This window comes from Mobula birostris, chromosome 5, assembly GCF_030028105.1.
Source record: "Mobula birostris isolate sMobBir1 chromosome 5, sMobBir1.hap1, whole genome shotgun sequence".
NCBI classification, from domain to species: Eukaryota; Metazoa; Chordata; class Chondrichthyes; order Myliobatiformes; family Myliobatidae; genus Mobula; species Mobula birostris.
The window spans coordinates 57,535,034-57,668,690 of record NC_092374.1 but is presented as its reverse complement, the minus strand read 5'-3'; the positions used below and the strand labels follow the sequence as shown (position 1 = coordinate 57,668,690).

General features: G+C 42.7%; 1 protein-coding gene, 1 long non-coding RNA gene and 1 pseudogene across 4 annotated transcripts; 2 read left to right on the top strand and 1 right to left on the bottom strand.

Moving 5' to 3' along the window:
* The first annotated feature begins 8,267 nt into the window (after window positions 1–8,267).
* On the top strand, window positions 8,268–9,031 carry LOC140198352 (replication factor C subunit 3 pseudogene; annotated as a pseudogene).
* A 1,401-nt stretch (window positions 9,032–10,432) lies between these two features.
* On the bottom strand, window positions 10,433–11,539 carry foxe1 (forkhead box E1). Its single transcript, XM_072257174.1, has one exon. The coding sequence runs from the start codon at window positions 11,537–11,539 to the stop codon at window positions 10,433–10,435; it is 1,107 nt and encodes a 368-aa protein (XP_072113275.1).
* Window positions 11,540–72,425: 60,886 nt separating this feature from the next.
* On the top strand, window positions 72,426–132,329 carry LOC140197252 (uncharacterized). 3 transcript variants are annotated; one of them, XR_011885896.1, is made up of 3 exons: window positions 72,426–72,600; window positions 73,499–73,603; window positions 131,728–132,329. It is a non-coding gene; the product is annotated as an uncharacterized lncRNA (long non-coding RNA). The 3 variants fall into 3 exon arrangements; XR_011885897.1 differs by lacking the exon at window positions 131,728–132,329 and adding an exon at window positions 74,414–79,199 and having other exon boundaries at window positions 72,426–72,556; XR_011885895.1 differs by lacking the exon at window positions 131,728–132,329 and adding an exon at window positions 74,414–79,199.
* Window positions 132,330–133,657: the final 1,328 nt, after the last annotated feature.

The following is a 133,657-nucleotide window of genomic DNA, read 5'->3' as shown; positions in this document are numbered from 1 at the left end:
CTAATCCCCGTAGCCACGAGGGCCATATCTAACTCCCTCTTAAATATAGCCAATGAACTGGCCTCAACTGTTTCCTGTGGCAGAGAATTCCACAGATTCACCACTCTCTGTGTGAAGAAGTTTTTCCTAATCTCGGTCCTAAAAGGCTTCCCCTTTATCCTCAAACTGTGACCCCTTGTTCTGGACTTCCCCAACATCGGGAACAATCTTCCTGCATCTAGCCTGTCCAATCCCTTTAGGATTTTATACGTTTCAATCAGATCCCCCCTCAATCTTCTAAACTCCAACGAGTACAAGCCCAGTTCATCCATTCTTTCTTCATATGAAAGTCCTGCCGTCCCAGGAATCAATCTGGTGAACCTTCTTTGTACTCCCTCTATGGCAAGGATGTTTTTCCAAAACTGCACACAATACTCCAGGTGTGGTCTCACCAAGGCCTTGTACAACTGCAGTAGTACCTCCCTGCTCCTGTACTCGAATCCTCTCGCTATAAATGCCAGCATACCATTCGCCTTTTTCACCGCCTGCTGTACCTGCATGCCTACTTTCAATGACTGGTGTATAATGACACCCAGGTCTCGTTGCACCTCCCCTTTTCCTAATCGGCCACCATTCAGATAATAATCTGTTTTCCTATTTTTGCCACCAAAGTGGATAACTTCACATTTATCCACATTAAATTGCATCTGCCATGAATTTGCCCACCCATCCAACCTATCCAAGTCACTCTGCATCCTCTTAGCATCCTTCTCACAGCTAACACTGCCACCCAGCTTCGTGTCATCCGCAAATTTGGAGATGCTGCATTTAATTCCCTCATCCAAGTCATTAATATATATTGTAAACAACTGGGGTCCAGTACTGAGCCTTGCGGTACCCCACTAGTAACCGCCTGCCATTCTGAAAAGGTCCCGTTTATTCCCACTCTTTGCTTCCTGTCTGCTAACCAATTCTCCATCCACATCAATACCTTACCCCCAATACCGTGTGCTTTAAGTTTGCACACTAATCTCCTGTGTGGGACCTTGTCAAAAGCCTTTTGAAAATCCAAACATACCACATCCACTGGTTCTCCCCTATCCACTCTACTAGTTACATCCTCAAAAAATTCTGTGAGATTCGTCAGACATGATTTTCCTTTCACAAATCCATGCTGACTTTGTCCGATCATTTCACCGCTTTCCAAATGTGCTGTTATCACATCTTTGATGACTGACTCCAGCAGTTTCCCCACCACCGACGTTAGGCTAACCGGTCTATAATTCCCCGGTTTCTCTCTCCCTCCTTTTTTAAAAAGTGGGGTTACATTAGCCACCCTCCAATCCTCAGGAACTAGTCCAGAATCTAACGAGTTTTGAAAAATTATCACTAATGCATCCACTATTTCTTGGGCTACTTCCTTAAGCACTCTAGGATGCAGACCATCTGGCCCTGGGGATTTATCTGCCTTCAATCCCTTCAATTTACCTAACAGCACTTCCCTACTAACATGTATTTCGCTCAGTTCCTCCATCTCACTGGACCCTCTGTCCCCTACTATTTCTGGAAGATTATTTATGTCCTCCTTAGTGAAGACAGAACCAAAGTAATTATTCAATTGGTCTGCCATGTCCTTGCTCCCCATAATCAATTCACCTGCTTCTGTCTGTAGGGGACCTACATTTGTCTTTACCAGTCTTTTCCTTTTTACATATCTATAAAAGCTTTTACAGTCAGTAACATACACTGACAATTGCTCCCCTGTTACAAAATGTCACTGAAATGAATTATCATTTGCCCATGCACAAAAGCAGCTGCTCTTCTATGTTACTGACAATATTACACGAAAAAGCTATGTTTGCACTTAATTGTAACTTCAATTTATATTGTACTTTCAATAAGGCAAGACAACCTGAAGTGGTCCTCTGTGGTATTATCAGCCAAACATTGATGGTTTTGATCTAAAGTTCACATTTCAGAGAAATTGATCAAAAGCTTGACCAGAGGGTAGATCTAAGGTGTATCTTAAAGCTGGATGAAGATGGTAAGAATTCCTGTGTTTTGGCCTTGGCCCCTGAAGACACCATGAACAATTGTGGGACAATTAAATATAGGAAAGGTCAAAAGACCGAATTTAGAGAAGATGGGGGAGGTTTATGAACTAGAAGGAGATAATAGAGATTTGGAAGGTTGAGATTTAAAAAAAGGGAATTGAAAATGAAGACAATAATTTTTAAAATTCTAGCATTGCTTAATTGGGAACCAAATGAAGGATGACCACAGGACATGATAGGTGAACAAGATTTGATGCAACATTGAATGTGAGCAACAATTTGGATGATATCAAATTTATGGAGGAAAAAATGAGGGAGATTGCTTAAGACCATGGTGGAATAGTAAGGTATAAAAACAAGAAAGTTGTTATTATATGAGACAGGGAGATGTTAAATATGAAAATAGGTGATCTTTGAAGATTGTTCTATGGGTCAAAGATGACAATAGAATTGTAAACACAGTTTCAGAGAGGGATTGATCCATTGCCTGGGAACAAAAATGATGGCTTTGGTCTTTCAAGACTTAATCAGGGGAATTATCTGCTCATCCATCCCGATTGTTGGGCAAACAGTTTGACAATTTTAGTACACTGCAACTGTGAAGAAGTAGTGGTGAGATAAAATTGTGTGTACATGTCATTCCACTGAGATGCAACACTGAGTGTCATAGGAAGTCATTCCTGTCTGTGGCCATCAAACTTTACAACTCCTCCCTTGGACTTATTTCCTGGCATAATTTACATATTAATATTTAATTATTTATGGTTTTATTACTATTTAATTATTTATGGTGCAACTGTGACGAAAACCAATTTCCATCAGGATCAACAAAGTATGACTATGACTATGTAAGTCATCCTGCCCTGTTAATAGGAAAACTGAAATGTTACATAGAACATAAAGCACAATACAGGCCCTTCAGCCTACGATGCTGTGCTGGCCTTATAACCCACTCTAAGCTCAATCTAACCCTTCTCTCCAGCATAGATCTTAATTTTTCTATCATCCATGTGCCTATCTAAGAGTTTTTTATATGTCCCTAATATACCTGCCTCTACCACTACCCATGTCACTGTGTTCCACACACCCACCACTCTGTCATCCACTCTATATTTTCCTCCAGTTACCTGAAAATTATGCCCCCTCATTTTAGCCATTTCTGCACTAGGAAAAATTCTCTGGCTATCCACTCAATCTATACCTACTATCATCTTGAACACCTCTATCAAGTCACTTCTCATTTTCCTTTGTTCAAAGAGAATAGTTCTAGCTTGCTCAGCCTATTCTCATAAGCCATATGCTCCATAATCCAGGAGCATCCTGGCAAATCTCCTCTGCCCTCTTTCTAAAGTAGAATGAGGCGACCAGAACTGAACATTTTAAGTGTGGTCTGACCAGTGTTTTATAGAACTGCAAAATTACCTCCTGGCTCTTGAACTTAGTCCCCAATGAAGGCCAGCATACCAGATGTCTTCTTACCCACCCTAACAAAATGCACGTCAACTTTGAGGGATCTATGGACATGGACCTCAAGAACCATCTGTTCCTCGCATAATCCTCTCATTAACTCTGTATTCTGCCTTCAAGTTCGACCTTCCAGAGTGAATCATCACACTTTCCCAGGTTGAATTCTCCTGCCACTTCTCAGCACAGCTCTGCATCTCGTCAATAACCTGTTGTAACCTATGACAACCTTTACCCTGTCCACGACTCTACCAACTTCCATGTCATCTGCAAACTTACTAACCTACCCTTCTGCTTCTTCAGGCAAGTCTTATTAAAACTCATAAAGAGCAAGGGTGCTAGAACAGATTCCTGTGGAACCTCACTGATCACAGACCTCCAAAGGGAATACACCTCATCCACTACCACCCTCTGTCTTTTATGGGCCAGCTGATCTTGAATCCATCCAGCCAATTTTCTCTGGATCCCATGCCTCCTGACTTTTTGAATGAGCCTATCATGGGGAACCTTATTAAATGCCTTACTAAAATCCACGTACACCACATCCACTGTTCTACCTTCATTGTTTTGTCAATTCCTCAAATAATTCAATCAGATTCGTGAGGCATGACCTACCCCTCATAAAGCCATGCTGACTATCCCTAATCAGACAATGCTTCTTCAAATCCTCATAAATCTTGTCTCTAAAAAGGTTTTCCAATAATTTGTCCACCAATGAAGTAAGACTCATTGGTCCATAACTCACAGGGTTTTCCTTACACCTTTTCTTGAGCAAAGGAACAATATTTGCCATCCTCCCTTACCATCTGGTATTACTCCCTGGCCAGAAGCACACAAATATCATTGCCAAAGGCACAGCAACCACGTCCTTTGCTTCCCATAATAACATGCAGCATATCCTGTCTGGCCAAAGGGGACTTACATTTCCTAACGTTTTTCAAAAGTTCCACCACATCCTCTTTCTTAATGTTGACATTTAGCATACAGCCTGCTTTATACTGTCCTCACAAGTATCAAGGTCCCACTCACTGTTGAATACTGATGCAAAGTATGCATTATGGACCTTCCCTTCCTTTTCCATCTCCAGGCACTGATTCCTCTTCTGCCCCTTCAGTTATCCTCCAGTTCTTCACATATGTGTAGAGTGTCTTGGGGGTTTTCCTTAATCCTACTCACCAAGTCCTTCTCATGCCCTCTTTTAGCTCTCCCAAGTCCATTTTGTCAGCTCCTTTCTGGCTACACTGTAACCCTCTAGAGGCCAGTCTGATTATTGCTTCATAAACTTTAAGTAAGCTTCTTTCTTACTCTTGATTAGATGTTTCACATCTCCTGTCAGCCATGGTTTCTTCACTCTACCATCTTTTCATTGCCTTAGTAGGACAAACCTATCCAGAACCCCATGCAAGATCCCCCTAAACAATCTCCACATTGGTTGCGCATTTCCCTGAGTACATCCCTTCCCAATTTATGTTCCTAAGTTTAGTTCACTTTTATTTAGAGATACAGTATGGAATAGGCCCTTCTGGCCCTTTGAGCCACACTGCCCAGCAACCCATGATTTAACCATAACCTAATTATGGGATGAGTTAAAATGACCAATTAATCTACAAACTGGTACGTCCTTTTGACTGCGAGATGAAACCAGAGGACCCGGAGAAAACAACTCACACATTCCACAGGGAGGATGTACAGACTCCTTACAGATGACGTCTAAAATGAACTCTGAATTCCAATGCCCCAAGCTGTAATAGTGTCATCTTAACCACTACAATACCGTTGAGCTCAGTTTCTGCACTATGCATCATAATTTCCCCTCCCTCCATTAAATACTGGCCCTTACCATCTGCTCCAAGGGTTTGCTGAAGGTCTGGAAATTGTGATCACTCTCTCCAAGTTGCTCACCCACCGAGAGATCTGTCACCTGATCTGGTTTACTGCCTAGTACCAGATCCAGTATGGGTGCTCCTCCAGTTGGCTTGTCTACATAGTGAGTCAGGAATCCTCCCTGGACACACCTAACAAGATCTGCACCAACAACCTTGTTTTATTTTGCACCTTTCCAAAATCTGCCTCCCAATTTATTCCTCAGTGTCTCTGTTTCCATGAAGGGGGTTGTGTATAGAATACTCCCAATTGAGAGATTGCTCCCTTCCTGTTTCTGACTTCCATCCACAATGACTCAGTAGACAATCCCTCCACAATGTTTTCTGTGGCTATGATACTCTCCCTGATTAGCAGTGCCTACTTTCCCCCTCTTTTCCCTCCCTTCCTGTTCATTTTGAAACATCTAAAATCTGGAACATCTAGCAGCCATTGCTATCTTTGTGGCAGCCAAGTCTGACCCATGCTCTACGTTCATCACCATTGTTCTTAATACTTGAGTTCAAATGGACACACTTCAACCCATCCCAATTACTGAAATTTTTCCCTATCAACTGCTTATCTTTCCTCATAGTCTCTCTACATATGGCATCTACCTGTACACGAACTGTCCCATTCTCAGACCTATCACTCTGGTTCCCATTTTCCTGCTAAACTAGCTAAACTAGATTAAACCCTCCCCAACAACTCTAGCAAATTGGCTGTCAGGGACATTGGTCCCATCAAGTTCAGATATAACCATCCTTTTTGTACAGGTCATTCATTGCCCAGAAATTAATTAAGGATGTGAAAGAAACATTAGAAATGGAAGTCTTTCTTTTTATTGGAACATGTAAATTTAACATGAAAGTGAGCACTTATGGTCAAAACATCAACTCAGAGTTGAAAATGCATATCTTTCATGTAAAAGAAAGATGCCTTATTAATGCCTGAAAGTGATTTATATCAGAAAAGGCCAAATTTCCACTTTTAAATAATTGGACATTTTTGAAACTTATCTAAATAAGTGATAGCTAAATAGATACTGGAATATTCCCTCAGGGTAATGAACAAGTTCCGTTTTTACAAACATCTATAGGTCTGTTTTGTCCATAAGCCAGAAAATAAACAAAAGTCACTCAATATTGTTAATACACCACTACAGAATCATAATGAATAGCATTAACTCGTTCATATGTAGGGTACAACCATAGGTCAGGCATTTGTAATTCGGAGGTAGTATGTCGATCTTGTTAAGTGGATACATTAAGATTTTTCAACAGCCATTTTATCCATCTTGCAACTTTATTTGTCTTGCCTTGGCATGCATCTTAGTAGGTACGTAGTTATAGAATCCTTATAAATTTTGCCTGAGTAATGGTAATTCAATTGATAATACAAACAATGGATTTAGGATATTCTTAGATTGCAAAGTATTGTGGAACAATTAATCCTTATTATGCTTAAGTGAAATTTCCTCAACATATATCAGATATATTCACTTTACAGGAACCAGCCATATTTCAATCGCTCGTAGTTGGACATAAGGTTCAAGAACAGCTACTTTCCTTCACCCATCATTCAGTCTTGAACCAACCAGCAAATACCGAACCACTACAGTTTGGCAACATTGTGATTACTTTGTTTACTTTACATTAAAATAGATATTGATCTGATTGGTCTTGTAAAAAATTGAGCAAACTTTACATTTATTTTATTTTTTTTTGTGAATGCTGCTAATATGTTATGTAATGTATCTGTGCTGACTCTGCAAGTAAATTTCCCAACACACACCTGTACATGACAATAAACTTGACTTGACATTTCAGTCAAGGTCATTAGCCATTTTCATGTTTAAATCATTAAGAGAGATTTTCACTTGATTACAAACAGGGATTACAAACACTTGAAAGTTTTTAACATTAATATTTCTGTATTCTGCTATTCAATCAGAATAAGACTTTGGTAGGTAGTTTTGAAGCTCTATAAATTTAATTAGCAACTTATAAAATATATAAATATTTAACTGTATTCAGGCCTTCTGTCACTTCCTAATTGCAATTCATTAAATTAATCTTGATACCAGCTCTGCAAAAGGTAATAAGAAGGATAACGTATTGGTAGCAATATGCAGTCAATAGTATTCAGTCTATGGCATGAAAACAGTTCACCCTTGCAGTCCAGTCAAACTCTACTAAGCATAAGTTGAAAATAGAAAATATTCTGTAGCTAAAAAGATTGTTGTACTTGAATACACTCCATGGATTTAATAGGATCCCAGTCTAAGGGAATTAACATGCTGAAACAATGAGTCTAATATCAAGTTTGTAGGATTCTAATTACTGTTGATGTTCAGTCAGACCTCTGAACCCTACAAGGTTTGTAATGTTACAACAATGAGGATGTGTTGTTTTAGATTCTCCTAGAGGGAAATTTCTCCCCATGACCAACAGAAGCTAGAAACATAAAAAACCTACAGCACAATACAGGCCCTTCGGCCCACAATGCTGTGTCGAACATGTACTTACTTTAGAAATTACCTAGTGTTACCCATAGCCCTCTATTTTTCTAAGCTCCATGTACCTACCCAGGAGTCTCTTAAAAGACCCTACTGTATCCGCCTCCACCACCGTCGCCAGCAGCCCATTCCACGCACTCGCCACTCTCTGCGTAAAAAACTTACCCCTGACATCTCCTCTGTACCTACTTCCAAGCACCTTAAAACTGTGCCCTCTCCTGTTAGCCATTTCAGCCCTGGGAAAAAGCCTCTGACTATCCACACGATCAATGCCTCTCGTTGTCTTATACACCTCTATCAGGTCACCTCCCATCCTCCGTCGCTCCAAGGAGAACGGAGAGCGCGGGGAAGGTTGGCGGTTTAGCTTTGGAAACGCGGGATAAGTTATGGACATGGGTCTCCGGGTGAACAAGTACCGGCCGACGTCCCTGAGCAAACCGGACTATCACAGGGAGCAAGCCAGTCAGCTCCTTAACCTAGTGCAGTGTGGCGATTTCCCTCACTTACGGTACAGTATATGGACCTTCAGGCTCAGGAAAGAAAACCAGGATAATGTGTTTGCTTCGTGGGCTTTATGGCGCAGGAATAGAGAAGCTAAGTATTGAACATCAAACAAATACAGCACCATCTAAAATGAAACTGGAAATAAGCACGATAGCAAGCAACTATCACCTTGAAGTGAATGCAAGTGATGCTGGCAACAGTGACCGAGTGGTTGTTCAAGAACTATTTAAAACAGTAGCACAGTCTCAACAACTTGAGACAAGTACACAGAGAGACTTCAAAGTCGTATTACTAATAGAGGTTGACAGCCTAACAAAGGATGCCCAGCATGCATCGAGGAGCACAATGGAAAAGTACATGTCCACATGCAGATTAATTCTTTGCTGTAGCTCAACATCAAAAGTTATTCCTCCTATTCGTAGCCGATGTCTTGCAGTCCGTGGTCTCTGCACCTAGCATTGAGGAAATTTGTCATGTCCTAAGTGGAGTTTGCAAGAAGGAAGATCTCGTACTTCCTCAGGAATTGACTCGGAATATTGCTGAAAAGTTTGATCGGAACCCGAGGAAAGCATTGTTTATGTGTGTGACCAATGATCCAACCTATATCCATTCCTTGATTAGTATCACTAAATTTGGTAATTTTCTTTTCTAGAAGCTTGCTAGGCATAGTTCGGCAGCAATGTTTCCTACAACAGGACAAATTCAAGTAATTAACTGGTCATACTTCAGCACTGTTTAAGTGTAAATCTTTATATATTCTGCACCTTCTGCACTGAGTAAAATAATGCACATTACTTCCATTGCATTAACCTGTATGAAAGCATCTCCAAACAATGAGTTTTCGGATAAACGCTGCACATATCATGTGTCTTGTGTTAAGTTGCCGGTCGTTGATACTGTTAATGATGTATTACAATCTCTAATTTTCAGCCCAAATAACTGAATCAAAAGAAAGTGGAATACTGAGGCTGGTAGTTGTATCTTAGTCAATCTCTTTCACATTAAGCTACTCCAGCCAGAACTGGGATGAGATCCAATAGATTTGACAGCAAAATACTAAAAATTCTTTCAAACCTCAAAATTAATCCTGGAGAAATGAACTCGTCTCAAAACCTGCATTTTCTCTGTGGTTCTTGCACATTCTGTTTTATTAACCAGAGTTAAACACGCTAAGTCCAGGTAGTAAATAAATTAGTCACTTTGATCATTGTCCTTAAATCATGGTAATAATGGGGTTAATCAGTTTCTTTACCCACGTGCAGCTGTGTGAAAATGAACACATGGGTGTATGGGAAACTTGACACTTTATGCAATTCCTATCAACGCAGCAGCCAATATCCCCAGCACAGACACTGACACCAAAAACGGCGCTGAGCTTGGGTAAAATCTGTTAGATTTATAATTAACCCACAGCATTCAAAGTAATTACAGTACATTAAAATATCCTGATTTATTTTCTAACCTTTGTCCAACAGTCTTCGAAACGTTAATTGTCCGTACAGCACCAATTTTTTCCGACTGGCATTTTGATTTGTTGAAGTTTTGATTTGTTAAACGCAGGGATGTGGAGATAGCTTTAATCTAAGGAATTGGAGCACAAACCGTACTTTGATTATATCAGCATGTTTATCTCGATTTCTTTTGATTATTGTTTTTTTTTCCTTACGAGTGTGGGGTCTAATTTGTGCAAGCAGGACAGGCACTACATTTAGAAATTATTAAACGCCTATAGATAAAAACAACATGACGCACTTCGAAGTTTCGGGAATTATCACCTCCTTTCCCTGAAAGGATTGTGTCCCAGTAACTTGAAATCACCATCAATTCCATAGAAGAAACAATGTCGTTATTTTTTAGGAATAAACTGAGAGTAAGAATTGTATAGGTAAGTTCATAAAAATACAAATATTTAAACTGTACAGCAATGAAATTGTTGTAACCAATAAAAAAAGTCAAATATTCGTGAACTAGACAACTGAATTGTGTTATATCGATTTCACTCGAACGCCCGGACAGGTTAAGCCTACTTCCACGGCAGTTGTCGGGGAATGGTCTAAAGTTTGTTATAGCTTTCAGCGGAAGGTCGGAGCCCTTCGACTTTTGTATAGTAAGAGGGATGATTAAAGAAAGTGCTGGGACAATTGATCTGCCCGCTGCTGTTATATTGTCGGAGTGATGCGAACTGTCCAGAAGAAATTATTCCAAAGGGGCCCATTGGCTCATTACTTACGGAGGAGGTAGGGATAGGGAAACGGCCAGAGGTGTCATACGCTTGGTTATTGGCGAGACAACAAGCAGACTGATCCATTTGGAGATGTGAGTTGGACCTGGTGTAGGGGTAGGAATCGCCGCTAGAATTTCTGGGAAGCATGGGTCCGCTGCAGGTCTGAGGATGGTAGGAACTCATTCCAATATTGGTATAACTAGGACTCAACTCCGAAAGAAACGGGCTGGTGGCGTGGTGGGCCAGCTCTGCCCCCGGACTGTGGTGCTCCGTCATGTTGCTGAAATTGTACATCCTTGACTGGCTATTGCTGAAGGCGGAGGGTGAGGATGGATAATGGGCAGTAGGGTATGTCGGGAGGGCCGGGGGATAGTTGGAGTTGATACCCATGTTGGCATATAGCGGTCTTGAGTAAGGTCTGCCTGCTTGTACCGGACTGAAGGCGTTCGCTTCTTGCATGTAGGCAGAGTAAGTAGAGATATCCGACCTCTTGAATCTCTTACGCCTTCGTAAGAAGCTGCCACTCTCGAACATATCATCGGCAGCTGGGTCGAGTGTCCAATAGTTTCCCTTCCCAGGTCGTCCTGGCTCACGGGGAACCTTGACAAAGCAGTCATTGAGGGTAAGATTGTGCCTGATGGAGTTCTGCCATTTCTTGGAATTTTCCCGGTAGAAGGGGAAGCGTTCTGTGATGAACCTGTAGATTCCACCCAAGGTGAGTTTTCTGTCCAGGGAACTGGCGATCGCCATGGCGATAAGGGCGATGTAGCTGTAAGGAGGTTTGTCCCGCTGGAGAGGCCGCTTGCGCCTCCTTCCGCGACGAAGCTCTGCGGGGCTTTGCGCCACCGGCTCCTTCTCCACCTTCACTTCCACCGGGTTCCTGTTCCACACACAGCACGGCTCTTCCGACGGTGGCCGCTGGCTCTCGGCAGTCATTCCTGCACCATCAAGGCAGTCGCATTGGCAGAGGACAGGTTGGAGTCGGAAAGGAGAGGAATGTGCCTCGGAAACCTTCCCTCCTGACTGGAGCAGCAAGTCTCTGGTGACGTGCGCGCTTCTCGCAGGCACCAGGCAGTCACTCCCACTGCAGGACAGCGCTCCCTATTTAAATAGGCACATTTCCACACTTGTCGGATGAAGGAAGATGCTATGAGGTTTACAGATTCAGACATTTAAGCATTAATGATATATTAAAAATAATATTTCTGCAAGATATCCTCTACAGCTGCCCCCCTACAGTCTTATGGAGACACCAGAGAATGCAGAAGCTGGAATCAGACGCTACAATCTGCGGGAGGGTCTCAGCGGTTCGGGCAGTATCTGTGGGGGGAATAAACTGTCAGTATTTCGGGTCAAAGCCTCGACAATTCCTAACCACCACCCCTCACTCTCTCCTATGTTGTTCGACCGGCTGAGTTCCTCCAGCAGTTTTTTTGTTGCGCCTGCATCCAGTCAACTAGTTGGCTTCACGTTATTGGCGATTTTCACTCGTTTAACGTATATGTTTTAAACTTACGATTTCGAAACGCACCTATCTACAAACGTGTATATGGGGTCAATGAATTATTTTCTGAAGTGTAGTTGATCTTGTAGGAAAGCAAACGTGTAGTCAGCAAAATGACAGTGCAACGATAGTTTGCCTATTAGTTTGCTTGAAGATAAACATTATACTCGTGCACCAGGCTTCAATGTAATGCCAATGAGTCTTAACATTGATCATTATCTTTTTGTCTGTAGCAATATATATATGTCTGCGTAAATCTTCGATCAGGCGGAATGTCAGTCTACATTTATACATAGAGACAGACTGACAACGGTAAAAACCACATGGTACTAAATGAACTGTTCTCTCTTCGAGTCGCCACTAACCAGACGGACATTCTGTCTCATTAATTCTGTCTCTGTCTCAATGATTCAAACGTATCTTCGAAAGGAAAACTCCAAAATTGTCGCTGTTGTTAGTACTTTTATGTTCAATTGCACATATATTTTAGAATCGTTAAAATAAATATCTTTAAATACATGGACAGATAGGGACAATTCTATTTGATTACAGGACAATCTAAATAATTAAAATCAAAGTTCAGTTCATTGTCATATGCATTAAGTACATACAAGAGAAAATCTGCAGATGCTAGAAATCCGAGCAACACACACAAAATGCTGGAGGAACTCTGCAGGCCAGGCAGCATCAATGGAAAAAAGTACAGTCAACATTTCGGGCCGAGTCCTGGGGTTCGGCCAGCCCGATGATAACTGTGTATTGAGTCACTTTACCTAAAAACAATGTGGTTTCATTTTGAAATATTGTCCAGTGATTTAAAAAAAACATTCAGGGCGATAGCTTACTTTGCCACATTTGCGGTTGTGAAACCTCAGGACAGTTAACCGCTTTCGTTAACGATAAGACTTTACTGTCTTTTGCAACTCCCAATGTAAGACCTTTGTCCTCCTGTACTTCAGTGATGTCAATGACGACTGAGAGCTTCACCTGGGAGTAAACAGAATATTGCGCATAGCATATAATATGCAAAGTCCCTCCACTAATCTGTCTCCAAATTTCTTTATTCAGTAATAAATTTTATTCATAAAAATATATACAGGGATTAGAATGCAGTTAGTTGCTTTCAAAGCAACATATTAACTGTGTCATCAACCCAATAGATACTGTTTGTGCTGCAACGATTCCGCTCATGTTTCCTCTTTAAACGATGCATCCATAAAGATTGATCTACCTCCACTGTACTACACTATCTTCTGTATCACATAGATTCAAGATGGGGCTCTGGAAATTGTGAAACTCTTTCCACTATCAAAAACCATCTCTCCATGAAGGCAGAGATTGATAATGAAGTTTGCTTCTGAAGATGAAAACCTCACATTTCGGATCAAACTCATGGTCTACCAGCACCAGTTATCTTTATCTAGATTACCTGCAGCAGACTCTCAAGGCAATGGGAATATATCACAAATGCTGCCCGCCCCCCCCCCGAATTCACTGGGAGGGGCAAACAATCCACTGTCAATGTCCTCTCCCACACCAACATGGAGGCTCTCAATACACTCAGCTAAGTGTTGGCAGATTCAAACCCACGCCCGTAGATAGTTTACCCGAATATCTCTTAAGAGGAAGATGCTATCAGGCGGAGAGAGGACCGTATCAGGTGCACTATAAGGACCGTTCCATTGTTTTTGTAAACGTCGCTGTATTCATCATTACCATTGTAGACAGTTGACTTTGCCAGCCACACACACAAAATGCTGGAGGAACTCAGTAGGTCAGGCAGCTTCTATGGGAAAATGTAAACAGTCGACATTTCAGGCCAATTTCCGGGCCTCGGCCAGAAACGTCGACTGTCTACTCTTTTCCATAGATGGTGCCTGACCCGCTGAATTCCTCCAGCGCTTTGCGTGTGTTGCGTGAATTCTTAGTATCTGCAGATTTTCTCGTCTTTGTGACTCCGGGGAGCAAGGAAATTCATTGCACCCTGCTTTAATAACAGCAAAATAAAGGAATCTGGATCTGAACACTTGGGAAATCCTAGCCCAAGACCGCTCACAATGAGGAATGTGAAATTGAAAACTGAGGGCTAAAGGAGATCACCGCTTGACTTTTGCTTGGTCTATCTGTTGTTCCCACATCGGCCCCGGTAGCCACGTTGGAGCCCAAACACTCGAGCAAAAGCAAATCATCCTGAATCTGTAGAGAGAGCCTGACCTGAAGACGATGGATACCGAATTCACGTTTTGATATATTTGATTTTGGAAACAATTGGCTTTAAGATTTTTTTAAAGATAAAATAAGATTAGTTTTGTTACATGTACATCGAAACATACAGTGCAGTGCATCGTTTACACGCGAAGTGAACAGGAGTCTGCGCTCGGATTGTCGGCGTATTTTCCCCAAATTCCCTCTTCCATTTTAATTCCAAAATGGTCCCAAATGCTCTGTTTCATTTTAATTCGAACTACAATAGTTTGAATGTTAACCTTCACTGAAAGATACGATAAACACGAATAATCTCTCTCTCTCTCTCTCTCTCTCTCTCACACACACACACACACACACACACACACACACACACACACACACACACACACACACACACACACACACACACACGTAACAGGTAAGGAATCTACTGAACTCACGTCTTTGAGATATGGGTTTACAGAACGAGGCAATGTCCGAACTTTTGGACAACTAAGGGGAATAATACTGTTTAAAACTCGTATACACTTGAAAATAATTCGTTTAAAGTTAAGGGCATGCTTTGTGGATTTGTCTGTGTTTAAAGGTCAACCACAGGACGAGCTCTTTGTCGAATATTCCTACAATGGAAAATCAACAAGAAATTGGAAATAAAGGAAAACAATTCCAGACCAATCATCTATACACCGGAATGAAAATAGAAAGGACCGGCAGGCGATACTGAGGAAAAGGAATTTACGCGCCCAATGAACAATTCTGGAGAATAAAATGGGGATTAAATGGTGCCGGGCCATGATAATAAAAGACGCTCACATTTGTTCTGTCAATGTAATTCCAAAGTTTTCCCGGAAGAAGCCGTTGTTTGTTCAACTGAAGACCCTTCCTTACTTCTTTCGACCAACACCTTTGCACTCCGTCTCTTCACCTGCAGACACTAATCTATGTAAATACACCTAATCCGCTCGATCTGCGTTTTCAGCAAAACTCAGTCAAAGAGACTTTTTTTTTGTCAAAGGAGATTAGAAAGCATCCTGCTCTCATTTTAAACTTCACGTTGTTTTCTCTCTCAGGCTGTAACTTTCATTATCAAATTTTGCTAGCAGGTCGTCGCTGTTGCAGGCTACTGAGTGGACTCGAAATAATTGCACATAATGCTATTTTAACATATATAAACACGATATCTTAATCACAAAAAGGAAACACTCATCAGAAAACGCATCAATTTGGCATGGTATTCTTACTTAAACCCAATAATATAATTCAATAAACATGTTAAAACTTTACCAGGAATGTGGTGAGGCGGCTCAGGTGAAGGTAGATACGGACATCTCCAAGTGGTGATGAGAGCGGCCAGAAAAAGCAATCCCACCGTTTCGGAAACATTCGCGGTTTTTACTAACTGGGGAGAGGGAAATCACAAGAGATATCAGATGTAAAATTAGTCTTTGCAAACGGCACAAAATAGAGCACAGAATACAATGCTGTTCAACTTGTTAGAAGGAGATGTGCGAGGGGCTAAGAGTTCGCCAGAAAGTGTCCCCTTTCCAAAGAGCCTTTTCTTTTGGAAGATCAGTGCTTAGTGGGAGGTGGAGATGTAGGTAGTAAAGACCCGGGGCCCCAGAGTCCACGGGGTCAATGTGGGTCCGCCAGAGTCGGGTCTGTTGGGCACAAACAGTTTTTTTTAAACTTTCTCCGCTAAACATGCCCTACTCCAGAAATCGCAAGAACTCGAATTGACATTTTAAGCTCTTCGTTTTAAAATTGTACCACAATTTCTTTTCCGACGTAACAAAAGGTCTATATTAAGTTACCATTTTAACCATTTAAAATTCAGACTGCATTTTATTGAACATCAATTACTCTCTTTGCTGCATTATTATGCCAAGTCGTTCGATGTACGGATTTTATATTATCAACGATTAGCAATGAATAAGGATTGCATTAAATACTTTTTTTGTGAAATTGAATTCTGAATCCGCTTCACCACGTTTGCAGATGCGCACGTTAAAAGCAACACAATCGAATTTACTCGACTTTATTGGTAGTACTGTTTACTGTATCTAAAATCATGTGTCCTCCAAATATTTTAATTCCGACCTAATCATTTCCCATTTTCAACATTGTTTTCTAAGATTGCCCCATCGTTAACTTCTTTTTTTAAAGTAGCCAATACGCAATACCCAAGGAACGGAAAAAATGTCTTTATTGGGAAGAAAATTGAGAAGGAAAAGAAAGCCCGCTTCAGCGAACAAACTGCGCTAAACGTTAGTTCAAATCTATATTGCTTTATAAAATTGAAACAAGTTATTTTCAACTATGTTGGTTTCAAATTGGTTAGGAAAGTTATATTAATCCAAATACTATCCGGTATTATTCGGGTTTACTCTACACTGTCGTATTGTAACTCCGCAAGAAATTTTATCTCTTTGGACAGATTGTAAACCAGAAGCGATCCGATAATCTTCTGAATACACATCATAAAAACAATTGTCTCTACGGAGGAGACTTGGAAACGTGCAAGCTCCGAGTACTTAGTGCGATAGTAGATCATTGGTTCACGATTGGCCACAGGACAAATCTTATTCCAAACAGTAAATCGATCCAAATCCTTTGGATGATTTTGGTATTGCGGTCAAGTGTTTCTTCTTTAGCTCGTTCTGATTACTGCTTCTGTGCGAAGCGCCAGGTTTTATTTGACTTCAGGAAGTTACAGAAGAAACACTAATACCAACTCAATTTGTATCATTCCTTTCAAATCACACTCAGGTTTATCATCACTGACATAACGTCATCAAATGTGTTGTGCAGTTGCAGACATAAAAAGAACGTAATTTACAAAACCAGATAGTGGAAATGACGAGTAAGGAGGTAGTTTTCATGGTTCACGGGTCATCAGCAATCTGATGGCAGAGGGGAAGAAGCTGCTCCTAAAAGGCTAAATGCGGATTTTCAGACTCCCGTACCTTCTTGCCGATGATAGTTACGGAAGAAGGCACGTCCCGGAAGGTGAGGGTCCTTAATGACGGATGCCGCCTCCTTGAGGCCTCAGCCCTTGAAGATGTCCTCCATGGCGGGCAGGGTTGTGCCCGTGATGGAGTCGGCTAATTCTGCAATAAAAATGGTAGTCTTGTTTCTCTGTTCTGCCGCATTTGTTCTCAAGATGAGGATTTCCATTCCAGAATATGTGAGATGCCGCCCTTCTCCAAAGAACTGGGGTTCCCCTCCTCTACCATAGATGCGGCCTCCACCCGCATCTGCTCCATTTCCTGGACATCCGCCCTCGCCCTATTTTCCCTCTAACAACGGAGATAGAGTTCCCCTTGCCCTTGCATATCACCTCACGACTCTCCGCATCCAGCACATTATTTCCCGTTGCTTCAGCTGTATCCAACAAGATCCTGCCGCAAAGCACATCTTTCCCTACCCAACCCCCTCACTCTCCGCTTTCTGGAGGGATATCCCTCTACGCGACTCCCTTGTCCACTCGTCCCTTCCCATGGATTTCCCTGCTGGCACTTGCCTCTGCAGCCATGACGAGTGCTATCCCTGCCCTTACCCCTCCTCCCTCACCACCATTCAGGGCTCCAAACAGTCCTTTCAGGTCAGGGTCATCTATGTTCCCGGTGTCCCCGGTGCTGCCTCCTCAACATTGGTGAGATCCGACATAGACTGGGAGATCGCTTGGTCGAGCACTTTCACTCCGTCCACAACAACAGGCGCGATTTCCGGTGGGAACACATTTTAATTCTATTTCCCATTCCTATCCCGACATCTTGGTCTGTGGTCTCCTCTGCGGTCGCAATGAGGGCACTGTCAGGTTGGAGGAGTAATACCTCACATTCCGTCTGAGTAGCTTCCAATCTGATGGAAAGACTATCACTTTCTCAAACTTCCAGTAATTTCTTCCCCCTCCCTCTTTTTCTATTCCCCATTCTGGCTCCCCTTCTCTTCTCCTTGCCATCCCTCTGGCTGTTCTCCTCCTTCCCCTTCTCTTGTGGTCCACTCTCCTCTCTTATCAGATTCCTTCTTCTTCAGCCCTTTGCCTTTTCCACCAATCACCTTCCAGTTTCTCACTTCATTAACCCTTTTCCCTCACCTTGTCTCACCTATCACCTGCCAGCTTCACTCCCTCCCCTACCTTATTGTTCTGGCTTGTGCCCTTCCTTTCCAGACCTGATAAAGGGTCCCTCCATAGGTGCCACTCTACCGGCTGAGTTCCTCCAGCATTTTGTGTGTGCAGTTTTGAATTTCCACCATCTGCAGAATCTCAGGATTCCGAATAGACAACCCTTTGCAGTCTCTTGCAATCCATACCTGGTGGAGATCATGCAACCAGTCAGAATGCTTGTCACCTTACATCTGTAGAAATTTGTAAGAGTTGTTGGTGACATACCAAATTTCTTCAAACTCCAAATGAGTAGAGCCATTAGCATGCCTTCTTCAAGATTGTATCAATGTATAGGGCCAAGGATAGACCCTCTAAGATGCTGATGCCCAGGAAAATGAAACCGCTCACTTTTTACACCACTGAGCCCTCAGTGAGGACTGATTTGCATTCTCACAACTTCTCCTTCCTGAAGTCAACAATCAGTTCCTTGATGCTGCTAGTGTTGAGTGTGAGACTGTTTTAGTGACATTATTCAAACAGCTGAACTACCTAACTCCTGTATGCCTCCTCATCACCATATACAATACCTGCAGCAGCTCTTGACGTTAAGAAGTCTTTCCTAAATGGGATTTTCTTATTAACATGTAGTTTAATATTTAGAGCAATAAACAAGTTACTGGAGGACCTCAGTGGGCCAGGCAGCAGCTGTGGAGGGAGACATTTAGAACATGTTCTCAAAGTGAAATAATAATGTTTCTCTTCCTAGTAAATTCATATTTTTGGTTTTGAGTTCAAGTACAAATATTGCAAATGATGTATTTTACAAATATACTTAAACATTACACAATAGTATTTCATTCACAGGGGAGTATTGTGGTTGATGGATGTCAAAAGTAACATTTACAAAAAGCCTTGAGTATTTTGTAGGTCCGGCTGCACGAGGGGTAGGTACTTCAGCTTGGTGATCACATATCTGATGAACTAGCATTTTGTTTATCAGAAATTAGTGGAAGCCCCAAAATCGGATTTGAAACTGAAGAGCAATTGAAGATTGTAGGGTGAAGAGAAGAAGATTCGACAGTGTTGAGGTCTGGGAAGAACAATTCAATTTGAAGACTAATCTCACCCCTATAGGGAGGATATAAAATATCTTAAATGTAGCCCAGTAGAAACCAGAAAGGGGCTATCAAAAATCCATTGAGCTAGTGTCACAAAATAGAAAGTAAATGACTGCAGACGGGACTAGCTGGAACTGGGAAGAGGGGATTGCAGAGAAAAGGAGAAGGTGATTAATTATCAAACAGCACAGTGACACAGCAAATTCAGCTGCTGCCTCACAGTGTCAGAGATTTTGGTTCAATCCTGACTTTGGCTGTTCTCTCCGTGAACTTCTTCCTGTGGTTCTGCCTGGATACTCTGGTTTCCTCCCAAATTCCAAAGCCTTGCACGTTGGTAGGTTGTTTGGCCATTGTAAATTGCCCCTAATGCAAGTGAGTTGATTAGAACGTGGGGTGAAGAAAATTGGCATCAATATAGGATTAGTGTAAATGATTGGCTTACTATTGGCACAGATGCTATGGGCAAAGGGCCATTGTCATATCACTTTATGACACCATGTTACAATGACAGCAATTTATTTTTGTATGCTGTAGGATTGCCTTGCATTTTATAAACGTATCGGTGAATATCTTTTTCAAGATAACGAGATCATATTACAATCCCAGGCAGATTTCCCACATGAAACTTTAACAATTTATTTTTACAGCCATATCAAACTGTAGGGAATTAATTACAAGTCCTCTAATCCTAGAACTCTCTTAAAAATGATCAAAATTTGTTGTTAATTTTTGTGGTGTACACTACAAATGGATCTCAACCACATGGTTAGGATAAGAGCTTTTAATAACAGGTGTAAAATAAACATCCTTCCAGCAGTTCATAATAAATTGTGAAAAAGTGAGATGTAATAAACTCATTCTGCATTTAGTTAATGACAAAGATAGTTGCTAATAACTATCTCCCATACTGCAATATTATCTCATGTTCACAGGGTATACTTATGCTTTCACTGACAATTATACTTGTCTGATTTTTTAAAAATGAGGTCACTTTTTTTTACATTGAATCAACTCCTCCTATTGTGTTTTAGCTATCAGCCACATGGAGACTCAATTAATCAGGAATGCAGTTTTATAAAATAAAACTAACACAATATTTTCAACAAAGCAAGACATGATGGATGCTGAAAATAGAAAATCTAAACCATTTCTCCTTTCCCCAAATCCACAGTGTAGAGAAACCCAGAGCAGTGTGATTTCTGTCTTTTAAACATCTCTTGCTTTAATAATAAAAGCAAGACATATAGGTTGTGACATCCTGAGCTGTGCTGGTTCATCAATGAACTTCGCTCCATCATAATTATAAAAAGTGGGAATAAAAGCTAATGATTATTCAGTTTCAATTCTGTTCACAACTCCTCAGTAAATAATGTGCCAGGCAATAACCATTTTCAGCAAGAGTCTAGCTACCCAAACTTGAAATTCAATGGCAATATAAATCAGCCAGCATCAATATCCTCAAGATCACCATCAACCAGAAACTCAACTAAACCAGCCATATAAATAGGTGAGAAGCTGGGTAATCTGCAGCAAGTGACTCACTTCCTGACACGGACACTCTAATCTTCAGAGTCTAAAGCCTTTTTACCATCTGCAACATGTGTGCAAGGAATGTGAAGGAGTATTTCCCACCTACTTGCGTGACTGCAAATCTAACAGCACTTAAGGAGAAAATCCACTGTAATGAAAGCAGAAAATGTTCATAACATGCAGCAAGTCAGACAATATCTGTTGAAAGAGAATTGAAGCTCACATGACTGATACCCCATTCACCATCCTGAACATTTGTTCCCTCCACTAATGCTATTGTAGCTGCTTGGGGGATCTTCTACAAAATGCACTGCCTTTACTCATCCAGGTTGAGAAAACTGGTCCATGACTGCAGAGGCGATTTACATTACCAGCAGGAGGTGAAACAATGAAGGTAGAGAGGTCAGCCCCAGGTATTTAAGATTGAGGGAGTACAGTTTCCTATAGATTTCTGGGTGTGCTCAAACAATGAAGGTACTATCCTGGGAATAGACACACTGAGTAAGGCAAGTGTGAGCATAGACTCAGGAAATGGAGAAATAACATGGACAAGATAGGAATAGTGAAGATGCATGACCTGCGAAGGAGCTAACATGGCCCACAGACAGCCAGCAGCTCCAGTCAGCGAGGGGAGACGGTTGTACGCAGGAATCATGTCAGGATGTCCCAAGGGAAGGGGCTGAGCACAGTCAGGAGCTGTTAGAAGTAGTGCAGCTGACTGAGGTGATCACAGTAAAGGCTCACCAGAAAGGGGATAGTAAGGAGCAGAAAGGGAACGAATGGGCAGACACTAGCTCAAGGAGGGGAGCAGAAGAACAAGAAGCAACAGAAAGTACAAGTGCACAGAAACTGTCAGTTCGGTAAGGTTACATGGAGATGTGAAGGACCGAGCAAAACAACGGCAGCACTTTGCTGATCAGAGAGAGCTGGAGTGAAAGGAGATAGCGCTCCCACTGCAGGGTGACCAAGTCATGGAGAGGGTGCTGCCTGAAACGGCAGATGGACAGGACCACAGCTAGCACTTTTCACATAGACTCAGGTTGAACTGTACAACTCATCTTCTTGTTGCCCCCACAGATAGAGTTAGAGATCAATATATCCAGTAACCATGCAATTATAGAGAGCCGAAGAGATAAACAACAGCCAGCCACACCAGACCTGACCCTGGGTGATGGAAACAGACCCACAGCAAACGTAAAGGCAGAGGACACCGAGAGTGTGACTGAAACCTGTGAACAGCATGTTGGAGTGTAATGGTAATGTTATTCTGTAATGAAGGCTGGTTGAATAGCAACAGGTCAACGGCAGATGCCATCTCTCTGGCCCTACATTCCTCCTTAGAACACCTGGAGAATAAAGGCGCATATGCAAGGCTTCTTTTCATTGACTACAGCTCTGCCTTTAATACCATCATTCCGAATAAATTGATTCCTAAGCTCTGGAACCTGGGCCTTAGCACTTAGATCTGCAGCTGGATCTTCAACTTCCTCACAGACAGGACCCAGGCTGTAAAAATAGGGAACAAGCTCTCCTCTACAATCACTCTGAGCACCGGTGCCCCACAAGGCTGTGTACTCAGCCCCTGCTGTACTCACTGTACACCCATGATTGTGTAGCCAAGTTCCCTTCAAACTCAATATATAAGTTTGCTGATGGCACCACAATTGTAGGCCGTATCTCGGGTAATGATGAGTTTGAGTACAGAGAGGAAATTAAGAACCTGGTGGCATGGTGTGAAGACAATAACCTAACCCTCAACGTCAGCGAGATGAAGGAATTGGTTGTTGACTTCAGGAGTAGCGGACCGCATGACCCCATTTACATCAGTGGTGCACAAGTGGAACAGGTCAAAAACTTTAAGTTCCTCGGGGTCAATTTTGCAAATGACCTGACTTGGTCCAACCAAGCAGATTCCACTGCCAAGAAGGCCCACCAGCGCTTTACTTCCTGAGGAAGCTGAAGAAACTTGGCCTTTCCCCTAAAACCCTCACTAATTTTTATATATGCACCGTAGAAAGCATTCTTCTAGGGTGCATCACAACCTGGTATGGAAGTTGTCCTGTCTAAGACCGGAAGAAGCTGCAGAAGATTGTGAACACAGCCCAGCACATCACACAAACCAATCTTCCATCCTTGGACTCACTTTGCACTGCACGCTGTCGGAGCAGTGCTGCCAGGATAATCAAGGACACGACCCACCCAGCCAACACACTTTTCGTCCCTCTTCCCTCCGGGAGAAGGCTCAGGAGCTTGAAGACTCGTACGGCCAAATTTGGGAACAACTTCTTTCCAACTGTGATAAGACTGCTGGACGGATCCTGACCCGGATCTGGGCCGTACCCTCCAAATATCCGGACCTGCCTCTCATTTTTTTTTGCACTACCTTACTTTCCCTTTTCTATTTTTTATTTATGGTTTATAATTTAAATTTTTAATATTTACTGCAGGGAGCATGAAGCACAGAATCAAATATCGCTGTGATGATTGTACACTCTAGTATCAATTGTTTGGTGACAATAAAGTATAAAGTATAGAATAGAAAAGATATTGGGGGAAAATAGACGTGGGGAGGGATTTAAGTTACAGCAGAGAGATCAGGTTCCACAATTTCGATGGCATTTCAGAATGAGAAAGATTGCACAAGGCATCTGAAGGCAGTCACCCCCCGCCTGAATGGGGAGTGAATACAAATGAGCTGGGCCATTTCAGCAATTGGGCCAGCAATCGACTGGACAGTCCGGAAAGGGGTGCCACCGGGGAGCGGTCCTTGCGGTCATTCAAACAGAGACCACCCCAACCCCTTCCTATACATCGATGAGAGGGCCTGTGGGCCTGATACATTTACCTTGCTGGTGGGGGCCCCTGGAAAAAGAGAGTTTTAGATATCAGAGAATGAAGGAGTGAAGACAAGGAATGTGATTAAGCTGCAAATGACCAGCAGGGGAGGAGCCAACTGGCATGCTGATGAAGCTGCATTTTTAAAGGCTGTTGTTCAAATTTCTGGAACAATTTTTCTTGTAGGTAGTCATTAGGGATGATAGGTCAGATGTAGGTGTACATAAGGTAGTTGGGGGGAGTTCTGAAGCAGGGTATTTTTGCTTCCCTATTTGACTAGACCTTTCTTAATGTTGGTCTTTCCTGGGACCCTTACTCTTAGTGCTTTTATAAATGACCTGGATGAAGAACTGGAAGTATGGGTTAGTAAGTTTGCTGATGACACAAAGGTTGGGGATGTTGTGGATAGTGTGGAGGGCTGTCAGAGGTTACAGCGGGACATTGATAGGATGCAAAACTGGGCTGAGAAGCGGTAGATGGCGTTCAACCCAGATCAGTGCAAGGTGGTTCATTTTGGTAGGTCAAATATGATGGCACAATATAGTATTAATGCTCAGACTCTTGGCAGTGTGGAGGATCAGAGGAATCGTGGGCTCTGAGTCCATAGGATGCTGAAAGCAGCTGCGCAGGTTGACGCTGTGGTTAAGAAGGCATACGGTGTATTGGCCTTCATTAATCGTGGAATTGAACTTAGGAGCCGAGAGGTAATGTTGCAGCTATATAGGACCCTAGTTAGACCCCACTTGGAGTACTGTGCTCAGTTCTGGTCGCCTCACTACAGGAAGGATGTGGAAGCCATAGAAAGGGTGCAGAGGAGATTTATAGACAATAGACAATAGGTGCAGGAGTAGGCCATTTGGCCCTTCAAGTCAGCACCGCCATTCACTGTGATCATGGCTGATCATCCACTATCAGTATCCAGTTCCTGCCCTATCCCCATAACCTTCAATTCCGCTATCCTTAAGAGCTCTATCCATCTCTTTTTTGAAAGCATCCAGAGACTTGGCCTCCACAGCCTTCTGGGGCAGAGCATTCCATATATCCACCACTCTCTGGGTGAAAAAGTTTTTCCTCAACTCCGTTCTAAATGGCCTACCCCTAATTCTTAAACTGTGGCCTCTGGTTCTGGACTCACCCATCAGCGGGAACATGCTTCCTGCCTGCAGCATGTCCAATCCCTTAATAATCTTATATGTTTCAATAAGATCCCCTCTCAGCCTTCTAAATTCCAGAGTATACAAGCCCAGTCACTCCAATCTTTCGACATATGACAGTCCCGTCATCCCGGGAATTAACCTTGTGAACCTACACTGCACTCCCTCAATTGCAAGAATGTTCTTCCTCAAATTTGGAGACCAAAACTGCACAGAGAACTCCAGGTGTGGTCTCTCCAGGGCCCTGTACAGCTGCAGAAGGACCTCTTTGCTCTTATACTCAATTCCCCTTGTTATGAAGGCCAGCATGCCATCAGCTTTCTTCACTGCCTGCTGTACTTGCATGCTTATTTTCAGTGACTGATGTACAAGAACACCTAGATCTCATTGTGCTTCCCCTTTTCCTAACTTGACTCCATTTAGATAATAATCAGTCTTCCTGTTCTTACCACCAAAGTGGATAACCTCACAGTTATCCACATTAACCTGCATCTGCCGTGCATCTGCCCACTCACCCAGCCTGTCCAAGTCGCCCTGCATTCTCATAACATCCTCCTCACATTTCACACTGCCACCCAGCTTTGTGCCATCGGCAATTTACAACATCATTTACAAGGATGTTGCCTGGATTGGGGAGCATGCCTTATGAAAACAGGTTGAGTGAACTCGGCCTTTCCTCCTTGGAGTGACAGGGGATGAGAGGTGACCTGATAGAGGTGTATAAGATGATGAGAGGCATTGATCGTATGGATAGTCAGGGCTGAAATGGTTGCCACAAGAGGACACAGGTTTAAGGTGCTGGGGAGTAGGTACAGAGGAGATGTCAGGGATAAGTTTTTTACTCAGAGAGTGATGAGTGTGTGGAATGGGCTGCCGGCAATGGTGAGGAGTCGACTTTGGATAGGTACATGGAGCTTAGAAAAGTAGAGGGCTATGGGGAAGCCTAGTAATGTCTAAAGCAGGGACATATTCCACACAACTTTGTGGGCTGAAGGGCCTGTATTGTGCTGTAGGTTTTCTATGTTTCTATGTTTCTAACTGTTCCTGGTGGCGCGAGTCCTAAAGTTCTTGTACCTTCTACCTGATGGCGCAGCGAGAAGGGAGCATGATCTTTGTGTCATGTGTCTCTGATGATGGATGCTGCTTTCCTACATTGATGTTTCATATAGATGTGCTCAATGGTTGGGAGGGCTTTACCCCTGATGAACTCTTCCGAATCCACTACTTTTTGTGGGATTTTCTGGTCAGAGACATTGGTGTTTCTATACCAAGCTGTGATCCAGCAATTACATATTCTCTCCACCAGACACCTATGGAAGTTTGACTGTAGAAGGTGACTCACCAATGACAATTAAGAATACACAATACATGCTTGTAAGTCTGAAAAATGAATAAATTACAAAAAACATAATGAGCAATAATATTAGTTTAATTCATTGATATATTACCATAGTTATGGGTGGCTTCTGGGGGAAAAAGGGGTCTTAATGGGCACATAGAAGAGGAAATTGCTAGTAAATATATTTACCAATCACACTTTGATTGACTTTATGTCACTGATTGTTCTCCTCAAATAATATAAATGAGAGTTTTCAATTTTGTGATTTACTGAACAGCATATACCATGCGTTTTATATAATGGCAGTGAATCACCCAAATAATATGTACACCATCAAAGTAATGAGGCAAATTGTAATGCAGTTGGTAAAACATCCATCATGTTAAATCCCACAGGGGCCTCAGGGCTCTCTTTGTTTGTTTAGTTTGTAATGTAGGGTGGGATTTCTGTTTTTCATGCCTCATAGGTTTTCTTCCTTCTCAATTATTGAGATTCAGGTCATTCCTCTGAGTAAAGTGTTTTCATTTTTCTCTTGTATTATCACTCAACTTTCTTATTTATATTACTTCACGTCCCTTTTTCTATTTGAACGAATTTCTTCTTCTGTGCAATTACTGCTGATGTGAGGATGGTTCATTCTTCAGTGTTCATTTCTAGTGCCCATTACCCATGCAAGATGACTGTTTTATGCTTTGGCAAGTCTTTTTCTTGTATATCATGATTAGGTCCCACTGTTATTACAGACATTGCAAAAACCCGCAGATCTGAAATTTGGGAACAAAATTAGAAAACTTGGAAGCACCCAGCAGGTCAGGTTGCGTTCACAGGCAGTGAAACAAAATCAATATTTCACATCAAGCAAGATGGCACAGTAGCCATAACTCTTTGCAGCGCCAGATGAGAGTTCAATCTCTACTGCTGTCTTGAAGGACGTTCTCCCCATGAGTTCGCTCCAGGTGCACATTCCGTAGACATACAGGTTAGGGTGAGTGAGTTGTGGCTATGATATTTAGGTGTGGCCACACCTGTGGGCTGCCCCCAGCACATTCTCAGACCGTGTTGGTTTTTGAAGTAACTGGCACACTTCACTGTATATTTTAATGCACAGCTAATCTTTAATCTTTAGAATTGGAAAAGTGAGAAAACATTAAATTGCTGGGGCTGGGTGGAGGACGTGGGCATAGAGAACATTGTGACAGCATGCAGATCCAGCATTTGTCAGGATAACAATTTCTTGAATAACTGGTAGTTAGAGACAGAAAAGGAAACCAAGAAGACACAGATTGAAATAGTAACGTCTGAGAAAAGCAACTGAGGAGTTGCAATAAATTGTTAAGTTTAATACCAGGTTCTGAGAACTGTTATGTGTCCATATGTGGAAGACAAGATGCTGGCAATGCTAATTCTCCTGCTAAACTTGTCCTTTTGTCCTGTTAGTCACTCCTCCTTGTTCTATCCCTGGTCTAGACCCAAAAGAAGATCAGCAGAGATGAGTTAGCTTTGATAATAGACTGCAAAGTAGCAAGCCATAAGGGGCCACAGAATGAGAGAGAACAGAAACTAAATGCAATAGACAACAGTGAGAAATTTAGGCAAGGAGAGTAAATGTTAGGAACAACTGGTTGAACCTGACTGGTTCAATGAGGGAACCAGGACTGTGGATGAGAGCTGGGGTTAGATAGGCTGCAGGTGATGAGCCAGGAACAAGCAGTGGTGAATCCTATTTGCTGGATGAAGACTGCAAGGCGACTGCGTCTGCTGGCTGGAAAGTGAAAGCAGGAGCAGGCCTCATACACCAAAGATAAAAGCAATGTTATTTAAATCTCAGAAAGATTATTTTTGAATCTTTTTGCCTGTCCTAGTCCAACCACACAGACACCATGGCCAAGAAGGCAAGAAGGCTAAGAAATTTGGCACATCCCATTTGCTCACTAATTTTTATTAAAGCATCCTATCCGGATGCACACACATCGGTAGAGCAACTTCTCTGCATGTTACCACAAGAAACTGTAGCAGGTTGTGAAATTAGTTCAGTACATCAAGGAAATTAGTTTCACTTTCACGGATGTTGTCTACCCTTCTCGCTGCCTTGGTAAAGTAGCCAGTATAATCAAAGCTCCCATTTAAAGTTCTCAGTAATTTTATTATCAAAGTACATGCTGTATATGTTATCATATACTATCCTGTGCTACACTTTCTTGTGGGTAAATAAAATACAAGAGGTCCAGGTATGAACTCTGGAAAGCTATCTCACATGTGAAGTGGCAATTTCAGACCAAATTTGAATGCTCAGCAGCTGTGGCAGTGGTTGAATGTTATCACCTCCTGCACAGTGAAACCAAGTGACCTATGTGACAATAAGATTTCACTCCCATGGAGGCACCTACACAAACTCCCACAGCCCCCGACGGCCCTGTGATTTCAGTCCCCAAGGCTGACATGTAAGTATCCTTCAGGGGCGTGAGCCCATGGAAAACATCTAGCCTAGTCAGGGAGCCTGGCTGCGTATGTAAGACTTGTGTTGATCAACTGGCTGGAGTGCTCACTAATATTTTTAACATCTTGCTTTGGCAGTCTGAGGTATCCACCTGCTTCAAGCAGGTTTCAATTATACCAGTGCCCAAGAAGAATGTGGTGACTTGCCTCAATGAATATTGTCCAGTAGCACTTAAATTCACTGTAATGAATTGCCTTGAGAGGTTGGTGATGAAGCATATCAACTCCTATCTGAGGAGAAATTTGGATCTGCTCCAATTTACCTATACTCACAACAGATCAACAGCAGATGCTACTTCACTGGCTCTCCACTCAGCTCTGGAACATCTGGACAGTGAAGATGCATATATCAAGATGTTATTCATTGACTACAACTCTGCATTCAATACTATCATTTCCTCAAGACTAATCAATAGGCTTCAAGACCTAGGAGCTTGCACCTTATTTAAACTTGCACCTTAATTCTACATGCACTGCAGTCTCTCTGTAACTATGACATTTTATTCTGCATTCTCTTATTGTTTTCCCTTGTACTACTTCAATGCACATTGCAATGCATTGTTCTGTAAGAACAGTATGCAAGACAAGCTTTTCACTCTACCTTGGTACCAGTGATAGTAATTAACTAATTTACTAATTTATTAATTTATCAATTTACAGGGTGACAGGTACTGTACACAGTACACTGTGCATTCTCACCAACAACTTATGCAATTACAACATTATCTCCCAGCTTCCAAGCTCAGTGCCCTGACAGATGAAGGCAAGTGTATTAAATGCCTTTTTCACTGTCCTATCTACCTGTGACACTCTTCCAAAAAACTATGCACTTGTATTCCTAGGTCCATTATCATTTTTAATATTACTGAGTACTGGGGCAGGATCTTGACCTCTGTTCCTATTTTTTTATAACATCCCTAAAAGGAAGGACTTCTTTCACTTAGAACAGGAGAGTCCTGTAACTAAGCAGGATTTATTTTAAGGAATGGAGAGAAGGACTATGGGCCATAATCAAACAAAATACGGAAAATGCTGGAAAAACTCCGCTTGTCAGGCTGCATCTATGGAAAGGGAAATGGTTAACTTTTGAGGATGTGATTCTTCATTAAATCTGGTGGGTGACTTTTAGCGGGGTGTGGGAGACACTGGGGGAGAAAAGTTAAGGAGATAGCTTTGACAGCTGGCATGCATCCAGAACTCACTGCCTGAAAGTGTGCAGGGAGGAGAAGCCTCTTATGTTTTTAAACTCTGGAGACTTACCAAAAGGGAAGCATGGGACCCTGGAATGCTTGTGTACTTAGTTCTCCTTTGGTGAGGAGCTAACATATGACATGGTGACATAATGACGTATGCTGTTCACATACTTTTACATTTAACCCATAATGAATTATGTAAACAAAAAAAGAATGTTTATTCAAGCAATATATTTATAATATTACCAAAATATTAAATACTCTATATGATCACTTAATGTGCTCTACACTGTAGAGCTAGGTATCAAGGTTTGGGTACTGGGAACGGACTACCGTAAATCAGTTTTTATGGGAACATTATACAGGCACTGTGTTGATTGACCTCTTTGCTGTAAAGTTCTGTGATCTCTATGACAACACTTTTGCTTTGCAACTGGATGGCATACTTTAGATTTTGAGCTCTGTCCCCTGCCTAAGTTACTTGTAAAAGATATAAAGGATTTCATTTCATCTCTGAAACATACACGTTTCTTTTTAGTTCAGTCATTTTGCCCATATCTTAACATTGTAAGAAACACTGTATCAACAGGAATATAAAAGCAACCTGCATGCATAAACCCATTTGAACCATTTGCATCTGTATTCAGCAATGAATCACTCCACCACCTGTATTAAAGTAAGATGCAAAGAGGTACACGCTGAGACATGTTTGTGTGTAGTGAACCGCAATGACTGAATGACTGACAGCTATAGTGTATGAAATGAATTGTAGGCTTCTTTACTTTTTGCATTAGTTACAGATGCAAGCAGCTACTTTACATCTCCATCTATCTGACCTTTTATACATATACTGTCGTAGAGAAACAGCACTTAAACAGGTCCTTGAGCCAACTGAGTCCATGCTGACCATCAACCACACATTTACACTAATCTTACAGGAATCCTACTTCTGTTCTCCCCACTTTCTCACCAACTCCCCCCAGATTCCATTGCTCACCAACGGCAAGCTGCAAGTGGCAATTAACCCATGAGGCCACACATCTTCGGGTTGTGGAGGAATCCAGAGCACTTGGAGTTAACCCGTGCAGTCACAGAAACAATGTGCAAGATCCACATAAACAGCACTTGAGGTCAGAGCTGAACCCAGTTGGCTAGAGCTACAAGGCAGTGTCTCTACTAGCTGTGCCATTCTGCCATGTTATTTCTCAAAACAATAAAGTATAATTTATATGTAAATTTAAAAATAATGTATTTCATATAACTTATTATATAAAATGTATAATTTATACTATATGTCCAACTGAAAGATCCATTTAAAAATACGCTGCATGGCCGACAGGATTTAAGAGGGATGGGTTCAAGGGCTGGGAAATGTGAATAGCTTGAATGTATATCTTGGTCAGCATGGACGAGTATGGACTGAAGGAACTTTCTCTGAGCTGTATCAGTCTACGACCCGATCGATGACTCTACGTCGGGAGGACTGACAGTGTGCTGTCAGCATAAGTGGTAAGGGCAACTCCTCCCGTTTTCACTGCAAATGTCGAAAAGAAAATTAGTTACTTTTCTTGGAGGTGACTACATACAAGGCCAGATCTATGAGTGGGCCCGTCTATGCAGAAATATCACAAAAGGAGAGTCCAACATAATAAAGTTTGGACATATTTTGCTGGACAAAGTTCAAAATATTATTTTCCCAAACTATCTCCTTTTGCACCTCCATTACGGACAATTTCTACATTCATCCCTATCCAACTTCTGTCTACGTCATAGAAACAGCAGAGAAATGAACCATCGTGGACACTTGTTCAAATTGTCAGGAAGGCTCTGGCTTCAACCTTTTTCCATTTATCTTTTCAATAAACAATCGTAAAATGAATAATATAATTAAGTCCTGGGACTATTACTATGACAGCTTGTGGAGAAAAACTCTCCACTGCTATCAATCCACAACAGTGATATCTTCATGACAAATATCAACCTTGTCACTTTCTTTCCAAGTCCTGTGTGAAATAAACTTACGAAACTTGAAATACTTGCTAATACAACTTCCTCCTTTAAAAAAAATGTCTGATCATTGATGACTGAAGTTCAATATTACCTATTCTGCTTGCTGAAACATGCCAAACTTTGATAATCCCCATGAATATAGAATAATATTAGACATTTATTAGTCAAATATATGACATTTACACAATGCAACATTTGTCTTTAATCTAATTGTCTAGCTATTAACCTCATGCCTGGAACTTTAGCTCTGTCTGTCAAAATGCATGAGAAATGTTGCAGCTGCCCATAACTGAATTATTTCAAAGAATTTACAGCTGGAGATTTCCTCCACTGCCTGTTGCAAGATACAACATTGAGATCATATCAAAAAATATTTATCTTCTTGAATTAAAGTCCCATCTTCCTCAGAAGGATTTAATAAGGAAATTGTCTTGTCTGAACTCATGTTGCAGTGAAATTTATTTTTTTAGTCTCACTATTTTTTCAAAGTAAAGATGTTTCAAATCTGAACAGATTGACAATGCGAGTAGCATTAAAGCATCAAAGAAAATGCAGTAGATTTGAAATTTGTTGTTGGATATATGAGAAAAACTCATTTATACAGTGATCATTCTAAAAGGTACAGTGCACAATGGAATACCTTTGATGTGATGTCGATTAGACAACATAGCAATCAATTTGTTCAAAGCGAGCTCTTACAAAGCGCAAGTTTAGGTATTTTGGATAATAACCAAATAACCTGATCTTTGGTAATGTTGTGTAAGATATAAATATTAACAGGGTACAAGGGAGAGGTTCTCTCTTTTCCCCTAAAAGAGCACCATTGAATCTTTTAGACCATAAGATCATAAGATAGAGGAGCAGAATTAGGCCATTTGGCCCAGTGCGTCTACTCTACCATTTCATCATGGCTGATCCGATTTTCCCCTCAGCCCCAGTCTCCTGTTTTCTCCTCATATCCCTTAATGCCCTGACCAATCAAGAATCTATCAAGCTCTTCCTTAAATATGCATAAAGACTTGGCCTCCACAGCTTTCTATGGGTAGGAATTCCACAGATTCACCAGTCTCTGGCTAAAGAAATTCCTCCTCATCTCTGTTGTAAAAGGACACTCCTCTATTCTGAGGCTGTGTCCTCTGGTCTTAAGCTCTCTCACCATGGGAAATATCCTCTCCACATCCACTCAATTAAGGTCTTCCATCATTCGATAGGTTTCAATGAGGACACCCCCCCCCCCCCATTCTTCAGAATTCTAGTGAACAGAGGCCCAGAGCCATCAACAACAAGCCATTCAATTCTGGAAACATTTTTGTGAGCCTCCTTTGAACCCTCTCCAATTTCATCACATCCTTTCTGATGAGGGGCCCAAACCTGCTCACAATACTACAAGAGAAGCCTCACCAGTGCTTTATAAAGCTTCATCATTACATCCTTGCTTTCACGTTCTCATCTTTGTGAAATGAATGCTAATATTGCACATGCCTTACTCACCACAGATTCAACCTGCAAATTAACTTTTAGGGAATCCTGCACAAGGACTCCCTAGTCCCATTGCACCTCGGTTTTTTGTACTTTCCCACCATTTAGAAAATAGTCAACCCTTTCATTTTTTCTACCAAAGCACATGACCATACACTTCCTGAAACTGTATTCCATCTACAATTTCTTTGCCTATTCTCCTAATCTAAGTCTTTCTGTAGCCTCTCTACTTTAAAACTACCCATCCCTCTACCTATCATAATGTCTGCAAACATTTCAACAAAGCCATTAATTCCATTGTTGAGATCATTGACATATAATGTAAAAATAATTGATCCCAACACAGACCCCTGAGGAACACCACTAGTCACCAGCAGCCAGCCAGAAAAAGCCGCCATTTTTCTCACCGCTTTATCCATGCTAGAATCTTTCCTATAATACCATGGTCTCGTAGCTTGTTAAGCAGCCTCATGTGAGGCAACTTTCAAAGGCCTTATGAAAATCCAAGTACACAACATCAACCAATTATCCTTTGTTCATCCTGCCTGTTATTTCTTTAAAGAATTCCAACAGATTTGTCAGGCAAGATTTTCCCTTGAGGAAACCATGCTGAATGTGACTTATTTTATCATGCGCCTCCAAGTACCTTGAAACCTTATCCTTGATAATCGACTGCAACATCCTCCCAACCACTGAGGTCAGGCAAACTGACCTATAGTTTCCTTTCTTCTGCCTCTCTCCCTCTTCTTGAAGAGTGGAGTGACATTTTGCAATTTTCCAGTTTTCTGGAACCATTCCAGAATCTAATGATTCTTGAAAGGTCATTACTAATGCCTCCACGCACCATGCTCAACCTTTTGATTTCTAACTTTGTTTGAGGTTTTGCCAACATCTGCCTCCACAAACTCTCCATTAGCTGTTTTGGCACTCTGGTTCCCATCCCCTGCAACTCTAGTTTAAACCCCACCAGGCAGCATTAACAAACCCTTCTGCTAGGATATTAGTCCCCTTCTAGTTCAGGTGCAAACAGTCCTTTCTGTACAGGTCACACCTTCCCTGGAAGAGAGTCCAATGATCCAAAAATCATATGGGCCCCCTTCTACACCAACTCCTTTAACCACATATTAAACTGTATGATCTTCTTAGTTCTAGCCACACTAGCACATGGCATGGGTAGCAATCCTGAGAGCACATCTCTGGTGGTCCTTCTATGCCCAGGTGAGCTAGCAGGAGCTTGGTTTCATATAATAATGCAGCAATCCCGCACTTTTGAATAGGAAAGTGAACTTATATGTTTTTTCTCAGGCCTCCTTCTGATACAGACTTGAACTCACGCCTTCCAATTCAGAGGTGAGGACACTCCATGCTGTAAAGCATCTGGCAGCTAAAGTGAAATACTCTTATTTGAAATCCTGTACCAGTACCAGATAACTAATGAATTATCACTGGGACAGTATGGAAGCAGCAGTATTAAATATCTTAGTAAATGTTTGCTACTAATTAGCAACTTCTTGCTTTTGGGAAAACACCACCATATCATCATACTGATCTCTGCATCATTAAAAATGCCATCCAATATCAAATGCAGGGGATTACTGGCAGAAGAGTTTGAAGAATTTCTGGAAGCTGATATCAAAAATAGCTAGACTTGACTAAAGAAGAACATTCCAAATGCACTCCCCATTCTCTTCTGAATTAATTAATGAGTATAATTTTTTTGTGTTATGGTCTTTGTGATTGCGATGATTACTGGCCAGCTCTGTGAGCAAGGAGAGGCAGAAATGTAGTCTAAATTAGCAATTTAAAAAGTAGCATTTGTGGGCTTTTGGTTTTGTTCTGATGGTGCGATCATATCATGATTCATTGGCAAGGGCAAATAAAAATAAGGCAGTGACAAGCGAAGCTGCCATTGTTGGAGTGGACCAGTGTTAGAGTGGAGAGGTTTTGGCTCAACAGGCTTTGGCAAGAAGGGGCTCGGGTGAGGTGAGTTTCTGGTAAGTTTCTTCTTCATTCTTTGCCTGTTAGTGCATGGTTAGTGCAGTGAGAATGGCTCCAGGGGCTGTGTTATGTTCTTTGTGGGAAATGTGGGAATTCTGGGAGACCTCCAGCCTCCTGGATAACCATATCTACACCAGGTCCACCGAACCACAGCTCCTCAGAGAATGTGTTAAGGAACTGGGGCTGCAGCTCAATGACCTTCGGCTTATAGGGGAAAATGAGGAGGTGAGAGAGGGGGGCTACAGCTGCATCCCTGAACTGCAGGAGCCAGGTACCTTGGTGACTGTCAGAAGAGGGAAAGGAAATGGGAAGATGATACAGAGTACTCCTGTGGCTGCTCCCTAAACATACTGATTTAGGTACTGCTCGGGGGGCGGGGGGCGGTATGTAGATGACAACTTGTTGGCAGCGACCAGGTCTGTGGCACTGAGTCTGGCTCTGTGGCTCAGAAGGGAAGGGGCAGAAGAGGAGTGCAGCCGTGATAGGGGATTCCATAGTTAGAGGAGTAGACATGAGATTCTGTGGACATCTTACCAGGTTAGGGACATCTTGGATCGGGTCTATGATGTCCATAAAGGGGGAGGGTGAACAGCCAGAAATCTTGGTACATAGTGGCATCAATGACATAGGTAGGAAAAGGGAGGAGGCCGTGAAGAAGGAATTTAGGAAGTTCGGTAGAAAGCTGAAAAGTGAGACCTCCAGGGGAGTAAATTCTGTATTTTTGCATGTGTTGCATGCCAGTGGGGGTAAGACTAGGATGATTCGGCAGATGAATGTGTGTCTGAGGAGCTGGTGTGGGGGGCAGGGCTTCAGATTTCTGGAGCACTTAGATTTCATCTTGGGAAGGTATGACCTGTGTGAAAAGGACAGGTTACACCTGAACTGGAGGGGGACCAAAACCACTGCAGACATGTTTGTTAGAGCCGTTGGGGAGGGTTTAAACTGATATGGCAGGGCAATGGGAACCCAAGCGATAGTGGTATACAAGCAGATACAATACGTAGTGAGATTGTGTGGAAGGACAGGCAGATGATAGGGCAATGTTGTAGTTAGTGGGATGGGTTTGCAGTGTAACTTAGAGACAAAATCAAAAATGGTGACAAATACAGTACTGAAGGTGTTATATCTGAATGCACACAGTATACTGAATAAGGTAGATGGTCTTGCTGCACAGATAGAGATTGGCGGGTATGATGAAGTGGACATCATTGAGTGTTGACTGAAAGAAGATCATAGTTGAGAGCTTAACATCCAGGGATATAGATTGTAGTAAAAGGAGAGGAAGGTAAGGAAAGGGGGTGGCATGGCTGTGTTGGTAAAACAATGGAAAATCAAACCCTTAGAAAGAGGTGATATAGGATCAGAAAATGTAATCCTTGTGAGTAGAAAACAATCCAATTTGTCCAATCTATCCTTATAGCAAATGCCTTCTAATCCAGGCGGCATGCTAGTAAACAACTTCTGCACCTTCTCCAAAGCCTTCACATCCTTCCTCTAATTAGGCATGAAGAATTAATATAACTGCTGGGATGATGGTGTGGGAGAAGATACTGATGTTCTTTTGCTTATCATTCCAGTCAGTTTGGAGGGTTCTGCAAGGAGAATGTTGATGGCATTTATCTATTTCTTTGAGAAGTGTGCTGTAGGTAGTCCAGTCTCTGAGGCATATAGGAATGCAATGATCACGGGCTATGTGCCAGGTTAGATGTTAGATCTTCAGATTGTCTTTCCTTGAATGGAGCAAAGGCTGTGCAAATACATTGAGGTGGCTCATTAAGGTTCAGACTTGTGTTACTATTGGACTGCTGCCTCACCATGCCAGAGATCTACAGTATATTCTCTCCTGACTGCTGTCTATGTGATGTCCACACATCCTCTCTGTGACTGCATGGATTTCTTCTGGGTGTTTTGTTTCCTCCTACATCCCAAAGGTGTGAAGCTTGTTAGGTTATCTGACCACTGTGACTTACCCCTGATGCTGAGAAGAGTGGTAGAAACTGAGGGCAGTTGAAGAGAACTTTGGAAGAATAAAAAGGTAACGGGATGAAATGCAGGTTTAGTGTAAATGTGATGATCAGTGGACAAGTGACTGAATCTGCGAGTTGGTGAAACCACTAAAGCAACAGCAACAGGCACCAAATATTCCTAAACATTATCATTAAATGAACTTCAGTTACATCAGTCAAACCCAGGTCAGAAGTCCTTGTGTCTTCTGTTAACAAGCTCCATACTTAATCCAGTCTGGGAGAAAATATTTCTCATGTGTTTGTATAGCAGTACACCCTTAGGCAGCTCCATCTCCTTCTAGAATATGATTGACAGCACTCGAAGAACTTTGCTGCTGAGAGCAATTAAAACTGAGTATAATTTCAAGACTGTTAGTACAGGTTTAACAATGGATGGAAGCTGCCTAGTCTCTGCCAGTCACTCAGTGCAGCCTTAAACCAAATCAAACTCAGGTTCAGAGTCACCATTTCTGTTGTACGATATTTATTTTCTGGATCTTGCCAGGGTGGATCCTCTTCCATGGTTGTTGATCTGCACTTTAGTTTGTGCTTGAGGTTGACAGACTACAAACGCTGAATTGTCAGAAATTCTTCAGAGTCTCGTTTCTTTTTCAGTAAAATGAGCTGCCAAGTTTTGAGAAATCTCAGTAAGCCAGCCAACCAGAATCAGAGGATCGAAACTTGTTGGTTTTAGATTGGTATTGGAAGGAAACCGGGAAAAGAGTAGGACCCATTATAGACCAAAGTGACAATCTGTGAGTGGAGCCAAAGGACATGAATGAGGCCTTAAATGAATACTTCTCATGCAATAAAACAATGATTCAATTGGAGATCTGGAGGAGAATACAGTGAAATTCAAAGTTCAAAGTGAATTTATAATCAAAGTACGTTATGTCACCACATACAACTCTGAAAATCATTTTCATGCATGTATACTTAATGCATCCATAGAATCAGTTAAAGACAGCCCCATCTTGAGCATTTAGCCAGTGTGCAAAAAAATGTGCAAATACAAAAAGAAAGAAATAATAATAATAAATAAGCAATAAATATCAAGAACATGAGATGAAGGGTCCTTGAAATGCAATCAGTTAAATGCAAAACCTGGTTATTATTATATATTGTCTCTTATTATTCACTTTACACTTATTAACTATTGGCTGATTCAAACTCAAACTTATTAGGAAGACTTTAAGTAACTTTATCTCGGATCCTCCAATAAGGTCCTGAGACTTGGAACAGTTAAACGAAGTGCCCATACTCATCTCCTTTATCTAACGGTGACAGCTCTCAGAGTGACATGATTCAGTTCCACAAACTAGAGTTGACTTTTGTTGTGCAGATGCAGCCTTGGTGACTCACACCACGTCCTTGGGAAGATAAGATCAAGTCATGGGGAAGGAGAAGAGCAAGAGAGTGCCAGGAAGTGGCTCAGCACCGTGGCTGAAAGACTTCACCTCTTTTCAGGTACATTTCTCAGTGTTACCCTTGGGCAGGTGAATTACTTTCCCAATATAGTCTTGAAATTCTGCTGTTGAGTTATGATTTGGGATTTTACATTCTTAACTTTAAATATTTAAATATTACTATTATTTACACATTATTAAGAATTTGATTGTCTTTTATACTTTTTACTGAATAGGTTAACATCATTGTAACTTCCTCAGAGGTCATGTAATGAACATTTCCTGTTCCAACTAGTTTTTCACTGCACATTAATCCTGCCAATTCCTTTGTGTACGTGCCTCTCCTCACTGACTAACAACTATCTCCATGCTTCATTTGTTGAGCCTGTTCTTACCTTCAGCTCTTCAAGATGTAAGGCTCCAAAACATTGGGGTCATTCACAATATCTATTTTTACTGGAATTTGATCTCTTGGGTTAAGGGTTATATCTCTTCAGAGCAAGGTTGTTAAGCCATTTGCTACAATAAAGGCTGATTTGAAATTTCATCTAACAGGAAACGATTGTCTTCTCCCATCAGGCTTTTGACTTGTAAATGTCATTCAAAAATGGGACCAGCAGTGAGAAAAGAATGGTTCTTCCTAAAATATTTTGCGTTTAACCAATCTCAGCATGGGAGCATAAATAAATAAAGATATCAAGATCAGCTTTATTTGTAACAGTGATATTTGTCATTTGCTTCAAGCTAAATCAGTGAGGATTGTGCTGGGCAGCACGTAGGTATATCATAAAGTAACATAGCACCACAACTTACTTATCCTAATGAAGTCTTTTGAATATGGAAGGAACTGGAGCTCCAGGAGGAGAGTCACGTGGTCACAGGGAGAACACACAAACTCCTGATAGACAGTGGCTGCAATTGAAACCCAATCCTGCGGCTGGCCGTGTAACAGAGTTACTCTAAGTGCTACACTACCATGCTGCCCATTATAATCAATGTGATATCACTTATATTACAAACTATTATATGGCTGTGAACTGAGAGCAACATTGTAAATCATTTAGATGAGTAAAAAATTACATTAGATTTTTATTTAAACCTGTAGCACAGAAGGATAAGCACTTTACTCTGAAGAGTGGTTTTAGAGGAATAAATAATTGCTGGGCTTTTATAAGGGATATTTTAAAAAATAAGGCCGGGTAGCTAGATTTCTTGTAGTTGTTGTGGTGCGCTTAGTACCTTAAAAACTCTCCTCCTTGTCCCTTCTCAGGCAGACATATTATTATAAGTAATAAACTGTTCAGCCGCTGACACTTAGAAGATCCAATTGTGACCACTGCTTTCCCATTTACCCTCTGCAACCATTCAGCCCATTCTTATCAAACATCTACCTACCCCTACCTAAAAAATATTGAAGGTCTTTGTTTTCACTGTCCTTCAAGGAAGAGAGTTCCAAAGATTCACGACCTAAGTTTTTGCCTTGACTCTCTCTTAAATGTCAACACTTAATTTTTTAAGCAAAGACAACTGATTCTACTTTCCCCCATGAGAAAGATAATCTCCATATACACCACTCCAAAACTCCTTGAGATCTTATACATTTCAATCATGTATGCCCTCATTCTTCTAAATTCCAGTAGGTACAAAGCAAGATTTCTCAATCTTTCCTCGTAAGACAACCATTCTTTCACAAACCAATATTGATTCTGCTTGACAAACCTGGGTCCTACCAAAGGGTCTTGGTTTGAAACGTCAACTGTACTTTTTTCCAGTGATGCTGCCTCGAGTTCCTACAACATTTTGTGTGTGTTGCTTGATTCTGCTTGAATACCTTGAATTTTATTTTCTGAGTTCCCTGCTATTACATTTTTACAACAGTGTCCAACTATTCTAGTTGACAGTTTTAAACTGTCTTAAGTGTAGTGTTCTGCTTTCTGTCTTCCTTTTTCCCTGAGGAAACTTTAGAAAACTAAAACCAAAACAGTGCATCAACTATCTCAGTGGTCATTTCTTTTAAGACCCCAGGTTGAAGTTTATCAAGACCCAGAGACTTGTCAGCCAGTTGCTCTAACTTGCTCAGCAACACATTTTTGGTGAAATAATTTTCCTAAATTTCTCTCTCTCTTCCAACTCCTGGTTTGCACTTATTCTGGGACACTTCTTATACCCTCTACAATGAAGACAGATGCAAAATATCTATTTAATTCATCAGATGTCTTCTGAATTTCTATTATTTATTTTTCATACTCACTTTCTACAGAACTGATTTAAAATATCTATAGAAACTTTTGTTACCCGTTGTTAAATTGCTGGGTAGCTGTATCTCAGTCAAGATTCAAGGTTTATTTTATTGTCAAAGCATGCATGTACATTACAACTCTGATATTTGTCTTTGCCAGATAGCCATAAGAAGTGAACGAAACAAAACTCGCAGACCCAGAATCTCCCATCCCCTCCCCACAAAAAAACAACGGCGACTATAACGATCTGCAAACCCCTCTCCCACAGAGGAAAAACAGCAACAATACAATCCCTGACCCCTCCCCTGCACCGGAAAATATCAGCAATAATAATAAAAGCAACAACACTAACAATGATCAGTTTATCCTTCCTTACTAAACCCTTCGTCATTATTTGGCAATTTTATGTTCTTTCTAATCTCCTGTCTTGAAAACGTCTTTGCATATTTAGAAACTTTTTTTTCGGTCTGGGTTTGCCTTTAACTTTGTTCTGTTAATCACAAATGGTGGGTCTTCCCTTTGGTGCTTTTCCTTTCTTATCAGACTGGATCTACTCTGCGCTTTCTTCCCCTGCCTCTCAGCCAACTGATCTCTGAACTTGCCAGTTCTCTTTGGCTATCTCAGTTTTCATACTTCCTATTGTCTGTGCCAGTGGTGTAGCGGTATCTGCACCTGGACTTCGGAACAAGAGGTCCTGTGTTTGAATCCAGTGGGTCCTTGCATGCTTTCCATCTGTGCTGGGTTGAGCATTGAGCTAGCAACTCGGTCTCATAAAACAGACAAAATGCTAAAGAAATGACATGTTTGCTGCCCAACGCAAAACCTTGCAGAGAGGAACTTACTTATTTACTTACATTTTTTGAGTGAGCTCTCCCTGAAAATGGTAGCAAATAGTCCAAATTCTTCCCTCCATGTTGAACTCCATCTTGATTTCAACACCTGTCAAATCTTTATGTGAGTATAATAATCCCAAATTTGCAGTCATCTTAATCATAGTGAGCACCAATAATTTTGGTGTTCACAGCCAAGCACTTGAAGAGTCAGTAATTTTCATAAGTTAGCAGAGACTCCATCTTATTGAATGGCAGAACAATCTCAAGAACCTAAGCCTGGCCTCTACCTATTCCTTTGATTGAAGGGATCGCAAATACTCATAGTACCAAAGAGTCAGTTAACCTCTTTGAATTTGATAGTGCAGGGCCCGTATGAGTAGGTTTTCCACTCACCTTGGGATCAGTTCAACTGTGCACTTCTCTGGAGAGTAGATGAATGGATAATCCAAACAACCACTTCAGGCTGTCCCTGGGTAATGAATCCGTTTTATTTTTACAGAGGCCCATAAGTTGATTTTGTCCGTAAGTCAGAATATACACAAAAATTATTTGATTGTTGTAAATACTGTATACTTTCAAAGTATTGCACCAAATGGCATCAAAAGCACATAAGTCTGATAAGAAAGAACAACTACTAAAAGTGGAGAGAGGTAGTACTTTAAATTTTAATAATATAATGGGAGTTTGTTTGTAGATAGGGGTGCCTATTAGTCAGACATTCATAATCTGGAAAAACTTGTATGGCAAATGTCACAGTTAAGGAAAATATATTCTGCACTGCAACAGTAGAGCAAGGGAAAAGCACCTATGTTCATGGACACCAAGCAATGTCAGTAACACACAAAGTGAGACCTGTTTGTATTATGTTTGCATAATACATCCTTGTACTTAAGTGTATTCATTTTAGCCACAGAAATTTGGGTATTAACATTGGATAGTCAGAGTCAGAATCAGATTTGTTATCACTAACACATGTATGAAATTTGTTGGTTTGTGGCAGCAGTACAGTACAATACATAAAGTATACAATTAATTACAATAAGAAACACTGTATATATAAAATAAGTAATGCATAAAGAGAGCAAAAACAGTGAGGTAGTGTTCATGGTTTCATGGACCATGCAGAAACCTGATGGCGGAGTGAAAGATGCTGCTTCTGAAACGTTGAGTGTTTGCCTTCCTCTGCCTCCTCCCTGATGCTGGAATTGGAACCAGAATCAGAATCATAGAAACATAGAAAACCTACAGCACAATACAGGCCCTTCGGCCCACAAAGCTGTGCAGAACATGTCCCTACCTTAGAACTACCTAGGCTTTACCCATAGCCCTCTATTTTTCTAAGCTCCATGTTGCCATCCAGGAGTCTCTTAAAAGACCCCATCGTTTCCGCCACCACCCCCAGAAGCCCATTCCACGCACTCACCATTCTCTGTGTAAAAAAAAACCTACCCCTGACATCTCTTCTGTACCTACTTCCAAGCACCTTAAAACTATGCCCTCTCCTGCTAGCCATTTCAACCCTGGGGAAAAGCCTCTGACTATCCACATGATAAATGCCTCTCATTATCTTGAACACCTCTGTCAGGTCACCTCTCATCCTCCATCGCTCCAAGGAGAAAAGGCCGAGTTCACTCAAGCTATTCTCATAAAATATGCTCCCCAATCCAGGCAACGTCCTTGTAAATCTCCTCTGAACCCTTTCTATGGTTTTCACGTCCTTCCTGTAGTGAGGCAACCAGAATTGAGCACAGTACCCCAAGTGGGGTCTGACCAGTGTCCTATATAGCTGCAACATTACCTTTTATCTCTTAAACTCAATCCCAAAATTGATGAAGGCCAATGCACTGTATGCCTTCTTAACCACAGAGTCAACCTGCACAGCAGCTTTGACTGTCTTACGGACTCAGACCCCAAGATCCCTCTGATCCTTCACACTGCCAAGAGTCTTACCATTAATACTATATTCTGTCATCATATTTGACCTACCAAAATGAACCACCTCACACTTATCTGGGTTAATCTCCATCTGCCACCTCTCAGTCCAGTTTTGCATTCTATCAATGTCCCGTTGTAACCTCTGACAGCCTTCCACACTGTCCACAACGCCCCCAACCTTTGTGTCATCAGCAAATTTTCTAAACCATCCCTCCACTTCCTCATCTAGATCATATATAAAAGTCACAAGAAGTAGGGGTCCCAAAACAGATCCCTGAGGCACATCACTGGTCACTGGCTTCCATGCAGAATATGACCCATCTTCAACCACTCTTTGCCTTCTGTGAGCAAGCCACTTCTGGATCAACAAAGCAATGTCCCCTTGCATCCCATGCCTCCTTACTTTCTCAATAAGCCTTGCATGGGGTACCTTATCAAATGCCTTGCTAAAATCAATATACACTACATCTATGGCTCTACCTTCATCAATGTGTTTAGTCATATCCTCAAAAAATTCGATCAGGTTCGTAAGGCTTGACCTGCCTTTGACAAAGCCATGCTGACTATTCCTAATCATATTATGCCTCTCCAAATGTTCATAAATCCTGCCTCTCAGGATCTTCTCCATCAATTTACCAACCACTGAAGTAAGACTCACTGGCCTATAATTTCCTGGGCTATCCCTACTCCCTTTCTTGAATAAGGGAACAACATCCACAACCCTCCAATTCTCCGGAACCACTCTCGTCCTCATTGATGATGCAAAGATCATTGCCAGAGGCTCAGCAATCTCCTTCCTCGCTTCCCATAGCAGCCTGGGGTACATCCCGTCCAGTCCCGGTGACTTATTCAACTTCATGCTTTCCAAAAGCTCCAGCACATCCTCTTTCTTAATACCGACATGCTCAAGCTTTTCAGTCCACTTCAAGTTATCCCTACAAACACCAAGATCCTTTTCTGTAGTGAATACTGAAGCCAAGTATTCATTAAGTACTTCCGCTATTTCCTCCGGTTCCATACACAAATTTCCACTGTCACACTTGATTGGTCCTATTCTGTTGCGTCTTATCCTCTTGCTCTTCACTTACTTGTAGAATGCCTTGGGGTTATCCTTAATCTTGTCTGCCAAGGCCTTCTCGTGGTCCCTTCTGGCTCTCCTAATTTCATTCTTAAGCTCCTTCCTGCTAGCGTTATAATCTTCTCAATTCCTATCATTACCTAGTTTTTTGAACCTTTTGTAAGCTTTTCGTTTATTCTTGATGAGATTTACAACAGCTTTTCTACACCACTGATCTTGTACCCTACCATCCTTTCCATGTCTCATTGGAATGTACCTACTCAGAACCCCATGCAAATATCCCCTGAACATTTGCCACATTTCTTCAGTACGTTTCCCGGGAACATCTGTTTCCAATTTATGCTTCCAAGTTCCTGCCTGATAGCCTCATATTTCCCCTTACTCCAACTAAACATTTCCTTAACTTGTCTGTTCCTATCTCTCTCCAATGCAATGGTAAAGGAGATAGAATTGTGATCACTATCTCCAAAATACTCTCCCACTGAGAGATCTGACACCTGACCAGATTCATTTTCCAATACAGGTTTCCCCCGCCATCTGAAGGTAGCCCGTTCCTATGAAATGGTTTGTAAGCCGAAATGTCGTAAAGTGAAGAAACAATTACCATTTATTTATATGGGAAAATTTTGTGAGCGTTTGCAGACCCAAAAATAACCTACCAAATCATACCAAATAACACATAAAACCTAACATAACAGTAACATATAGTAAAAGCAGGAATGATATGATAAATATACAGCCTATATAGAGTAGAAATACTTTTCCACAATCATTACTGAACTGTTCTCCGTAGCGAAAATCTCACGCAAGCACTGTTGGCAAAAACATGGTGCAAGTACTCTCCAGTAACCTTTAAGCTATGAAGGTGCCAAATCATACCAAATAACACGTAAAAATACACAGCCTATATAAAGTTGAAATAATGTATGTACAGTGTAGAATCACTTACCGGAATCAGGAAGACAAGCGCCGAGCACACTGATGGTGGTGTGGTAGGCTGAGTCGGAGTTTGGGTGGTGCAGTGGCCCCCACCCTCCAGGCCGCCGAGCGATATATTGCCGCGAAGCATGCAGGGGTTCAGCGGTAGCCAGGAGGCACACAGCACACCTTTAAGAAAAAAGCCAAAACAAACATGCTAATTAATTAGGTGCCGCCCGACACGTAATTGTCGGCCCAGATCAGTGCCGATTTCCGATTGCATCGTCTCTGATCTGGGCCGACAATTACGTGTCGGTGGCACCTCATTAATTAGCGTGTTTACTTCGGCTTTTTTCTTAAAGATGTGCTGTGTGCCTCCCGGCTACCGTTGCATTCTCCCCGAATCAGTATCTGTCCATGGTCTGGGTTTTGGGGTGGTGGGACACTGGGGTGTCATCTCGTCATCGTCTGTTTCCATTAGGACAGGCAGGTCATCTTCTATGTCTGTCCGCCTCGATATTGAAGGTCGAGGTACGTCGTCTGCTGTGGCTGATGTGGAGGGCTTGCTTGACTGCTGAGCCTCGCGCATTTTTCTGTCACACAGTTCTTTGTAAGGACTCAAACCATTCTGCAAATATCCCCTAAACCGACGTATCCTTTCAAAATTAAAGTCGTACTTTATCATTACTCATTCGGTTTTGATTGTTAACCTTTTTTCTTCCAATTGCATCAGCTCTTCATCTGCTAGTTCTTGGTCATGGGATGCCAAAACCTCTTCAACATCATGTTCGTCAGCTTTCACAAGCCAAACACACTTTGTCCTTACTTCGTTCACCACAATCGAAATGCTTAATTATGTCTAGTTTTGCGCTAAGTGTAACACCCTTACGAGCTCTTTTAGGCTTTTCCGATACCATAGAACTCATCTTGCAAATGGCTGCTCACAGGCACGTGTTAAAGCGATGCTGGCGAGAATGCAGTTCCGAATCTGGGGAAGAGCGGCTGCTCAGGGCGCGCGCTGCCTTTTTTCACGCGCTGATTTTTTATCGCGCGTTGCTTTTTTTTTTGTAACAGTGAAAACACCTTCTGAAAGTGAAAACAGGGTACTAATGTAGGTCTTTCGTAACAGTGAGGTTTCGTAAAACGAACATTTGAAAAGCGGGGGACATCTGTACCAGATTGAGTACAGCCTTTCCTCTTGTAGGCTTATCTACCTATTGTGTCAAGAAACCTTCCTGAACACACCTAACAAACTCCACCCCATCTAAACCCCTCGCCCTAGGGAGATGCCAATCAATATTTGGGAAATTAAAATCTCCCACCACAACAACACTGTTATTATTACTCCTTTCCAGAATCTGTCTCCCTATCTGCTCCTCGATGTCCCTGTTACTATTGGGTGGTCTATATAAAAAAAACACCCAGCAGAGTTATTGACCCCTTCCTGTTCCTAACTTCCACCCACAGAGTCTCCGTAGACAACCCCTCCATGACTTCCTCCTTTTCTGTAGCCGTGACCCTATCTCTGCCCCCACCTCTTTTTCCTCCCTCCCTTGTCCTTTCTGATACATCTAAAGCCTGGCACTTGAAGTAGCGATTCGTGCCTCTGCACCATCCAAGTCTCTGTAATGGCCACAACATCATACCTCCAAGTGCTGATCCACGCTCTAAGCTCATCCGCTTTATTCATAATACTTGTCGCATTAAAATAGACACATCTCAAACCATCAGTCTGAGCGCGTCCCTTCTCTATCACCTGCCTATCCTCCCTTTTTCTATTTGTGAGCCAACCTCCTTTTCCTCCATCACTTCATTTCGGTTCCATCCCCCAGCAATTCTAGTTTAAGCTCTCCCCAACAGCCTTAGCAAACTTTCCCACCAGGATATTGGTCCCCCTCATATCCAAGTGCAACCCGTCATTTTTGCACAGGTCACACCTGCCCCGGAAGAGGTCCCAATGATCCAGAAATCAGAATCCCTGCCCCCTGCTCCAATCCCTCAGCCTTGCATTTATCCTCCACCTCATTCTATTCCTATATTCACTGTCACGTGGCATAGGCAGTACAGTAATCCTGAGATTACTACCTTTGAGGTCCTGCTTCTCAACTTCTTTCCTAACTCCCTGTAGTCTGTTAAATCAGGTTTAATATCACTGGCATATGTTGTGAATTTTTTTTTGTGGCAGCAGTACATTACAATACATAATAATTTTTAAAACCTATAATTACTTTCTGAAATGCTGTGTATATAAATCATTAAATTACGTAAGCTGTGCAAAAAGAGAGCAAAAATACTGAGGTGCTGTCTATGGGATCCTTATCCATTCAGAAATTTGATGGTGGAGAGGAAGAAGCTGATCCTGATACATTGAGTATGTGCCTTCAGGCTCCTGTACAATGAGAAGAAGAGAAGTCCTGGGTGACGGAGGTCCTGAAGGATGGATGCTGCCTCCCTGAGACATCACCTTTTGCAGGTGTCCCTGATGCTGGGAAGGCTAGTGCCCATAATGGAGCTTGTTGAGTTTGCAACTTCCTGCAACCTTTTCCAATCCTGTGCAGTGGCCCCTCCAGACTAAACAGTGATGCAACGAGTTAGAATGCTTTCCATGGTACACCTGTAGAAGTTTGTGAGAGTTAACTTTCCTTTAAATGGTCTCCACTATATTTAACTTTGACTGGTTGTATTAATGCTGTTAAGATGTTCATTCTGCCAAAATTTATATATATATATTTCAGGCATTACCAATTTTTGTTCCAAAATCCTTTTTTGATAAAGTAGACTCTAAAATTTCTTCATTTATTTGGCAAAATAAAAACCTGAGGTTGGGGAGAATACATCTACAGAAAGCTAAGAGAGATGGAGGCTTGGCGTTACCTAACATTAGATTTTATTACTGGGCAATTAATATTTGACACATGAAATTTTGTTTACTTGACCAAGATACACTATCCATTCCTAAGTGGGTAGTATTGGAATTACATTCTGTCCAAGGCTATGCACTTGGCTCTGTATTAGGATCTTCTCTTCCTTCCAATGTGAAACAGTATAAGCAGGTTTGCAACCCGATAGTTAAACATACCCCACGTATCTGGTTTCAATTCTGAAAATTTTTTGATCTTAATCAATTTGTGCTAGCGATTCCTAATATTGGCAATATACTTTTTCTCCCCTCCTCTACGGACCCTGCCTTTCAAATTTGGAAGACTAATGGTACATCACGGTTTTTTGACTTATTTTCAGATGGCTCCCTTATGTCTTTTGAACAGTTATCTAGCAAATACAATTTACCAAGAACACATTTTTTTTAGATATTTGCAAGTTAGAAATTTCCTAAATACCATACTCTCTTCCTTTCTGGAGTTACCCCCCACAAACATTTTAGATGCTATCATCAACCTCAACCCGTGTCAGAAAGGTGTAACAGCTACTATTTATAATACTATGATGAAATTTAGGAAAGCTCCATCCGACAAGATTAGGGCTGACTGGGAAAAGGAATTGGGCCTTACTATCCCGGCTGAGGACTGGGCCTATATTTTACAACTTGTTAATACTTCCTCTATCTGTTCCAAACACTCTTTAATTCAAATTAAAGTTGTCCATAGAGCACACATGTCTAAAGATAAATTAGCTCGTTTTTACTCTCATATTAACTCTCTTTGCGACAGATGTCATGGGGAGATAGTTTCCTTGACCCACATGTTTTGGTCTTGTCCTACTCGGGAAACTTTTTGGAAAGACATTTTTAATATTATCTCAAAGGGTTTGAATAGTGATATTTCTCCCCATCCTATTACTGCTATCTTTGGATTACCTAAAACTTCTAGTAATTTACCCCCCCTCAGCGCATAGAATGATAGCATTTCTTACTCTAATGGCGAAAAGATGTATTCTACAACATTGGAAGGAGATTAATGCCCCAACTACGTTTTTTTTGGTTCTCTCAAACGATACTGTGTCTAAATTTGGAAAAAATCGGAAGTAATCTTTATGATACTTCAGTTAAATTTGAACAGAGCTGGAGATCATTTATTCAATATTTTCATTTAATGTAACTATTTTTTTTCTCTCTGACCATATTTTCATTCCCTTCGTGGATTTTATCTGTTATTAGCAGAGGTCGGGTTTGAGGACGTGATTGTTTAATTTGTTCAAGTCTAGTATATACCTAGTTAGCCCATTGCTTTGCTTTGTTAGGTTAGTTGCACGGCAGGTTTTTTTTCTCTGTTTTTTTTCTCATTCTATTGGTATATATGGAAAATTAGTATACAATTATATTACCTTGTTGTTCTATAATAAACATACGTTGTTTGTAGTGTTTTTTTTTGTATTAATATTACTTGTATATTTATATCCTAACAATGTATTGGTTGCTATATATTTTACTCTTTGTGTACTAATTCAATAAAAAGATTTAATAAGAAGTTTGTGAGAGTCTTTGGTGACATATCAAGTCTCCTCAAACTCCTGATGACATATAGTTGCTACCATGCCTTCAAGTCATGGCAAGCTTGTTGTCATTTAACTACGTAAAGTGGTGCTAGGAAGAACCCTGTAGAATTTTCTCTATTTCTGCATAAAGATGACCTAAAATGTGATTAGATCGTCACATAGGTCCTAAAACTAGATAAAGAGAACCCAATTAAATAAATAGCACAAAAACATTATACTTTTTCATTTATTTATTGAGAAAAATGATCCAATATTACATGTATTTGTTGGACCACTTATTTTTACATTATATATCAATGATTAGGATGACGGAGTTGGTCGCTTTGTTGCAAAGTTTGCAGATGATATAAAGATAGGTGGAGGGGCAGGTAGTTTTGAGGAAGTAGAGAGACGACAGAAAGACTTGCATGGATTAAGAGAGCAGGCAAAGAAATTGCAGATGGAATATAATTTTCCATCTGCAATTTCCATTTCCAATTTTCGGGGATTGTATGATCATTAACTTTGGTAGGAGAAATAAATAGGTTGACTATTTTCTAAATGGAGAGAAAATACAAAAAAAAACTGAGGTGTAAAGGGACTTGGGAAAGATTCCCTGTAGGGTAATTTGCAGGTTGAGTCTGTGATAAGGAAGGCAATTGAGATGTTAGCATTCATTTCAAGAGGACTGGAAATTAAAAGCAAGTTTGTAATGTTGACACTTTATAAAGCATTGGTGAGGCCACACTTGAAATATTGTGAGCAATTTTGACCCCTTACCTTAGAAAGGATGTGTTGAAACTCGAGAGGGCTCAAAGGAGGTTCATAAAAATGATTCCAGGATTGAATAGCTTGTCACATGAAGAGCGTTTGATAGCTCTGGGTGTATAGTTGCTGGAATTCAGAAGAATGAGGGGTGACCTCATTGAAACTTATCGAATTTTGAAAGGCTTGATAGAGTGGATGTGGAGAGGATGTTTCCTATGGTGGAAGAGACTAAGACCAGAGGACACAGCATCACAATAGAGGGGCATCCTTTTAGAAGGGAGATGAGGAGGAATTTCTTTTGCCAGAGAGTGGTGAATCTGTGGAATTATTTGCCACAGACAGCTGTGGAGGCCAAGTCTTTATGTATATTTAAGGCAGAGGTTGACAGATTCTTGATTAGTCAGGGCATGAACGGATACAGGAAGAAGAAATGAGACTGGGGCTGAGAGGAAAATTGGATCAGCCATGATGAAATGGCAGAGGAGACTTGATGGGCCAAATGGCTTAATTCTGCTCTACTATCTGTAGTTAACCTGTAGTTGAGGAAGTAATGACCCCCTTCCTGTTAGACTGTTTCAGGCAACTTATTCTTTATCCTTTATTACTTCTCTTCTTATATTTGTACAGTATATCTACTTGTAATGCTACTGTAACACTGTAATTTCCTTTAGGATCAATAAAGTATCTATCTATCTATCTATCTATAAGTTAGCTCCAGGGCATTTTTTGCATCGCCACCTTTGCTTTAAACTAAGAAAGATTCAGTAGGAATTGCAGAGAGAACAGACTCATAGGAACAAATTTAACTTCCAGGTAACTAATTAAACATAGGTTACAAGTTGACAATATTGTAGCTATTGAAATTCAGATTATTTTGCTTATAGCAATAAAAGCAATTGTCAGAAGCATAAGGAAAGTACAAATGTGACAGCTTGTTGCTGTGTTGATGGGAAAGCACTTACAGGCTGTCAGTCACTCATTTTCAGCACTTTACTCATACTTTACATAATGAGCCTCGCAATTATACAAATACCTGAAAGATTAATCATTTCAAGATAAATATTTTCATACAAACTAAAATCAGATCCATCCATCATTCTTTAATTGATACCTGCATCACCACCCATTTTACAATAGAGACAATTGCACAAAACGATTTGGGGATTAATTTGCAAAAGTATGAATAAAGACAATAGACAAAACTTCATCAACGATATACAAAGTTTGGCACCCAAATGAAGCATTTGAGGAAGTCATTGTAGAGGTGGCTAGTTTTTACTTAAACCACGAAGGTGAAACATTACAGATGAATCTGCAAATTTCAGCCTATTCAGATCTTGATTGCAATGTAACACTTTCCAGCTTGCAGGAATAAATGCCAGGAGACCAATGGCTAGGGATGAACAGACAAGGGAGTCACAGAGAGTGATCCTTATGAAAAGTGGAGCGGGAGAATGGGGTGAGTGCAGATGTACAAGAATGGTGAGAGAAGGGAAACCTCATTCCTTGAAGAAAAAAGGCATTACAGATTTTCAAGAATGGATAGCCTCATTCTGAGAACAGATGCAGGGGAAAGGACGGAACTGAGAGGAGGGAATAGCGATGACAAGGTGGAAAGTGGAGACAGAAAGACCGCCAAAGATGGACCGAGTAAATTTGAGGGCAGCGTGGAAGTTGGAGGCAAAGTTTATAAAATTGAGGAGCTCAGCCTGAGTGCAGGAAGCAGCACCAATACAGTCTTCAATGTAGTGCAGGAAGAGTTGGAGAGCCATTACCAGTGTAGATTTGGAACATGAACTGTTCCAAGTAGCTGATGAAAAGGCAGGCATAGCCTTGGGCCCATGCAGGTGGGAATTGGAGACAGTCCAGAGAAGATTCGCAAAAAATTATTCCAGGAATGAAAGGATTAAAATTTGAGGAGCGTTTGATGGCTCTGGCCAGTACTCAGTGGAGTTTAGAAGACTAAGTGGTTATCTTATTGAAACCAATTGAATATTGAAAGCTATAGATGGCATGGATATATAGGGGGGAGCCTAGGACCTGAGGGACATCCATTTAGAACAGAGATTAGGTGGAATTTATTTACCTAGAATTCATTGCCACAGTTGACTGTGGAGGCTAAGTCATTGAGTATACTGAAAGCAGAGGTTGATAGGTTCTTGATTGTGTCCGGTGTCAAAATTACAGGGAAAAGGCAGGAGAGGGATAACAGATCAGCCATAAAGGAATGACAGAGAGGACTCAGTGGGCATAATGGCCTAATCCTGTTGCTATGCCTTATGCACATGAATAAACCTTTGGAGAAGGGCGGGGGGGGCGGGTGAAGAGAAATTGTTGATTGTAAGAACTAGTTCCACCAGACGGAGGAGAGTAATGGTGGTTAGGAACTGGTTAGGTCTTATCGAGAAAGAAATGAAGAGCTTTAACACCTTCTTAACTTTATAACACATAACAGCGGAATGCAAGACTGCTTGTTTAAAATTATGCATAATCGAAGTTGAGGCATTTATATTTATCAAAGAAGTTAATATATTCTTAACCATCGTTCAGTAACTAATTAATCAGAGACAACGGCTGACATTTAGTTTGTCAACAGTTTAAGGAGATGAGAATTTTCAGGGAGGTAACAGTAGCAATTCCATTTACATGAATCTGATGCAGTGAAAGGTCCTGAGGCTCTTAAAAGTAAAATGATTCATCATGACTGACACTTTACAAAATAACAATGAATACGAAAAATGATGGTACATTCTTTGATTACTGAGGTTAGTTGACTCCCTGAGCATCAGAAATTATAGAACCTCCCCCGTCCCCATCGATGGTGCAAAGATCTTTGCTAGAGGCTCAGCAATCTCCTCCCTTGCCTCCCAGAGTAGCCTGGGGTACATCTCATCCAGTTCCAGAGACTTATCCAACTTGATTCTTTCCAAAAGCTCCAGCACATCCTCTTTCTTAATCTCTTTATGCTCAAGATGTTCAATCTGCTGTAAGTCATCCCTACAATTACCGAGATCCTTTTCTGTAGTGAATACTGAAGCAAAGTATTCATTAGGTACCTCAGCTATCTCCTCCAGTTCCATACACACTTTTCCACTGTCACACTTTATTGGACCTATTCTCTCACATCTTATACTCTTGCTCTTCACATACCTGTAGAATGCCTTGGGGTTTTATTTAATCCTGCTTGCCAAGGCCTTCTCATGGTCCCTTCTGGCTCTCCTAACTTCATTCTTAAGCTTCTTCCTGCTATCCTTATAATCTTCTAGATCTCTATCATTACCTAGTTTTTTGAACCTTTCGTAAGCTTTTCTTTTCTTCTTGACTAGATTTTCAACTGCCTTTGTACACCACGTTTCCTGTACCCTACCATCCTTTCCCTGTCTCATTGGAATGTACCTATACAGAACGCCACACAAATATCCCCTGAACTTTTGCCACATTTCTGCCATACGTTTCCCTGAGAACATCTATTTCCAATTTATGCTTCCAAGTTCTTGCCTGATAGCTTCATATTTCCCCTCACTCCAATTAAACGCTTTCCTAACTTGTCTGTTTCTATCCCTCTCCAATGCTATGGTAAAGGAGATAGAATTGTGATCACTATCTCCAAAATGCTTTCCTACTGAGAGATCTGACACTTGACCAGGTTCATTTCCCAATACCAGATCAAGTACAGCCTCTCCTTTTGTAGGCTTATCTACATATTGTGTCAGGAAACCTCCTGAACACACCTAACAAACTCCACCCCATCTAAACCTCTCGCTCTCAGGAGATGCCAATCAATAGTTGGGAAATTAAAATCTCCCACCACGACAACCTTGTTATTACTGCACCTTCCCAGAACTTGTTTCCCTATCTGCTCCTCGATGTCTCTGTTACTATTGGGTGGGCTACAAAAAAAAACCCAGTAGAGTTATTGACCCCCTCCTGTTTCTAACTTCCACCCACAGGGACTCAGTAGACAATCCCTCCATGACTTCTTCCTTTTCTGCAGCTGTGACACTATCTCTGATCAGCGGTCCCATGCCCCCATCTCTTTTGCGTCCCTCCCTGTCCTTTCCAAAGCATCTAAAGCCTGGCACTCTAAGTAACCATTCCTGCCCCTGAGCCATCCAAGTCTTTGTAATCGCCACAACATCATAGCTCCATGTACTGATCCACGCTCTAAGCTCATCCGCTTTGTTCATGATGCTTCTTGCATTAAAATAGACACAATTCAAGCCATCAGCCCTTCTCTATCACCTGCCTATCCTCCCTCTTGCACTGTCTCCAAGCTTTCTTTATATGTGAATGATCCGCCCCTTCCTCCGTCTCTTCAGTTTGTGTGGTAAACCATATATATATGTTGTAACTGGGTTACCTGTCTGGACACGCCCCTCTGCTGACTGCCCCTGTGGCTCCTCCCACAGACCCCTGAATAAAGGCGATTGGGCCATGGCTCCTCCTCTCAGTCCAGGAGCAGACACTCAGCATGCTGGAGGTCACATTTTACCGCTAATAAAAGCCTTTCAGTATTTACTCTACTTCCAGTCTTTTGGAGTTATTGATGGTGCATCAACTTTATTAGCAGTAATTTTAAAGCATGGAATGTTCTGTGAGACCCGACAAGTTATACCTCGACCTGCAAACACCTGAAGCTGGAAATGCTTTCAATCTCTGGCTGGCTTGCTTTGAATCATACCTAGAGGTGATTGAAGTGACCGGCTCCACAGCGAAGCACAGAGTTCTCCTTTCCAGGGTCAGTCCACGGGTCTACTCGATGATCAAAGACCAGCCAAGCTACGACAGCGCGATGAGTACACTCAAAAGACAATACCTGCGGCTGGTAAGCACCGTCTAAGTGTGGCATCGCTTAGCGACACGGCAACAGTGGCCCGGGGAATCGAGTGTTGAGTTTGTCCGGGCACTACAGACACCCATGCGGACCTGTGACTGCCAGGGGCTGACGGCAGAACAGCATGCGGAGCTCCTAGTGAGAGATGCCTTCATCACGGGCACCAGGTCAGTGTATGCGCGCCAGCGGCTGCTGGAACAAGCTGATCTTACCTTACATTCGGCGATTGAGCTGGCCGACACGCTGGAGGCTGCTCTGCACAACTCTGAGGCTCTCCAGGCATGCAATCCCCCGATGGCCTCATGGGCACCGCAGACCCCGCAACCCGCCGGCGAATCAACCTCGGCTGCTGCCAGTCGCGAGACCATGAAGTGCTACTTCTGCTGACTCGAGAAGCACCCCCAGAAACGCTGCCCAGCCCGAGAAGCTACCTGCTCCAGCTGCGGAAAGAAGGGCCACTTTGTCAAGGCCTGTAAGTCGAAACTGTGAGCGGGATCGAGCAGCGCCGCATGCAAGGCATGGGGGTCACCATCTTGCCTGCACGCCGCCACCATGTGCGAGACATGGAGGTCGCCATTTTGCCTCCCGCCATCTTCCCTGCACGCCGCTACCATGTGCGAGACATGGGGGCGGCCATCTTGGTCGGCGCCACCTCCCACCGCCTATGACCCACAGGTGCTCATGGGCCACCCCACTGCGCCAGACCAAGACAGCGACTCAACCCTGGCCTCTGTGACCCTCGACCAAAGTGCTCCCCACCAGCTCGAAAGGTCAATGATGGGCATCCTAGTGGAGGGGCGCAGGACAAGCTGCCTGTTTGACACAGGCAGCACGGAGAGTTTTATCCACCCGGACACGGTGCAGCATTGCAGACTCGTGATACGGCCAGTAAGTCAGAGGGTCACCATGGCTTCTGGGTGGCATACAGCAGACATCCAGGGGGGTTGTGTAGCGACGCTAGTGGTGCAGGGCACAGAATATCGAGACTTTATGTTACTGGTCATGCCTCAACTGTGTGCCCCTGTGCTATTGGGGCTCGACTTCCAGAGCCACCTGAAAAGCGTGACAATGAAGTATGATGGGCCCCTCCCACCAATCACTGTCGTAAATCCCCAGTTTTGTAGGAATACGTCACATACTCCTGACCACACACACACACTGACCCGCGCATCCCACCCAACACCATGCCAACAGCCGCACTATCGACACCACTTGCGGCCTCTCCACCCTCAAGATCCCTCCCCCACCGCTGTTCGCCAACCTGACCCCCGACTGTAAACCTGTGGAAACTAAAAGCAGGAGGTACAGCGCGGGGGACAGAGCCTTCATTAAGTCGGAGGTGCAGCGGCTGCTCAGGTAGGGGGTCACTGAGGCAAGCACAGGTCCTTGGAGGGCGCAGGTGGTCGTTGTTCAGAACGGGGAGAAGAATAGGATGGTCGTGGACTATAGCCAGACCATCAATAGGTTCACGCAGCTCGACGCGTACCCCGCATCGCGGATATGGTCAATCAGATAGCACAGTACAAGGTGTACTCGACCATAGACCTGAAATCCGCTTACCATCAGCTACCCATTCGCCAGGAGGACCGCCCTTACACCGCCTTCGAGGCGGACGGCAGGCTTTATCACTTCCTACGCATCCCCTTCGGTGTCATGAATAGTGTATCTGTCTTCCAGAGGGAAATGGACCAGATGGTGGACCAGTGCCAACTGAAGACCACGTTCCCATATCTGGATAACATCACCATCTGCGGTCACGACCGGCAGGATCACAACAACCTCCAAAAATTTCTCCAAGTGGCCAAAGCTTTCAATCTCACCTATAACAAGGACAAGTGTGTATTCGGGACCATCCGACTTGCTATCCTTGGGTATGTCATGGAGAACAGAGTCATTGGCCCTGACCCCGTCCGTATGTGCCCCCTGTTGGAACTCCCTCTTCCCGACGCCCTCAGAGCCCTCAAAAGATGCCTGGGCTTCTTTTCATATTACTCCCAATGGGTCGCTAACTATGCAGACAAGGCCCGCCCCCTGGTCAAGTCCACCACATTCCCCCACTCAGCCGAGGCCCGCGTGGCCTTCAGCCGCATAAAAGGGGACATTGCCAAAGCAGCAATGCATGCGGTGGATGAGGCCATTCCCTTCCAAGTAGAGAGTGATGCCTCCGACTTTGCACTGGCTGCTACCATCAACCAGGCGAGAAGACCAGTGGTGTTCTTCTCCCATACACTTCAAGGCCCTGAAATTCGGCACTCCGCGGTGGAGAAAGAGGTCCAGGCTATAGTGGGAGCTATTAGGCACTGGAGGCACTATCTCGCTGGCAAAAGGTTCACTCTGCTAACTGACCAGCGCTTGGTCGCATTCATGTTTAATATCCAACAGCGGGGCAAAATCAAAAACGATAAAATTCTGAGGTGGAGAATCGAACTCTCCACCTACAACTATGACATCATGTACAGGCCTGGGAAGCTTAATGAGCCCTCCGATGCCCCATACCGGGGAACGTGCGCCAGCGCGCAGATCGACTGGCTATACGCCCTACATGTAGATCTTTGCCACCCGGGGCTCATCTGGCTTTTCCACTTTGTGAAAGCCCGGAACCTGCCTTACTCCCTTGAGGAGATCAGGATGATGACCAGGGACTGCCAAGTCTGCGCAGAGTGCAAACCGCACTTCTACCGACCCGAAAAGGCACCACTCATCAAGGCCACCCGCCCCTTTGAGCGACTGAGTGTTGACTTTAAGGGCCCCCTTCCCTCCACCGACTGCAATGTGTACTTTCTTAACGTTATCGACGAGTACTCGCGGTTCCCCTTCACCATCCCCTCCCCGACACCACAACCACGTCAGTTATAAAAGCCCTGCGCAAGCTCTTCACTCTGTTCGGATACCCATGCTATATCCACAGTGACAGAGGGTCCTCGGTTATGAGTGACGAACTGCGCGAATACCTGCCGGCCAGGGGTATTGCAACTAGTAGGACCACGAGCTATAATCCCCGGGGGAATGGACAGGCGGAGAAGGAGAATGGCACGGTGTGGAAAGCCACACTCTTAGCCCTCAGGTCAAAGGGACTGCCGGTCTCTTGCTGGCAGGAGGTCCTTCCCGAGGCACTCCACTCCATCCGCTCCCTGTTATGCACGTCCACCAGTGCCACCCCTCGTGAGCGACTCTTGTCTTTTCCCAGAAAGTTGACCACTGGGACCAACCTACCAACTTGGCTGATGTCCCCGGGGCCAGTGCTGCTCCGGAAACATGAGAGGAGCAATAAATACTCCCCGATGGTCGAGAGGGTTCACTTACTTCATGCGAACCCCCAATATGCCTATGTGGTTTTACCTGATGGGTGGGAGGACACAGTCTCCATCCGCGACCTGGCGCCTGCAGGAGAACCGGGCCCCTACCCTGAACACTCCATGGTGACTATTAACCCCATACCCACGGATATATGTACCCACCAGACACCGTGCACTCCAAGCCCTACACAGACACCACACGACACTCCCATACCAGGCACGACGCTCACGCACGAGGGATCACCGACGCCTAACGTGCTGACACCTCAAGTCAGGCCGGAGTCAGCACAACCACCATCAACGGTGCTACGTAGATCACAGCGACGGACTTGACCGCCTGATAGACTTGACCTGTAAATACACTTGTTTTAAATATTGTCAGTTAACCCCGCGGGACTCGTTTTTGAAAAAGGAGGGGTGTATGTGATAAACCATATATATATGTTGTAACTGGGTTACCTGTCTGGACACGCCCCTCTGCTGACTGCCCCTGTGGCTCCTCCCACAGACCCCTGCATAAAGGCAATTGGGCCATGGCTCCTCCTCTCAGTCCAGGAGCAGACACTCAGCATGCTGGAGGTCACATTTTACTGCTAATAAAAGCCTTTCAGTATTTACCCTACTTCCAGTCTTTTGGAGTTATTGATGGTGCATCAGTTCGGTTCCCACCCCCCAGCAATTCTAGTTTAAACTCTCCCCAATAGCCTTGGCAAACCTCCCTGCAGGATATTGGTCTCCCTGGGATTCAAATGCAGTCGGTCTTTTTTGTACAGGTCACTCTTGCCCCGGAAGAGGTCCCAATGATCCAGAAATCTGAATCCCTGCCCCCTGCTCAATCCCTCAACCACGCATTTATCCTCCACCTCCCTCTATTCCTATACTCACTGTCACGTGGCACAGGCAGTAATCCAGAAATTACTCCCTTTGAGGTCCTGCTTCTCAACCTTCCTTCCTAACTCCCTGTAGTCTGTTTTCAGGACCTCCTCCCTTTCCCTATCTATGTCATTGGTACCAATATGTACCACGACCTAAGCCTGTTCTCCTTCTCACTTCAGGAATCAGAAACATCCCCAACCCTGGCACCTGGGAGGTAAACTACCATCTGTGTTTCTTTCCTGCGTCCACAGAATTGCTTGTCTGACCCCCTAACTATCAAGTCCCCTATTACTGCTGCCTTCTTCCTTTCCCTACCCTGCTGAGCCACAGGGCCAGACTTCGTGCCAGAGGCACGGCCACTGTTGCTTCCCTCAGGTAGGCCATCCCCCCCACCCCAATAATACTCAAACAGGAGTACTTATTTTTAAGGGGACAGCCCAGGGTACTCTCTAGTATCTGACTCCTGCCCTTCCCTCTCCTGAGTGTTATCTACTTAGCTGTCTCCCGAGGTCCTGGTGTGATTACTTGCCTATTGCTCCTCTCTATCACCTCCTCACTTTCCCTGACCAGACGAAGGTCATCGAGCTGCATCTCTAATTCCCTAACCCGGTCTCTAAGGAGATGCAGCTTGACACAGCTGGTGCAGATGTGGCCGTCCGGGAGGCTGGGAGTCTCTCGGACTTTGCGCATCTGACACCCAGCACAAAACACCGGTCTCACAGACATACTTCCTGTTTCTATTCCTCACAAGTAACTTACCTCGCCTCAACCTGTTATCGCCAAAGCTTGAATGAGCCAAAGCCCTACCACTCCCCTCAGATCACTCTGTCTTTGACTTTGAAGTGCAGATGTGGGGTTGGTGGTGAATGGTGCAGTCTGGTGTTCAGTGGTGGGGAGGAAGTGGGAACTTCTTGTTTGTGTTGCAGACACTTACCCATTCACATGTTTTGAGTGTGGGGTCAGGAGAAGAATTTGTGGTTTTCAGTGTTCTGTGTTCAGGTGGTTTTAAGGATCATCGGTTAGACTGCACATCAAGGTGATCTTCCTCAGGACAGACCAGCCTTCCAGTGGGAATTAGACACAATGTGTGTACTTGAAAGGTAAGGAAAGGGGACAGTATGATATTGTTTGAGACTTAACTTCATCTATCCTTCTCTTTGGAAATCTCTGAAACAGGGTTCACAAATCTGAACCATGCTCACAGGCTTGGTCTCACATCTGATTTGCACTGAACTTATGACGACATTTATACTACAATTCTAAAATGTCCTGTGCAGCGTCCACTATCTAACTCCACTTCTGACTCAGCTCATCTGCTGCTGAACCACCACCAGTGGCTTTGTTACCTCTAGACTTGTCTATTCCAAGATTCTCCTGACTATCCTACTTGTAAGAAACTTGAGGTAATTTGAGTCTCTGCTGCTCACGTCTTTAATTACAATGGCTCCATTTATACATTGCACTATGTATGCTGACCCTTCAAACTCCCTGAAACAACTTCATCATTCTCAATGGTGTTTCCAAATCCCTCACGATCGCACTCCTTATTATTTCTGTAAACTCCTCCAGCCCTACTGTTGGCTGTTCATCAATGAAACTGGGTTAGGAAACTCACTACACAACTCATCATTAATAAAAGCTAACACTTTATTGTCCCTGCACAAACAACAATGTAACTGTGTTGACCCCAGACAAACAATTTAAAACATGAATTCTACTGTTCCCTTTGTACCAATACTCACTCAGACTGCTTTTCCAATTTGTAACTCCAAAATAGGGGATCTCTGTTGGCCAGACAATCAATCCTTTTTCTCACATCCCCTGGCATGTGGGTACTTCCTCGCACGGTGGAAATGTCATGGTCCAGTCCGTGAAGTCCGCATTCCGGTTCATGGTCCGGTCTGTGGACTCAGGATTCTGGGTCTTCCAGCTGTCCCTTGTTTTGATTGAGTTAATCATAGGCACCTGATTCCCATCTTGGGGCTTGGAATATAAGTAGCCTTGGGGCTGAGTGTGAGCTGCTGGTTTGTTTTGTAAAGATCCCCTAGGAGCAACCTACCGGTGGAAGGCTAGAGTGGCCATTTGCCATCTTTAGGCCGTGTTGGGGAATTGTCCCCTCATGGAGCCTTGCTGTCAATAGTTGGAGCTGTCTTTGTGGTATGGATTCAGCTGTTTCCTGGGCCAGCTGAGTGGCTGCCAGCCACTCCAAGCTAGGTAGGGATCTAGCTATTTCTGTAGCCAGCTGAGGTTGCTGGCTGAACTGAGACTCTGAGCCACCCTGAAGCAGAGATGAATCTGTCTGTTGTCCTTTGGTGTTTGTCTCTTCTTGTCCTCACCTCTGTGGGATAAATCAGGCTGTTTTGCTATTGCCCTGCGGGGGGGGGGGGGGTGGAGATCCTGTTTTGTCTTGTCCTTGCCTCTGTGGGGTAAGTCAGGCTGTTTTGCCGTTACCCAACAGGTGGTCCTGTCCCACCTTGGTGTGGTGCGGTTGAGTCGTGGCTTGTCTGAGTACAAGTCCCGGCTCTATGTCTATGTACTGTCCTGTCTCATGTTGGTGTCATGTTAAGGATGAGTCCGGGCTTTTTGAAGGATAAGTCCTGGCACTATGTTAATGTATAGTTCCCCAGTCTGTCTCTGAGTTCCAGCCTCTGAGTTATCAGCCTCCACAATCTCAAGACCCCAGACCCCAGCCGGCAGCCGAGCTCAAGACCCCAGACCCCAGCCGGCAGCCGAGCTCAAGACCCCAGACCCCAGACCCCAGCCGGCAGCCGAGCTCAAGACCCCAGACCCTGAGGATCCCAAGCCGAGGTCAAGACCCCAGCCTGTCTGCAAGCTCAGGCCTCTAGACCCCAGCCACGTCCTGTCCTGAAGCTATGTCATGTCCTTGCCTGGTTCTGGGGTCCGAGCCTGAGGCAAGACCCAGGTTCTGGGGTCCGAGCCTGAGGCAAGACCCAGCTTCTGGGTCCTTGTCCAGTCTCGGGCTGGGAGTCAAAGCCTTGTCTCCTAGTCCATGGTTTCAAGTCCTGGTCCCGCTTTCCCTAGCCCAAGTCTGTGTTCTTGTCCCTGCTCCTGGTCTGAATCCTGTCACGTCCCTACTCTAGTCAAGTCCTGTTCCTTGTACTTCAGTGTCTGTGTCTCGCATTTGGGTCCACTCCCAACACCCCATTGTGACAGGAAAGCGTTATCGCTGATAGCGCAATCGAAGTGTCCACTTTTATATTCATTCCTTATCAACCCAAATGTAGCTTTCCATTGTAACTGGATATATATCATCTGATTGAGCCTTAACGCCTTTTTTATTGGCTCTGGTGCAGGACTACAACACACATTGTTCTATGGTTTCTACTACCCCCCCTCCCCCCCCCCCCCCCCCCCCCGCCGTCCACCCCCAACCTCATGTCTTTGTTCCTTTTAACTCTGACTGGTTGAAACCGGTCAAACTAGGTGACCCAGATATTGAGTTATCTTTATAGACTGCTGCTCTGGTAGGCTGCCACGTTACTTGATAAATAGCTATTCGTCTGACAATGGTCTCAGGTTGAGCAGCTCATTACCTGAAGCTCCTTGTGTCCATGTTCAATTGCTCTGATTAGATTATCCCAGAGTGAGAATCGGTCCAGAGTCCACAAAATGGGGGCAAATCAAAGACAATTTGTTTGTTTGCTTGCACTGTCCTTAATCCATTCGAGTTTGTCGATTTCTTCCATATTTGAATTCCGCCATGTCCAACACTACAGCCTGCAGATCTCTTTGCTCCTCCAATTCTGTTTTCTAGGTCACTATCAACTTTATCATTCCATCACTGATGGCAATGCTGTCAACTGCAAGGTCCTAGACTCTAGACTTCCCTCTGGAAAACTCTTCACCCTCTTCACTTAATTTGTCTATCACATGAACCAAGATTTTGGTCACTTTTACATACATCCCCTTTTGTGATTAAATTTTGTTAACTTTCTTGTAAAGAACCTTGGGACTTCAAATACCACACACCAGGTGCAGTATCAATGGAAGCCATAATTATCAATAAAACTTGTGGCACCCTTCTAGCTCATAATGAATATACGTTTCCTGATGCACCTAGCAAATGAGGAATTGGTGTTGCCAAAGCAAGAGCCCACTTCAACATTGCACTAAGCTTGTGAGAAGCAAATGTTTGAGGACATTCTGGGCTATTCTGGTCACAGAAGTGGTTTATTAGGATGGAATTGAAGACTATTAGCTACAAGAAGAGCTTGGACAAACTCGGTTTGTTTTCTCTGGAGCCTTTGAAGTCTGGGATGAGAACTAATAGAAGTTTTTAAAATTATGAGAGACACAGATAGATAGATAAGATAGTCAGAATCTTTTCCCTAGGATAGAAATGTCAAATACTGGAGGGCATGCATTTAAGGAGAGAGGGGAGAAGTTTTTGACAGAGTGAGTGGAAAGTGGCCTGGAACAGGCTGCCAGTGGTAGTGATAGAAACAGATACAATAGTAGCATTTAAATGGACACATGAATATGCAGGGAATAGAGGCATGTATGATGGGCAGACAGAGAAGATTCAGTTTAATTTGGCAATGTGCTGGGTGCTGACAACACGGAGCGACTGGCCTGCTCCTGTGCTCTACTGTTCTGTGTGTGTTCTATGCTCTGAGGCCAAGCCTCCTAATAATATAGGACCTCTGTGAGGGAGATATTGCTGAGATCATGAGGTTATAGTGCTGTTTCAGATGCTGATATTGACTATTATCTGGAGGGAGATCAGAACATAATCAGGCCCTTGAATCCATTGAGTCTGTATCTATTATCAAGCATCAATTTTTGCATTAATCTCCTGCCCCCACTGCCCCCCCCCCTCCCGCTTCCTTACATTCCCTTCAACTCCCCTCTGGATTCTGGTATTAGTCTACACTCCAGGAAAAAAATTGCGGTGGTCAATTAACCTTTGAACCTACGTGTCTTTGAGATGTGGGGGGCAAGTGGAGCACCCAGAGAAAACCCACAGAGTCAGAGGGGAATACGTAGGCAGCATCAGATATTAGGATCAAATCCTGATCTATGAGGCAGCAGCTTTACCAGCTGTAACGCTTGACAATGCGTTTTTAGTTGCTATCTAGATGGATATAGATGGTATTTGTGCCATCTATAAATTCACTGATGACAGCAGAATCTCAGTTGCTGACAAGGAGGCATACAGGATGAGCTCGATCAGCTGGTTAAGTGGTGTCACAACAACCTTGCACTCAACATCAGTAAGACCAGGAATTCATTGTGCACTTCAGGAAGGGAAAGTTGAGTGAAACCTCACCAGTCCTCAATGAGGGATCAGCAGTGGAAAGGGTGATAGTTTCAAATTCCTGGGGTGCAAAATCTCTATAGGTCTATCATGGGCCCAACATATTGATGCAAATATGGAGAAGGCATACTAGCAGCCTTGTGTCATTAAGAGTTTGAGGAGATTTGGTCCGTCAAATTTCTACAAATGTGCCGTGGAGTGCATTCTAACTGGTCACATCACCGTCTAGTATGGAGAGGCCAATGCACAGGATCAGAAAAAGCTGCAGGGGTTGTAATCTCAGCCAACTCCGTCATGGGCGTTAGCCTCCCAAGCTCCGAAGATGTCTTCAAAAGATGATGCCTCAGAACGGTAGCATCAATCGTGAAGGACACCCACCAACCAAGCCATTTCTACCATCAGGGAGGAGGTACAGGAGCATGAAGTCACACACTCACATTCTAGGAACAGCTTCTTCATCTCTGCCATCAGATTTATGGAAAGTCCATGAACCCATGAGGAATGCCCACTATTTTTGCATTACTTATTTAAAAAAATATATAAAACTTCTTGTAACTTGAGGTATATTTTATGCATTGCACTGTACTGCTGTCACAAAACAACACATTTCATTGGCATATATCAGCGATAATAAACCCGGTTCTGGTTCATTTTTAATGGTAAAACAGAGGCAGCCTGCAACCTGGGTTCATTACTGACTTCCAGTGTGGAATTTGCATGCTCCACCTGTGACTGTGGTAGGTACCTCCACCCCTCTGGGTGCTCTGATTTCTCCCACATTCCAAAGACACGCTGGTAATTAGCTGCTGTAAATTATCACTTAGTCTAGGTAAAAGATGAGATGAATGAAAGAGAGAGCTAGTAGACACCCATGAGGGGGTAATTTATAGGGCTACAGAAACTTTAAGAAGAAGGGGGATTAGGACAGATGAAACTCTGTTGGCTGCTGGTATGGACTGCTAGCCGTTTCTGTGTTGCAGGATATAAGTAAGTATCAGTTTTGACATGGGTGGAGGTCAATGTCTCTGAGAAATGATGGCTTGCCTTTTTCCGCAGTTGTTGACACCCGAGGCGAAGTAGCACAATCGAATACACAGCTGAATGCTGGAAAGGAATATTCAAAGCATGCTACACATAAAGAACAAAGTTCCTCTGGCCAATGCAGCTGCTGAGGGTTCAGCTTTGCTGCACCGTCTGCTTGCAGATGCTTGTCATCACTTCCTAAGCATCACTCACTTTATGGATTTGAATAGGTTTCTGGCTGTTTCATAAACCTGTCATTGCAGGCTTTCCTGTCAAATGCATGTAGTTACCTTTGAATGTGAATCTGAATACTGGCACCAGTGAATTGTTTCTCCCTTTTGTTTCTTGTTTCTTCTTTCTTGTTTACTCAGACAAGTAGTTACTCTGCATCCAAACATGGATTTAACCCAAAAATCAAACTGCTGGATGAACTCAGCTGGTCACACAGCATCTGTGGAAGGAAAGAGATAGTTCATATTTTGGGTCAAGGCCTTCATCTGAAGAAGACCCTTGACCAGAAATGTTGCCTGGCTATTTCCCTACACAGATTCAAGATTCAAGATTGTTCAATGTCATTTCCAGTACATAAGAATGAAATGGAAAAGAGTCAACAGTCGACGTTTCGGGCCAAGACCTTTCATCAGGACTAGAGAAAAAAAGATGAGAAGTTAGAGTAAGAACTATTTCTTGCTCTGACTTCTCATCTTTGTTTCTCCAGTCCTGATGAAGGGCCCTGGCCCGAAATGTCGACTGTTTACTCTTTTCCATAGATGCTGCCTGGCCTGCTGAGTTCCGCCAGCATTTTGTGTGCATTGCTTGGATTTCCAGCACCTCCTGATTTTCGCTTGCTTGTGAGGAGAATGAATTAATTGTTAATCCAGGTGCAATGCAACACAAAAAAACACAACAAGATAAGGAACAAAATAATAAAAAAAACACAAAAGTGTCACTTTATGTACTGTACGTAAATCAACCTATGTACAGTACATAAAGTGCCTCTAGGTACAGGTATGACTGTATATAAGGTGACTGACAGGAGATGAAGTAGTGATGGTTGGGGGGGTGGTGGGGTGGGTTAGTTGGTGGGGGTGTTAATCAGATTTATTGCTTGGGGTAAGTAATTATTCTTGAGTCTGGTGGTCCTAGCATAGAGGCTATATAGCCTCCTCCCTGATGGAAGTGGGGCAAACAGATTATGAGCAGGGTGGGTGGGATCCTTCATGATATTGCTGGCCATTTTTTGGAACTGTTCTATATATATGTCCTTGATGGCAGGTAGGCTGGTGCTGGTGATGCATTGGACAGGGTTGACTACCCGTCATTGAGCCTTCCTGATGCTGCCTGACCTGCTAAATTCCACTAGTAGTTTGTTGTTTTTTTTTGGCACAAGATTCTAGCATCTGCAGTTTTTTGTGTCTCCACGGATTTCAACCAATTTGCAGGGAATGGAAGCAAATGCTGTTCACGGTCCTACATTGTAACAACGATGACATACACATTTCTCAGTAAGAGCATTTTAGGTTTGAACAATGCTGTTACTCTGATCTCAAGATTTTCATTTTTGTAAAATCTCCCTATAATATGGGAAATTTGAAGATGAATACCAGGTATTTTTCTGAAATAGAAGGCTGAGTAATTTTGAATTTCCTTACCCTTATATATGCAATGAATACACTTCTGAGTTCTAAATTATTCTCCTGAATTAAACTTGAAGTAAGTAATACTTCTTCATTGTGCTATTGGAAACAAGTTGGGGATTGTACAGAGGAAATACTTTTTGTCATGATTTCCAGCCAGCCTTGGTTCAAACCAGAAATATCTTCAGATTCATCTGCTCCATTGTTTACACTTTGAAGAAGGGGAGGGGGGGGGAGGAGCGAAGGACAGAAGATACTGTCATTATGTTCAGGAGTAACATGGACAGGGCTTTGAACATAATTGTAGTTCCAACCTCTGCATAGCTAGTGGTGAGCCTCATCCCTCAATAAGCTTTTTGGGTATAGAACTTCCAATATCTTATGGAGTCCACTAGAGAATAGGATATTCTGGTTCTGCTGATGAGACAAGTTCAATAAATGACCTCAGAGTAAAAGGTCCATTAGAAAGTAGTGATTACAGTACTAGAGAATTCTGCATTCAGTTTGAGAGGGAGAAACTTAGGTTGTGTGTTAAACAGAGGGAATTATGCAATGAGGAAAGATTTGGCTACAGCAGACCTGGCAGATATATGAGCAGTAGGGACCATCAGAAAGCAGAGAGATTGATGCTTAAGGAGATGATTCATGATACTCAGCAAAAATCGGTTCTGGTTAGACGAAAAGTTTTGAGGGAGAGATAAAGCATCCATGGCTGATGGAGGAAAGTTCAGTGTGCTGTTACACTGAAAGAATAAATACAAGGAGGAAAAAGTTAACGGCTGATCAGAAGACAAAATGTATTAAAGGAAGACAAAAATTGTAATAGAGAGAAAATAAACTATGAGGTCGACCTAGAAGGAATGTAATAATAGGCAATAAGAATTTCTTTAAGTCTATAAAAGGGAGTTAAAGGTCCAAGCCAGCATTAGCCCTTAGAACATGACACTGGGGAAATTGCTACAGGGAGCAAACATGTCAAATAATGCAGATCTAACCAGATATTCTATATCCATCTTATGATAGTAAATGACATAAACAACCCATAAATACTGAACAATTCAGGGAGGGAATTGAACACTATCATAATCTGAGGCAAAAATTAATGGAGTTAAACACTAAGTTCCCTGCCCAGATGATTTGCATTTTATGATTCAAAAAGAAGTAGTTGATGAGATATAAAAATGTATTAGTTATTACAATTCAAATAGCCTTAGGTACTGGAGAAGTGCCTGATGATAGAAAACTGCCAACGTGACACCACTCCCCAAAAGGAGTAGAGGTAATAATTGAGTAACTTTAGGTTGATTAGCTTGAAATCCATTGTTGTAAAATTGTTAGAATCGATTGGTAAGGGCGTACCAAGAGCACATTCGGAAAACTGAACCAAACAGAGTCGGAACGGCCTCATAGAGGGAAAAACTGACAAATTTATTCATAAGATTTCGAGAAAGTGTTTATTAATGACTCAGTGGAAGGAAGCAAATGTACAACAGCCAGATTTAGAGACAGCACTAGAATGGGAGGAAAGGCAATTTGCAGGGTGAATTCAAACAGCTTACAGAAAGATGTTGTTAGGTTAAGTGAGAAGCTAAACATTGGCAAGTGGAGGATGATGTGAGAAAATGTAAAGTTATTCATTTTGGAAGCAAGAACAAAAGAATAGAGTATTACTTAAATTGAAACAATGCAGAAAACTCCCTTGCAAAGTTGGAATTCTATGTGAATGAAATGGAGAATGATAGTACAAAAGTCCAGCAGATACAGGAAAGGCAAATAAAATGGTAGATATTACTCCAAGGGATTTGGAGTTTAAGTACAGGGCACCAGTGAGAACATCTTGAGTACAATGAACAATTTCAGTCCTCCTGTTTAAGGAAAGACATAATTTCATTGAAGGCAGTTCAGAGAAGATCCTGGACAATGAAGGATTGTCTTACTAGGAAATGTTAAACAGGTTAGGACTCTATTTGTTGGACTTGGGAAGAATGAGAGATGGTTTTTTGAAACATAGGATCTTACATGAGTTATGGCAAATACTGATTAGATTAGATTAGATTAGATTATGAGGACACATAGTCCTCTTTTATTGTCATTTAGTAATGCATGCATTAAGGAATGATACAATATTCCTCTGGTGTGATATCACAGAAACACAAGACAGACCAAGACTGAAAAACTAACAAAAACCACATAATTATAACATATAGTTACAACTATATGTGCAACAATACCATAACTTGATGAAGAACAGGCCATGGGCACAGTAAAAAAGTTCAAAGTCTCTCTAAAGTCCCACACCTCACGCAGACGGGAGAAGGAAGAAACTCTCCCTGCCATGCCCAACTACAGTCTGACTCTGAGTCGTCCGAAAACTTTGAGCTCCGATCAGCCCTCCGACACTGAGTACTGAGCACCATCTCTGCCGATCGCTTCGACTCCAGCCTCGGTCGCCAGCAGCAGGCAAAGCCGAGGATTTTGGGGCCTTCCCTCCGGAGATTCTCGATCGCACAGTAGCAGCGGCAGCGAACCGGGCATTTCAAAAAATTCTCCAGATGTTCCTCTGTGCTTCTCACGTCTGTCTCCATCAAATCAGAATTGTGCACGGCATCCTACTTACAAATACAATATCATTTCACCGGAGAGCTGCACGCGCTGCGTCGTGCCGCTATCTTTTCCTCCTGCCACGAGAGAGGGCAGAATCAAAAGGAATGATTTTAGAATAAGGGAGCATTTATTTTAGATTGAGATGAGAAAGAATTTCTTCTCTCAGAGGGTCTCTTTCTTGATCAGCATCTTTAATACTTCTTACAAACCCATCTGTATTCCACATCAATATCCATAGCCCAGTTCAAAAGTGACTAAAGACTCAGCGCAATGTTATTAACTCATTTGGCCGTTTTTGAAAAACAAACAAGATGGGGTACTGAGCAATGGTTAATGACTGGATTAGCAATCCAGAGGCTAGGGCTAACGAACAGAAGACTTGTTTTTAGCCTTCTTCGACGTTGTAAATACCTGATCCAATGGCTTAGTTTTGGTGGCGACGTACCTGCAGGACTGATTGAAGGACCTCCTCCTTACATGAGCTGAGCTGTGGCCTTCGTTGGTCAGAGTTGACCATGGTTGTTGCAACTGAGTTGTCTAGATACGCAAGCCTGGGCAGTACGATATGGAGAGCAAGCAAGCTCCCCCTCTCCACGCATGTGCTGGACCCAAAGGAGTAGCAGAGGCCCTCTGTATAACTCAAACTCAGCAACATCATCATCTTTTTTTGCACTCTTTTCAACTTAATGACATCCTTGCTAATGCAGGGCAACAAGAACTGTAAGCAGTATTCCAAATGTGGCCTTCCTAATTCTTATACATATGGTTATGATAAGACTGCACAAAACACTAGTTAGTCTAGCATTATCCACAGTTGTGTTCATCAGACTGCAGGACAGATGAGAAGGATGCTGTTGAGCTTTACATGAACATTGTCAGGTCTGGAAGGTTTTTGCTATGAGGAAAGACTCTCTTTACAATAGAAGAAGCTGACAGAGATTTAGCTGTGGATCAGAAGGACTATTTCCCAGTAATACTTGCAATTTAAGGAAATATGCTGAGAAACTCTTCAAAATAGTAAAGGTAGGAACCTCAGAAAAAGTGGTTGTGGCAGAAATTCAGAATATTTAATAAGCACCTGCACAGAAGAACTTGAGAGGTAGTAACAATCAAGACCAGTGGTCCCCAACCACCGGGCCGCGGACCAGTACCGGGCCGCAAAGTATGTGCTACTGGGCCGCGAGGAAACGATATGAGTTAGCTGCACCTTTCCTCATTCCCTATCACGCACTGTTGAACATGAACATAAGGTTGCCAACTGTCCCGTATTTGCCAGGACATCCCGTATATTGGGCTAAATTGGTTTGTCCCATATGGGACCGCCCTTGTCCCGTATTTCCTCTGCTAAGGTAGAGCGTTCCTCTGAAACCTTTTGTGCCGAAATGGCGTAAAGCAAAGAAGCAATTACCATTAATTTATATGGGAAAAAATTTTTGAGTGTTCCCAGACCCAAAAAATAACCTACCAAATCACACATAAAACCTAAAATAGCTCTAACGTATAGTAAAAGCAGCAATGATATGATAATTACACAGCCTATGTAAAGTAGAAATAATGTATGTACAGCGTAGTTGGGAAGATTAAGCTAAAACTGATTTGTGGAAAAATCGGCACGTCCGCGCATGTGCACACGGGTGCCCGCGCAAGGCTTCATGGTCATAGTAGTCTTTCTCGGGGTAAACACAAATATCCCGTCAACACACACAAAAATGCTGGTGGAATGCAGCAGGCCAAGCAGCATCTATAGGAAGAGGTACTGTCGATGTTTCGGGCCGGGACCCTTCGCCAGGATTTGACTGCTACTTTTGTTCCTTATTTGTGAGTAAAAAGTTGGCAACCCTAACTGTAAAAGATATGTTGAGGTGAGTTTAACCCTACTTGAGCACCCACCACCCCCGCCCCCCCGGTCGGCCGGTCTGCAAGAATATTGTCAATACTAAACCGCTCCGCGGTGCAAAAAAGGTTGGGGACCTCTATTCAAGACCATGAAGAAGGCTGGGAAGTGGGATTAGGTTGAAAAGGACTTTTTTTAAAATCAAGGCAGAGTTTGCCTTCCCCAGATGACCCCTGCCAACCACGAATGACGAGCCCCATCTGCCCGAAGCAACATAAAAATCACTTGAGCGGTTAATCTAAAATTAAAATAAATTCCCAGGAGCTGGACTCCACCTATCTTGGTGTACACTAAATGCATTTTTGTATTTATTGCTCGGTCCAAATGGTAAATTGTGAAACCATGTTAACACTGGTTTAAGCTAGTAAAGCTTGAAAATGGGATGCCGCACAATTTAATGAAGTTTGCCAATTTACCGGAACCAATTCACATCTCTTGTCTTTGTACATTGCTTTATTCACATTCAAGACCCTGGATACAGAGTGATATTTTCAAATTTATACTCTACTCTATCATATTGTGATTACAGTTCCTAAAGGCCTTTATAACTAGGAGACCTTCAATTAACCTTTGAGATATGAAATACAAGATGTATAATAACCCATTCACTCATTGCTTCCTCCCCACACCTATCTAGGAAAGCACTTCTCATACAGTACATGGCATCCTCCATATTAGTGTTGCTCATTTAGTATGCCCAGTCTACATGTAGGTCAAAATTTTCTGCAATTATCATATTATTCTTGTCATAAACACAGATAATTTCCCAATCAATACTGTACCTTAAATTCCAACTACAGTTTGAGGGCTTACGTACAACTCCCAATAATATTTTGTAACCCTTGCATTTTGTTTGCTTCCTCCAGACTGATCGTCCTTCTCGATCTTCTCTGCCAGGACTGTTGCCACTATACCATTTTTTAACATCGGGGAAATTCTGACCTTTCTATTTTTTTCTTTCTCTTTTAAAGGTAAGTACTCGGGAGATTTCCTAACCTTGGGCTTTTTGCGACTACATTTTATTAAAGCCGCTTTATTAAGTACAGCTGTACACCTGCTTGTTAATGCAAATACCTAATCAGCCAATCACGGGGCTGCAACTCAATGCAGAAACGCATGCAGACGTGGTCAAGAGGTTCCGTTGTTGTTTAGACCAAATGAGAATGGGGAAGAAATGTGATCTCAGTGACTTTGACCATAAAAAGATTGTTGGTGCCAGACAGGGTGCTTCCAGTATCTCAGAAAATACTGATTTCCTGCGATTTTCATGCACAACAGTCTTGAGAGTTACAGAGAGTGGTGCAAGAAATTTTTTAAGAATCCAGTGAAAGGCAGTTCTGTGGACAAAAGCGCCTTGTTAATGTGGGAAGTCAGAGGAGAATGGCCAGAGTGGTTCATGCTGACAGGAAGGTGACAGTAACTCAAATAACCATGTGTTACAACAATGGTGTGAAGAAGAGCATCTCTGAATGCACAACACATTGAACCTTGAAGTGGATGGGCTACAGCAGCAGATGGTCCCAAACATACACTCAGTGGCTGCTTAATTGGTACAGGAGGTACCTAATAGAGTGACCATTGAGAGTATGTTTCAGTAGTGGCTATTTGGTTGTGCCCCTTTATTTCTATCTGAAGTGTGAATCCATTATCTTGTTACATGTGCTACATGTGCATTCAATTCATGTTTTATTACCCATTTTCTCTTCTTCACTGTAACTGGAGGTTTATCCTTGTATTTATGTGCACTTTTCTTTCCTTACCTATTCTGCTACTCAATATAGGTGATCTTGGACAAGAGACAAAGATGTGCCTATCAGCAAAAAGCCCGGTCCCAAAGACTCTTCAGAAGTATCTGAGTAATGCATTCTCAGCTTCAGATTCTCCATCATTCAATGAGACTTGGGTGCAGCCTTCAAATGTGCATTCATAGCTGGACTGATCCCTGGAACAATCAAGGTCAATTCTGTCCTCTGGTGCTGTCCATGTGGAGTTTGCATGTTCTCCCTGTGACCATGTTTCCTCCCACATCCCAAAGGGTTAGAATGGCCTCTGTAAATTTCTCCTAGTCTGTAAGTGAGTGGTAGAATCTGGGAGGAACTCGAAGGGAATAAAAGGCATTTGGGAAATAAAATGTTAAATAAGTGTGGATGGGTGCATGCTGATTGGCACAGTGTTGATGGAGTGCAGGACCTGTCACATTCTATTTGACTTTATGACTATAATTTACCGTCGTAACTACATGGTGCACCTGCTTGCTTGATTTCAGTGCCTTGTGTGTAGGTTCCCATATCCTCTATTCTTTACATTTCCAAAATTAATTAATGGTGTTTGCCTTTCTGGTTTTCCTATCAAAGTGAACAAATTCACATTTATGCATATTATTCTGAATTTTCCTTTAAAAAATTACCCAAATTGCCTTGAAGGTTCTTTACATCTGTCTTATAACTCACAGTCCCAACTAGTTTTGTGTCAATTGTCAACTTAGAAATATTACGTTCAGTTCCTTCATTCAAATCATTGTGAATAATTGATTCCTGCAGCTATCCACTAGTCACTGCCTGCCACTCTGAGAAAGATTCGTACTCTCCTATTTTCTGTTCCCCTTATCAAGAGAAACACACAAAATCAGTGGTTCAGACAGCACCTATGGAGGGAAATGGACAGTTAACATTTTTGGTCGAGACCCTTCACCCAATGCAGTTGACCTGAAATGTTAGCTGTCCACTTCTTTTCATAGATGCTGCCTGACCTGCTGAGTTCTTCCAACATCTTTCTTCTTTCCGCTTTCCAGCATTTGAGGTCACTTGAGTCTCCAGTCTTTATCTATGTCATGAGCCCCGTGGTTTGCACAGAGCGTTGAGCCTCAGGGGTTTTCGAGCATCTGTATTTACTAATCAATATCTTAACTGGAGTTGTTAAATCTTTGTGTTTTCACTTTAATCTTGTCAGGTTAATTGTGGCTGGCATATGTTTCCTGCATTCCATGATTATTTAAAGAGGTCTCCCATTCAGTACCTTGTTGCGGTGAGGATGAATTACCTCATTGTGTCACTCAGTCACTGTTCCGAGGCTCTGACTCTTGCTTCTGTCTCTTTCTGGGGATCCTGCCGAGCCTCTGTATCTGAGTCCAGTCCTTTGTGAGCACATCATGACAATCAGGAGTCTTGTGAAAATCCAAATATACCTCATCCACTTTGAGGTAAATATTCTACCTCAAAGACTGTAGTGTTCTTGTCAATCACAATTTCCTTTTCAGAAATCTGTGTCTGATGCAGATGATAATTTCTCAGTGGAGACACAATAACTGCAGATGCTGTAGTCTAGAGGAAATGAAATCAAGCTGTTAGAGGAACTCAACGGGTTGGGCAGAATCTGTGCAGGGAAATGTATGTCAGTATTTTGGGCTAAGACATGAAGGGCTTTGATCCAAAATAGCATCTGTGCTCTTCCATCCAATTAGTTTCTAAGTGACTCATTGCATCCCTTGTTACGTGTAATGTTTTCTCTACAGCTGCTTTTAGGCTAATCAATCTGTAGTTCCACGTTTTCTCTCTCCCACATTGTTTTTTTTAAATAGTGGGGTTCTATTTGAAACCCTCCAAACTGCAGCAAATGTTTGGTTTATTCCTGACCTGCTGAGTTCCTCCAATATTTAGTGTGTACTGCTCTGGATTTCCAGCATCTGCAGAATATCTTGTGTTTATGTTCCATTATTCTGGAGGGTGGTGATAAAGCATCCATTATTTCCATGGTTACCACCTTTGGCATTCTGGGATACAGATTATCAGGCCGTAGGGAAATGTGGACTTTAAGTTCATTTGTCATCTTTCAGTCCCTTCATAGATATGAGTGACAGGCTGACAGTATCTGAAACATAGGGTTTTGCCTGAATTGCCTGCTTCTCATGAGAGCGGACATTGATTCATTGGGTTCACGTACCATTAATATTTCCATTAGGAACACAGATCTTCTTATCAGCAGGAGATCTCATTTGGATCCAGAGAAGAAATTCCTCATGGCGAATGTCACGCTTCTGGGAAGCACGTGCAATTTCTTTGTTCTGAGTAGGTCCACACTGCCAGGCATTCTTAGCAGCTAGCATTGCCAGAGAGATTGATTCTGGTGAACAAAGACAATCTTCTACTTCATTGTCTCTTCACACCAGTGCACTCTCTGACCACAGCAGTCAACAGGAGCCATGCAAGCACTACAGTAGCAGGGCAAAACAACATTAGTCTCCTAAAAGCAAGATTTCATTGCTGGTGTCAGTGTGAGATGTACTGTACGTCAGTGCACACTTTGCTAATATGGACACCAGTACTGTGCTGCATAATCTAACAAACATTAGCCAGCATGTAGTGGCAAAGATGCAGGGAGGAGTCTTGGAACCAGAGCTGAGTCTTTGGCCTACTCTACCTGAGGACTGTGGCAGCTAATTTAGTATATTCAACACAGTTTATGAAAGATTTTTAAATGGGATTAATTGGAAAAGTTTCCTTGAGGTTGAAGATCAAACAGAATGCAGAAGAGGCTGAGTGGCTGAAGAGCCTACTCCTTCTGTTTATTGTGTTGCTATGACCAGCCGTGGCTATAAAGAATCCCTCCAGTAATGGCGTGCTGACAACAATGTCATCATTAAGGCACCCGTGGAATGAGTAACTTAGCAACTAAGTTCTGGGTAAAATATATCGTGTTAGTTTAAGCACACACTATGGACCGAGGAATGTGTCTGAACAGCTTGCAGTCAGTTCTGAACCTGCCCAGTCAGATCACCTGATGTAGGTAGACTGCCCTTTAAATAACAAGAGTAACAAACATGCATGATGTGCTTTTCATTTTGCTGAGATTATTCCATAATGTTTGTAATGTGGAGTTTTGTACTCCAAAGATGCAGGTGGAAGTGAATACTGCAGCAATAGTAACATTAATAGATATCTAACCAACACCTGGAGAGGGCCAGGCTATCAAACATGGACTAGTTATTTACCACTATTGAAAAAAATTCAAGAAGATCTTGACAAATGGATGATATTACCAATAACATTAGTAGGTAGAGTCAATGTTATAAAAATGAATATATTTCCTAGATTACAGTATTTGTTTCAAACATTACCAATACAATTGCCACAGAAATTTTTTCAAGAGTTAAATAAATGTGTGAGAAAATTTCTTTGGAAAGGTAAGATGTCAAGAATATCACTGGAAAAATTGACATGTAAATTTAGGTTAGGAGGGTTACAACTTCCAAACTTTAAAAACTATTATAAAGCAAATCAACTTAGATTTATTGCATCTTTCTTTGATGATCGAAAACCAGCATGGATTAAAATAGAACTAGACAAGATAGGAGAAAATAGACCTGAAGATTTTATATATAAATGGGAATCTAAATTGATACGGGAAAAGAAAGAATCTCTTATATTAATGCATTTGATTGATCTATGGAATAAGATAAATGTTGATAATGAAACACAGAAATCTCTATTAGCAAGGAGGCCTTTGTTCCAAAACAGACTTATTCCTTTTACAATGGACAATCAACTTTTATATAATTGGTACCAAAAAGGGATTAAATTTATAGGAGATTGTTTTGAACGAGGTATATTTATGTCATTTGAACAATTAAAGGATAAATATAAAATATCTAATAATACTTTCTTCTGTTACTTTCAATTAAGGGCTTACTTAAAAGGTAAGCTGGGTCAAACAATGTTTTTGCCAAAACCTAATGAAATTGAAATTTTAATACAAAAAGGAAAAATTAAAAAGTTTATTTCTTGTATGTATAATTTGATTCAAGAACAGACAATTAAACAAGGAACCCATAAGTCAAAGCAAAAATGGGAAACAGATCTGAATATTAATATTGATGAAACAAATTGGTCAAGACTTTGTCTTGACAGTATGACAAATACAATAAATGTTCAATTTATTAGTACAATATAATTTTTTACACCAATTATATATTACACCGCAAAAAATAAATAGATTAAATTCAAATCTATCTGATAAATGTTTTCGGTGTAATCAAGAAATTGGTACTTTTTTACATTCTACTTGGTCTTGTTTTAAAATTCAACCTTTTTGGATAAATTTAAGAATTTTATTGGAACAAATTACTGGAACTCAACTTCCACATAACCCTGTATTATTTCTACTAGGTGATATTGAAGGGATAAAAGCGAAACTTAAATTGAATAAATATCAGAAAGAATTTATAAAAATTGCATTGGCAGTAGCTAAGAAGACTATAGCAGTTACTTGGAAATCTGATTCGTGTTTAAGTATGAATCGTTGGAATAATGAAATGGCTAGTTCTATTCCACTCGAAAAAATTACTTATAATTTAAGAGACAAATATGTAACATTTTTGAATATTTGGCGCCCTTATTTACAAAAGATAGGATGGCATATTTAAGTGCTCCGATAAAGACTTTGGTCACTTGGGGAAAGTAACGAATAATTATACCAAATTTATTTTGAATCCCATGGAGCATGTGGAAACCTTCCAATACCCAGGCGGTTCTTTTCTTCCTTTTTTTATTTTTTCTTTCTTTCTTTTTAGGTAGGACTTTATATGGGGGGGGAGGGTTAAGGGGAGGGAGGAGGGTAGATTCTTTTTTTCATGTATTCCTTTTGAAAATTCAATAAAAATTATATTACAAAAAAACATGGACTAGTTTTTCAACTGATGTAACCCCCATCTCCCCCAACTGCCCCCCGAAATGATCATTAGAGGGATCTACACTGGGTAAAATCTAATACTGTGTGATTAGCACATAAAAGCAGGCGCTATCAAACCAATTTCTGCATGATCACTTGAGAAAAATAATGAACCTGAACTTGTTTTGTCTGCACTTTGTTAATTGTCCTCTTATTTAATTATTTTATTCACCTAGCAGGTGGTGTTTAATGCAAATCAATAGACTATGATGTGATGCTTTGCTGTGCATGCATGGCCCCTTCCTCTTCCTCAGTCAAATGCCATTTTCTGCAACATCAGCTGAAAATTCAATGTTGCCTTTCATTTATTTGCATATGATGACAATGAACATAAGTCAAAATTATAATTTCAAAAGAACATGAGAATGTAATATTGGTTCTGGTTTTCTCTCTCCATTTGCACAACCTAATTTTCTAGGAGTTTTTCTACTGCTCTATGTTCTTGTGTATGTTCTAACTCCACTCATTAACTTATCAATCAGATCACATTAATAGCTTGGGGCACCGTGACAACCATGGACTTACCTAGTCAGAACTATTATCTTTGTCCTAGTCATTCCACCCGCAACTTATAACAAACCCGACTTCTCTCTTTCCAATTCCAGTGAAGGGTTTTGGTGCTGAATCTATAACTCTGTTTCTCTCTTCAATTACTGACTGCTTCTGGCATTTGTTTAAACATGATTCCCACCTCTTCCAACTCCTCCACTATCACTAATTTGTCAGGCTGCTCGCCTAAAATTCAGGTGCACTGCAGGTAACCGCAAGTTCCTTCGAATAAACCAGATAAACTCGGGATCCCCAAACACATTGATCTTCCTCACTAGTTCTTTCCATTCCCTGCCACACTCAAGCCAATTCATATTCTTTATATCTTTATAATCGAAGAGCAATAATTGACCAAGAGCTATATTTCTGATCCCATATTTTCTCTCCACCATATTGTTGTTCTATTCAGCACCAAGGTCATTCAAGTCTTTGTTATCTCAGGCCCTGAGTACTCTAATGCTTTCCTATTCACACTCCCGCACATCATTTGCTGCCTTGTCACCATTGCTTTCACTAACCCACAATGAATTTGTCTACCAACACCTCATCTTTAAAATTCACATCATGAGTTCAACTCTTTCTATAGCCTTGTCCCATCTTATTTTCATAACTCTCACTTCTGCCATCAATCCTCTGAGATCTCCGTGTATCATTGGTGACCACACTTTCAGGACATGGATATAAGATCAATTATTCCACCCCTAAACTTCTCTGCCTCAATCCCTAAGGCAGCATTTTAAACCCAACTCTTTCCAATCATTTTAATCACCTGATATCTCTTTGGCCCAGTGTTATTTTTGTTGGATGACTCTACTGTGAATTGCCTTGGGATAATAAATGTTCTACGTAAGCCCAAGTATTCTTGTTAAAACTTGCATTACATAAAATGCTTCATCAAATCAATATATATCCTTAATCAAATCCTGTATGTAGTATATGTAAATGACTTGGGTAAGAATGTACCGTAGGTGATAAGATTGATAAATTTGTAGATGACACAAAAATGGGTGCAGACAGAGATTGCAGAAGTTGTCTAAGGATATAGCAGGGCATAGAACAATCAGAAAAATGAGCGGAGTGGTGGCAGATGCTATTTAATCCAGATGACGCTGAGATAATACACTCCGTAAATTCTGAGTGCAAGGCATCAAGAAACTTCCAGGGACTTTAGGAACATTGATGTACAGAAAAATCTTCCGCATGTTTCTCTGAAGGAGTAATGCAGGGTGGATAGGGTAGTGGAAAAGGCTTGTTGTCATATTCTGAGGCTTGAGTTGTAGCTGTACAAGACACTGGATAGATTTCACTTTGGCTATTGTGTACAGTTCTGAGCACCACACAGTGGCAAGGATAGGGTAATAACTGAGAAACTACAGAAGAGATTTACCAAGATGTTGCCTGGAATGGAGCTTTAGTTAAAAGGAGACATCAGATACGACAGGTTTACTCTCACTGGAATGTAGGACTTCGATGGGTTTACAGAATTATGAGGGACATGGGTAGGATAGATAGCCAGAGTCTTTTTCCTAGCGCAGAAGAGCCTAGAGCAAGAGGGCACAAGTGAAAGTTGAGGGAGAAGAATTTAAAGAAGATCTGAGGGGTAGGTTTTCACACAGGGCATGGTGGTTATCTGGAATGAGGCCAGGCGAGGCAAGTTTATTTGAGTAGCACTTTCCAAACACAAGGCAGCTCAAAGGGCTTTACGTAGAACAAGATATAAAAGTCAAACATCACATTTGCGACATTATAAACAGAATAAGATCACACATAAAATAATTAAGTAAAATTTACAGTGCAGGAAATTCTAATTAAAAGTTACAGCGAAAAGAGAGGTTTTAAGGCTCGGTTTAAAAGAGCTTAAATTTGGGGCAGTCTTCAGATTATCTGGAAGGTTATTCCAGTTACGTGGAGAATAGTAACTAAAAGCTGCTGCAGCAGGTTTAGTTTTGGCCCTGGGACGGTATGCAAACCCACCCCACACAACCTGAGAGCTCGGGAAGATTCACAATGCAACAAGAGATCGGAGATGTATTTTGGTTCTAGACCATTCAGTGCTTTATAAACCAGAAGTAATATTTTAAAGTCAATCCTCTGATGGACAGGAAGCCAGTGTAGTGATCTGAGAACTGGAGTGATGTGTTCTACTTTCTTAGTGAGGAGTCTAGCAGCAGTGTTCAGAATTAGCTGTTGCCGTCTGAGGAATTTTTTACAGAGGCCTGTGAAAACGCCATTTCAGTAGTCAAGCCTACTAAAAATAAATGCATAGACGAGATCTTGCTGAGACATAAGCCCTTTAACTCTTGCTATATCTTTTAAGATGAGCTGTCAGGGGAGGTGGTGAAGGCTGATACAATTAAAAATGTTTGGATAGAAATGGCGTACAAGGATACAGGCTTAATGCGGTCAAGTGGGATTGGCACAGAGAGGAATCGGGCAGCATGGATGAGGTGAGCTGAGAGGGCCCATTTCTATGTTGAACTATTTTATGAAATATTGTGGAAGAATAGAAAATCATTTGCAGTTAGTTATATCAGATAATGAGAGCTTAAACTTTGCTTAAAGTGGTTACAAAACATAAAATATAATGACAAGGTAATAGCTATGTAGTAATATTCAATTCCCTCTGGTCCATTGTGGAGTTAGCAAAACTCCAATAATCTGGCACCCAATTGTTCATAAATTCTGGCTCACTCATTATCCATGAACTGGGAAATCAGAGAATGAGTGGGATGTGTGACCAGAGGCTTGAGCCTGGAGCTGGGACCGGGGTCTGGAAGGAAGGGTCGGCTGGTTGCTAGAGACGGGGTCCAGAGTGCTTGTATGCTTTTCTTTCACGTGAAACTTGCCAGGTTTACTGGAAGATTTACATATGTAACATGTAAAGAAAAGTGAAATAAAAGTCTATTTGCATATTAACTGGAGTGACATCCAATGGGGCAGAAAGCCTCCTAATTGAAAACAGCAAAAGTCTCAAGTGTGCTGGTTTATTGGAATTTTTCTAACAAGTGGTGTTAGTATATTAGAGCAGACTGAAAGTCAAGCATACAAACTCAAAGGGTGCATGAGTAGTTTAGATTGCATTGTTCTGTATAGCATCAGGTTCATTTCTAAAGATTTTAAAAGATTAATAATTAGCTTTAGTTTTCACATACTGTACACACTGCAACATACAGTGAAATATATTGTTTGCATCAAATCATATCTACAGGGACTGCACTGGGCAGCCTACTAGTGTCACCCACTTCTGTCGGCAAAATAGCAGGCCCACAACTCACTAACCCTAACTGTATGTCTTTGGAATATGGGAGGAAACCAAAGCACCCGGAGGAAACCCACGCGGTCATGTGGAGAACGTATAAACTCCTTACAGGCAGCACTGGGATTTGAACCCTGATTGGATATCACTGGTGCTGTAGAGCATTGCACTAAACACTATGCTACCAGGGCACGTCATTGTTACCATTAGGATTTTGGCTGGTTACAGGGGCCCAGATGACTTTTTTTCTTTTCAATATTTTTATTAGTTTCTACATAAAAGAATACAGAGTACAAGAAAGTATATATAAAGGTCGAAGAAAACAACTACCAATTACATTATATCTGTTCATAATAACAATCTCATTCCCCCATATTCATGTAGGTTAGTCAAAGTTATAAGGAAATATACAAATTTATTACAAAAAAAATCTAACCCCTACCAAGATCGAAGCTGTTTATTAAGGAGCAAAAAGGGTAAAATACCTTCTTGTATAATAAAAATCAATAATAGCCAACATTTAAATTTAAACAATGAATTGAGGGTTTTGAAAGTTTTGAAAATAATTCAGAAAGGGTCCCCACAATGTTTGAAAGTCTTGACGAGATTCAGAACTTGAACAATGAATCCTCTCTAAATCTAAGCATGACATAACATCGCACAACCATTGAGCATGAGTAGGAGGAGAAACATCTTTCCATTTAAACAAAAGTGCCCTCCTAGCTATAAGAGAGCTAAAGACCAAAATATGTAAATCAGATGTCTTCAGCTTGATATCTTGTCCAGCAACAATACCGAATAGGGCCGTCAGAGAATTAGGCTCAAAATTGACTTTGAGAAGTAAAGAAAAAGTTGGAAAAACTTCCTTCCAATATTTTTCAAGACATGGACAAGTCCAAAACATATGAATTAATGAAGCTTCTCCATTATCGCATCTGTCACAGTAGGGAGATATATCTAAATAAAAACGAGATCGCTTATTTTTAGTCATATGGACTCTATGTACCACCTTAAATTGTATGAAGGAATGGCGAGCACATAGCGATGACGTATTAACCAGTTTAAAAATTTCATTCCAAGTTTCCTCAGATATTGATGTCTGTAAATCTTGTTTCCAGAGATTCTTAATTTTGTCTAAAGAAACATTCCCCGTCTCCAATAACATACCATAAATATTAGATATTGAACCATTATAAAAAGGTGTCAAATTAAAAATTTCGTCTAGTAAGTTCTTATCTGAGCTTATAGGAAATGTACATAATTGAGATCTTAGAAAGTCTCTAATTTGTAGATATCTAAAAAAGTGAGTTTTGGGTAGGCTATATTTAGCTGACAATTGCTCAAATGAGAAAAGATTTCCTCCAACAAACAGATCCCAAAAATATTTAATACCCAACCTGTTCCATTCTTTAAAAACTAAATCAGTCATGGAGGGTTTAAAAAAATTAGAATAAATGGGACTAGAAAGGGAAAATCTCAATAAACCAAAATGTTTTCTAAATTGTATCCAGATCCTCAGGGTATGTTTAACTATTAAACTATCAGTTTACTTACAAATAAAGGAAGTGAGGATCCAGGAAGGGAAATAATAGAAAATTTGCTAACAGAATTAGCTTCTAAAGAAACCCCTACCGGACAGTCTACACCATTAATATAACATATCCAGAACCCAAGATATCGTATATTAACTACCCAGTAATAAAACCTAAAATTAGGTAAGGCTAACCCTCCAGACTTTTTAGGTTTTTGAAGATGAACTTTATTTAAACGAGGATGTTTATTTTCCCATATATAGGAGGATAAAATAGATTCAAGAGAGTCAAAAAAGGATTTAGGAATAAAAACAGGTAAAGCCTGAAAAAGATATATAAATTTAGGTAGAATATTCATTTTAATAGAATTAATTCATCCGATCAACAATATTGAAAGAGGTGACCAATTTAATAATATCTTTTTTAAATTGTTCAATAAAGTAAGTAAGTTTTCTTTAAACAGGTATTTGTAGTTCTTAGTGATTGTTACACCCAAATAAGTAAATTGATTCCTTACATTTTTAAAAGGAAGATTAGTATTAATTGATGCCAAATTATTTAAAGGAAATAATTCACTCTTATGTAGATTCAATTTATATCCTGAAAACTGGCAGATGACAGCTCTGAAGAAGATGGGTTGTCTGAAGCACACCAGGGAATAACTTGGAAGGGAAAACAAGAATATAATTTGCATATTAAATTCTTTTCTCCTTTGCTCTCTTCCTTGGGATTGAGGATGAATTGTTCCTCTTGGTTCTGAGGTGGCAGATCAAACCAGATTAGGATCTAAGGATTCTGCTACAGATGGGATGCAAGTTCTTAGTGGAGCAGTTGGTTAGATGGATTGGGAGGCGGTCCACTCCTTCATCACCTGCACTGGGCTCCTCTTGTGCTTCTTACACAGGGACCTGATGCTCTCGATGCCATCCAGAATGCTCTGTCCCAGTCACTGATCAGAGATTCTCAAGAATCAGTGAGGATGTTGCATTACTTCAAGAATGTTTTGAGAACCTTGCTGAATTTTTTCCCTCTGTCCACTTAGTATTTTATTCTCATGTCAGACTTTGAAATGGAGTGTCTGCTACCAAGTGTGGCAAAAATGAGGTCTGCACAATGGAGCCAACCGAGTGTAATTAGGACCCCAGTGCTTGGGATATTTGTTGGGGAAAGGACAATTTCATTGGGTTGCTTATTTTGCCTGTGGACTTAGAGGATTTTGTCAGCAGCTGCATCGTTTTAAGGCACTTGCTATAAATAATTGAAGTTTCAGACAGATGCAGGAAAACAGGGATTACTGCTGCCCAGTTGACCATGAGCCTTGTGGTTTTGATTTTCAAACACCCTTTACTTTTGACAGCTGGCACACTTAAAGTGACAATGAATCACAACATTGATTTCTGCTTTCACTGAAAGTTGGCTCATCTATATGGAATTGGAACAAACCTCCAAAGAAGGATAAGTTTTAAGAGAAAAAGAAACCAGATCATCTTATGCACAAGGAATTACAGCTGGAGGAACTCAGAGAAACTTAATTTGATTCAGTGAAGTGATTCCATAAGTTAATGATTTTTTTATGGCCAGCAGTTAATGCCAACTTTTGCAAGCCAGCTGTTTCCTCCCTTCCCTTAAACCATCCCAGCACCCTCCTTTTCAAGCGCAAACAACAGGAATTCTGCAGATGCTGGAAATTCAAGCAACACACATCAAAGTTGCTGGTGAACGCAGCAGGCCAGGCAGCATCTCTAGGAAGAGGTGCAGTCGACGTTTCAGGCCGAGACCCTTCGTCAGGACTAACTGAAGGAAGAGTGAGTAAGGGATTTGAAAGTTGGAGGGGGAGGGGGAGATCCAAAATGATAGGAGAAGACAGGAGGGGGAGGGATGGAGCCAAGAGCTGGACAGGTGATAGGCAAAAGGGGATACGAGAGGATCATGGGACAGGAGGTCCGGGAAGAAAGACAAGGAGGTGGGGGGGGACCCAGAGGATGGGCAAGGGGTATATTCAGAGGGACAGAGGGAAAAAAAGGAGAGTGAGAGAAAGAATGTGTGTATAAAAATAAGTAACAGATGGGGTACGAGGGGGAGGTGGGGCAAGAGCGGAAGTTAGAGAAGTCAATGTTCATGCCATCAGGTTGGAGGCTACCCAGACGGAATATAATGTGTTGTTCCTCCAACCTGAGTGTGGCTTCATCTTTACAGTAGAGGAGGCCGTGGATAGACATGTCAGAATGGGAATGGGATGTGGAATTAAAATGTGTGGCCACTGGGAGATCCTGCTTTCTCTGGCGGACAGAGCGTAGATGTTCAGCAAAGCGGTCTCCCAGTCTGCGTCGGGTCTCGCCAATATATAAAAGGCCACATCGGGAGCACCGGACGCAGTATATCACCCCACCCGACTCACAGGTGAAGTGTTGCCTCACCTGGAAGGACTGTTTGGGGCCCTGAATGGTGGTAAGGGAGGAAGTGTAAGGGCATGTGTAGCAACTTCCTTGCCCATTCGTCCCCCCCATCCCTTCCCACTGATCTCCCTCCTGGCACTTATCCGTGTAAGCGGAACAAGTGCTACACATGCCCTTACACTTCCTCCCTTACCACCATTCAGGGCCCCAAACAGTCCTTCCAGGTGAGGGAACACTTCACCTGTGAGTCGGCTGGGGTGATATACTGCGCCCGGTGCTCCCGATGTGGCCTCTTATATATTGGCGAGACCCAACGCAGACTGGGAGACCGTTTTGCTGAACATCTACGCTCTGTCCGCCAGAGAAAGCAGGATCTCCCAGTGGCCACACATTTTAATTCCACATCCCATTCCCATTCTGACATGTCTCCACTGTCTCCTCTACTGTAAAGATGAAGCCACACTCAGGTTGGAGGAACAACACCTTATATTCCGTCTGGGTAGCCTCCAACCTGATGGCATGAACATCGACTTCTCTAACTTCCACTAAGGCCCCACCTCCCCCTCGTACCCCATCTGTTACTTATTTTTATACACACATTCTTTCTCTCACTCTCCTTTTTCTCCCTCTGTCCCTCTGACTATACCCCTTGCCCATCCTCTGGGTCCCCCTCCCCACCTCCTTGTCTTTCTTCCCGAACCTCCTGTCCCATGATTCTCTCGTATCCCTTTTGCCTATCACCTGTCCAGCTCTTGGCTCCATCCCTCCCCCTCCTGTCTTCTCCTATCATTTTGGATCTCCCCCTCCCCCTCCAACTTTCAAATCCCTTACTCACTCTTCCTTCAGTTAGTCCTGACGAAGGGTCTCGGCCTGAAATGTCGACTGCACCTCTTCCTAGAGATACTGCCTGGCCTGCTGCGTTCACCAGCAACTTTGATGTGTGTTACCCTCCTTTTCATCTCAGTAGATTCGTCTGCACATGTACCACAATCATGAGTTGCTCCATTCTTGGATTTTATCTTAGCCTGCATACATTTTGAATTTGTCCCTCTTTAAAAATAACTGGTCCTTTAAAAAAATCAAAATATTAATAAACCTTAATTTTCCAATTGATCCTTCAGTTGATGTAAACCCGATGGATTCAGTTTGGTGCAACATTGCATTCCGCTTCCTCTATTTTACGTTTTTAATGTTCCTCTGATATGTTGAATTATTGTGCAATATTCCTAAACTATCTCAAGGATTTGGGTTTACAAAGAATTGCTGTAGTATAAAGTGCAAATGCAACATCACTGCAGTGTTCAGGATGGTCCAGCATCAGATGACCAGGTAGAGCTTCAAACTTAATTCCTACTTGTGTTTTCGTGATAAAGAACACTAAGTTAATCCCTTCATTTTTTTCCAATCTGATAGAGGTGGACTTTTGTGCATGCTTTTATCTGTGACTCCCAAATGCTAAAAAGGTAAGATTAAGGTTGAGACACAAGAGACTGCAAATGCTGTAACGTGGAGCACCAGACAGTGTGGCTGTAGGACATGCAGCACGTATGGGGGGTTAGGGTCCACACCTTGTATCACAAGTAAGGCTGAACTTGTGAGGGACTGGGCAAAGTGAAGGCACCAAGAGGAGATAGACACCTCCCCTTAATGCATTTCAATGGATAAAATCAAATCAAACAACTATTTTATCCCATTTCTGTCACTCCTCTAATCCGCTTTGGGATACTGAAGATATTGCCTTGACCAATATCTTCATGTTCTCTCTGGCCACAGGACAGGTCTCAGTGGACGGGTGAGTAGATAATGTTGTTTCATTATTTAAGAAGGGAAACAGGGAAGATCCTGGAAGCTATAGACTGGCGAGCCTCTTGCCAGTGAAGTTACTGGAGAGGATTCTTAGAAATAGGGTTTGGAAAACCATACCTAATTAGGGATGGTTTCTCCTATCATTTCAGATCTCCCCCTCCCCCTCCCGCTTTCAAATCTCTTACTATCTCTTCTTTCAGTTAGTCCTGACGAAGGGTCTCAGCCCGAAACGTCGACTGTACTTCTTCTTATAGATGTTGCCTGGCCTGCTGCGTTCACCAGCATTTTTTGTGTGCGTTGCTTGAATTTCCAGCATCTGTAGATTTCCTCATGTCTGCCTAGTTAGGGATGATCACTCTGGCTTTGTGCAGCCCAAGTTGTATCTTATTAACTTGATTGAATTTTTCTGAGCAGGTGACGAAGGGATTAAGAAAGGTAGAGCTCTGAAAGTTGTCTACATGGATTATATATATGTGTGTGTGTGTGTGTGTATATAGTGTGTACATGGATGTACATAGTGTCTACATGGATTATATATGTGTGTATTAGTATGTTTACAGATGATAGGAAGCTTGGTGGTGTTGTGGACAGTGTAGAAGACTGGCTAAAGGTAGAGCAGTATATATATCAGTTGCAGATTTGGGTGGAGAAATGGCAGATGCAGTTTGGTCTAGCCAAATGAGAATTAGTGCACTTTGGGAGATCGCTGTTAATGGCAATACCTTAAACAAGTGTTGAAGTATGGAGGAATGTTGGGGATCATGTTCATAGCTTCCTGAAAGCAGTTACATGGAATAATAGGGTGGTAGAGAAGGCATATGGCATGCTTAACATGCTGGAGGAACTCAGCAGGTGGGGCGGCATCCGTGGAAACAAACAGTCAACGTTTCGGGCTGAGACCCTTTGTCAGGACTGAAGAGGGAGGGGGCAGGGGCCCTATAAAGAAGGTGGGGGGAGGGTGGGAAGGAGAAGGCTGGTAGGTTCCAGGTGAAAAACCAGTAAGGGGAAAGATCAAGGGGTGGAGGAGGGGAAGCAGGGAGGGGATAGGCAGGAAAGGTGAAGAAGGAATAAGAGAAAGCAGAATGGGTAGTAGAAGGAGGCAGAACCATGGGGGAGGTGATAGGCAGCTGGAGGAAAATTTTCACTATGGATGTCCAATTCCATTCCCCATCAAGAAGGCCTGAAAGCCCTCCGCTACTTTCTGGACAATAGACCTCACCAGTTCCCCATCACCACCACCACCCTCCTCCGGTTGGCGGAACTGGTACTCACACTTAATAACTTCTATTTTGGCTCTTTCCATTTTCTTCAGACCAAGGGTGTATCTATGGGAGCTCGCATGGGCCCCAGCTATGCTTGCCTCTTTGTTGGTTATGTGGAACAGTCTGTGCTCCAAACCTATTCTGGTACTGCTCCCCAACTTTTCCTTCGGTACATTGACGACTACATTGGTGCTGCTTCCTGCACCCATGCTGAGCTTGCCAATTTCATCGACTTTACTTCTAACTTCCACCCAGCCCTCAAATTCACTTGGTCCATCTCGAACACTTCTCTCCCCTTTCTTGATCTCTCGGTCTCCATCTCTGGAGACAGACTGTCCACTGACATATTCTGTAAGCCCACTGACTCTCATAACTACCTCGACTATACCTCTTCCCACCCTGCTATATACAAAAATGCCAGTCCCTATTCCCAGTTCCTCTGTCTCCACCGCATTTGCTCCCAGGATGAGGCTTTCCATTCCAGGACATCTCAAATGTCCTCTTTCTTTAAGGATCATGGTTTCCCTTCTGCTGTCACCAATGAATCCCTCACCCGCATCTCCTCCATTTCCCTCTCTTCGGCCCTTACCCCATCCTCCCGTCACCACAACAGGGACAGAGTTCCCCTTGTCCACACCTACCACCCCACCAGCCTCCGGATCCGGCATATTATCCTCCGCAACTTCCACCATCTTCAACCAGGACCCCACCACTAAGCACATCTTTCCCTCTCTACCCCTCTCCACTTTCCGCAGGGATCGTTCCCTCCGTGACTCTCTGGTCCACACGTCCCTCCCCACAGATCTCCCACCTGGCTCTTATCCCTGCAAGTTTAAGTGCTACACCTGTCCCTCCTCTCTCACCACCATTCAGGGCCCCAAACAGTCCTTCCAGGTGAGGCAACACTTCACTTGTGAATCTGTTGGGGTCATCTATTGCATCCGGTGCGGCCTCCTCTACATCGGTGAAACCCGACGCAGATTGGGGGACCGCTTCGTTGAGCGCCTCCACTCTGTCCACCACAACAGACAGGATCTCCCGGTAGCATTTCAACTCTGCTTCCCATTCCCATTCAGATATGTCCATACATGGCCTCTTCTACTGCCATGATGAGGCCAAACTCAGGCCGGAGGAGCAACACCTCATATACGGTCTGGTTAGTCTCCAGTCCCTTGGCATGAACATTGAATTCTCCAACCTCTGGTAATTCCCTCCTCATCCCTTCCTCCATCCCTGTTTCACTCTGTCCCCCTCCTCCAGCTGCCTATCACCTCCCTCATGGTTCTGCCTCCTTCTACTACCCATTGTGCTTTCCCTATTCCTTCTTCACCTTTCCTGCCTATCACCTCCCTGCTTCCCCTCCCCCACCCCTTTATCTTTCCCCTTACTGGTTTTTCACCTGGAACCTACCAGCCTTCTCCTTCCCACCCTCCCCCCACCTTCTTTATAGGGCTCATGCCCCCTCCCTCTTCAGTCCTGAAGAAGGGTCTCAGCCCGAAACGTTGACTGTTTGTTTCCACGGATGCTGCCCGACCTGCTGAGTTCCTCCAGCGTGTTGTGCATGTTGCTTTGACCCCAGCATCTGCAGAGTATTTTGTGCTTATGATATGGCCTGCTTGCTTTTATTAGCTGAGGAACTGAATTAAAGAGTTGGAAAATTATATTGCAGCTTTATAAAACTCTAGTTAGCCTGCATCCGAGGTACTGCATTCATCTCTGGTCACCCCATTATAGAAACGAGGTGGAGACTTTGAAGAGGGCGCAGAAGAGGTTTATCAGAATGTTGCTTAGATTAAAAGCCATGTGCTCTTATTTTATGTATATACGTATAGAAAATAAAGTGACACTTAAAATCTCTCTTTTAAAATTAGGCAAGAGAACCACAAATAATCTTCCTTATTTTATAGTGATTAGCTTTTCCAAACCGTTACTTCCCCCTCCCAGCCCGGCTAGAAACACCAAGCTCACTTACTCCCACACCACTGCATCCCACTTTCATATTTAACTAATCCTCCTATCCCACACCTATTCCCAGAGTGATGTGGAGACCCTCTTCCTTAGCTGAGTCACCAGGTGAGGCACAAGAAATGCACTGAGGGGCCCTGGATCAGGGGATGAGGAGGCCATTCACCGATGTGAGGGTTGGGTGATTCAGTGACTAATGGAGCAGCAAGAATCTGGCATGAGGCCAGCTCCCCTGACAAGTAGGCAGGCAGATGTCCTTCACTCCAGCTGATATGTTCCCCTGCCAGACAGAAACAGAGTATTTTCAGGCTGGTTGGACAATCTGGCCAATGATTAGAGACATCATCATGTTCAATTTAAGCTCGGGTGTTGGTTCGTTAATAGAGTTTGAGTGGACTCAGACAAGCTGTCTACACTCTCTATGTCAGTGCTCCAGGAGAGCCACTGCCTGCCTCCAAGCTTCACCAACAATATCATTTACTGAATCTTCTTCATGGGCAGTCCATTAGCATCAAGGATTCAATCCTGCTTCAACTCTGCTTTTGTTGGATCTCAATCTGAGTAATGAGGCCAATATAACAACTGCAGACAGGTGGGGCAGGTGGTGGACTGGTGGGCCGTTTGTGAAGTGGTCCATTTTTTCTGCCTCTTTAACAATTTGATTATAAAAAAATAATTACTGCTTAATAGGGCAACAAACTAGCTGCTGGTGAGCATTTTTAAAAGAATGCAAGCGATAATCTACATGTTATGCTGTCATGGTTGGTGTTGGAACAGGGTTCTAAAATAAATCTCATTCCATTTTATGACAGTTCACTGCAAACATTCAAATAGGTTGAAATGCAGATGGTGCCAAAAATGAATCACATGCAAAAGAGAGTTATTAAAAAAAACTTATGTGCACCACATTTCATTTGAAAAATTATCAAAGCAATTACCATTCAGGTTAATAAATACACTTTTTCATCACAATGGTGTAAAGCAATTATATATATATAGGCATTCGTTAGTCTTGTGAGACCATGGATTTGCGCCTTGGAAGGTTTCCAGGGCGCAGGCCTGGGCAAGGTCGTATGGAAGACCGGCAGTTGCCCATGCTGCAAGTCTCCCCTCTCCACACCACCGATGTTGTCCAAGGGAAGGGCACTAGGGCATACAGCTTGGCACCAGTGTCGTCAGAGAGCAATGTGTAGTTAAGTGCCTTGCTCAGGGATACAACATGCTGCCTCAGCTGAGGCTCAAACTAGCGACCTTCAGATCACTATAACAATGCCTTAACCACTTGGCCACGCGCCAGCACTAAAGCAATTGATGAGTTGTATTTTGAGTTCTAAAAATCAGTGCCATGCAAGAGATGAGCACACAAGATTGGAGTATACAATGTTGGGAATAAATCATGGACAAGAATAGATGATTATCAACTAGAAAACTGAAAGTAGGAATGAACAGGTCATTTTCAGGTTGGGAGGCTGGGACCAATAAGTGTTGCAGGAATTGATGTTGGGGACCCAGCTGTTCACTAACTTTGTCAATGATCTGCATGGAGGTTGTAGCATATTCAAATACCAGAGATGCAAATCTGGATGGCAGCATGGTAATCAGGAGGATGCAGGGAAGCTTTAAGGCCATTAGACATAGGAGCAGAATTAGGCCATTCAGCCCACTGAGTCTGTTCTGTCATTCCTTCATGACTGATCCTGGATCCCACTCAACCCCATACTCCTGCTTTCTCGCCATATCATTTGATGCTCTCACCAATCAAGAAACTATCAAATTCTGCCTTATATATACCTGTGGATTTGGCCTCCACTGTAGTCTGTGGTAGGGCATACCACAGATTAACTACCCTCTGGGTAATAAATTCCTCCTTATCTCGCACAAACTAGAGAAAATCTGCAGATGCTGGAAATCCAAGTAACACACACACACAAAACGCTGGAGGAACTTCGCAGGCCAGGCAGCATCTACGGAAAGAAGTATAGTTGATGTTTTGGGCTGAGACCCTTTGGTAGGACTGGAGAACAGAAGATGAGGAATAGATTTAAAAGGTGGGGGAGGGGAGGGAGAAACACAAAGTGATAGGTGAAACTGGGAGAGGGAGGGGTGAAGTAAAGAGCTGGGAAGTTGGTGAAAGAGATACAGGGCTGGAGAAGGGGGAATCTGATAAGAAAGGACAGAAGGCCATGGAAGAAAGAAAAGAGGAAGCAGCACCAGAGGGAGGCACCGGGCAGGCAAGGAGATAAGGTGAGAGAGAGAAAAGGGGATGGGGAATGGTGCGGTGGGGGGGGGGGGAAGCATTACTGGAAGTTCGAGAAATCGATGTTCATGCCATCAGGTTGGAGGCTACCCAGATGGAATATAAGGTGTTGTTCTGTCAACCTGAGTATGCAGCTTATATTCTGCTTGGGTAGCATCCAAACTGATGGCGTGAACATTGATTTCTCAAACTTCTGGTAATGGCCCCCCTTCACCATTCCCTATCTCCTTGCTTGGCTGTCACCTCTCGCCGGTGTTCCTCCCTACTCTTCTTTCTTCTGTGGACATTTGTCCTCTCCTATTAGATTCCCCCTTATCCAGCCCTGTATCTCTTTCACCAATCAACTTCCCAGCTCTTTAATCATTCCTTCCCCTCCAGGTTTCACCTACTATCTTGTGTTTCTCCCTCCCCTCCCCAACCTTTTAAATCTACTCTTCAGCTTTTTTCTCCAGTCCTACTGAAGAGTCTTGGCCCAAATCATCCACTGTACTTGTTTCCATAGGTGCTGCCTGGCCTGCTGAGTTGCTCCAGCATCTTGTGTGTGTTCCTCCTTACCTCTGTTCTAAAAGGTCACCCCTCAATTTTGATACCCCTAAAAAAGGAAGCATCTTCTCCACATCCACCCTATCCAGTCCTTTGAACATTTGGTAGGTTTTAATGAGACTTCCCCACATTCTTCTAAATTCCAGTGAGTACAGGCCCAAAGTTGACAAATGCTCCCCATATGTCAACCCCTTTATTCCCAGAACCATCCCCGTGAACCTCCTCTGGACTCTTTCCAAAAATGACAACACGTCCTTTCTGGGATAGGGACCCAAAACTGTTGACAATACTCCAAGTGCAGCCTGACTTGTGACTTATAAAGCTTCAGCATTATCTCCTTGCTTTTATATTCTATTCCACTTGAAATAAATGCCAACATTGCATTTGCCTTCTTTACCATAGACTCAACCTGTAAATTAACCTTCTGGGAGTCTTACACGAGGACTCCGACATCTCTCTGCACTTCTGATATTTGAACCTTCTCCCCATTTAGATAATAGTCCGTACCATTGTTCTTTTTACCAAAATGCGAGTAGCGAACCCAATACAGGCCCCTGAGGCACTCCACTAGTCACTGGCAGCCGACCAGAAAAAGCCTCCTTTATCCCACTCATCGCCTCCTGCCTGTCAGCTATTCCTCTATCCATGCCAGTTTCAATGGATTTGATCTTGTTAAGCAGTTTCATGTGTGGCACCTTATCAAATGCCTTCTAAAAATCCAAGTAAATGGCATCCACTGCCTCTTCTTTCTCCACCCTGATTATTACTTCCTTGAAGAACTCCTAACAGATTTGTCCTTTACAGAAACCATGCTGACTTTGACATATATTATAATTAGTTTCCAACTACCCTGAAACCTCATCTTTAGTAATATACTCCAACACTTTCCCAACCACTGTGGTTAGGCTAACTGGCCTATAATTCCCTTTCTTTTGCTTTCCTCCATTGTTAAAGAGTGGATTGACATTTGCAATCTTCCAGTCCTCCGGGACCATGCCAGAATCAAGTGATTCTTGAAAAATCATGACCAATGCATCCGTTATCTCTTCAGCAACCTCTCTCAGGACTCTGGGTTGTAATCCATCTGGTCCAAGTGACTTATCCACCTTAAGGCCTTTGAGTTTCCCCAGCACTATTCCTTTGTAATAGAAATGGCACTCACTCCTGCTCCTTGACATTCATGGATCTTTAGCACACTGCTAGTGTCTACCACAGTGAAGACTGATGCAAAGTACCCATTAAGTTCATCTGCTGTTTCTTTGTCCCCCACTACTACCTCACCAGCAACATTTTCTAGTGGTCCAATATTATCTCTCATCTCCCTTTTACTCTTTATATAACTGAAATAACCTTTGGTATCCTGCTTTATATTATTGGCTAGTTTGCCCTCCTATTTCATCTTTTTATAGCTTTTTTAGTTGCCTTTTGTTGGATTTTAAAAGCTTCCCAATCATCCAACTTCCCACTCACGTTTGTTACCTTATATGCCCTTGTCATGGTCTGGTCCGTGAGGTCCGCATTCCAGTTCATGGTCTGGTCCATTGACCCTTGCTCCACGTTTTCTCGTCTACCCTGTTTCTGTTCCTGTTGAGCGCTAATTGAGGCAGCTGATTCTTGTTGGGGCTGGCTGCATAAATACCTCCAGAGACCAGGGTGTGGCGGTTGGAATGTTCTTGTCCTTACCCCTTGTATCCCTTCACCTGCCTTCTGTTTCCTCGCCTGAAGCCTTGCCTCGTCTTGCCGGTGATTCTCGCCTCGCCTGAAGTTCTTGTCTCGCCTTGCATTGCCTGAAGCCTTGCCTTGTCTTGCTGGTATCTCTCGCCTCATCTCGCCTGCAGTCTTGTCCTCCAGCCACCCTGTACTTAGCTCCCCTCCTGCCCTTGCCTCCGCCGGGTAAGTCAGGCCAGATTGCTGTTACCCTGCAGTTGGTTCTGTCCCTTCCTCGAGTCTCTAGCCGAGCCTCACCACGAGTCTCTGGTCTCAAGCCTCGCCTCAAGTCTCTGGTCTCAAGCCTCGCCTCAAGTCTGTAGACTCCAGCCTCATCCTGCCTACCAGCCAAGTCACGTCCTTGCCTAGTTCTGGGGTCCAAGCCAGAGGCAAGACCCAGGTTCTGGGTCCTTGTCCAGTCTCTGGCTCACAGTCCAAGCCCAGGCTCCTAGCTCTCTTGTCCAGTCCTGTTCCGGGTTCCTGGTTTTCGTGTCCATGCCCTAGCCCTCACCCTGTGTCTTAGTCCTGTTAATAGTACTTCAGTGTCTGTGTCTTGCACTTGGGTCCGTTCCCAGCCACCACCTTATGACAGAACGATCCAACCAACCATGGACCCAGTGACACAGATACTGTTGTTTTCCTCTTGTCACCTGGGGTTTCCTTCTGTTCAAAACCTCCCACCTGCCTGGGTCGTCCATAGTCTCGATAGCCTGTTTGGTCGCCAGGAGGCTCCCGTGGGGGGGTGGGGGGGGGAATACTGTCATGGTCCGGTCCGTGAAGTCCGCATTCCGGTTCACGGTCCGGTCCATCGACCCCTGCTCCAGGTTTTCCTGTCTACCTTGTTTCTGTTCCTGTTGAGCACTAATTGAGGCAGCTGATTCTCATTGGGGCTGGCTGCATAAATACCTCCAGAGACCAGGGCGTGGCGGCTGGATTGCTCTTGTCCTTACTCCTTGTATTCCTTCCCCTGTCTTCTGTTTCCTCATCTGAAGCCTTGCCTTGTATTGCCAGTGACTCTCGCCTTGCCTGAAGTTCTTGTCTCGCCTTGCATTGCCTGAAGCCTTGCCTTGTCTTGCTGGTATCTCTCGCCTCGTCTCGCCTGCAGTCTTGTCCTGGAGCCACCCTGTACCTAGCTCCCCTCCTGCCCTTGCCTCTGCCGGGTAAGTCAGGCCAGATTTCCGTTACCCTGCAGTTGGTTCTGTTCCTTCCTGTCCCGTGCCTCCGTTGGGTAAGCCAGGCCAGATTGCCATTACCCTGCGATGGGTCCTGTCCCTTCCTGTCCCTTGCCTTCATCGGGTAAGGCAGGCCAGATTGCCATTATCCTGTGGTGGGTCCTGTTCCTTCCTGTCCCTTGTCTCCGTCGTGTAAGCCAGGCCAGATTGCCGTTACCCTGCGGTGGGTCCTGTCCCTTCCTGTCCCTTGCCTCCATCGGGTGGAGATCCGCACCCTGCCCAGGAGGAGATTCAAGACCCCAAGTCTCTAGCCAAGCCTCACCTCAAGTCTCTAGCCAAGCCTCACCTCTAGCCTTACCTTGCCTCGAGTCTCTGGTCTCCAGCCTCGCCTCGAGTCTCTGGTCTCCAGCCTCGCCTCAAGTCTGTAGACTCCAGCCTCGTCCTGCCTGCCAGCCAAGTCATGTCCTTGCCTAGTTCTGAGGTCCGAGCCAGAGGCAAGACCCAGGTTCTGGGTCCTTGTTCAGGTTCTGGGTCCTTGTTCATCCTCTGGCTTGGAGCGCAAGCCCAAGCTCCTAGCTCTCTTGTCCAGTCCTGTTCCGGGTTCCCGGTTTTCGTGTCCATGCCCTAGCCCTCACCCTGTATCCTAGTCCTGTCCCTAGTACTTCAGTGTCTGTGTCTTGCACTTGGGTCCGTTCCCAGCCGCCACCTTATGACAGCCCTTTCCTTGGCTTCTATGCAGTTCTTAACTTCCCTTGTCAGCCACGGTTGTCTACCCCAGCTATTTGAGAAGTACTTCTTCCATGGAACATATCTATCCTGTGCCTTGTGAACTATTCCCAAACACTTCAGCCATCTCTGCTCTGCTATCATCCCCGCCAGTATCCTTCTCCAATCCACCTGGGAAAGCTCCTCTCTCATGCCTCTGTAATTCCCTTTATTCCATTGTGATACAGATACATGTGACTTTTGCTTCTCACTCTCGAATTGCAGTATAAATTCAATGATGTTATGATCACTGTCCCCTAAGGGTTCCTTTACATTCAGCTCCCTAATAGATCTGGGTTATTACACAACACCCAGTCTAAAATAGCCTTTCCCCAAGCCAGGTCAAGCACAAGCTTCTCTCAAAGGCCATCTTGTTGGTATTCAGCAAATTCCCTGTCTTGCGAACTGACACCAACCTGATTTTCCCAATTCCCTTGCATATTCAATTCACTTCAATTCTCTTCAAGTATGAAAGGACCCTATTAAATCTGCATCTAGAATACTGTATAACAGAGGAAATTATACTTTAATATAGGTAGTGCAATAAAGTTTGCCTTCTTGATTAATTCTTCGGATGGCATGTTTGTTGCATGGGGAGAGAATAACTAAAATGGACCTATTATCTCAGAGTTTAGAGGTAGAGAGGTTAACATTATCATTAAAATATGCAAGATTATTAAGGGACTTGACAGAAGTAATGTTTTCTTTAGCTGACATCTCTAGAACTTGGGTCATGCCTCAAAGTACGTGTATGGCCATTAAAGAAAGTGATAAGAAGAAATTTCTTCACCCACAGGGTGGTGAATCTTTGGAACTTTTTACTCAACAGGATGTTCAGTTTATCCATTCAGACTGAGTACCCTGGAAAAGGATCTAGTGTTTTCCTAGCATATATGACAAATACGTTCCTCTTGGGCTTCCACCCAGGTACAGGTATCGATTTTAACTGATGTTTCAATGACAAACTTTGCTACCTTCATCAAGGATGACACCTGGGCATGTCTAGTCTGGTGGTATTTATACCCCCATCATCTGTCCCTCCTGATTGGTTGGTCTTCAATCAATCAGGTTTCCATTGTCACACTTCGTTTACAATCAAATTCCAGTCCTTACTCAGAGCGAGACCTTCATCTTTGCTAAAATTCTTTTCCCCTAGTTTTATTTCAATGGCTTCCTTTATCAGCCGGTCCCAAAAGCCATTGGCACATCACTGTAGTTTTGCGCCTTCGAAGTCAATCCTATTGCCATTGCAAATGCAATGTTCTACTACCGCTGATTTCTCCAGGTAATCCAAATGGATACACCTCCTATGCTCCTCAGGTTTCCTCCGTGCATCCTGTCTGACCAATATATGCTGCCCCGCATTCACAGGGAATCCTGTAAATGGCAGCCTTCCTGAGTTCCAGCTCATCTTTGACCCACATAAGCTGTGTTTTGAGCTTCCTTAAGGGTTTGTGGATGGTATTAATCCAGTATTTCGTCAGGATCCTGATGACCCTTCCAGAAACTGTGGAAATATGTGGAAGACAGGTGGAAGCGATGGGCTCCTCCTCGTTGTTAGGTTTCCTGGTTTTTCAGTTGGCCCTTTTCCTTCACCTTCACCTTGTAGCCATTCTATAGAGACATCATGCATAATTGTGCATAAGAGGGACAGACGACAAGGATATAAATACTACTGGCTGGACATGCCCAGGATTCATCCTTGAGAAGATGACAGAGTTTGTCATCGAAATGTCGGTTAAAATTGATACCTGTATCCAGCTGGAAGTCCGAGAAGAGGTTATATGAGACTACCCTCTTTATAATCAATAGCACCACCAATTTCTGTGTTATCTGTGAACTAACTAATCACACTTCCTACATCATGTCCAAATCATTAATATAACAAACAGTGAGGGTCCTAGTACTGACCGCTGTGGTACTCTTGTGGTTACAGACCCTTAGCCTCAGAAACACCAGCATCACATTCTGCCTCCTATTTCCAAGCTAATTTTGCCAAATTACCTTAGATCCAATGAGCTCCAACCTTTTGGACCAATTTCTCATGTAGGACCTTGTCAAAGGCTTTCTGAAAGTTCACAGAGACTGAGCTGATCAGACTGTCCTCAGCATTATATTTCCTTAAATCTTGAAAAATTTAATCAAATTGCCAAGACTGGATCTCCCCTAAAACGCAGCCATAATTGAAGAGTTCCCATTCCATTCTCAGTTCTGATGCAGGGTTTTGATCCAAAATCCACAGACTTTGATTGATCTCTGCTTTCCATGTGTATATTAATATTTTCCTTTGTGATTTATTCCAATAACATCCCTCCCACTCATAGGCCGGTAAGTGCTTGACTTCTTGAATAGAGGTATCATGTTTGCTGTTGTCCTGTCATCTGACACCTCAGCTCTGGCCAGTGAAGATTTAAAAGTCTCCCTGTTAGGGTCCCAGCAATCTCCTCTCTTGCCTTCCATTGCAGTCAGGAATGCATCATGGCAGTTCCTGGGGATTTATCCAACCTTATGCCAGCTCACATATCAAATACTTCTTTTTCAATAACATAGAATTTCGCTACCCCTCTCTGAATTCCCCAACTACAATGTCCTCCTTATTGGGTACAGATAAGAAGTATTAATTTAAGATCTCACTTACATCCTCTAGCTCCACACACAGTTTGCCATGTTGGTCTTTAATGGACCCTGGATTTTATGTGGTTATCTTCTTTCCTTTAATATACTTGTAAAAAGCTTTGAGATTTTTCTTAAATGTTTCCTTCCAGTAATATTTTGTATCCTATCTTTGCTCTCTTAATTTCTTCTACATTTTATATAACCCAAAAGGCACTCTCTCCACCCTGTTTTCAGTTTTCAATTCTTGCCTCATGTTTCCAGCTCTCAATTACCTATGATTTCCAGGGCTCCTTTAACTTGGACACAAGAGACTGCAGTTGCTGGAATCCAGAACAACAAACCATCTACTGGAAGAACTCAGTGGGTTGAGCAGCATTTGTGGGGGAAGGAACTGTTGCCAATTTGGATCAAAACCCTGCATCAGAACTGAGAATGGAATGGGGACTCTTCAATTATGGCTTTTGTTTTTGTTCTGTGGTCTTAAGAATGCTACGATGGTCAAAATAATAGTGGGGAGTTAAATTATGTGGTAAATGGTGGATTGGTTTCTATTTATTTGAATCAGACTTAGATAATCTATTCACAGAGACCCAGTCAGAAAGGGGGCAACTAATCTATCTCTTTGTCACGGAAGCTCACCTGACACCAAGAGCAAACATCTTCTCTAAGTTTGATTGTATAGCAAACCATCACAGTTCCAAAAACTTCAGATCTCCTTTGGATCATTGCTTCAGTGGTCTGATCCATCACATTTCATGTGGCGGATTGGTATTGATTCCACACCTATTCTCATCTGCTGCAGGGCCATGCCATTAGTTAGCCTTGCCACCAAGTAGTCACCAATTGCAGCTCAGTTGCATAGGTGACACAGCAGACCATAACAGAGTGAAGACATGATAACTACTGCCAGGATGCCAGGCATAGATTTGTCTGATGTTCTGTTCATGCACTCACCAAACACTTTTGGATCCACAGCCATAGAAAGTGGCCAGCCACCATCAGGTTTCCAACGTTTATACTGGCAATCTGGAGATTCAAGAGACTGCAGATGCTCAAAATGTGGAGCAATACACAAAGTTCTGGAGGAACTCAACGGGTCAGGCAACATCTATGGAAGGAAATGTACCGTCAACATCTTGGGTTGAGAGCTTTTTGTCCTAATAGTCTGGATGATTAGAGCCGTGGAGTCATAGGTCACAACAGCACAGAAACTGGTAATTCAGCCCGCCCGGTCAATGCTGGACTATTACTCGGCCTTGTCCCACTAACTGGCTCACAGATCATAGCCCTTCATACGATTCCCATCCATTTACCTACCAAATCACTCTTAAACATTGAAATCAGATCCACATCCATCACTTCTGCTGGCAGCTCATTCCACACTTCCCACTACCCTCTGAGTGAACAAGTAACCCGTCATGTTCCCCTTAAACATTTCCCCTTTCACCCTTAAGCCATGACTTCTAGTTCTAGTTTTACCAAGCTCAGTGGGAAATGTCTGCTGCATTTACCCTGTTTTTACCTTTCATAGTTTTGTAGACCTCTATCAGATTTCACCTCACCATCCTAAAGTCTATCATTTCTCTTTTCCCTATAGCTCAGGTCCTCAATTCCTGGCAACATCCTTGTAAATTTTCTCTGCACTCTTTCAATCTTATTGATACCTTTCCTGTAGGTAGGTGACCAGAACTGCACACAATACTCCAAATTAGACCTTACCAACATCTTATACATCCTCAACATAAGGCTCTAACTCCTGTAATCAATACTTTGACTTATGAAGGACAATGTTCCGAAAGCTCTCTTTATGGCCGTATCTAACTGCAATTATTAACCCTATAAATACCATGGGTGTGTCGGTGCAAGGTGGAGGAAAGGCCCTCCTACTGCTAAGCATGTGCCCATCTGTCCAGATTAACCCAGGCAACCTGTTCACATTCTATACCTTCACAGTATGGTCGGGGTCAATTTTGACCCAGCCCAAGAATCCCTTCATAACAAGTGTCCATACCAAATTTTGAACCACAGATCTATTTAGAATGTGTAAATAGTCTATCTGAATCCTCAATTAATGTTTCAGAGATCTAAAATCCATTTCAATAGATATGGGTCAAATTTGACGCAGAACAACCGCAATGTACAAATATTTGTAGCACCTATGCAAAAGTATAAAATTTTAAAATATTTTCATATTTGCACATTTTGGGTCATCAAATTTTGACTAAAAATGGCATTTAGGGTGATTTTACTGCTGTCAAATGTCAAAACAGGTCAAATTTGATCCGAACACTATGTAAGGGTTAAGGGACAGTGTCTGTTGGAACACGGACCACCGATTTTGCATGCTGTTTGATGCCATGATTTGCTTACTTTGCATACCTCTAGCAGACTTCAGGTGCAAATGCATTAACATTCCCACCAGCAGAGTGGCTGGCATGTGTAGCAAATGTGACCAATAAGGCATCCAAGTGCCCATTATTTGGGTCAAAGTTGCAGGTGATGACTTGGGTGAATGATGCTCTCTTCATTGCTTGCTGAGAGAATACACTGTTGGATGCTTGCAACCTCTTTCAGAAGCAAGGGAGCCCCTCCTTCAATCTTCGGTTTCACAGGCTGTTATTCAACTTTTGAAAAATAAAGATGTTATGCTTTTCAAAGTTAGTTATGCATTTCAAAGATAGCAAAGAGAAAAGAAAAGCAGGGTTTGGCTCAAAGCAAACAGACACTTGCATCTTTAATGGAGTAATGTACTGAATTAAAATATGAAAATATCTAAAAGGTTAGAAAATGTGTGAGTCCTACCAATACTGGAATACATGTAATATCAGATGAGCACTGAATGAAAACTAACTTCCTACACCCCTGGATGTAGAATTTTAATATTCTGGAACTTCAGTGCAGTACCAAGAGGTAGCATTAGTATAAGAGATCCCGCAGATGCTGGAAATCCAGAGAAACACACACAGATGCTGGTAGAAATCAGTATGTCAGGAAGCTTCTATGGAAGTGAATAAACAGTCAATATTTTGGGCCGCGACCCTTCAGCAGAACTGGAAAGGGGTGGGGGGGGGGGAAGTAGCTAGAATAAGAAGGTGGGGATGGGGGAGGAGGACAAGCTAGAAGGTGATAGTTGGAGCTAGGTGTGTGCGTGGTGTGGGTGGATGAAGTATGAAGCTAAGAGGTGATATGTGGAAAAGTCAAAGGGTCACTCCAAAGCAAAGGAGAAGAAGGGATCTATTAGGAGGGGAGAGTGGATCGTGGGAGAAAGGGAAGGAGGGGCAGATAAGGAGAAGAGGTAAGAGGCCCAGAGTGGGGAAATGAAGTAGAAGGAAGGATGAGGGTAAAAATGACTGAAAGCTGGAAAATCGATATTCGTGTCATTAAATTAGAGGCCTACCGAAATGAAATATGAGGTACTGCTCCTCCAACCTGAGAATGGCCTCATTGTTGGAGAAAAAGAGGCCAGGGACCGACGTTCCGGAATGGGAATGGAGATAGGAATTGAAATGGTCGCCAAATGGGAAATTCCACTTTTTGCAGATGGAGCTGAGGTGCTTGACAAAGTGGTCTCCCAATCTCCATCAGGTCTCACCAATGTAGAGGGGGCTGCAACAGGAGCACTAGATACAATAGACAATCCCAACCGATTTGTGTTGTGAAATTTTGCTTCACCTGGAAACACTGTTTGGGGCCCTGAATAGAGGTGAGAGAGGAAGTGCAGGTGTAGCACGTCTGCCACTTGAAGGACGAATGGACGAGGGAATCACAGAGGGAGCGATCCCTGCAGAAGGTGGAGAGCGAAGGGGGAGATGCAGATGGGGGCAGCATCGATGGTGGAGGAAGGGAAACCCTGTTCTTTGAAGAAGGAGGACACCTCTGTTGTCCTAGGAAGGAAAGCCTCAGCCTGGGAATAGAGGTGGCAAAGTTGAAGGAACTGAGAAAAGATAAGTGGCATTATTTTTACCGGAAACAGGGTTAGAAGAGATATGCTCAAGATAGCTGTGCAAACTGGTGGGTTTATAAAAGATATTTGTTGACAGTTTTCTGAAGTGATGGAAACAGAGAGATTGAGAAAGTTGAAGGGGCCAGAAATAGACCAAGTGAATTAAGGGCAGGGTGGAAGTTGAAGGCAAAGTTTATGAAATTGATGAGATTAGCATGCGTACTTGAAGTAGCACCAATGGAGTCATCAATGTGTGCGGAAATAGTTGGGGAGCATTATCAGGGAATGCTTGAAACATGGACCGTTCCATGCAGCCAATGAAAAAGCAGTCACAGTTGTGGCCCAAGTGAGTGCCCATGGCTACACCTTGAGTTTGGAGAGAATGGAAGTAGCCCAAAGAGAAATTGTTGAGGGTGAAGACCAGTTCCAGTCTAGTGAGGACAGAAGAGGGTGCTGCTAGAGGGGAGCTGGTCGGGTTTGTTGCCAAGAAAGAAGTGGAGACCTTTAAGGCTTTCTTAATGTGATATAGAAATGTATATAGACTGGACATCCATGGTGAAGATAAGGCCATCAGTGCCAGGGAATTGAAAGGTGTTGAAGAGAGCCTGTGAAGTGTCACAGATATAGGTGTGAACTAAGGGGGATAAAATGGAGTTGGGGTATGTGGACACAAGTTCAGTGGGGCAGGAACAGACAGAAACAATGGGCCTACTGGACAGTTAGGTTTGTGGATCTTGGATAGGAGGTAGAAATGAGCAGTGCAGGGTAAGGGGCATATGGGTTTGATAGGAGATCTGCAGAATTGATGAGCTTGCAGATGGTGTCAGAGACAATTTTCTAGTCGTCTGGAGTGGAATCCTCTTCAAGGGGTAAGTAAGAGGACGTGCCTGAGAGTTGCCACCTGGCCTCAGCAAAGTAGAGGTCAGTCCATCATACTACAACATCACCCCATTTGTCTACAGGTTTGGTGGTGAGGTTGAGATTGGTGCAGAGAGAGTGGAGGGTAGTGTATTCAGAGGGGGTAAGATCCGAGCTGTGGAGAGGAGTGCTGAAGTCAAGCCAGTTGATATCTTGTTGGCAACTGGAGATTGAAAGATCCAGAGCAGGCATGCTGTCCAGGAAGAGGAGGAAGGTTGGAGATAAGAGAAAGAGTCATCAGTGTGGGGTGGAGAATCCTTGCACAGAAGTGGGCTCGGAGACGGAGATGACGGAAGAAGAGCTCAGTGTTATGGGTTGTGGTGGATGTGGATTTCACTGAGGTGAGGGTGAAGGGGACAAAAGTAAGGCACTTATTGAGGACAGAATGTTCACCTCGGAGTAGGGAAGGATGGAAGCAATGATGAAGACACAGCAAGAATAAGCGGTGGGATCAGAGGGCGGCAGAGAGTTGATGACATTAAACATTGGGCCTGTGTGCCTGTCTGTGCTGGTGGAGATGTCATGACAACATTAATTCTTCTTAAATTCTGGCAGTTAAACAGTGCTTTCGGTAACCTAATGAAACAGCATTTTTACTCACCTTTTTCTGGAGATTTCACAAGTCTGTACTTACCACGTGTTAATGATCTGGCTACAAAACAAGTCTGTGTTCTCAAACTGTGTGCTGGGCCTGTTTGTGCACATGTCTCATCACTCCTCAGATTGTCAATCATTTGGGTGGAAAACATGCTCCATGCCTTTCCCATGTAGATCACATTGGTTGTGCTGCCACTTTCATCACAGCTAAGCCTTTTAACAACTCAAAGATCACAAACAGGAAAAACAACATGCAACATGCTTTAATTTAATTTAGTAATGCTCAACTTGTGCAAAAATTATTAGTTTTTGCTCAAAATCTTGACATACAGTGCCTATAAAATGTATTCAACCCCCCTCCCTTGGAACTTTTCTTGTTTTATTGTTTTACAACATTGAATCACAGTGGATTTAATTTGGCTTTTTTGCCACTGATCAACAGAAAAAGACTGTTTCGAGTCAAAGTGAAAAACAGATTTCTACAAAATGATCTAAATTAATACAAATATAAAACACAAAATAATTGATTGTGTAAGTATTCACCCCCCCTTTAATGACATACCTAATCATCACTGGTGCAGTCAATTGGTTTTAGAAGTCACATAATTAGTTAAATGGAGATCACTTGTGTGCCGTCAAGGTGTTTTAATCGATTGTAGTAAAGATACACCTGTGTCTGGGAAGGTCCAACTACTGGTGAGTTAGTATCCCAGCAAAAACCTCAACATGAAGACAAAAGAACACTTCACGCAACTCCACAAAAAGGTGCTGCACAAGTCAGGAGATGGATACAAGAAAATTTCCAAGTCACTGTATATACTTTAGAGTATAGTTAAGTCAATCATCAAGAAATGGAAAGAATATGGCACAGCTGTAAATCTGTCTAGAGCAGACCATCCTCAAAAACTGAGTGACTGTGCGAGAAGCGAACTATTGAGGGAGACCACCAAGAAGCCTATGACAACTCTGGAGGAGTTACAAGCTTCAGTGGGAGAGACTGCACACACAGCAACAGTTGCCCGGGTGCTTCTTCAGTCAGAGCTTCATGGGAGAGCAGCAAAGAGAAAGCAATTGTTGAAAAAAAACTTACACGAAGTCTTGGCCAGAGCTTGCCAGAAAGCATGTGGGAAACTCTGAAGTCAGCTGGAAGAAGGTTCTATGATCTGATGAAACCAAAATTGAACTTTCTGGCCATGAGACAAAACGCTGACGGAGTCCTGACGAAGGGTCTCGGCCCGATACATCGACTGTACTTCTTCCTATAGATGCTGCCTGGCCTGCTGCGTTCACCAGCATTTTGTGTGTGTTGCTTGAATTTCCAGCATCTGCAGATTTCCTCGTGTTTGTACAAAATGCTATGTTGGGTGTAAGCCAAGCACTGCACATCATCAAAAACACTCCATCCCTACCATAAAGCATGGTGGTGGCTGCATCATGTGTGAGGATGCTTCACTGGAGCAGGCCCTGGAAGGCTTGCGAAAGTAGAGGGTAAAATGAATGCAGCAAAATACAGGGAAATCTTAGAGGAAAACCTGATGCAGACTGCAAGCGAACTGTAACTTGGGAGATGATTTGTTTTCCAGCAAGAAAACTACCCCAAGTATAAAACCAAATCTATAAGGGGATGGCTTAAAAGCAAAGAAGTTCATGTCTTGGTGTAGCCAAGTCAGAGCCCAGCCCCAAATCCAATTGAGAAAAGGGCTGTTCACTCACAACCTCCATGCAATTTGACAGAGCTTGAGCAGTTTTGTAAAGACGAATGGGGACACATTTCAGTGTCCAGATGTGCAAAGCTGATAGAGACCTATCCACGCAGATTCAAGGCAATAATTGGTGCCAAAGTTGCATCTACTAAATAATGACTTGAAGGGACTCAATACTTATGCAATTATTTTGTGTTTTATATTTGAAATTAATTTAGATCAACTTGTAGACAGCTGTTTGCATTTTAACATAAAGAGAATTTTTCCATTGATCAGTGTCAAAAAAGCTAAATGAAATCCACTGTGATTCAATGTTGTAAAACAATAAAACATGAAAATTTCCAAGATGGGTGAATACTTTTACAGGCACTGTAGAACATAGAACATTACAGCACAGTACAGGCTCTTTGGGCAATGATATTGTGACAAACCTCAAACCTTCTCTAAGATCAATCTAAAACTTCCCTCCCATGTAGCCCTCCATTTTCTTTTATCCAGGAGCCTAAGAGTTTCCTCTATGTTCCTAATGTATCTGCCTCTACTACCAACCCCAGCAGGGTAGTCTATGCACTTACATTGCTGCCTGGGAAAAAGGTACTGACTATCTATTCTATCTATGTCTCTTATCATGTTTTACAGCTCCATCAAATCAGTTCTCATCCTCTTTCACTCTGAAGAAAAAAGCCTTAGCTCACTCAACCTTTCCTTAAACACATGCTCTCTAACCCAGATGGCATCCTGGTAAATCTGCACTGCATCCTCCTTAAAATGTCCACACTTTTTTCTATAATGACACAAACCAAATAAACACAATACTCTTATATGTTGTATAGCCAGAGTGTTACAAAGCTACAACATTACCTTGCAGTTCTTGAACTTAATCCCCTGACAAACCAACTCCAACTCAGCATAGGCCTTCCTAACCACCCTACGAACTTGCGTGGCAACTTTGAGGGATCTATGAAGATGAACCCCAAGATGCCTCTGTTCCTCCACACTGTTAAGATTCCTGACAGTAACCTTCACTCTGTCTGCAACAAGCAGGAACTTCCTGTAGCCAGCTATGTAGGGTGGCATGGCAGTGTAGTGGTTAGCACAGCGCTTTACAGTACAGGCGTCCCAAGTTCAATTCCCACCACTGCCTGTAAGGAGTTTGTACTTTCTCCCCAGGATCGTGTGGGTTTCCTCCGGGTGCTCCAGCTTCCTCCCACGATTCAAAGATACACCGGTTAGCAGGTTAATAGGTCATTGTAAATTGTCCTGTGATTAGGCTAGGGTTAAATTGGGGGATTGACGGGTGGTGTGACCCAAAGAGCCAGAAGGGCCTATTCTTTGCTGTCTCTCAGTAAATAAATAAAATACATAAAATTTAATATCAGAGAGTGTATAGAGTATACAACATGAAATTCTTACTCTTTGCAGACATCCACAAAACAGCCAAGAACCCCAAAAAATGAATGACAGAAAAAGATTAGAACCCCAAAGCCCCCACCCCTCCCGTGCACAAATAGCAGTGAAGCACCAACCCTCCCCCCTTCCCATCCCCCACCTATACTAGCAGGAAGCATCAGCACCCACCGCCAACCAGGCAAACAACAACGAGCCCCTGGAGAGCTCATGATCTGCAGCCCAACAAAAAAACTACAGCTAGCTCATACTTGCAATGGAGGGAATGCAATGAATGTTTATCAAACTGGTTCCTGGGTGACGAGTGTGTCATCATGTAGACACTAAACAGAGTGTATTCTCTTGATGACTAATTCATCAAAATGTTTTTGATGTGGCGCCAGTGGTAAGAGAGTTTTGCTGGTAACTGAAGAAAATGGTTCTAGTTTTCCTCAAATTAAGTTAGGGAAAATTCCTGTTTCTCCAGTACAGTACTCTTTGACAGACAAGTTGTCTAATTGAGAACAATGAATATGTGAAGAAAAATGGTAATAGGTGAAAGCTCAGTGTCGTTAGTGTGGGAAATGATCTTAGGATAGTATTATTAGGAGCAGCATATAAATGAAGAGGCCAAAGGCAGATTCCCTGCTGAATTCTGGAAGCAGCCCTGCTCTGTGTGAATGGAAATATAAGAATGGAACCAGTCAAGTGTGGCCCCATGGAAGTGGGTCATGGTGGAGAGGCATTGGAGGAGAAGGATGTGGTCAATCATTAAAAAGCCATGTTGGGGTCAAAAATTGGAAGGGTGTGGGGATTGGGAAATGATCATTGTTACAATCATGTAGGAGGTCGTTTGTCACCATGAGAACTATGATATGATCTGCTTTGATAATAGGATTGGGCAAAGATTAAAACATTAATGTCTGGGAAAGCAGAGATCCAATTTGCAAGGGCAACATCAGAACCAGGGATTCTGGAGAGCAGCAGGAGATGGAAGATGGCAAGGGCATTAGGTTACCGGGAAAAGTCAGGAGGATGGTCTTACAGATTAGGGTGAGAAGGCTGGAGAGTGAGATTGAGAGACACTCAATGGACAGAATAGCCTATTTCTGCTCCTACGCCCTCATGGTCTTATAGACAGAGGAACAAGATCCCAAAGAACAGAATAGTTAACAACATGTTAACATGGGTAGTGCAGTGGTACAGCTGCATACTGCCTTGCAACCCCAGAGAGATGGGTTCTATCCTGACATCGAGTGCAGGTGTTTAAAGATTGCATGTTCACCTAGTCATCATGTGGTTTGCTCCTATATCCCAAAGACATGTGGACTGGTAGTTTATTGATCAGTGTAAAATTCAGCTAAGTATGTGGGTAGCTGAAAATAGGCAGTTCAGTAGAACTAGAACTAAGGGAGTGGCTGATGAGTTGCATGGACATGCTGTGTTTGGAAAGGGATTACAGAAAAATGTCTCAATCACCTGGGAAATTTAAAGAAAAGTCAGCTGGGATAAGGAGGGAGGCAGCAGTAGCAATGATCAGAACCTCTTAAGAAAATTCTCACCTTGACGCCTGTTGTCCATATCCTCATTCCAACTATTAGTATTGTAAGGAATCTGGAGCAGCAGCTGGGTGACCTTTGACTCATAAAAGAGAATGAGGCAGTCATAGATGAGAGCTACAGGGAGGTAGTCACACCTCGGCTGTCGGAAGCAGGTCGTTGGGTGACAATCAGAGGGGGGAAAGTGAAGGTGAGTAGACAGGTAGTGCAGAGCACCCATGTAGTCATTCCCCCGAATAATAAGTTTACCACCCTGGATATTGTTGGCAGGGACAACCGACCAGGTGTGAGCCACAGTGGCAGGGCCTCTGGCACTGAGACTGACCCAGTGGTGCAGAAGGGTGGGAGGGAGAAGAGGTCATTGGAGACTCTATAGTCAGGGGAGCAGACAGGAGATTTTGTGGACGTGAGAAGGACACCTGCATGGTTTGTTGCCTCCCGGGTGCCAGGGTCCAGGATGTCTCTGACTAGGTGCACGACATCCTGGTACGAGAGGGAAAGCAACCAGAAGTCGTGATACAAGTCGTGACATAGGCAGGAAGAGGGATGAGGTCCTGAAGTATGTGTTTCGGGAACCAGGCAGAAGGCTGAAGAACAGGACCTCAAGGGTGGCGTTCTCAGGATTGCTGCCAGTGCTACGTGACAGTGATTGTAAGAATTGGAGGAGATAGCAGTTGAATGCGTGGCTGAGGAGTTGGTGCAGGGAGTTGGTGCAATTTTTGGATCATTGGGATGTCTTCTGGGGAAGGTGGGACCTGTACAGATTGGATGGGTTGCACCTGAACTCAAGGGGGAGGAATATTCTTGCAGGTAGGTTTGCTAGCATGGTTCGGGAGGGTTTAAACTAATTTGCAAGGGGGATAGGGGGATGGGACCCAGAGCGATAGAGCAGTGAAAGAAGTGCATACAGTAAAGCCAGCTCTAACATATAGAGAGGCTTTGAGGGAAGAGAAGCAGAATAAAGGGTATAAAGGTAGTAAGGTAGAAGGGCTAAAGTGCTTGTACTTCAATGCAAGAAGCATCAGGAACAAAGGTGATGAACTGAGAGCATGGATACATACATGGAATTATGATGTAGTGGCCATTACAAGAGACTTAGCTGGCACCAGGGCAAGAATGGATTTTCAATATTCCTGGATTTCAGTGCTTTAAAAGGGATAGAGAGTGGGGAAAAAGGGGAGGAGGGGTGGCATTACTGGTGTGGGATACTATAACAGCTGCAGAAAGGGTGGGTAATGTAGCAGGATCCTCTTTTTAGGCATTATGGGTGGAAGTCAGGAACAGGAAGGGAGCAGTTACTTTACTGGGGGTATTCTATAGGCCCCCTGGTAGCAGCAGAGATACCAAGCAGCAGATTAGGAGGCAGATTTTGGAAAGGTGCAAAAATAACAGGGTTGTTATCATGGGTGACTTTAACTTCCCTAATACTGATTGGCACTTGATTAGTTCCAAGGGTTTAGACGGGGCAGAGTTTGTTAAGTGTGTCCAGGACAGATTCCTGTCACAGTATGTTGACAGGCCAAGTAGGGGGAATGCCATACTAGATCTAGTATTAGGTAACAAACTGGGTCAGGTCACAGATCTCTCAGTGGGTGGGCATCTGGGGGACAGTGACCACTGCTCCCTGGCCTTTAGCATTATCATGGAAAAGGATAGAATTTGAGAGGACAGGAAAATTATTAATTGGGGAAGGGCAAATTATGGGCCTATAAGGCTAGAACTTGTGGGTGTGAATTGGGATGATGTTTTTTCAGGGAAATATAGTATGGACATGTGGTTGGTGTTTAGGGATCTCTTGCAGGATATTAGGGACAAATTTGTCCCGGTGAGGAAGATAAAGAATGGTAGGGTGAAGGAACCATGGGTGACAAGTGAGGTGGAAAATCTAGCCAGGTGGAAAAAGGCAGCAAGGTTTAGGAAGCAAGGATCAGATGGGTCTATTGAGGAATATAGGAAAGCAAGAAAGGAGCTTAAGAAGGGGCTGAGAAGAGCAAGAAGGGGGCATGAGAAGGCCTTGGCGAGTAGGGTAAAGGAAAACCCCAAGGCATTCTTCAATTATGTGAAGAAGAAAAGGATGACAGGAGTGAAGGTAGGACCGATTAGAGATAAAGGTGGGAAGATGTGCCTGGAGGCTGTGGAAGTGAGTGAGGTCCTCAATGAATACTTCTCCGATATTCACCAATGAGAAGGAACTTGCTGACGATGAGGACAATATGAGCGAGGTTGATGTTCTGGAGCATGTTGATATTAAGGGAGAGGAGGTGTTGGAGTTGTTAAAATACATTAGGACGGGTAAGTCCCCGGGGCCTGACAGAATATTCCCCAGGCTGCTCCACGAGGCGAGGGAAGAGATTGCTGAGCCTCTGGCTAGGATCTTTATGTCCTCGTTGTCCAAGGGAATGGTACCGGAGGATTGGAGGGAGGCGAATGTTGCCCCCTTGTTCAAAAAAGGTAGTAGGGATAGTCCGGGAAATTATAGACCAGTGAGCCTTATGTCTGTGGTGGGAAAGCTGTTGGAAAAGATTCTTAGAGATAGGATCTATGGGCATTTAGAGAATCATGGTCTGATCAAGGACAGTCAGCATGGCTTTGTGAAGGGCAGATCGTGTCTAACAAGCCTGATAGAGTTCTTTGAGGAGGTGACCAGGCATATAGATGAGGGTAGTGCAGTGGATGTGATCTACATGGATTTTAGTAAGGCATTTGACAATGTTCCACACGGTAGGCTTATTCAGAAAGTCAGAAGGCGTGGGATCCAGGGAAGTTTGGCCAGGTGGATTCAGAATTGGCTTGCCTGCAGAAGGCAGAGGGTCATGGTGGAGGGAGTACATTCAGACTGGAGGGTTGTAACTAGTGGTGTCCCACAAAGGTCTGTTCTGGGACCTCTACTTTTCGTGATTTTTATTAACGACCTGGATGTGGGAGTAGAAGGGTGGGTTGGCAAGTTTGCAGATGACACAAGGGTTGGTGGTGTTGTAGATAGTGTAGAGGATTGCCAAAGATTGCAGAGAGTCATTGATAGGATGCAGAAGTGGGCTGAGAAGTGGCTGATGGAGTTCAACCCGGAGAAGTGTGAGGTGGTACACTTTGGAAGGACAAACTCCAAGGCAGAGTACAAAGTAAATGGCAGGATACTTGGTAGTGTGGAGGAGCAGAGGGATCTGGGAATACATGTCCACAGATCCCTGATAGTTGCCTCACAGGTAGATAGGGAGGTTAAGAAAGCTTATGGGGTGTTAGTTTTCATAAACTGAGGGATAGAGTTTAAGAGTCGCGAGGTAATGATGCAGCTCTATAAAACTCTGGTTAGGCCACTCTTGGAATACTGTGTCCAGTTCTGGTTGCCTCACTAGAGGAAGGATATGGAAGCATTGGAAAGGGTACAGAGGAAATTTACCAGGATGCTGCCTGGTTTAGAGAGTATGCATTATGATCAGAGATTAAGGGAGCTGGGGCTTTACTCTTTAGAGAGAAGGAGGATGAAAGGAGACATGATAGAGGTGTACAAGATATTAAGAGGAATAGATAGAGTGGATAGCCAGCGCATCTTCCCCAGGGCACCACAGCTCAATATATGGCTTTAAGGTAAGGGAAGGAAAGTTCAAGGGGGATATTAGAGGATTTACTCAGAGAGTGGTTGGTGCGTGGAATGCACTGCCTAAGTCAGTGGTGGAGGCAGATACACTAGTGAAATTTAAGAGACTACTAGACAGGTATATGGAGGAATTTAAGGTGGGGGGGTTATATGGGAGGCAGGATTTGAGGGTCGGCACAACATTGTGGGCTGAAGGACCTGTACTGTGCTGTACTATTCTATGTTCTATAAGAAACTGCAGATGCTTGAAAATGGAACAAAAAAAAAAACATTGTATGAACTCAGCAGATCAGACAGCGTTTGTAGAAGGAAATGGATAGTTGATATTTTGAGTCAGTACCCTTCATCTGGACTCAGACATGGCCTTCTCTGATTGAGGTGTAAGAATAGCTTGTGATGGTAAGGTCAAAGTAAATCATTACCAGCAACTTATTGAAATGGAGAGCGGTGTGTAGGAAAGACTTGTGCCCAAAGAAAATGGCTGAGGTAAGTGATAAACTTAATGGAAAGTGGAGAGAAGGTTAGAATGATAATGTGATAGGGTGAGATAAAGAGGGTCTGGAGAAGGTTTGTGTGTTGCATAAAAACCTGCTGAGATCAGATAAATCAACCCTGCTCTGTAAATCCCATGCCCTTCTCGGGAGAGACATGGGAGACACTGAGTTTAATGAAAGAAAGGCCAGGCATTTGTTACTAAGTTGGACATGTTTTGTAAGCTCACCAAGCTACTCAGATGGATTCAGTTGAGAATTCTTAGTTTGACAGTAAAATTACTCATGAAACAATTGAGTGGATTTGAATGCAGAAAATGACAGAAGAGATTCATTCACCTATGAAATTTTAGCAGTTCGGACTGGGTGTGTTTCAGTATTTTCCTGCACTCAATTGACAAAAGTACACTTATAATAGCAGTTCAATCAATCTTCCTTCAAACCTGAATGACAATGCTCATATTATTTCCAATAGATCTGATATTTAGAAAGATGTTTTCAACAAATTATCATCAGTTTGAGATTTGCTTTCTACCCGAGTCCTGTATTTGATTAGTCATCTTTTTCTGGCAATCTGTGCAAATAATTAGTAATTCATTCTCTGCTTTCCTATCATCTCGCTAGTTCAAGATGGTTTCCATGGTAATGTTGACAAGATTTATTATCTCCGAAAGCACCAGCCCATCATATTTGAAAACAGTAACACTTTTCTCCATGAAGTCTAAGAATTCATTTTAAGGAAATGTGACAGAGTTATTCAGATTCTGAACAGGAATTGGATCAGGAGTAAGTGTCAAGGAGCAAATGGGCAAGGACACTGTATGAAGGAAGATCACGGAAAGTGTAGAGAAACCAGAACTCAGTATATGGGAAGGACTGAGCAAGACCCGCAACTACAAAACCAGCTGGATGAATGTAGAATATGTGTAAATGGGTGTTTTGATATTTGGTATAGCCCCATTGGGCTTGAAGGACCTATTTTCATGTTGTATTTCTCTATGACTTGAAGAAATCTATATAGTCATGGATCTTAGAGTTTGCAAAAACACGAGATCAATATGAGATTAGTGGGTGCTTAATCTCTCTTTAATACCTCTCCATAGTATCAATAAGTCACATAACTGATTTGTTCAATCTTGATTGGAATGGAAGTCCATTGCAAAGGCCACTGTCTTACACATGAGACAAAAGGAGCTCAAGCATGCTTTATTTATGGTGTTCCTACACCTGACTGCAGAACTTTACATATTGTTGCAGGTAATCACATTGTGAGGCCTAATTTGGAGCACTGTGTGCAGTGTTGGTCACCTACCTACAGGAAAGGTGTAAATAAGGTTGAAAGAGTTCAGAGAAAATTTACAAGGATGTTGCCTGGTCTGGAGGACCTGAGTTATATGGAAAGGTTGAAAGGGTAAGGGCTTTATTCCTTGGAACGTAGAAGATTGAGGGGAGATTTGATAGAGGTATACAAAGTTATGAGGGATACAGATAGGGTAAATGCAAGGAGCCTTTTTCCGCTGAGGTTGGGTTAGACTACAACTGGAGGTCATGGGTTAAGGGTGAAAGATGAAAAGTTTAAAGGGAACATGAGGGGAAAGTTCTTCACTCAGAGAATCATGAGAGTGTGGAATGAGCTGCCAGCACAAGTGGTGCATGCAAGCTCGATTTCAATGTTTAAGAGACGTTTGGATAGGTACATGGATTTTATGGATATGGAAGACTATGGGCAGGTTGGTGGGAGTAGGCAGTTTAAATGGTTTGGCATGGACTAGATGGGCCAAAGGGCCTGTTTCAGTGACGTACTTTTCTATGACTCTAATCTTTAAAGCATTGACATATAAAGTGGTAATTTTTACTTATGTACAGCATTGTATACTTAACCACTTTCTCTGTTTGGTAACTCACTTTTTCTGTTTGTATCAGGACCAGGCAGTTCTGCTGTATGTCATCCTTTGTAATGCCTGCTCAGTTTTTCTCTCCCCACTAGCATTGCCTGATTGATTTTACATGTTAATTTGTCTGTGCTTCTCTATTGCTTTAACGTCTCTCATTAACCTCCCAGCTAGATGACTTCCTCAGCAGCTTATTAGCATGACAATCTTGGCTTCACTTTATCAGAGATATCTCCTACCTCCTATTTATTCCTCCACCACTCTCTTGGCAACTTAAATGCAGACTAACCAGTTCTGTTTCTTTTCTCAGTGGTGATGAAGTGTTTAATTCTTGGAATATGTAATCAATTTTCCTCTCCACAAACACAACCTGACCCATAAGACTCAGTCCCCTGCTCTAACCGCTTTACACTTATGACTGTGAGGCTAATGCCGTATTTAAGTTTGCTGATGATACCACTGTTATAGGCCAAATCAAAGGGGATGATGAACCAGGAGGGAGATTGAGAATTTGGCAGAATGGTGCCACAACAACCACTCCTCACTCAATGCTAGGAAAATCAAAGAGCTGATTATTGACTATAGGAGGAGAAAACTGGAGGTCCATGAGCCAGTCCTCATCAGGCGTTCAGAAGTGCAGAGAGCAACTTTATATTCCCCAGTGTATTCATTTCAGAGGATCTGCCTTGGGTCAGAGGCAGCACCTCTACTTTCTTAGAAGTTTGCACAGAGTTGGCATGTCACCTAAAACTATAGCAAATTTCAACTGATGTGCAGTGGAGACTGGTTGCATCACAGGCTGGTCTGGGACATAGTTCCCTCTAAGCTGTGCACGTGTGCGCGCACACACGTTTTTCAACCAGCACACAAAGGAAATTAATGTGCGCACAAAAGGTTAGTTACCTAAAATAATGTAGTAGTTAATAATTATACTTATTCCTGTTCTGGTTTGTACAGCTGCATCACGGCGGCAGCCATGTTTGGCGGACAGTGCTCATATCGTAAAGTTTACAAAGATCTGTTTCAAATCCTGTACATAGCTTACTAAGTTTTTATTGAAAAAAATATTGGTTCATTATGTCGGATTCAAAAGGAGCGAAGGGGGTGAAGTGCAAAAGAACTGCAAATTTGTTTAAAGTTCAATGGCTTAACAAAATAGTAGAAACTGCTACACCGAAAGCTCATGAGATCCTGAACGTTCAGCTACGAGAAATATTTATGTATGATTCGGAAACTGGAGTTATCTGTTTGTACTGTCACGGTGCGAAAGTTGCTGGAGAATTTGCTAGTGGAAGGAAGTGGGATGATATTTGGAAACTTGACTTTTTGAAGCATCATTTGGCAAGTAAATCGCATTTGGACGGTGTACAAAAGCTCAGGCAACAGAACCCGTCATTACCCGTTACAGGAGTGCTACGCATGTTACAGTTGAGTGCAGATGAGCGAGAGCGAAAACGATCAAACTCAGAGGAGATCAAAGTTGAGGTACAAGAATGGTCAGCTTTTGATTTCTCTGCAATTGCAAGTTGTGACTTCACATTTGGCGATGAACAAGTTAATGCCTTATGTCTAAAATATCATGATTTTCTAGCTGAAAATATTGTAATAGTTAGACAGTTTAATGATTTCAAATTTTCCGTGCAAGAAAAAATTAAATCCAAACTGATTTCAAACTTTGCTCAAATGGTGGCATTTGTACTTCAAAATGAACAGTTTTGCGACCTTGCACAGTTGACGGACGTGGGGGAACCTTTCTTGCGTCTAGTGCGGACTGTGAGCGAGGTTTTAGCCTAATGAATCAACTCAAAAACAAGCTGAGAAACCTTTTAGGTGAATGTCATTTGGATATGTTAATTAGAATCAAAAGCTATCAATGGGATGGAAGTTCTATTAGTCTAGATAGAGTTTACAAAGAATGGGTAAATGTCAAAGATAGGAGAGAGAAAAAAAATAACTGAGTGACTTAAATATGATAAAAATTAAATATCTCCAACCTGATGGCATGAACACTGACTTCTTTAACTTCCGTTAATGCCCCTCCTCCCCTTCGTACCCCATCCTTTATTCGTTTATTATTATCATTATTATTATGATTTTTTTCTTTCCCTTTTTTCCTCCCTCTGTCCCGCTTACTATAACTCCTTGCCCATCCTCTGGGCTCCCCCACCCCTTTCGTTCTCCCTAGGTCTCCTGTCCCATGATCATCTCCCTTCTCCAGCCTCGTATCTCTTTTGCCATAACTTTCCAGCTCTTAGCTCTATCCCACCCCCTCCTGTCTTCTCATATCATTTCGGATCTCCCCCTCCCCCTCCCACTTTCAAATCTCTTACTATCTCTTCTTTCAGTTAGTCCTGATGAAGGGTCTCGGCCCGAAACGTCGACTGTACCTCTTCTTATATATGCTGCCTGGCCACCTGTGTTCACCAGCATTTTTTGTGTGTGTGACTTAAATATGTATGTTATTTTGTTGTTATTCTGTGCAGTTTTATGTCAAATATTTTGTAAACCTTCGTAAACTGTCCCAAGTGTGCATTCAGTGCGCACATACTTTTGTCGCAGGAAAAAAATTTGCACAACCAAGATTTTTGCGCACACTGACCACTAAAAATTAGAGGGAACATTGGTCTGGGAACACCAATGCCCTTGAACAGAATGAAGTACAAAAAGTAGTGGATACAGACTAGTCCATCACAAATAAAGCTCTCCTCTTCACTGAGTACATTTACAAGAAGTGCTGTAATAGGAAAGCAGCATCTATCATTAAGGATCCCCACCAGCCAGGCCATGCTCTCTTCTCACTGGTCCCATCAGGAAGGAGGTACAGGACACTCAAGACCCACACCACCAGGTTCAGGAACAGTTACTACCCCTCAACTATCAGATTCTTGAACCAGAGGTGATAACTTCACTTACCCCAACACTGAACTGATACCGTAACCTATAGACTTACTTTTATGGACTCTACAACTTGTGTTTGCGATATATATTGATTATTTATTATTACTCATAATTTCCCTTCTTTATTTGCACATTGGTTGTTTATCTACCTCTGTCGTGTCTATTTTTTTCATTGGTTCTATGAAGTTTCTGTCTATTTACTATGAATGCTTGCAAGAAAATAAATGTCAGGGTAGTATATGGTGACATATATGTACTTTGATAGTAAATTTACTTTGAATCTTAAACTGACCTGTTGAACATTCCCAGCATTTTCGGTTTTATTTCGGATATCCAGTTTATGCAGTTTTTGACGTATTTATTCCGTATTTTATATTAATACTAACCTTATATAATCTAATATTATTCTTATGCTATAATCTAACAATGCCGAAAAAGGCAGTTTGACCCATTGGGTCTATGCCCGTCCCTATGGGAGTGATCCTATTTGTTTAATTCCCCATCTCCTTATTTCTCTTTACTTCTGCATTTTTATTTTCTTTCATACCTGCCCATCAACTCCACTTAAATTCTTGTTGCCACTAACCCATATTTGGGGTTGTTTATCACACTCAATTAAACTGTCAGAAGTTTCTAGGAAGGAAAGCCACATATTCACAGGGAGAACATGCAAACTTTACCCATACAGTACTCTCACTTGACAGCAGCATTGAAACCGAGCCACTGAAGCTGTCAGGAAATAGCATTCACTGCTCCGCCCCTCTCTGTATATTTTAGAAACACAACACCCACTCCAACCTTTTACCTTTTTTCACTTGTCTATCACTTCCCCTCTGAGTCCCCGCCACCTTCCCCTTTTCCTATGGTCCACACTCCTCTCCTATTAAGTTCTTTTCCAGCCTCTGACCTTTCCTACACACCTGGCTTCACCCTTCATCTTCCAACTAACCTACTTCCCCCCACCCCCACCTTTTTCTTCGGGGGTCTTCCCCCTCAGCCTGAAACATTGACTGTTTATTGATTTCCACAGATGCTACTTGACCTGCTGAGTTCCTTTCGCATTTTGTGTGTGTTACTCACACATGGACTACTCTCTCATTCTTTCCTCTTTCTCCTGTTTCAGCAATGATTAAATTAGTTACTCCTCTTGCCAGTTGATCCTGATGGACATTTTGTGGATAGAAAATTCATTCCTACTGTGTATAAGCTCTGCTTACCCATACTTTTTATGTAAACAATTTATAAGCAGAGAGAATGGATTCATTCCTTTCTCTTTCCATAGTCCATCAAATTCTTAGTTAAGATGCCACTGTTCAAGGAAGCCCATTATGTTATTCCTCGCTGGATTAGTTCCCTTGAGAATGCTTTGATAGGCAGCTTTCCAACTCTTGTGCCTGTTCCATCAAAATACTGTCTGTATGACCAGATGATGTCTGGAGCACCATTTACTTTCTTCTCTTCATCTTACGTAGTTTGCCATCAAACTTCGCTTCAAGTAGTTTGGCTGTCACAACATAAACAGTTGTTATTTCTTTACTAAAACAACTGCACCCCTTTTAAGCTGAGGAGATTCTCAGAGGCCTCAGTCATAATGCATGAATGATATAAAGAGTATAGACATTTGCAAAGTTCAGTGGTGAAGTTCAGAAGCAAGTATTAGCAATTTCACATGGGAAAATGGTACCGTGTATCTGAGAAGGTGAATAAAAATCAAAACGCTTTCATTTTTTTTTGCAGCAATTTCTGACAGCATAATTTTGCATGAGTGGTAGCTAACAGTATGTTGCTTTCCTTTGCTGTGGAGGAGAGCCAGCACAGTTATATTTGTATTATCAGGCTTTTCATTTGAAGGCATTACTCTGAAGTCCTACCTGATAAATCTTGTGGAGTTAACCGAAATCATGGTATCACGAGGAAAAGATTACGATTTAATTTGTAACTCCCAGCCACCCCATTCCTCTGCTTCCTCAGAAGGTTAAAGACAATTGGTATTTCCTCCAGTGACTCTTACCAATTTTTACGTACAGTATGCACCATAGAAAATATCATATATGGATGAATTACAGCTTGGAGTGGCAACTGCTCTGCTCAAGTCAACAAGAAATTTCAGCACTGTGAACACACCCCAACCCATCATAAAAACCAGCCTCCCCTCCACTGACTCCATCTTAACTTCCCATTGCCCGAGGAAAAGAGCTAACATAATCAAGAATCCTTCCATCCCAATTAGAACATAAGACCATAAGATACAGGAGCAAAATTAGGCCATTTGGCCCATTGAGCCTGCTCTGTCATTTCATCATGGCTGATCCAATTTTCCTCTTAGCCCCAATCTCTTGCCTTCCTCCCATATCCCTTCATCTCTGACTAGACAAGAATATATCAACCTCTGTCTTAAATATACATAATGACCTGGCTCCCACAGCAGCCTGTGGGAAAGCATTCCACAGATTCACCACTCTCTGGCTAAAGAAATTCCTCCTCAGCTCCATTCTAAAAAGACGCCCCTCTATTCTGAAGCTGTGTCCTCTTGTTTTAAACTCTCCCACTCCTTGCCACATCCACTCTATCAAGGCCTTTCACCATTCAACACTTTTCGATAAGGTCACCCCTCATTCTGAATTTAGCAAATGCAGGCCCAGAGCGAACAAACACTTTTCATATGACAAGCCATTCAATCCTGGAATCATTTTTGTGAACCTTCTTTGAGCCATCTCCAGTTTCAACATATCTTTTCTAAGATAAGGGGTTCAAAACTACTCACAATACTCTGTGAGGACTCACCGGTGCTTTATAAAGTCTCAGCAATACATCTTTGCTTTTATATTCTAGTCCTCTTGAAATGAATGCTAACATTGCATTTGCCTTCCTCACCAGACTCAACCTGCAAATTAACCTTTAGGGAATCCTGCACAAGGGCACCCAAGTCCTTCTACAGCTCCAATTTTTGTATTTTCTCTCCATTTAGAAAATAGTCAACCCTTTTATTACTTCTACCGAAGTGCATGACCATACACTGCCCGACACTATTCCATCTGCCATTTCTTTGCCAATTCTCCTAAACTAAGTCCTTCTGTAGCCTCTCGACTTCCTCAAAGCTACCTGCCCCTCTACCTATCTTCATATTGTCTGCAAACTTTGCAAGAAAGCCATTAATTCCATCATCCAAATCATTGACATACTGTATAAAGTAAAAAGAACCGGTTCCAACACAGACCCCTGTGGAACACCACTAGTCACCAGCAGTCAACCAGAAAAGGCTCCATTTATTCCCACTCTTTGCCTCTTGCCAATCATCCACGCTGTACCTTTCCTGTAATATCATGGGCTTGTAGCTTGTTAAGCAGGCTCATGTGGGGCACCTTGTCAAAGGCATTCTGAAAATCCAAGTACACATCAGGCATTTCTCCTTTGTCTATCCTGCGTGTTATTTCTTCAAATAATTCTAACAGATTTGTCAGGCAAGTTTTTCCCTTGAGGAAACCATGCTAACCATAGCCTATTTTATCATGTGCCTCCAAGTACCCTGAGATTTCACCCTTAATAATTGACTCCAACATCTTCCCAACCACTGAGGTCAGACAAAGTTCCTTTCTTCTGTCTCTCTCTCTTTTTGGAGTGACATTTGCAATATTCCAGTCTTCCAGAGCCATTCCAGAATCTAGTAATTCTTGAAAGATCATTACTATTTCCTCCACAATCTCTTCAGCCACCTCTTTCAGAACCCTGGGCTGTACCCCATCTGGTCCAGGTGACTTATCTGCCTTCAGACCTTTCAGTTTCCCAAGAATCTTCTCTATGTTTATGGTATCTTCAAACTCTTCATGACCCCTGACACCTGCAACTTTCACTATACTGGTAGTGTCTTCCACAGTAAAGAATGACGCAAAATACTTATTCAGTTTTTCTGCCATTTCATTGTCCTTCATTACACCCTTTCCAGAATTGTTTTCCTGTGTTCCAATATCTACTCTTGTCTCTCTTTTCCACTTTGTGTATCTGAAGAAACTTTTGGTATCCTCTTTTGGTGTGCCAGTAAAATAGTTGTCCAAATGTGCAGACCAAAGGGAACTCAAAGGTTTGGTCTAAAAGAAGAAAAGTCTCCACAGTGAGGGTTCTCTCCAACAATATTTGTAGATGAATGTGGGGCAGGAACCTTGGGAAGCTGGGGCTGCTGGACATGTTGCTATCTGTTACTGAAAGGGATCAGTGACCTGTACTGGCTGATGAACGTTCACTGGTTTAAGAGTTGACAAACCAAGCACGCTGCTTCTAACTATTCACCAGAGATAACCATTTGTTTATATCTCTCATTAGCCAAACCGCTAATGCTCACAAAATGAGTTACTGTACTTATCTTTTTCTAGTAGGTATCATCTGCTTCCGTTTTGTGGCTTAGGGCTGTTGGTGAATTTTGTTAGACCAAGTCTATTCACAGTGAGATTTTAAAAGTCTAACCACTTTGTTAAACAACAAATGAATATTGCTTCCAAGAGTCTAATCAGATTTAGAAGTCTTTTTTTATATTACATGACAATTTTTTTGAGAAAACCTTTCCTGATTAGTGAACGCTGGACTATTCCTGAAGGCAGCAACTTCTTTAACTATGCACATAGGTTAATCCCTAAAAACATCTGTTGAAAAAGACAAAACACAGACCTATTTACTCTTGGCAGAGCCTTAACAAGTGAATGCAACTAGTTTCTCTGTTTACATAATCCTCTATACAAGGTTCAATTTCTATGTATTAGTGAATGCTGGAAATGTTTCTGAACTATTCTTATTCAGTGGGCACCCACAGCTTTTAACCCTTTCATGGCTTCCCATTATTATTTCTATTCTGCTAGAGAAGTCCTGCAGAAACCAAGTCTAACCATTATTGAGAAGGTATTTAGAATTTAGGATTTACTTCAATCTTACATCCATCCCACAACGTGAGGGAGTAGAATTCTTTGCGTTATGACTCCGTTGCAATGTATAGGCATGTGAATTTATAAGTCTAATGGCTTGTAGAAAGAAGCTGTCCCATAGCCTGTTGATCCTGACTTCAATGCTGCAGTAGCGTTTGCAAGACGGAAGCAGCTGAAACAGTTTATGGTTGGGGTGACTGGTGGCCCAATGATTTTACCGGCCTTCTTTCTGCACCTGCTGCTGTAAATGTCCTCAATGGAGGGAATTTCACATCCACGGATGCGCTGGCCTGTCCGTACCGCTCTCTGCTTCAATGTGGATGCTCTCTCTGCTGAGTATGAGGAAGAGCCATGTTCACAGACAAAGCTCAGCACTCCATGTCCTCTGGCCCACAACCAGTCTGAGCATGGCATCCCCACTAAAAGCACGATTGTGGAATCACATCTGCTACTTTTTGAAATGATCACCACTTCTTACACAGATAGTAAAACTCCAGATTGAGTTGACTGGCTGGAGGGCTTGTGGAGAACACAATAAGACTACAAGACATAGGAAGAGAATTAGGCCATTCAGACCATTGAAACCGCTCCACCATTCAATCATGGCTTATCTATTTTGCCTCTCAACCCCATTTTTCTGCTTTGTCCCAGTGACCTTTGACACCTTTATTATTCAAGAGCCTCATTGTCTGAACCCGTAGTGCCTAAGTGGCACATGGGACCTCATTCAAGAGCCTAGCAATCATTAAATATACTCAATGATTTGGTCTCCACAGCGAAAGTGGCAATGAATTCCATTGATTCACCTCACTCTGGCTAAAGAAATTCCTATAATCTCCGTTCTTAAGGGACGTCCTCTATCCTGTGGCTGTGCCCTCTGGTTCTAGACTCTCCCACTAATGGAAGCATCTTTTCCACATCCACTCTATCTCGGCCCTTCAATATTCAATAGGTTTCAGTGAGATTCCACTACCCCCCCATTCTTCTAAACTCCAGGGAGTATAGGCCCACAGCCATCAAATGCTCCACATAGGTTTCATTCCTGGGATCATTCATGTAAACCTCCTCTTGACCCTCTCACTGCCAGCACATCCTTTCTCAGATATGAGGCCCAAAACTGCTCACAATATTCCAAATGTGGCCTGACCAATGCCTCATAAAGCCTCAGAATTATATCCTTGCTTTTGTATTCCAGTGCACTCAAAATGAATGCTAACATTGCATTTGTTTTTCTTACTACCCACTCAATATGCAATTTAACCTTTAGCGAATCTTCTTTTCACCTCTGATTTCTGAATTTGCTCCCCATTTAGAAAACAGTGTACACCTTTATTCCTTCTATCAAAGTGCATGACCATATACTTCCCTACATTCTATTCCATCGGCCATTTCTTTGCCCATTCTCCCAAGCTGTCCAGGTCCTTCTGCAGACTGCTTGCTTTCTCCAAACTACCTGCCCTTCCACCTGTGTTTGTATCATCTGCAAACGTGGCCAAAAAGTCATCAATTCTGTCATTCAGATCATTAACATAAAACATGAAAAGTGGTGGACCCAACACTGACTCCGGTGGAATACCATGAGTCACTGGCAGGAAATCAGAAAAGACCCCCTTTATTCTCACTCTTTGCCTGCTACCAGTCAGCCAATCTTCTATCCATGCTATCATCTTTCCTGTAAAACCATCGACCCCTTATCTAGTTTAGCAGCCTCATGTTTGGCACCTTGTCAAACAACACCCGCTGGTTCTCCTTTGTTTCTCCTGTCTGTTATTTCCTCAAAGAATTCCAAAGGATGTGTCAGGCAATTTCTACCTTATTTTATATACTGCATGCATTGAAATATAACTCCCTCATTCTTCTATTCACCGCTCTTTTCAATAATAACTCCATGGACCCTGAAGTTAAATTTTTACCCATTTCTAAACTTCTTGTCTTATTCTTTATTTTGGAGACTTCGGCGACCTCTCCTGCACTCTCCTTCACTTTTCCAGCTGCTGAATCCACTCCCTGCTATTTAGTTTAAAACCATACCCACAGCCCTAGTTATATGATTTGCCTGGATCCTTGTCCCAGCATGGTTCAGGTGGAGTTTGTCCCATAAATTCAAACCCATTTCTCCCACACCGACCTTTGAGCCTTGCATCTAGCTCTCTATCTTTACTAACCCTGTGCTGATTTGCACGTGGCTCAGGTAACAATCCAGAAATTACTCCCTTTTTTGTTCTGCATTTAAATTTTTCCCTAGATGCACAAATTCCCTCAGCAGAACCTCTTTCCTTGTTCTTCCTCCATCATTGGTGCCCACATTATCACAACAACTGGATCTTGTCCCACCTACTCTAAATTCAGCTGTCAGGGAGACAACAGAGGCTGCAGGAACCTTCACCCCTGTCAAAATCAGAGTCAAAGTAAAATTTATTAGCTAAGATTCATTTCCTTGCAGGCATTTACAGAAAAAAATAAAGAAATACGATTGAATTGTACTGGCTCCCTGAACCACAGTGCCACAGTTTGGTTGCTCATTCTTCATCCAGCCTCCACTCTCATCCTCTCAGACAGCAACAATCTCAGATCTAGTGGGCAAGCTGAAGGAATTGGGGTCCTCCAGCACTACACTTGATCCCCCTACCTGCCTCACTCACAGTCACCCCCTCTTGCCTGGCCACAGATCAAATTCAAAGTAGTTAATCAAATGGGTGTGACTGCGTCCTGAAACACAGTGTCCAGATAATTCCATCCCACCCCCACACCTCGCTAAGCATTCCAGTGTTTGAAGCTCAGACTCCGGGTCATCAACTTAGACCATGAGTTCCTTGAGCAACCAACAGCTGCTGCAGATGTGGTCATCAAGAACAAAAGTGGGGTCCACCAGCTCCAACATCATGCAGTGACAAAACATCAGCTTATACTGCATCCATACTTTACTAATTAGTTATAATTTAGTATCCTTCTAGTTGACTATTATAAAAAGCTTACCTGTTCTCATCTGCTGTCTTACCCGTGTCTCCTGTCAAAGCCTCTTGAGTGTAAGCATCAGACCACAAACTCTTGGTAAAACTAGAGAAATATATTTAAAATAACTGGCAGAAACATAAGAGGGGTGTGGGTCCAGGATGTTTTAATCTGCATTGAGCTGAGGATTGGGCAGCGGAGTCAGAAACCTTCTCTACATTTACTTGTCTGAGCACTTGAAGTGCTATAAAACTATGGACTGCACTTGGATGTGGCAGGAACATAATGGGCTGGATGGTATCCTTTTACATCCCAAATATCTATGATCCTACTGTTGTTTGACTAGTAGCCCTAACCTGTACTATCTCAGTGTACCTTGCATTGCTATTTTTGCATCTTCTAGCTATAACATCTAATCAGTCTGCATTGAATAATTTAAGCACTGAACTCCTCATGTTTACCTTCCTTTTATCAATTCTGTTACATGTGGATAATCATACATTAAAATTTCCGACACCAATAGAAAAGGCTGGTTATCTGAAATTATTGAATTCAGTACTGACTCCCAAATACTGTGCCAACTTATTGAATTCTCAAGCTTGAGATAATGTCTCAAGCTTACATTAGGGTTCATTGCCCCCGGGATCAATAAAGTATGACTATGACTATTGCAGCAGTGCAGGATGTCAAAGGTGAAAAGATCAAATTGAAGTAGAGAAGTAAAGTAATAGATTATTCAAGCAACACACATCAAAGTTGCTGGTGAATGCAGCAGGCCAGGCAGCATCTCTAGGAAGAGGTACAGTCAACGTTTCGGGCCGAGACCCTTCATCAGGACTAACTGAAAGAAGAGCCAGTCAGAGATTTGGAAGTGGGAGGGGGAGGGGGAGATCCAAAATGATAGGAGAAGACAGGAGGGGGAGGGATGGAGCTAAGAGCTGGACAGGTGATTGGCAAAACGGATATGAGAGGATCATGAGACAGGAGGCCCAGGGAGAAGGAAAAGGGGGAGGGGGGGAAACCCAGAGAATGGGCAAGGGGTATAGTGAGAGGGACAGAGGGAGAAAAAGGAGAGAGAGAAAAAGAATGTGTGTATATAAATAAATAATGGAGATTATTCACTTGCCTTGCAGATATTATGATGATGTTCTGCAGCATATGTTTGCTTCCTCCAAAAGAGACAAGGCCCATTATAAGCTCCGAATGCAAAGTACTAAATAGAGAGAGCCATGCAAGTAAATTGCTGATTCATCTGCCAGGATTGACTTCGTTCTTAGATAAAAAGAGAAAAGATAAGAGGGCATGGCAAAGACCAGGAGATAGAATGTGGTTGGTGGAGCACCAGGGAAATGAGGAATGAAGAGTTCTTTGGAATGCTGAAAGCAGAGAGGTGGATGTGTTTGGTCATGGAACCTTAGTTGAAATAAGACAAGATTTTAGGTTGAATGTAGGCACTAATGGGGTTAAGGATGGGGATAAGAGGAACACAATGCTTACTGTCTTCCTAACCTTCTCTGTTACCTAGACAATCTGCTTTCTTATTTCTCTCTTATTTGTCATGAAGCATTCCAGACTTAACTATTAACTGTTTCTTTTGACTTGCTGTGTTTTTCAGTACTTTTTCTTTGTACTTCAGATTTCCAGCATCCACAGTTGCTTCTATATTTTCAAAATCTATCCTTACTGTAGAGGAGGGGGAGTGAGAACAAACATACAGGAGATACCACATGCAGTTGAGAACCCTGACAATAGTGGTACAGTGAGCCATGGTTAAGGAGACAAGAAGAAATTTCAAAAGCAGTGTAGAATGTTATATTAATTGGTTCATGGGTAAGAAGAGAACTGAGAAGAGGAAAACAGTTGTACTGAGGTTTTTTTGCTGGGCTTATCATCCAGTGATCCAGAGGCCCTTAGGGACATCTTAAAAGGGGTAGGACAAGTAGATCTCTAAGAGGTTCTACGGAAGGAATGCCAGAACTTAGAATCTACGTAGTAGAATGCATGGCTGCCAATTGTAACAACATTAAAAAAAAGAGATGCATTAAAGTCCAGAATTTTAAGAGCACTCTGAAAATTTTAGTAATGGAATATGTAAGTGCTTGTTACTTATTTAGGGGCAAATATAGCATAGGTAGACCCAGCTGGTGGTGTAGTGGCATCAGCGTCGGACTTGGGGACGAAAGGTCCCGAGTTCAAATCCAGCCAGCTCCCCTGCACATTTTCCATCCATGCTGGGTTACGAGTTGGTGATCTCTTTGGAAACTCACCTGGCAGAAGGCAATGGCAAGCCACTGCTGTAACTTGCCTCGTACACGGTTCCCCACTACGTCACAGAGGCGTGGAGGGAAATCGTCCGCTAACCGGAGAAACTCCATGTGAGATGTACCTTTCCCTTATGGTATAGGTTGTCTCCTTAGGTAGCTCCAAGGTTATAACAGGGTTCAGTATCTAGAGATGGTGGTAGAAGCTGTATGTTTAAAAAGTGCTCTCAGAGTAAGCAAGTGATAACTGCAGCGTATTTCATGGAAGGTACACACTGCACCCATAGCATGCTGATGGTGGAGGAAATGAAAGTTTAGAGTATACGATATGATGCCAAACAGTTAGGCTACATTGTCCTGATAGCATCAAACTTATTGGATGTTGCTGCTGTACTTAACAAGGCAAATGAAGAGTGATCCAAGCAACACACATAAATTGCTGGAGGAACTCAGCAAACCAGGCAACATCTTTGGAAAGAGTACAGTTGATATTTCGGGCTGAGACCCTTCATCAGGACTGGAGAAAAAAAAAGATGAGGGGTCAGAGTTAGAGGTGGGGAGAGGGAAGGAAGAAACACAAGGTGACAGGTGAAACCTTGGGGTGGGTGTGTGGGGGTGAAGTAAAGAGCTGGGAAATTGATTGGTGAAAGAGATACAGGACTGGAGAATGAAAAATCTGATAGGAGAAGTCAGATGGCCATGAAAGAAAGGAAAAAGGAAAGGAGCACCAGAGGGAGGTGATGGGCAGGTAGGATGATAAGGTGAAAGAGGGAAAAGGGAATGGGGGAATGGTGAAGGCGGAGGTGGGGCATTACCTGAAGCTCAAGAAACCAATGTTCATGCCATCAGGTTGGAGGCTACCCAGATGGAATATAAGGTGCTGCTACTTCAACCTGAGTGTGACCTCATCGCGACAGCAGAGGAAACCATGATCCATGTGGTTCTGACCAAAGGCTTGGAGATGTTGGAAAGGCTTTCAGGAATCAGCAATTACAAGTTTAAGTTTAATTGTCATTCAGCTCTATTTGAATACTCATGAATACAGCCAAACAAAACAGCATTATTGCAGGGTCAAGGTGCAAACACAGTACTAACAGTCACACACAGCACAAAACACATATGGCACAAATAAGATAGCAAGAAAGCAAGCACATAATAAAATATTCACAAGGGCAACTAGGGATGGGAATAAATGCCAGTTTAGCTGGCAACACCCAGATCCCGTAAATGAATAAATTTTAAAAAATCGGTAATATGTATGTGTTATCTCCTGTATGTTTGCTCTCTCCCATCCCCCCAGAGCAAGGATAAGTTTTGAAAATATAAAAACTTGGGGGTGGAGCTAAGATGTTGCCAGAAGGCAGCTTCTTCAAGCTCCTCTGCGAAACAGCTTAATTTCATCTCCTTATCATCTCCTTTCGTCTCTTGTTTCTTTTCCAAGGTGGATGGGGATCTGTCGGAGACCATGATCTACAGCTGTGCTCAAACTGTGGTTCTTTATGGCCATAGTTCCAGCTCCTGGAGCTCATCGACCAGCCATTTTCCAGGCTCCAGGAGCAGCCTGGAAGATGCATATCTTCAGAGTGTGGCTCTGTGGCCCTGTGGACGAACTGGTTCCATGCTGGTGTCACCAACTGAGGCGTGGTGGGAGAAAGGAATATCGTGACAGTGGATCTGGCTGTCAGAGGCCTCTGTACTCAGGCAATCGCTTTCTCTCTCAATGGTGGGGAAGAGTTTGCTGCTGACTCCTGAGCTGGAGAAACTCGGAATAAAAGCGGCATTGCAGACTGTAACATTGTAATCAGTGAGCTGTTTTGTTTTGCTGTGTATCCCCTCTTCCTGTGGAAAAGGGGCAACACATCCTTGTCCCTTGTTAGGGATTGAGAGAGCCTGTACATTTTGAATTGTCAAGTGAACAATAGTTTTGTTGGATAGCAGATCATGGGGGCTTTGCTATTGCTTGCCTGGTGGGCGATGGGTGCTGATGCCCCCTACTGAAATAAGTAGGGGAGGGGAAAAGTTGGTGCTTTGCTGATGCTTGTGTGTGGGAAGGGGAGAGGGGCTTTGGGGTTCTAAAATCTTTCTGTCATTCATTGTTTGGAGTTCTCTTCTGTTTTCGTGGATGTCTGCAAAGAGTAAGAATTTCAGGTTGTATACTATATACATTCTATATATTAAATGGAAACAATGAACACAAAAAAATGGTCTAAGACCCTGAATCCATGAATGTTGCAGCAGTCTGCAGTCGAACACAACATAGCCAGTCTTCTGCCGAGCGAACACTGGGGTGCAGCACCCACTCCAGCTTGGTCACCGTGCCACACTCACACTAGTGGAACGCACTGACACTGATGCTTCTCTCCAGGGTGGCGAGGCGACACTGCGGCTTGAGGCCTAGTCCTCGCTACAACTGAGGCCCTGTAGCTCCCCCGCTGTCCACCAATAAATCAGTGAATCAGACTTGCAGCAGTCCATATTAACAATGTCCAACAGTGTGCTACAATCACAAGAAAAGTGACTAAGCTGATCACTTTCTGTTAGACTGCACACGGCCTTCACGCACTGACTCCTCTGATGCAGGCAGTAGCACAACCTGCAGCAAGTCCAGCTCTTTCAGTTCCTCGTCAATGAGCAACTCGCTGATAGGCTAGACCTGCAGTACTTTAGGTTCTTAATGTCCAGCACGGTCTTACAATTGTGAAAAATATGTTTAAAAAAGACACCACCACCTTTGGTTGACCCTGAAGAAGCCGTTGCGATAGAATGCACTTCCATCTTACTGGAAGTCACTTTCAATAGAATTCCAACCCTTTAGCTTGCTCTTACATTCATGTTATTTAACTGTCTGGTCCAACTGAGTTTCTGGCCAATGTTAACACCGAAGATGGTGGCAGTGCCAGGTGCATCTTCGTTCGCTCTATCCGTCCCCATAGTCTCATCTATCCATGAATTTTCCCAATAACTGATCATTCAGCACAGAGAATGCTAACATTTTACATCACAAAAATACCTCATCTGCAATGCAGATTTAAGGCATTTTTGCTAACATAAAATTTTCAATCAAAATAATTTTTGACCTTATGGCTGTATGACTCCTGCGGTATGCTTGACGGGTTTCATGTCTAAATTACACTACAGTTGTAAAAATGTCAGTGTATGATGCAACCAGTTAATCATTCTGGAAACAGTCATTTTTCGTTGGAAATGTTGGTTGAACTCAGTATTAGATTTGAGGGTGTAGTTTGCAGTATAATTTGTTCGACTAAGATATTTTGCATTTCACCTTGTACAAGACTCCAAATAAATTTGAATCAAAGTATTTTGTTTATAAATTGGGGTCAAATGACATAACAGCAAGCTGATGTTTTGCA

What these genes read in the sequence shown, in the direction of transcription:
- foxe1 (XM_072257174.1), bottom strand. Translation starts at nt 11,539, where the DNA reads ATGACTGCCGAGAGCCAGCGGCCACCGTCGGAAGAGCCGTGCTGTGTG.